Source organism: Canis lupus, chromosome 8 (assembly GCF_011100685.1).
Source record: "Canis lupus familiaris isolate Mischka breed German Shepherd chromosome 8, alternate assembly UU_Cfam_GSD_1.0, whole genome shotgun sequence".
Taxonomy (NCBI): domain Eukaryota; kingdom Metazoa; phylum Chordata; class Mammalia; order Carnivora; family Canidae; genus Canis; species Canis lupus.
Window position 1 is genome coordinate 49,621,554 of NC_049229.1, and position 141,383 is coordinate 49,762,936.

General features: G+C 50.0%; 1 protein-coding gene, 4 long non-coding RNA genes and 1 pseudogene across 13 annotated transcripts in view; 2 read left to right on the forward strand and 4 right to left on the reverse strand.

Moving 5' to 3' along the window:
- Positions 1-698: 698 nt before the first annotated feature.
- Positions 699-5,714, reverse strand: LOC119873005. Its single transcript, XR_005362902.1, has 3 exons — positions 5,279-5,714; positions 4,621-4,733; positions 699-1,304 (listed from the first exon to the last, which is right to left on the reverse strand). It is a non-coding gene; the product is annotated as an uncharacterized LOC119873005 (long non-coding RNA).
- Positions 5,715-5,847: 133 nt separating this feature from the next.
- On the reverse strand, positions 5,848-10,576 carry LOC119872906. The gene is made up of 3 exons (XR_005363567.1): positions 9,996-10,576; positions 7,705-7,834; positions 5,848-5,902 (listed from the first exon to the last, which is right to left on the reverse strand). It is a non-coding gene; the product is annotated as an uncharacterized LOC119872906 (long non-coding RNA).
- Positions 6,370-120,790, forward strand: ESRRB (estrogen related receptor beta). Of its 4 annotated transcripts, XM_038545351.1 has the most exons (8): positions 61,055-61,522; positions 61,638-62,002; positions 63,240-63,649; positions 81,515-81,631; positions 102,548-102,658; positions 103,108-103,269; positions 111,749-112,018; positions 117,725-120,790. In XM_038545351.1, the coding sequence occupies exons 2-8, from the start codon at positions 61,776-61,778 to the stop codon at positions 117,967-117,969; spliced, it is 1,542 nt and encodes a 513-aa protein (XP_038401279.1). In that variant the 5' UTR covers positions 61,055-61,522; positions 61,638-61,775; the 3' UTR covers positions 117,970-120,790. The 4 variants fall into 4 exon arrangements, with proteins under 4 accessions (XP_038401282.1, XP_038401280.1, XP_038401279.1 ...); XM_038545354.1 differs by lacking the exons at positions 61,055-61,522; positions 61,638-62,002 and adding an exon at positions 6,370-6,662; XM_038545352.1 differs by lacking the exons at positions 61,055-61,522; positions 61,638-62,002 and adding an exon at positions 11,037-11,242.
- LOC106559084 lies at positions 37,050-38,215 on the reverse strand (annotated as a pseudogene).
- A 7,158-nt stretch (positions 120,791-127,948) lies between the features above and the next one.
- On the reverse strand, positions 127,949-133,479 carry LOC111097116. 6 transcript variants are annotated; one of them, XR_005363571.1, is made up of 5 exons: positions 133,339-133,479; positions 132,105-132,248; positions 130,945-130,998; positions 129,277-129,366; positions 127,949-129,052 (listed from the first exon to the last, which is right to left on the reverse strand). It is a non-coding gene; the product is annotated as an uncharacterized LOC111097116 (long non-coding RNA). The 6 variants fall into 6 exon arrangements; XR_005363570.1 differs by having other exon boundaries at positions 129,277-129,408; XR_005363572.1 differs by lacking the exon at positions 130,945-130,998.
- A 10-nt stretch (positions 133,480-133,489) lies between these two features.
- The window catches only part of LOC111097115, a 10,694-nt gene continuing 2,800 nt past the window's right edge, over positions 133,490-141,383 (forward strand). The window contains exon 1 of the long non-coding RNA XR_005363568.1: positions 133,490-133,700. This is a non-coding gene — a long non-coding RNA (uncharacterized LOC111097115). The remainder of the gene's footprint in view (positions 133,701-141,383) is intronic.

Below are 141,383 nucleotides of genomic sequence, written 5' to 3' on the forward strand. Positions count from 1 at the left end.
AAAGAGTCTCTGGAAAGACCCATCCTTTGCTCCTGGGGCAAGAAATGAGTCTCTTTGCTTGAATGGCTAGTTTAGCTAGGATCCAAGGAATGAAAGGAAATGTGCATTTGTTGATGTTGGAAGAAACAGGGAAACAAAACCAACTCTTCGATCTCACCAAGGCCTTCAAACCACCAGGAGCAGAGAGGGAGAAAGTTAATAGGAAGTTATGGGAGCTCGTTATGCTCCCTCACCTCCCACCTACAGGGAGGACCCTCAGATTTCTTGGGTGTGACTGCAGAAATCATTGAAGCTCATCCAGCTAGTTTCAAAATTGCTGCCCATTTGAATCTGCTCCAACTAAGCAAATTGGCCCTAATGAGGAAATTTTGCTTGGCAGTAGATGGTCTTCCTTTTCGTCACCTCCTCCTTCTTCCGGCTGCCCTTCACCTTCTCCGAGTCATAGAAAGTTACAATTTACCCCTTGGCATCATTCCGTAAAATCAGTTGGTTTCTTCCCCAATGTTACACTCCTCACATTTTCTCCCTCCAGCACTGTGAGCACAGCCATCCTGATTTGACAGAACTTCTCTATTAGGAATGAACATGTGGGGATCCCTGGGTGGCTCAGCGGTTTACTGCCTGTCTTCGGCCCGGAATGTGATCCTGAAGTTCTGGGATTGAGTTCCACTTCAGGCTCCCCTGCATAGAGCCTGCTTCTCCCCCTGCCTGTGTCTCTACCTTTCTCCCTTTCTATGTCTCTCATAAATAAATAAATAAAATCTTAAAAAAAAAAAAAAAAAAGGAATGAACATGTGTTGGCTAAATATATAAACATGGGGATAGGTTGGCCTTTAGTGACTTCCCAGAGGCTGTGTTCCTAAAGTCCTCTTACCCATCAGTTGATTGGACCTAAGCACTATTTTCCCAGTTACCCACTGCACCTTGGTTCTCAGGCTGACTTATGAAAGCTTCTTATTTTGTCATAGGATGCAGCATTGGTATGGACGCTGTGAAGGTGACATGGAATAGACAGACAGCACAGGTTTTGGGGTGAGCCAGAACTGGGTTCTAATCTCAGATTGTCTTCTGGCTTTTCACACTTTCAGAGCTTCAGTTTTTCTCTTCAATAGATAAAATGAGACGGATGATATGCACCGCAGGTGTAAGGTGGGCTCGATGGCCATATGTGAGGGCAAGGTGGCAGGCCAATGCTGAGCACCTGGCACAGAGTGGGTGCTCAGTACCTGTCCAACCCCATAGCCCTGTTCACTCCTGGTCGTTGAGCCTGGAGCCTCCTAGTAGAGTTGGCATTCTCCAATGAACTATGAAAGAGAGGGAAAGAATTAAAATGTTACAATACTAGTGATGGACCAAAACAGGGCATCAACCAGGGAATAATGAATAAGAAATAGAATTTCTGTCTTCATTGCTGGGATTTGGTAAAAGGCAGAACTATTCAACTGGAGAGGAATGAAGTAGATGGGGGCATGGTGAAGATGCTGAGGGGATTTGGGAGCTCCTGGATGGTTGTCACTGATCTGTTTGGATATGAGTTCCCTTAAAACTATCTTAAGGAAATGTGGACTTTGGTCTTTTTCTGTTTCTCAGGATGGCTAGCCCAGCAGGGGATGGGCTGAAACAAGGAACAATCAGACAAAAGGAGGGATGGTGGGCAGACCTTGAATATTTGACACCTGGACCCACTCTTCTCTGTGCAACAAAATTATCCTTAGTATAATCATGGAATAACTAATAGCATTATTTTCCCGATTTGTTAACTTTAAAAACAAACCATAACACTATAGAACACCAAAGATGTTCTACACCAAAGATATGATGCAAACCCAGTGAAACTTGTCACGTGAGGACTATTCTTGAACTAACAAATATCACAACGCATAGTTCCCTTACACGCCTTCAAATGTTAAATGCAAACGAAAACTCCAAGTGGTCACATAGAAGAAAAGGACTGAAGCACTTCAAGTGACTTCTCAGTCTTTTTTTTTTTTTAAAGATTTTTATTTATTTATTTATTTGATAGAGAAAGTGCACAAGCAGGAGAAGCAGCAGAAGCAGACTCCCTGCAGAGTAGGGAGACTGCCGTGCTGGGGTGGGGGGATCATGACGTGAGCCAAAGGTGGATGCTTAACTGACTGAGGCACCCAGGTGTCCCCCTCCTCTTTTTAAACTTTCTCTGCCTTTAGAATCTCTGCCACTGTCATCATTTCTTTTAAATCCACCCGTCGAAAACAGGATTGGCATAGCACCACAGACACTCAGACACCCTTGCACTTTCTGTGACTGTGAACAATTGTGAACCCCACTAGGAATTACTCTTGAGGACCACCCACCTGCTGCCGTAGCCAAGTACAGCTAAGTCAGTGTGTGTGTGGCTGACTTTGTAACTTCTACACGGAATACAATTTGTATTGAAAACTAGGTAAAGAAAATATGCTAATTTGGAATTTACATATATTATTAAAATGCAACAGCAATCACAACTCAGACCAACAAGAAATTTTCTCAGGGAGAAGAATTTTTCACAGACATTATTTTGACTTGCTGGAGTAAGGTGATGACACAAAGTAGCTTTTACTCAGCTTTACTCTTGTTTTTACATCTCTATAGATGATGACCCTCTTACTATTTGCATTCAAGGTGGCCTGTTGCCATTGGTCTACCACGTTGGTAACCCAACAGCCATTCCTGCTGCCTCTTCTAACAGAAGTGGATTCGATTAGTTTGTCACTGAATACTAATGTAGCCAGGAAAAGTGAGTCTCCCCTCAGCTTCAGGGAGTGAATGTATTTGAAACCAATCATGGTGATCCATTCCTTCTCTGACAGTGATGGGTTTGGGGTGAGCACATGCCTGGATTCTGGCCAAGAAGATGTGAGGCCAAGTTGGCTGGCCTAGGGATGAGGAATTCTTAGGAGAGATTTTCCTCTGGGCTAAAAGCAAATCAAAACCACCAAGGGAAAAGCAAACTAATGACATCAAGATTTTTTAAAAGTCATAAAGGTCAATATTTTCCCCCCAACATAAGCACACATATGCACACCCTCCCTTCCTGGAGTTGGACACAGTTAGATGAGAAAGGGATACTGACACCCCAAGAAATATCCTTCCACTGTGAGGGAATGAGGCGAGGGTAAAAGCCAATATGCCAAAGGTGGCAGACCAAAAAGGCGAAACCACCTGCCCCTGGAATTTTGCTGTGTGAGATTGTAGACCCCGTCCACCTGAAGCCATTGGACTCTTCTGGTGCTTGAAGCCAAAAGTCCCTTAGAGTTGGGGGAGGTGTATGAGGGGCGAGGATGGTCACCTGACAAGTAGCTGAGCTCAGTATGAAGAAAACCAGGGAAAGGGAGAGCGTCATATGTACTGGGCCTCCTGAGTATGGAAGAAGAAAGAAAGGTGAGTGGGGGAGGGGGAGGGTTGGTTAGCTCCAGATGACACCATTCACCTGATCATTTTGGCAGCCGAATCAGAAGCATAATGTCTAAGTGGATGGTGAGTGGGTGGGTGGAACAGAGTCCATGTGGGCCTTTGTAACCTGGAGGGTCTGTAACTCATGTAGAGACGAGCCATAGCAATCCAGGGATCATTGTGCTCGTTATGCTCCCTCTCCTCTCACCAAGGAAAGGGGTAGTAGATAATAAAATAGTTTAAATTGAGAGAACGTCAGTGACCCTAAACCATTTGCTGACTGTCTTTATCTGAGCCCCAGTCCCCTAGAAAACAGAGCCTGAGGCAAGCATTAAAACGCTGACACTTCATTTGGAAGGCGCAAGCCCAGGGAAGCTAGAAGGAGGAAGTGAGGTGAAGGCTGATGCCAAGCAGTGTGGCATGGTGTGCTGCTATGCTGGCTGCCATTTCCTACCCAGCCTCAGAGAGACTTTGAGGGTTTCTTGGCACTCCTGTCTTTTGTAGAAGGTTTAAACAAAGAAATTACAGCATGAAACAGCAGACAGCATAAAAACTGAGGAATTCAGAGAGCTACCCCCTGTACTTCTAGGGTGCATTAGGTGGCCCCTCAGTGGGCCAGGTTTCATGCACTGGAAGTAGAGGGGGAACAGCCTGAGTGGGCTGCTGACCAAGAGAGAGAAAGGGAGGTGGTTGAGGAAATGGAGACAGTCCCTACAGAAAGAGAGAGAGAGAGAGAGAGAGAGAGATGGTGTCTGGACCCAAGCCTTTGCCCTGCAAACCCATCCCTCCTCATCCCGAGCTTGTCCCTCTTCGTGCGGGGCTCAGACACCTGCGGGAGGCCTTTGACACCTTCTCCAGCCCTCTCCAAGTCCTTTCCATATCACCTTTCCAGTCTGCCTTCGAAGCAAGTCCCTGAAGGCTGAGCATAAAATTCCATTTGTGCTTTTAGTAAAGGAGAGTAAAGAGGAATTATTGCTGCTCCTTGCTCGGCTGGGTTTTGTAGAATTACCCCAAAGCAGTGTTTGTCATGCCATTGAGCTGGAGGCCCATGCTTAATATGCTATCTGTTCTGACCCCAGATGTCTCTCTGCATCGCTGCCCTCCCGCCAGCTCTCCTGTGGGCCGGCTCACTCTAGGGTCACTGCTGACAAGTGTGTTACCGGTGTTTATCCATATTAAATCTTGTATCGTTGACTGCCTTTTACCCACCCCTGTAAACTCAATTTGGTTCTTCTGCAGTTTCCCTTCTTGCCTTGTCTTGTCCTTCTCTGGAAGGCAAACCCTCCTAAGTCAGGAGTTCTACCGAAGCTTCACATTCCCAACTGTTGATGAAGAATAAAGATGTTAGCGAATGTTCTGCTACAGAGCTCGGGCCTTCATCGGGAATTGCTACTGACCCGTTTGTAATTACGCCATTCAGAGTTCACCAATGGGACTGGTTTCATTACGGTATACATTTGTGAAGGTAGTGGTTGGGCGGCACTTTCCCATATAAGAACACAGGTAAAAGCTATCATCTCAATCATGTTTTATACAGCGAGAGCACTTTACAGTTTATAAACCATGTACATTTGATTTTTTTCCTCAAACCTAAAAGCATTTGCTGTTTTTTCCCCTCTCTCCATAAAGCATTTTATTAGAGCAAAAATAAAATGCATTTTATTCTGAAAAAATAATGAAATCAGAAGCTCCACCTTAATTGAGCCATTAGGAAATGAAAACACATTTGAATGTTCTCAGTTTTGAATCTGGTGTCGTTAATGCTGGGGAGACAAGCTTAGCCAACATGTTTCTTTGTTCCCACTTAATACTAACCCTTGACATGTGTGTGGTACTTTAGAATTCATTTTCCCAAAGTTTCACGTACCTTATGATTTCTCTAGGAAAAGTATTCTTGAGAATAGAAATATGCGCGGAAGCATAATTTGTGAGTTGCAAAGCAAACTGTTCATTCTTTCTGTGGTCCGTGTTGACCAGGAGGTTTTTGCAGTTAAAACTACCAACAACCACAGAAGGTGTCTTTTTTTCCCAACAATGGGACCCTAGAAACAAACCGTGGATTCGACTATTCAAAACCAATTCTGTTGTATACTTACATTGATGAAAAAGTCACAAGAAATTGGATGATAAATTAATATGTGACACAGATGAAAATAAGGTCAAAGTTCTTTGTTATAAGTAAAAACCCCACATGCACTGTAATGGAAAATATTTAATTAGATCATTCATTCAATCAATAGCTAGTTATTCAATGCCTCTTAGGTCCCAGGTACTATCAAGGCATATTCTCTGTGTCTGCCCCCCACTCCTCCTCCTCCTCCTTTCCCCCCCCAGAAATTTGGCAGAGGACAAAGCTATCACATTCCTGATGTGTTCCTATTCTCCTGCCAGTCAGAAGGGAAAAAGATCTTTGTTTCTTTGGAGAGACCTATCTCACCTTTCTCATCTCCCCAACTTGCCTGTTCGCTGTAGTTGCCATCTCACATAGGACCTGCGGGAAGAAGGAATCTTTTTGGTAGGCAGAGAACTTTAATATACTATTCAGCTGTGTTGGTGAGAATGGGATCTTGAGACTTAGAGAAAAAAAATGAATACGGGAGCTTCGAAATATCTGGAAGCAATTCCAAGACCCCCGGTAGGGATTTCTGATCATGAAATGGATGGTGGTGGTGAGAGGAAACCCAAGCATTTACTCATCCAAGACATCTCCTTCATACTTTATCTTTGGTGTCATGGCGGCAGCGCTAATATACACGAGCCTTCTTGCCCCAATAATGGGCCATTACAGCTTCAGGAAAAGCCATCATGTTTCCGCAGCATTTATCTGTCAGCAGGAGACTATTATGGGAGCACAAGCCCACATTGTATTAGCGTTATCAGTTAATTATGATCCTTGGGACATGTGCCAGCCAATGGGCTGACGGTCTGCTGACCACCACTCAGGAATATAACCCCACACCCCAAATCCAGGCATGTGAGAAGAGAGGGGGCCCAAAGAGGTATGTGGCTGGGGACATTTTCCCTGGCCAGGAGTCCATGATCAGTGGAAATGGCCTGATCAGTGATGTACCCAGGGATGCACAGGTTAGGCTCGCGGTCTAGGCCAGGCCCACCTTAGTCACCGTGGATGGTCAATGGATGCACTTCCTGGACTCGCCTTCCCCAGCCCTTTCTCTGGGGTGGATCGGAAACAGGCTTGGATTGTGACTCAGACACTTCTACGGAGACATCTTCTCCTTCCCGGGCCATTGGTAAGGCGTGGCTACCTGCCTTGTGTGTTTCCCAATCATCTCGCCTGGAAGTGTGGGTTCGGGGAATATGAAGGTGAAGCACTAGGGTGGCATCACCAAACAACCAGTGTCCTACATTCACTCCACTTAAGGAGTCTGTGGCCCACTCTTCAAAAATTCTTGTTGGTTCTTATCTTTTACTAATGAAGCCATCAGGTCCTCCACTCTCCCGGGGCCCATGCTGAGCTCACCAGCTCCTGCTAAGTCACCCCGCCTAAAAGATGGGGAAAGCCTCTGCTTATGGTGGGTACAGGACAACACACCACAGGGAGGGGTGCTCAGATTCTTTCAAGAATCTGAGAGACACTGCTTGCTGCTGCCTTATGTGTGTAGAAATGACTGGTGTCAGGGGAGGCTGCCACGAGAGGGGGAAGGTACCACCAAGCCTAGGTTCTGCTAACGGTGGAGATTTTCACCAGGCCAGTGGCAAGGGCTGCTGGGAGGGGTGGGGGGAGAGCTGCGGAGATCATGGCAAGGCCACTCCGGTGGCTATCAAGGTCCAGGTATAGGCACAAGGACAGCCCATTTTAAGGACTCAGCCAGACTGGGGTGGAAGAGAGCCGATGGTCAGTGTGGATCCGTGTTCAGCTATCCTTGACACACTTGGTTGTTTTTTGTACCTGGAGGAGCAGAGTGGGCCAGGCTGTGTCTGGGTATGTTTTCCCACTTATCTGCCAGCTGGAGCATTTCTCATGGTGGGACAGCAGGTCAGGAAATTGGTGTCCACCAACCAAGCAGTGCTTCCTTTTTCTCCCAGGAAACCATGTGGGGACACAGCAGCCTGGTCCCCATCATCTATCAGGCGGAAGTATGTATGGAGGGTGTTGCCGATGGCAATGTCCTTGTTTGGCTTCATATTCCTTAGCAAAGAGCAAGGAATATGAAGGGAGGAATGGGGAGGGAAAGTGAAGGGAGGGAGAGGAATGGGAGGGAAAGTGAAGGGACGTGTGTACAAAGGTTTGGGAGTTGATAAGTAGAAATCCAGGCATCAAAGATAGGATACCTTGCCAGTTATTCACTGGGTGACCTTGTGTAGGTCAGTTCTCCACACAGGGAAATTTCTAAGTTTCCTTATTCGTAAAGTCCGATGATGGTTCTCAGTGATTCTCCAAGCCCCTCCCAGCTGTAAGGTTCTGTAAATGTAATAAATATCTATTTAAAGGAGTTTGTTGCAAGAACAAAGTGATTGCTGTCCCCATACACCATTCACAATTACTTTGTCTAATACCTTTCGTCCCAGTTCCCCTTGGCTGGCATGCCTATCTGGGGGTGCCAGTATTGGGACACAAGATAGTAAAGGGGTGGGTGGCTTAGAGCTTGGGGCTCAGGGTGGATTACAAACGGCACCTGCTCTGGGTGAGCGGTGCCACTACGAAATAACTGGTTGAATGAATTTCAGGGTTGGAGGCACCCAAGTCCCCCTCACCCACTCATTCTACCTCCACCCCTACCCCACCACCCCCACCTTCGTGTTCTGGAGAAGAGACACCTTGGTAAGATCACACAGAGACGTCAGGAACAGATCGTGGGGTCTTTTGCACTCCGGATGGCACTGCCATCTCTCCAGGTAGAGGCATGGGACCAGCCTCTGGCTTGGGGGAAAGAACCCCATCCTCTGTGAGCTGGGTGAGGACAGAGTGGAGAAAGACTGGTCCCATGAACAATGTGGGACCCCATGGGGTTTGCCTGGAGAACCACAGGAAAAGCTGGCCCTGCCAGGCTAGATCAGGTCACCGGTCCCCTAGCTGGCCTGCCCTCTTCTCCCCTCCAGCTGGGTCTACCCCGCTCTCTTGCCAAGAAGGGAGAGAGAAAGAACTCTGCCCCTAGGCTATCGGTGAGGCAGCTGGACAAGCCCTATGGAGAAGGAAGCAGGTCTCAGGACCTCATTCCCTCCCTGGGGCCCAGTCAGCTATACCCAGAGAGAAGCCCTCAGTTACTTTCCTCCTTCTGCCTTGGATGCGGGCAGTGATTGTGTGTGAGCGGTAGCCTAGCTTTGAAAGCAACAAAACCTCCTATTTTCCCTCATTTGCCCCCAGCGGCTCTGAATCCACTGACCCGGGCTGTGAAGTTGTCTTTCTTTTCAGGTTCTATCAAGTGTGTTCTGTCTCTAGTTAAAAATGGTGCACCCACACAGAGCAAGGAGCCACGGACCCCATACAACCTAACCCCCTTCTGGTGCGGCCAGCCTGTCCCCCAGCAGGCCCTACCACGCCGCCCCAAATTGCCACGCTTCTATTCATTCAACAAAATAGTTATCAAGCAGCTGCTCTGTACCCAACACCATTAAGCACTGGGGATTCTCTGGGAAACAAAAAGAGACATGGTCCCTTACCCTCATAGGGTTTATAATCTAGTGGGGGGTGGGTGTTTCTCATATGGATCCATATATAATCCCGCCTGAATAGCAGGGCTGGCCAGGAGGCAGCGAGTTCTAGGTAGCAGGTACAAACACTGAGGGTAGTAGTATGGCACGGGCTGAGGAGGGGCACAGAGGGACACACGGCCGTCTGTCCTGCAAGGCCTTCCCTTGGGGGGCCTCTTTCCCAACTGCAACAAAGGCACACTTGGGTGCTGTGTGCTTGGAGAAGGGGTTTCAGGAGGCTGGACAGGATCCAGAGAAAGCAGTCACTGAGGTCTTGGCAAGACACGGTGGTTGTGTAGAGGCCACAGTTAATGAAAGAGTCTCCGCACCCTGTCTCTAATACAACCAAGTACCTATGTGATTAAAAAAAAAAAAAATCCGGGGCTGCTGGGGGTTCTGCTGACAGAGCAGACATCTTCATCCATCTCTCTGTGAGATGCCTGCCTGAGCCCCGAGCCTGGAGAATCCCATGCGTTCGTTCCTCCACTTCAGCACATATGAAAAATCTCAGCTCCGTTTCCCAGCCTGCACGCGCTTGCATTTATCCAAGTCAAGTATCATCTGTGGCCCTGCTGCCCAAGCCCCAGCCCCTCCGGGCGCCTGGCCCCTCCCGGGCTTTCTCACCAGCCTCCCTGCTTTTATTCCTGAAATGCTTGAATACTGCCTGCAGTTACACTCCATTTAGACCTTATTTTGATGATAAAATTATGTCTTTCCCCCCCCTACCGCTCATTGTCTTCTGTAGAATGTAGGAGAATAAGGTGGTGGTCTCTCCTGAGGGCATCCCGCCTCCCAGCCACAACCCCCCTCCTTTAAATAATTCTATACCTATCTGCTCCCCACACTCATTTGAACCATCAAATTATTATCTCTGGGGCTGGCACATCTCAAAAGATGAAAAGCCCCAGAAGAAGGACTGGGGCATAACTTACAGCTTGTTTTGGTACCCGTGGCAGCCCGTCACATTCAGGTTCCTGGAGGCAGCAGCAGACAGGGACACAGGTGTGTTTGTAGCTGGGGATTCAGGTGTGTATGCTGAAGCGTCTGGTTGCGGGGCCTCCAAGTTCATGTGGCAGGTAAGTTGGTTGTTTTAACCACAACTGTATTTTCCTAAGCAGACAGGGATTTATTTGCCCACGTCTGCGTCCTCAGTACATTTCTGAGAGTTGCCAATGACGAGCGTCATTTTCTACATCTAGAGAGCAGTTTTATGGATGCACGTCCTGCGTCCAGCCGTAGGAGCGCAGTTCAGGACCAACTGGCCCAGGTGATGCGGTGGGAAGGGAATCTGTGCCTCTCCTGCTCTGACTACGCCTCACCTGCCGCTCTGACCCTTTGCACTTCTGTGCACCAAGCACAGGGCTTGAGGCCGGGAATTCCCAAGGCCCTGGCCTCCACCGGGTGTGACAGTGGAGGAATGTGACTCCTTTTTAATTTGCAAGACAGACCCATTCTAAAGGGCTGGGAGAGACAGAGAGAGAGAGAGAGAGAGAGAGAGAGAGAGAGATTGAGAGGTGAGTTTGCTAGGCCTGCCGGTTAAAGGACAGGATGCAGGTGGGGGTAATATGTAAACAGCACATCTGTCAACCCCCCAGTCCCACTAGCCAGTTGGACAATTTTTTTCTTTTCTTCCATGGCGAGAGGACAGGCCTTGTGGCTCTCCCGCTCAGTCCTCTTACTCCTCAGGAGGTGGGGACCTCGCCCGAGCGTCTGGTTCCATTGAAGTCTCCCCGGCTCCCCCCCCTCCCCCCACCCCTGCTCGAGTCTGTCACTTTAAGTCCAGCCCCTGAGAGATAGCCAATAGGAGCCAAACCATACATCAGTCTCCCAGCCTTAAAGCTACAGTAGGGCTAGTGGGCTCCAAGTCGCGGTGCCCGAGCCGCCTCCACGGCGTCGCGTCCCCTGTGCCCGCCCGCGCGTGTGCATGAGTGGGAGCGCGGGGCTGTGCGCAGCTCGGGCTCGGCCGCCTGCCGCCCTCGCGCCCCGCCACGGCGCTTGCTCCCACTCTGCCTTCTCCCGCGCCCGGTGCCCCTGCCCGGGCTCGCACCTCGCCCGTGCCCTTCACTCGCTCTTCCGCCCGACTGCCCCGCCGCCGTTCTCCACCAACTGGGAATGCTAAGACGGGACTGATGGACGTGTCAGAACTCTGCATCCCGGACCCCCTCGGCTACCACAACCAGTAGGTGCTCAGTTTTGCGGTCCGGGGGGCGGGGGTGTCGGTCCGTCTGCCCTTCTTGCCTGTCCGGCTGTCTCCGTCCTGGGTGTCGCAGTTCTCCTTCTAGGCATTTTGGAAGTGGCAGGAATCCCGGGGGCGCTCGGGGGGGACGTCGGGGGAGGGAGGGAGAGGGGGCCGCACGCTTCCTGGGTTTCCTTCTCGCGGTGGGGGTGGGGGTGGGGATGGGGATGGGGATGGGGGTAAACCCGCCACTAACTTTTCCCGCACCCCCTTTTACTAAACCCTTACTTTTGGGTAAGAGCCGCGCCTTCCCATTCGCTCTTTCTCTCCGCTCTTCCCCCGCGGCGAGAAAAATATTTGAGTTTCTGTGGACTAGGGAGGAGCCAGCCCGGCACAGGTGCGCGGATGTCGCAAGGATGTCCCAAGGATGTCCCGTCCCGTCCCGTCCGAGAAAGCCTCCTCGGGGGAGTCCTTAGGACTTGAATGTCGATTTCCGTGCTGGGAAACCAAAGATGGTCGGGGCGACGGGGGCGAGCTCCAACGGGCGGCGCGGGCTGGGGAACTGCAGGCGCCGCGGTCCCGGAGGGGCGCCCCGAGGTGCGCACGGCCCGGCCCGGGGCGCAGCGCGCTCCGCACGCCCCGCCGGGGGCCCCCGCATGCCGCCGGGGGTGGGGCCCGCCGGAGCGGGGCTGCGGGCGGAGGCAAAGTTGGCTCGCGGCTTTGGGGAGGCTGCGTGCGGCGGAGCTGGCGGGGTGGTGTCCGCGCCCCCCGGGGCACCGTAGCGCTCGCGGCGCGGGAGCCCCGGGTTGTCCGAGCGGCGTGGGCGGCGGCGGCGGCGGCGGCGGCGGCGGGAGCTGCGGGACCTCGACTCCCAGGCCCCGCGGGTGGCGGGGTCCGGCGGCGCGCTGGGCGCTCACGCGGGGGAAAGTGGAGAACCGATCCCGCGACCGGCGTGTCCAGCCCGGGCTCCCCGGGGTCCTGCCCGCGCCCCCCGCGGTTTCCCCGGCGAGGGCCCCCGCGCGCGTCGCCGCACCTGCTCGGGGACCCGCCTCGCTCTCCCCGCCGGCTCCCCTCGTGCCGCCGCGCTCGGGGCCGGGGTCCCGCGTCCGTGTGCCGGCGCGCGCGGAGGGGACGCTCGGAAGGCTCGCAGGGGTAAGAAAATGGGAACTCCGGGTCTCCCGGACCTGCCTAACTTCGTGCTCTTCTTCCTCTTTTTTTTTTTTTATTCTTTTTCCTGAAGCAAACTAAACTACCAAAGTCAGTGCTGGCTCCGCCACCCTTTCATTTGGTACCCCACCTCCCCCCGCCCCCCCAAGGAACCACGACATCCCTGCAATAAACGCTCTGGATAATGTGGGGTTCCAGCAAGTGTGCTTAAACCCCTCCTGGCTGCACAGACCGCCTCCACCCCGGTGGACCACGCGCGAGCGCGGAGGCAACTTCACAGCAGCGGCTCCTGTCGATGACCAGACCGCCCCAGCCTCCGCGCTGACCTCTTTGGTTACAGTTTTCGGATTTCCCCGGGGCAGAGGGTCCTTTGGGCGCCGCCAGAGTGTCGGAAGGAGGAGAGGACTTGGGATGGGCGATAAGGGGAATCTTTAATTATAATGAATTCAGCTTGCCATCAGCCTGAAAAGTGCCTTTTCGCTCTCTTTTAAAGGTTACGCTGACCCCAGCTGCTGTGGCTGGTGGGGGTGGGGGTGGGGATGGGGGTAGTGCCCCACGGTGCTCCTCCTAACTAAGCAGCGGAGCGGGGCCAACGAAGCCTCCGGGCGGGTGGGTGCATGGGGCTGGGAACAGTGTTTGATGCTTGTGGGGGCATTTTCTCACATAACAGCAAGTACCACAAATATTGGATATTTAAATTATTTAGGCTCCCTCTCTTCAGAGGTGACTTCTTTAGCCGAGCTTGAGATATCTATGTATTTGTCCCTGGCTCGCGTCACAGCCAATAAATATGAAGATTCGTATGGGGGAAGTACATCCTTGGATTATGTTGACCAGAAAAGCAAGGAGAGATGGAGGATTTAGCAGCTGGGTAATCCATCGAGGTGACGGCAACCCTGGCTTGAGTTTGAGGAGAAATATGGGCAAAGAGGGAATGTCAGGGAAGCAGCCAAAGGGGAATGATGGGGCCGAGGTCCTGGGTGTCTGGGAAGGGTCTGAAGTGGAAATCATTCGTGAAGTAAGTCTGACAGTGCTTTGAATTCTCTAGCCTCCCGGGTTTCTTTGCAAAGAATTCACTTCTCACTCCACGGGACACGGGAAAAGCCAGAATTATACCCGCCAACTCTTCAGAGGAACTAAGCGTCCCTATGAGATCCCATTTCTCAAAAGCCCGGGCAGGACATGCTGGGCGGCAGCAGCTTTGGGGAGCTGGTCCCGTGCAGAGATGTGCGCCTCCCGGTGAGGGTTTGCATCTGCTGTGGTGCAGGGGTGCAGAATTTCCAGGACGAGCGTGTGTGGAGGTCAGAGGCTGGAGTGTGGGGGAGGCGCCTTTCTGACCTCAGCCCCTATCCACCGCTGCCCCCCCACCGTGGGGGGGCTTCATGACATGTAGCTTTAGAGCCCTTGGTAGCAAAGTACCAAACCAGGGAGACTGCATTCTTTGGTTTGTTGGAAGGACAGGAGAAGGAACCATCCATTACCCTTGGTGATGATTGTTCTGGGGGAACATAGACATGAGTGGGTTCCTGTGCTCTCTACACACAGTTTCCACCCATGTGGCTTAGTTGACATTCCTGGACTTGAGAAAAGCCAAGAGCACAGGGACCACAGCTCAGCCGGAAAGAACTCTCTAGCCCTCTTCTCACTTGCTAACACACAGGGAACATTTTTTTTTAATGCTTTAGTGTTATTCTCACTATCCCAGGTGAGAAATTAACACACGTGCGTGCACACACGCGCGCACACACACGCACCCCACACAGATACATCATACCTTCATACCTTTCTCTCCTTCATTTTCATTTTCCTGTAGCCAATCCTGTAGGTGACTCCATTACCATTTCTAATCAATATTTTATGTACATATATAATCAGCCAGGGTAGGAGTGAGTGTGCTGGCCTGTGTGTGCCTATGTACAAATGTGTCCGGGACGCGACCAGCTGGAGACCTCTCGGCGTCGGCAAAACCAAGGGAGCGGGGTTGGGGGGGGACTGCCTCACCTACCCTCTGTCCATCCGTCCGATGACCACTTTGCTGTGGTTAAAGAAACAAAGAACAAGCTGTCCTGAAGGAAAAATATGTGGGTTCACACGTAGGAAGAAATGCCACATGGTAATTCAGAATCAGTGACCCAGAGAAAAACAAAGGGGAAATTAATTTTTAATGGTACATTTAAAAATAAATCAGAATGAGGACATTAGTCTTGGTTTTCCAAGGGAGGGGCTCTAGGAAATAAACCTTTAATGTGCCTGCCACCCTTCTGGAGGTGTGGGCTGCCGCGGAAGAGGATGGGGTGATGGGAGGCTGGACTTGTTCGTGCCCCAAGGCAATGAGCTAGGAGGAAACGGGTCAGCGTGGAGGGCCCCAGTCCCAGGGAAGGCCCTTTCCAGCTCAGTGAGATCCTGACATCAACTGGAAATTTCCTCTTGGAGCTTATTAGTTCCCAACTCCGTGTTAGAAACAGTCCTCTATTATACCAATAATTAGGAACTATGAAAAGATGTTTCGTAAAAGATAGAGAGAGATGAGGAAACACCTTGGCCCACCAAACAGGAACCTTTTCATTCTCCTGATTGGGAATAATCAATAAATATTCCATTTAGGCTGCGAGAGGAGGGACAGAGGGGACCTTCTGGGGAGGTGCCAGGGAGGTGGCCGTGATAGAGATTTCGTGTTTTGTGGTCCACCCCTACCTTCTTGGGGTGCCTCCCGTCCTCCCTCCGGGGGCCCTTGTAACTTTGGAGTGTTTGAGTTCCTGATCACTGTACCTTTGGCCAATTTTTATTTTTTAAGATAATCTAAACTTATGGAAAAAGTTTGTCTCCTTCTCTTTGGTCCTCTGCAAAATGCCTTGTGTCTTTGGAGCCTTGGCACTGGAAAGATCTGCGGGAGTCGGGCAGGCCACAGGACAGGGTGTGTGAGGGAGAGCCAGACGGTGTGTGCGTCGGGGTGGGCCGTGGAGTTAGCTGTGGGAACCTGCCGATTCAGGAAACAATTCAGAAGACAGTCAAGCAGTTACACAAGACACAGGACGCTTTTGACGCAGTCCTGCAGTGCCCTTCTCTAGAACTTGTCTTCCCAGATGCCTGAAGTGGCTTCCTTAACATGACTGAAATTATTTGTGGTTCGATCTTCAGGGGAAGGAACAGCATCACTTGGACCATAACCTACTCCTTCCAAGCGATGTCCAGCCCTGAACACCTGAACCCCCCAAGCTGTCACCTTCCCACACCTACCTGCCAGCATAGGTCTCTGTCCATCTCTCCCCCTCCCCAAGTGAGAGAGCTGGACCTGGGTTGGGGGCGGGGAGGGAGGTTCTGCACGGAATCTGCCAGAACAACTCACAGCTCCACTGGGAGCTTGTCTGGGGGTCTGGTGGCTCTTGACTGAATGTTCCTGTGGGAGACCCCGGCACGGCTTGAGCATTCCACCCCTGGTGTCCTCTGCAGCCACTCTCATTCCTAGAGGGTGTGCGGCCAACGAGGGGGCTGGGCCTGGAGAGTCAACACACTGTGCCAGGATGCCCTCGAGGGTGCAACCTGGGGACCGGCAGGGACCCAACGAATCTGAGCCTGCATCCCGCCATTTGCCGATTTCTAGGCATAATCAAATGTCTTTGTAAAAGCAAGTGCTGATGACCCCTGACTGGGCTTCGGCTCCGGTGAGTTTCCCTTTCCCAGTCCCTGTGGCCTCATACCTCCTGGGAGCTGTCATATTCCTGGCCATTCTGCGGAGGAGGGGCCCACAGGCTTCAGTGGTCGGTGCTGGTGTCCCTTGTCGTGGCTGGGGTGGGATTATATCCTGGTGGCCCCATTGGTTGGTGTGGTCTGGTCTCCGTGCAGGGAGGTTGTGGTGTTTATAATTGCAAATGTAATTAGCAGACCAGCTCTGGGGGACTGGGATGCTCAACTTCTCTGCGTATCACGGTGACCCCTGTGATGGCTGGCCGGGTGGATTAACCCTAACCCGGCCAGCCTGTCCCTTCCTTCTGGTGGGGCCGCTGACCTTTCACTGATAATGGCAGAGCATCCTGGGTAACTGGTGGCAGAGCCAGACCCCTTCCTCAGAAGGGAAGTCAAGGCAGTGACTGGGGAAGGTCCCTAGTTGCGGGGTTATTTCCTCCCAAGGCCACTGGGCAAGTGATCCTTGCCTCTTGTGACAAGCATGACCCTGTATAGCGAGCCACTCTGGAACATTCTCTCCCTCACTTTCCTGACCATACTAGCAAGATGTGCTCAGAAGACTTTGGGTCCACGCTGGTCGGTGGCTCTGGGGGCTTTGTGGGAGGAAGCAGGGCTGCAGAGGGGACACGTGGTGACTTTCAGCAGTGTTCCTGACACTCAGTGGGCAGGGGAGAGGTGACCGCCTGCTGGCTCTCCGTTTCTGCTTGGGCATTCCACAGAACTGGACAGCCACGGCCGGGCCTGCTCGGGCCATGTGGGGAGCCAGGCCATAAGTGAGGGCACGGGTTTTAGTTTGGCCCAGAGACCCCCAGCCCATCATCTGACAAAAGACATCGGAAAACCAGACCAGTAGGGAGACAGGGAGCCACACGGCCTTTTTTGGTACTTGCCCATCTAGATCACCTTTCTGTACGGATCAGGATTAGAATAGAAAGGATCTTAACTGCACCTTTATTTATAAGCAATGGCTTACAGGAGTGTCAGGCCCTTTCCTGTTGCTGTTAATGCTTCTCTTGTAGAAGATAGCGCTGAACCCCAAAATATCGAAGGCTGCGTCCGTTCCTAGAAGAGCTTCCACTGTGTGCATATGTGGAAGAGTGTGTTACGGTGGAATTCCCCATGAAGATGGGAGTAACAGGGGGCAAGGGGCTCTGCTCTTGAAACACAGTCCCTGCTGCCTGCCACCGTACCCCTTGCCTGGGCTGAGGTCAGGCTGTGGCCACATTCCAGTGGGGGCTGCCAAGCCTTGGGGTTTTTCCATGGAGTGGAAGGCAACTCCATAGGACCCAAGGGCCGGCTGTCCCTGCAGCTGGAGGAGTTCACTCTTTCTTAAGATCCTGTCTTCAGTTTTCTGGCCCCGGGTGAGGTGGGGAGACTCCAGAGAGGGTAGAAAGGCAGTGCTGTCCTTCTCTGGAATAACAGACGGCCACACTCAAAGGAGCATTTGGGCAGTTCTGTTCCAGGTTCTCAACTTCCCCTTCTCTTCCTGCAGATAGCCACAAAGAGCTGATAGCCTAATGAATCAAATGTTTTCCTAAATCGAGGAAAATCATACCGTTAGTGTGCACATGGGACTTTCAGTATGGAATTGGACAAGGTGAAAAAAATCTATTGGCTAAATGTCTTAAATTCAGAGTTCTGTGAGCTTGAGTTAAAAACAAACCCCAAACAAGTTTTCCTGGGGGTCAGAGCCATTCATTTTTTTTAATCCTCATTTTGCTGTGCTTTTTAACTATACATATTTTAGTCCCAAAGAAATTCCTCTCTCTCTCTCTCTCTCTCACTCACTCTCATTCTCTCTCTAAATTTCTCTCTTCTGTTCCTTAGGACTTTAAAATATTCTATTCAATATTGTCATTCAGCATCCCTGGGATTGAGCCCTTTTTTCTGGGAATGGTTTTCTGGATAATGTTATTTTACTTTCAATGTCATTTCATCCAGAGGTCAAAAGGCAGTTAAACAAACTCCGACAAGGTTTTGTTTTTATCTTCTGGTTTCAAATGTGATCAATTTTCATTTAAAACTGTATCAGGGTCCTCTCGTGCCAGTGACGGCAGTGGTAGGCTGCACGCCTGGCTGTCCGTGTTTACTGAAACACTGCATTGAAAATTGCACGAATATGAAGTGCCCAATTGAAGTCAACTTTTCTGTGCTAAGTGTAATTTTTGACTTGGCTCTTCTTTTTTTTTAATTGCTTGAATTAACTTGAATTCATAAATCATTTTTTTCTTGTTAATTTTTTAACATTTTGTGATATTTATTTAGATTTGCGTTTTAGGTATTTTCACTGGGTTTGTAGTTTTATTTTTTTTATTTTTTTTATTTTTTTGGGGGGGTTTGTAGTTTTAAAAAGATCCCTGGAAAGGGGATTGTGAGCCTCGCAGGTCTTTTCATGTGTTCTTGGTTTCCGAAGGGCAAAGAACAAATGCAGGGCTGTGGGGCAGGGTGGAGGATGCGAAAGCTCGTGTTTTGGGCATGATCTCTCTCATGTCTTATCATGTAACATGTTCCTTTGTCTTTAATTCTTTTTCCCCTCTATTTTCATTCCAGTTTGCTCTGGTCTGCTCTTGTCCTTTTATCCCTCTGTGATTTTTATGTGTTTCGGAGGAAGGAGTGTAGGATCTGTGCGTCTGTCTACCTGCGTGAATGTGTGTGTCCGCTTGCGTGTGTGCACACAGGGAGTGTGTGGGTATGTTCCTGCAGTTTGGAGGTGCTGAACCTGATTAGTCAGGGGGAGTCCCAAAGCGGAATGCCTGTTGTCCACCCTGTTCTGATTCAGCCATCAATACCCTTAACCCACCTTAACCCCTTAACATGTCTCCTGCTCCCATGTTTTGGGGGAGACAGCAGGAAGGGTCACAGACCCCCTGTTCACCCGAAGATCCCCCAGGGTAGAGGTGTCTGTTGCCTGAGAACAAGGCGATAGGGACTGGAGGTGTGGGTGAGGGTATCAGGAAGCTCTAAACTTTATTCAAAACCAATTTTTCTGTCTCTCATCTCATCTCATCTCACTGCCCAGCGCTTTGAGCTGGAGTTTGGTATCTTAGCGATGCAGAGTGAATGAGCTGGCGTATGCTTTTGTTTTTGCCTCCGTAATCGATCAGCAGAAAACATTCCCTTTTGATGGTGAAACATCCCCTCAGCACACATGGAGAGTGCGGTATTTATCCCTTCCTTTTCGCCTCACTCTTTGTCATCTGTCTCTTGGGTGTGTTGACATTGTCTACCTAAGCAGTCAAGCTAACAAGCTTTGCCAGAAACAACACCGCTTTTACAGAAATAATAGCAATAATGCGATGGTTGCAATAATTATGACAATGGTAATAACAGCTTGCAGCTTTTTCTTCCCCAAAAGCACACAGCAATTCTCATAACGGGTTTTTCTCATAGTAACCCGGTGAGGCTTGCCGTGTCTTGCCCCCACCGTCCCCCCCTCCCCCTAACATAAATGTTTTGCTGCAAACAAAAATATGCAAAGGCTTCAGGTTTGCACGTCTACATTCATTCAGGAGTTAAAGCTGCCTGGTCTCTGAAATATGAGCAGACGGGTAGAAGAGAATATGGTGTTAGGCACACGGCCCCCCTGAGAAATGCTGGGTGTGTTGCCTTTGAACTAGGGAGGGAGAACTGTTTCTGTTTCTTGTAAGGGATGCGGTGTCAGGTCTGACCCCACTGCCACGAGCTTCTAGGTCCATGCCATGCTCTGCCTCTCGGTCCCCCCACCTTCCTCAGTTCTTCTGGCGGCAACCTCGGGAGAGGTTTTAGACCAAAGGCACACAGAGGACAAGGGGGGTTATGGCTTGGCGTGTGTGAATAGATGGGAAAAGGACTGTGTGGAAAGAGGCAGAGTCACCTCGCCACCCTTGATCGCCTTCCTGGCCATTCAGTTTCTTGGAGGCTGTCTCTCCCTGCTTCTGGGCACCTGGACCTGCCCTCTGGAGGCAGAGATTAGAGGGAGGGCACCAGGGAGCTGACCCGCTGGATCCCTGTGACCCCTCTTGTAACTCCTCGTGCTCACTCCCAGACCCGGACCAACTCATCTGCACACTCTGCTCATCTGTGCATTACTTTTGAAGTAGGCGCTGCCTTTGTTATGTCCTCTCCCTTTCCTTTCCTTTTTTTTTTTTTTTTTGTATGTGTGCCTTGGAAAAAGGAGACAGCCTAATACACCAGCCTAATATAATAGGGAGTGCCTAATAAACCAGAGTCCCGCGGCTGGCTCTGGTTTTTTTTTTTTTTTTTACTTTAATATTCTTACTTGTGTCCTTACTCAATTTTTTTTCTCTCTCCCTAAACAAAACAAACCAGACCCAAAGCTCTGGGCTTTGGGTTATTAATTGATTATTAACTGATTTAACAAACAAAACATCCTACCCCCAAGGAATCCCAGCAAGAGTCTGGCTGTGCCGCTCAGGTCAAGAGCTGCCTTTTCCCCTCAATCGGTGAGAAACGTTACAGCTTCAATTCCCTTGTTGGACCCCGAGTAAAAAATTAATTCATGAATAATAAAAACCAATCAGTCTTGTTGAGTTTAAGAAGGATTAGGAGAAAGGGTGTTTTTTCTTACAGAGAACATTTGGAATCTGCGTGTCATTGTCACCGAGTGTTCGGAGTAGCTTGCGTGTGTGCCTTTCTTCACAGCAAATGAGCTGTTTATTATCCCAAGGTGTAGCGCATCTTTCTCAGTTGTAAGGCCAACTTGCTGAGGACTATTATGGGTTTCCCACCCACTTCTCTCCCACAGTCCCATAACCTGTGATAATTCATTGAAATTAAGACAGTTTCCTGTGTAAGTGGCACATAACCAAACAGCAACACTGCTGGCATTGCCTAGGAATACGCCCCTCCATGAATGCCAGGGGGTCTTCTTGGTTTTCCTCCCCTTCCTTTGCCTGGAAAGTAATTGACCAGAAATTTACATGCCTTTGCCAGAACTAGAGAAATTAGACTTGTAGGTTCTCTTTTTACTTTCTATTAATGGTATCTCCCTCCCAGGGTTGTTGTGAGGAGTAAACAGAGGTAATTCACAAGTGCTGGGCAAGTAGTGGGTGTCTTAAAGGTTCCAGGCTCTCACTAATTTTTTGACGTCATCTTTTGGAAGTTACTTTTCATTCCTTTGACATAACCTCACAATGATAGTCCTCCTCAGCAGTGAGATTGGGGTGCGTGAACTGATTACTTCATTTAATGCGATCAATGTGGCTTGGGTTTCCATATGTAACACAAGGAGATTAGAGGAGGAATTATGATGTGGGCCTGGGATGATGAATAGGAACTATTCTCTGAATGAATCTCTGTATCTTCCACCCTGTAGGTAGAGTTGCCCAATAAAATACAAGACACCCAGTTAAATTTGGACTTTAGATAAACAACAAATTATTTTTTAGGGTTATGGCCCTGTGCAATATTTGCCAAATCTGGCAATGCAATCATAGGTGTTTTTCTTAAGTTGGTCTGATTAAGAACTACATCTCCTTTATTTTTTCTGCTTTTGACAAAGTCCAAGAGAACAATTAGGTGTTTAGCTGTTTTTCAAATTGTCTTTTAAATGACTTTTTGCCCACACTAACTTGTTAGGTTGGCCACATCCTTAGAAGTTAGCGGTACAACTGTTTTCTGTCATCCAGCTATATTGATACAATTGCAATCAGGTAAGTAAATCTGCCCAATGAGGTCTCCTAACATAGCAGCTCAGAGCTACTGAATTTTGCTTTAGGGGGCAGAGCAGGGTAAGCAGAGTCCTTTTGGAAACATGCCTTTGCATGAGGAGCAGGTCAAGGGCCTACCGCTAGAACCTGAGCTCCTGGCAACTGGAAGCTCCCCTTGCTGCACCTGGGAGGCCAAAAGCTGAGGTCTCTTGCTACCTTCCCACAAAGGGCAGGAGGCTGACCCTTTGGAGACAGCCTCCAAGGAGGCTGGGGGGTGGTGGGTGGGGGGCGGTGGGGAGACCGCCCAAATGAGCATCAAGTGGTTTAGGGAGGACAAGGGGTTGCACCTGAAACAGCCAACTGGAAACATGGAGAGACTGGGGCTCCCCAGTGGGGGGATGAACGAACCCCAGCTGCTTTTGCCTCTCGGAGCAGCACAGTCACAGAGCCTGGGTAAACACAACCATTGTTTTAAGCCCGCTACCCTCGCAGCCCCGAGTAGGGGAAATGGAAGAGCTCTAGAGCCCCCTACAGGCCCTCGGTGGCACTGCACCTCATGGGTGACAGTCCCACTACGGAGCCTTCCCAGGGCAGGAGGGAGCGTGGAGGCTCCCACAGGGTGAGCCTGCAGAAGCTCCCGGAGGAGTGAGCCCCTGACTTCAGCGTCAGGAAGCAGCTCTGGTTTTGCTCCTGCCTTTCGGAGCCGTGCTTCAGGCTCTTCAGCGCGCAGCTGCCTCCCAGTGAGGTGCTGCCCCGCCCCACACATCCACACGTGCGTGCACACCTGCACATGCACACATGCACAACACACTCGCTATGTCTGTGGCTTGCCTGGCCTCCGAACAGGCTGGAAAGGCTCAAGCCTCATTCAGGGTGAGGAAAGCCCTCCAGCTGCTGGATGCGCAGAAGCAATGGGCCGGCACCCCTTCAGAGCCTGATACTCATATTCAGATTCTCTTCTCCAAGACACCTAACTCCCTGGAGAATCAGTGTAGGGTTTGCTGGAAGAAAAGTTTTGGCGGAGATGAGGGAGCCAAAAACAAACTGTCAGATCAGAGGCGGGCAATTGTAATAATAGTAATAGTAGCAGTCATCGCAATTTGTTAAGCACTTACTATGTGCTGGGCCTTGTCCTAAGAATATTTGATGTACTATTAACTTACTGCTTCCTCACAACAGCCCTGTGAAGGAGATCCTATTGCCCTCCTCAGTTTACTGGTAGGGAAACTGGGGGACAGAGACATTAGATCACTTGCCTCAGGTCACACAGCTGGCCAAGCTGGGATTTACCCAGAAGCAACCTGGTTGCATGCCTGCACTCCTCACTATGTTATGTGTCATTTGTGTCTAGAATTTCAGCTCTCTAATTCCAGCTTTGAGAACACCCCTTCTTACCCATGTGGGCCCGACACGTGAGTAAAGTGTAGGGTGGAGGTGGAAGGGGAAAATTGCGCTCCATGTCTTGGAATAATTGGCCCTGGGGATTAGGTCCCTCTTCCCCCCTCAGCCCAGCACAGGGAAAGGCTGCAGAAAGGAGCTTTGGGTCCTCCTAACATCATTCTCCCGGGGCCCATGGCCAACCCTCAGGGGTCCCTGATGGTCTGATCCACCTCATGCCTCCCTCTAATTGTGTCCTAATGCATTTGGTTGCTTAATCCTCTAATCTCATGCCCTCCCCTTGTTCTGTCCACCACTGGCCCTCTAACCCCTAGGTCTGGAATCTCAGTGATGGACAGTTGGGTCCAACCTGGGCACCTGGGGGTACCACACACCAGCACCTGCAAAAGAGCATTCCAGCATTGCCCTCAAACCTACTTCTCCCCATGTCCTCCTTAACCTCTCTCCCTCCCTTGATGCAAGGGCACCCAGCCAAGATAAGGGGCATCACTTTGGTTCTGCTCTCTCTCCTCATTGACCAACGCCTGCCCCAGATGGACAGATTTTACCTAAATATACACTCAATCTCATCTTCCCTATTCATACTGTCGCTTACTCACTCTCCAGCCCCCAGTCTGCCTGGCAGAGACTTCTGTTTATCCTTTCAACCCTGCTCATGTATTCCCCTCTGGTGGGGCCAGCCCTGAGCTGAGCCCTCCTGGGGCAGTTGAACTCTCTCCTTCCGGACCCCCACTGGGTCATAATCTGCTGGATTTGAATGCATCTCTCCCCACTGGATCATACGCCCTGGGAGTAAAAGCTCATCTGTGTGTCTGTGTTGCCTGCGACAGCACCTGCCTTGTACAGAGTAGGTGCTTGATGCATGTTGGTGGAGCTGACGTAGGGAGATCCGAGGTGGATGAAGGGGAATTCTGGGGCATGAGGAACAAGTAGAAGGCCATGGGAAAAGTGGCCAGGCGGGGCCCAGTTCTGTGGGTCTGTGGCCTGGTTGATCATTGGAGCAGATCTGGCCGGCTCGATGGGCATCCATGCCCTTCTTGGGGGCAGCATGTATAGTGGTTAGGAGGAAAGGCTCTGGCCGCAGACTCAGTCTTAAGTCCTGGCCCCAGTGGGGTGCTGGAGCCAGCTCAAACTGGCCTGGGAGAGTCAATGGCTTGGGAGAGGGGATCGTTAACATTTATAGGAATTTTGTAAGCTGTTCGTCAAACACAACTGTTACTAAAAATGAAATTATATAGGGACATCTGGGTGGCTCAGCGGTTGAGCATCTGCCTTTGGCTCAGGGCATCATCCCTGGTGTCCTGGGATGGAGTCCCGTGTCGGGCTCCCTGCGAGGAGCCTGCTTCTCCCTCTGCCTGTGTCTCTGCCTCTGTGTGTGTGTGTGTGTGTGTGTGTGTGTGTCTCTTATGAATAAATAAATTAAAAAAAAAAGAAATTATATAAACTTGCAGCTAAATACATTGTATGAGCAACAAAGGTAATAAGTACTCAAAACTCATTACTCCCTGATATTTTGCTACCTTTTGCGTTCTTGAAGTAAATTTGCATCTAACAGATCTGCACAGTGGAGATGCCATGTGATGGGTCATTACTGACTGTGTCTTCACAGTAGTTCCATGTCAGTGGTGTCACATGGGTGGCTTGCAGCTGGCTCTGAGGGCAGTATGGACACCATGGAAATTGGCAGATGCTACAAATGGGTCCCCTTTTCCAGCCAGTAGGCAGGTATTTACCACCACCACCACCCCCACCCGCCTAGCTGCCAGACCTCTCAGCTCTGGGCCCCTGGATAAGTGACTTCATCCCTGGGCCTCAGACTTCTCATCCACAGTGATCCCCTTGTTGGACTCCTGTAAAGATGAAAAATTGACCCACATCAACTGCTACGAGTAGAGACTGGCACACAGTAGTACCTACACGCCTTGGCTCTCTTTAGTATTTCTTCCTCCCTGATCCAGGCATAGCCCTATCCAAATTCTGTCTGAAACTGAGAATCTTCACAGTGGAGTGTGAGCTATGTGCCTGGGGTGTGAGGGGATTGCTTTCCCGTGCTGGACCCTTACCCGAGGGATTTGACTGTTGTTGCTAAAGAGGGGAGCAGAAAACGCTAGTTTTCTTTCCATGGGGAAGAGGCCCTGATGGAGAGGTTTGCTCAAGCCTCCAGCCAGGGAGGGGTTTGTGCCCCAGACCCCGTGAGGAACTGGGTCTGCAGCAGCTGCCAACGTGGCCGACAGGTGAGGCCGGCACAGGTGAGGTCAGGAGAGAGATGGAGCAGGTGCCAAGAACAGCCAAGCTTCAGTGTGAAGGGAGGCTCTGCAGGGGCTGCAGCAGGTCCCAAAGACCGTGTGAGGGGCAGCTCCTCTCCCCGGGAATGCTGGAGAGTGCAGCCATGCCCACAAAGGCAAGTGGGAGTTGAGGGACTATCTAGACCACTCCCAAGTTAGTGTCCCAAGTTGGAAACAGCTTGAGTTGAGGCTGCATTGGCTGTGCTGTAGTTTGTGGGGATGCCACAGGAAATTGGGGAGTTGAGAGCATCTAGTCTGTAGCTCCTAGGGCATCCGAGGCCCAGGAGAGGGCTGGAGTGCACTAGGGCTGTCCTAGACTCATCCTTGCAGGTTCCTCAGGGTCCTGGAGGAGGGCTTTGCCCCAGCAGTTACCTGGAAACATATTCAGGCTCAGATCTCTGGTCAGGAGGCCCAGCTCAGTGACTTAGTGACACGCACAGCTCCTGGGCCAGCCCAGCCCACTTTCAATGGTAAGTGAACTGCAAGCCTATAGACACCAGGTAATGGCTAAGTCTACACAGCTTTATAGACTGGAAGGCTTGTCTGGTCACTGAGGTCTCATTTCATTCTTTGAATCCCTGGTCTGTAGAGAAATGCTTTTGGAAATGGCAGAAGAGCTTTCGGTAAATATAAGGTAAAGCTTGAGAAAATTTGTGCAATGGCTGAATTGCTGGTGGCCACCAGGACAGTTGTACATGTTGTTCACTGACAAAGAGTGCCTGGTTGAGGGGGTAGGTCTCAACCTAGTTTTTGTAATTCATGCCAGGGCACCCATGGCAGAGAGGAAAGGGGGTGAGTATCCAAGGGGTTCAAGGCCTAGAGGGGGATGAGGAGCCCCAGGCCCTGACTCCTAGTGGGAGCAGCACCCCTGGCTTACACCAACCCTGGTTCTCTATAGGCCGCTGTTCCTGTCTGCCCAGCACCACCCCTGCAGCCTGAATTTAGACTTGATAACTCTTCAGAAAGCTTTCTCTTCTGTTTAACTATAGCTCCCAGTCAGTCCCCCACAGCTCCCAGCAGGCAAGAGGCAGGAAGGGACACCCAGGCTCTGCTCTTCCTGCTGTACTTGATTCAGGATGCCCACGGGAGCAGAGACATACTGGGACCCTGTGCTGCCAGACTTAACGTGCCAGATATGTGTGGGCATGGAGGTGGGCGAGCGGGGGGCCCTGGCCGGCAGGGCCACATTGGAGGGGAAGGGTCACTTGGTCCCTGGATTCCAAAAGTAGATTCTGGGCTGTGCTGGAGCTTGGCAACTTGGAGGGGACTGGAGGGGGAGGGAACTGCTATTTCTCTCACAGACCCCTGTGGTTCAGGACCAAGTCTCCTGACACTCTTCTTGGCACATTAATGTGGTCCCAAGCCGAACCTCTCTGCTGACCCAGGGCTCAGGAAACGGGAGCACCACCCCTGAGAAGGGCATGTGGCTCAGGTGGCCGCCACCAGGTCCTTCTAACAGGACAGCTGTGCAACGGGCAGGGCATCTGTAAGTGTCCATGCTGTGCTAGGCTGAGGCCCCTTCCCAGGAAGGAAGGAGGAAGAGCCGAGTACAGCACCTCCTCACTGCTGCCCGGGTCAGCTGCCCTGGATGGCATTGGCCTTCGTGGAGAGGAGCTGCTAGAGAGAGGTCGGTGTGTTGGAACTGGGACATGGGGCCTGTGGTCGGCACCTCGGAGGGCCTCTGTGTGGGTCTGCAGGGCAGGGACGCACCAGAGGCCACTTGCCTGCGTGTGGCAGAGAGAGCCCTGCTTTGGTCTGTGTGGTGCCGTGGCCAACATCTAGCAGGCCTGGACAGGGGGATTGAGATATTCATCTCCCCTGTATACCCTGAGCCCCTCAGCTCCACACCTGCCCAGCAGAGCGGTCCCAGGAGGAGACCCTGCAGGCTTGATGTGGGGCCACAGTCAGGGACCTGCCCTGCCCTCCCTAGGGACAGGCAACCCTCAGCAAAAAGGCTGTCATCACCCCGGGAAGCGCCTCCCACTTGGCTCAGTGAGACGTCCCTGTCCCCGTGTGCTTGTGGCCTCAGCCTGGCTCACCCCTCCCCTACCCCTCGTAACCTCCTCAGACTTTGCCAGCTACTTTTCCTGCTGGTAATAGTAATAAAAATAGGTACATGTGGTCTGGGAGTGGATCTCTCTCTCTCTCTTTCTTTGGTCTCTACCTGCGTTTTAAAATTTTTACATTTTATGACCTCTAGACATTGTGTGCAATACCTTTATTGTGCAAGAGAAAAAGTTGCCTGGGCTAAGAGCAGTCCAAGAAATTAGGGATCCGTGGCAGCCCAGCCATGTCCACAGCGGGACCGGAGGTCAGGCCAGGAGGGGGGTCCCCCGGACGGTGTCTGTGTTGGGGGTGTGGCCAGGTGTGGGCAGCTGCACCTGGGTGAGTCTGAAGGGTTTCCCAGCAGCGGCTGGGCTGGCGGCAGGTGCCCAGGTACCTGCAGGAGCCGAATCAGAAGCCTCCCCACAGAGGGAGGGAGAACCCTGAGGGTGCCTCGGTGGGCTCAGGCTAGGGATCTATCCGTGCAGTCTTGCCCTGGGGGACACTTTAGATCCTGGCCTGTGCGGTAACCTCTGCTCCTGGCCACGCAGGTGAGGCCAGAGATCGTGCCCGGGACAGGTAGGCTTGGCCACGCCAGGCTAAACCAGTTTCTCACTGATTCTGCACCTCTTTCCTTTTTCTCCATCATACTTTCTTCCTCGCACCCTGTTTCTGCCTCTGTCATCCTTGCCCGTATATTCCTCTGCCCCTGCCAAGGACAACAGTCGTGATTGCTAATATCGACTAGATGCCCCCTGTGAGCCAGGCACCTGCGCACCTGCACACTGCTTCTCGCGGCTCCCCACACCTCTCCGTCTCTCTTTCTGGGAACTTCTGAGAGTCCTGTCTGGCTGGAGTGTGAGACTTCCTGCTTCCCTGAGGAAGGAGGCAGAATGTGGAGGCTGGGGGAGCCCCGCGAGGCTCACTGGCACCTAAGCTCTCATTTTACAGGTAGTAAAGCAAAGCCTGGAGTGTGTGAGGCCTTGTTTCAGGTTGAGCCTGGGCTGGATGTGTAGAATGAAAGACTGGGCCCCAGCCTTTTGGCCTCCCACCCCCACCCCTGCCCTCCAGCACTTTGTCCTCCACTGCCTGGCTCTCTGGATGGCCATTCTCTTTGACCCTTTGCTTCGCAAGGGCCTCCCTGGCCTCGTGGTTGTGAGGACTAGGAAGTGTGAGCCTCAGGACTAAGTAGTACAGATCCCCAACTCCACATTCCACTGCCATGCCATGGGCCTGCCCCAGGCCAGGCCACGAGATGGTAGGAGATAGAGAACCAGAGGAGGGCTGGACAGATGGACAGGAACAATTTTGAGTTTAAAAAATATATATATATATCAAGGAATGGAAAGAGTTTTAATAGACGGAAACTGGTAGGATGAAAGATGACCTGGTCATTCTGGACAAGTTGACCTCCCTCCTCCTCCACCTGGTTCCTCTGCCCTATGCCTCCTGATGCAGGCCTGCGCCCCCTTCACATTCCCCTCCCTCTCCTTAGGCTTTGCTCGGTGCCTGCACGTGGTCAGGAGCTCCTCTCCCGGCGAGGGTGTGGAGGAGAGGGTAGGGGATTTGAGTCACGGGATAATCAAGACCATGTCATCTGTCTGGCTCATGTTGGCCTTCCTGATGCCCCATCCCCTGCTTGGATGAAGAGAGGAGTGTACTGCCCTGCTGCCAACCCTGCGGCGCTCGCAGGCAGCATTCCAGCTCTGTAGCTCACGTCCACAGTCAGCACCTAACTGGCCATCCCCTATCTGAGGTCGTCGTCAGGGTCTGGCGATATTGGGTATATATTGACGGCTGTGACCAAGCTGGCAAGGCTAGAGAAGGCCTCCGGGGAGGGGGGAGAGGGAGCCTCCTGCGTCGTGACTCACACTAGGTGGACACATGGGGACAGACAAGCCCCATGTGGTTGTGGTGGACAGGGTGGGCCTTTGATGGTCCTACAGGCCTGAATTCACCTGGCTCCTCCTGCCCCCTTGCTAAGTAGCCTTGGGCAAGTCACCTAACCTCCCTGTGCCCAGCTGGACTCATCTGAGAAACAGATTACCAATTGTTCCCTTCCGGGGTGGTGGGAAGATCTGATCAAATCATTCTTATGAAATGTTCACACGAGGGTATCGTCAGGCTCTCTCCCTGTCGGCCCTGGCCCAAGCGATCTCTGGAAACATTGCTGTGGTCATCGAAGGGAAAAATGCAAATCCATTTAAAGGTATTACTGAATTGTGAGTTCATTATGTGTTTTTCCAACTAACAAAGAATAAGGGGACTAAGATCATGATACGGGGGGGAATCAACAAATGTTTTGATATTAAGAAGAGGCCCTCCCAGGTCCACATGAAGTGACAGGAAATTCAGGCAGCAGAGAGTTCAGTGGGGAAAGGTTGGGGCTGAACAAAATATACAGTTGACCCTCCAACAGCCTCGAGGTGAGGGCACCAGCACCCCCCCACCGTGCAGTAGAAGATCTAAGTGTAACTCCTGACTCCCCCCAAACTTAACTATTAACAGCCTGCTCATGACAGTATACTGACAGTATAAACTGTCAGCTAACACGTATTTTATACATCTATACGTATTGTATACTATTTTCTTACAATAAAGTAAGCAGAGAAAAGAAAAATGTTATAAGAAAATCCCAAGGAAGAGAAAATACATTTTATGGTGTTGTACTGTTTATTGAAAAGTTTTGTATAGGAGTGGACCCACACTGTTCAAACGCGTGGTGTTCAAGGGCCAACTGCGTAGAAAAGTCACATTTGTGGTTTTCTTTTTTTTTTTTTTTTAAATTCCTAATGCTGGGCATCTGCCTTGGAAACTTCTGGAAAGAGACAGCCAAAGCCGTCTTTTGAGTTACCTCTGGGGAGTCTGCTTGAGGATGCTGGAATTGGGAGAGATTTTTACTTTTTTTTTTATTTTTTTTTAGATTTTTACTTTTGACATTGCCCTTTTGATTGTTTGCAAGTAAGTATTCTATGATGAAAACGACTTTTAATTAAAAGTTTACGGAAGCCAAAGCATGCAAGCAAACTAACGGACCCTCCTGAGAAAAACTTCCAAACCAGAGGGGCCCTCTGCAAACTCGGAAGGGAGTGCTCAGGACAGAGGACCTTCCAGAAGCTGGGCTGTCCTTGTCCCGGCTGCCTGCCCAGCTGCTTCCCCTTGTCGCCTCGAGGGCACTGTGCACCTCGCCAGGTGGCACGTGTGCTAGAAGCAGCCCCAAAGACCCCCCGGGAGGGGGGGAGCCCGCAGGCAGGCAGGGCCACAGGGCCTGCTGGCGAGGACAGCGGATGGGCGGCCGGGGCTCTGCCCGCCTGGCAAGGGTGGGCCTCTCCACCACAGTCTTCCTACACTTCACGCCTCACAGAGCCACTGGGGGATCGTGACTGGGCAAGTGGGCGGCTTCTCCCCTGCCTAGGAAGCCATTAATCTCGCGTCTCCACAGCCACTTGTCCTCCCCACCCGCCCTCACCCCCCCAGCCGCCCTGGCACCGACCGACTCTTGAAAAGGACATGAAAGGGGGCCCTGGGCTTCTCTCCATGGTGGACCATGACCCTGGAAAATACCATCTGGCTTTTCTGTGTGTCTTCTGACACCAATTCCCCAGGTCGGGACACATCAAAGAGAGCTGTGTATGTCTGGGGACATTTCTCATTGTTATTCCTTTGGCAGGGCTTTTAGATTCAAGGTCACAGGCAAACTCAAGACTCAAGACTCCAGAGGCTGCGTGTGGGGCCTGGCACCTTCCAGTCCGATGGATGCTGGCGGGGAGAGGGCTTGCAGGGGGCCACCCGGGGCCTCCCAGAGGGCAGGACCCTATTCACCGCACAGGGCAGGCCGGTACCCCCCCCCCTGCCCCCAGGCAAGGCCATGCAGCAGAACTTCCTGGCGTTACCCGCTCTGCATTTACTTCTCTGCAGCCCGACTGTAACCACACAAAACAGCCAGGGTGTCAGGTACCCAATCTGGGGTGCTAGCAAATGTGTAGAGTTTGACCTGGGCCCTAGGACCCTTGGCTTTGGCCTCAGATCTGTATTTTCTTTAAAAAGGAGGAGGTTGGGATGCCTGGGTGGCTCAGTGGTTGAGCATCTGCCTTCAGCTCAGGGCGTGATCCTGGAGATCTGGAATCAAGTCCCACATTGGGGTCCCCACAGGGAGCCTGCTTCTCCCTCTGCCTATGTCTCTGCCTCTCTCTGTCTCTCATGAATAAATAAATAAAATCTTAAAAAAAATAAAGAAGGCAGAGGTTGCTGGCTTTAGAGTAATTCCAAAATAGGGTTATCTGGGCTAAAGTACTTTTGTGCAAAAGGGAGGGTCTTCGATAGCCTGGGTATTTGGTACTTAGAAGCAGACGACACTCTGAGTAGTGAGGAGTCCATCGCCAGAGGTATGGAAGTGGAAAGGGGAACGGTTTGGAAGTCTTTGGAGGCTACAGCCTTGGGCAGGGGATTGAGGTCTCTGTTGTACACTTTGCTTGTCTCAAGTAAGACCCTGAATTTCCTATCAGTGGGGAGAAGATGGTGGGCCTGAGAGGGGCTGCATTGGACATTGCCTCACTTTTCCCTTTTGATCTTCCCAAAGCGGGGCAGGGCCTCCTAAACCAGCTTGCACATGTTGGAAAATTGGCTCAGTAACCCTAATAGCCAATGCACATCTGCATGTTTACTATGTGCCAGGCTCCGCACTGCATGCTTCTACCTATTTTTTTTTGGTCTTTGAATCTCAACTGTACTACAAAGTAGGCACATGTGATTCATTTTTAGGTGAAAAGACAGGGATTCAGAGCTGTTGAGCAGCATCCCCAAAGTCACAGAGCTAACAAAGGGCAAAACCAGAATTTGAACCCAGATCCACCTCCCGAGTCCTCTCTGCTGGACACACTTGTGGATGACAGATGGTTCCCTGCGATATCCTTTCTTTCTTTGTTGGAAATTGTTTGGTTCTTTTTGCCACTGTTGATGCCCATCAGAGTTCAAAGGCAGTCAAGAGACTGGGTGGTCTCTGCTTTGCGGTTTACTGCCTTGGCAGATCTAGCAGGTGGCTGCAGGGGAGAGGGCTCTCAGCGGCACCACCCAAGGCTGCTGCTGTTTTTGGAGGGGATGTAGGGGAAATAGAAAGGACTCAGTTGCATAGATGGGTTAGGGATTATTTTAATCCTCATTTTGTAAATGGAGAGCCTACGGCCCCCTAGTGTCCTGCTACAGTCAGAAGTTGAGGTGGAAGCTAGCGCCAGGCCCCTCCATGCATGTCTGGCTCCAGCCCAGCCTCAGTCTCCCTCCTTTCCAGATGGGCCCAAACAGCAGAAGCTGACCATTTAGGAGGAGATGGTGACGAAGCTGTGCACAGGGGAAAGAGGCTGGATAATTTGCTGGCTGGCTGGTAGCTTTTTAACATCAGCATCCCTATCTTTGTTTAAATAGCTAAAGCGCGGGATGCCTGGGTGGCTCAGCGGTTGAGCCAGGACGTGACCTCGGAGTCCCGGGATCGAGTCCCACGTCAGGCTCCCTGCATGGAGCCTGCTTCTCCCTCTGCCTGGGTCTCTGCCTCTCTCTCTCTCTGTGTCTCTCATGAATAAATAAATAAAATCTTAAAAAAAAAATAGCTGAAGTGCTGTGACCCACCCGACAAGAAGCTCTGTATTGTGGAGTCTGAGGCCCTCACCTGGCCCCTTTGGTCGGTCTGTGATCATAGACATGTGACTCAGCCCCTGAGCCTCCATTTTCTCATCTGCATGATGGGGATGATAGCACCCCATCTCATTGGGTACCTGTGAGGATTAGGTGAACTCTAGTCCAACACGGGTGAGATGTGACCCCCAGGAGGCCTGTCCCAGGAGCACCTCCATCCCTCACTCCTCCTCAGTAGGCCGGTGGAGTCTGCATCACCTCTGGGCTCGCTGGTGGCCAATCTTCTTCCTTTGAGGGTGGATTTAATTTTAATACCGCCAAGGTCATTTGGAGACAAGGGTAGGGAATTATTGGGTGATGAAGCTGAGCAAAGCGATTTTTGATTACAAAGAGAAGTGAGGATGGGACTCTATTTCTCATATAATCTGGCTCCAAAGGCAGGTCCCCAGAGGAGCTCCAGAAATGCTTTGACCAAAGACAGCATCCCAGGGAGCTGGGGAGAGGTGCTCAAGGTGACCCCGCTGAAGGGGACAGCACTCACCGGGGTATATAAATATCAGTTGGTCACAATTGGTCTCCCGACGTCACAGTCACACTCCACTGCTCCTGACCAGCTGCCATCACTTCGTGGAGCAAACTTGGTGGGAACTCATGTAGGCATCCCAGGGAACCCGGGGAACTGTGGCCGCCACGGGTCAGGCTCAGTCCCTGCTCCATGCAGAATACGTAACGGCCCAGCAAGATACCTCTAACTTTCTTGTCTTACCAGCCAAAGCTGCAAACAACCCAGCAGAACCCATGCTGCTGCTTTGACCAAGAGCCGCCAAATGAGCCAGAGCTTTCAAGAGACTAGCTGGAGGCAAAAGGGAAGAGGGACACATGCCCTGTTGCAGACTGTCTCCCCTTTGCTGTCCTGTCCACTGCTCCCTTGCGGTGTGTTCAATACATTTCTATCTCCCTTAAAAAAAAAAAAAAAAGGAAGAGGGACACACTCCCCTCCTGATGCCTGGTATGTTGTTTGCTCTTGAGAATTAGCCTGGCAATGAGAACCCTAAAAGTGGGCACTTGATTCCCCTTTACTTGTACTGCCATCCCCTGGCATTTTGCCTCTGGCAAAACATTTGGAGAAACTGTTCCAGAAAAGGTAGAGATTTACAAGTTTTGACTAAGAAAACGGCAAGCGGAGAACACAGCGTGGGGAGACGGGCAGCGCCTGGGGGCAGAGAACACTCAGCAGCGGCAGATGGACCGACTGGCCAGTCTGAAGTCTGCAGAAATGAGAGCAAAAGGAGGAAAGTGAGAGTGGCCCTGGGAGCCTTCCAGAAGGACTCTGCCCTTTATCCTGAGATTATGGCCTTCCTCATTTGGGGTGTTTGTTTTTAAAAAGATTTTATTATTTATTCATGAGAGACACAGAGAGAGAGGCAGAGACATAGGCAGAGGGAGAAGCAGGCTCCCTTCAGGGAGCCCATTGTGGGACTCGATCCCCGGACCCAGGGTCACAACCTGGGCCAAAGGCAGATGCTCAACCACTGAGCCACCCAAGAGCCCCTCACTTGGGGTGTTAACATAGCTTTTCTTCTGTAAAATAATGGTTAGACTAGATTCTTTTGTTTTTTTTTTTTAATGTTCTTACTTGATAAAATAGTCAACCCTGTATTGGTTCCCAAATCCAGTGGTGTTGAGTGGAGTAGAGTTTACCCTGTGAAATTGAAAGATGGGAACCCCTGGCTTAGAACCCCGAACCCAGAACTATAGGCTCTGCCGGGAACCCGGGGAAGGAAAGTGCAGACACGAGAACCCAGCCTTCCCACCTGCTGTCCTAGAAGGAGAGGCTTCCACAAGATGGGGCTCGGTCCATCCAGGATGCCCCCCTTCTGTGGAGCCCTGCTCCTCATGCTCTTCACAGGGCAGCGAATTCAAAGTCGCAGAGAGAGGGCTTTTGTTTCTTCACCCCTTTGGCCGGGTACCACGTGGAGCGCTGTCCTCACCCTCCCTGGATTCAGGGAGATGCCAGCTGCCCATCTGCAAAGAAAGGCCCCTCAGTCCCCTTGTGGCACCTGCACTTCAGGTCTGGGGTCCTCTTGAGACCGCCACCATCCCAGATACTCACGGGGGAGAAGCAAGAGGAGAAAAGCCCTAACCTCCGGTGGCAAAGCCAAAGGGAACAAGAAAGGAAAATCTCAGACAGAATGGGAGTTTCATTTATGAAAGAGCATGCCTTCTGAATCCCCATTCTGGTCTTTTCCACCTGGAACATTTCAGATGAAGAGATCATGAGGAATGGAGACCCCAGTGATACATTACCTCAGAGAGCACCTTGAGGTTTAGGCACGGGGTAGGAGCAGCGGTTGGGACCGAGGCCTGCAGCCCTCTTAGATTCTCACCCTTGACTGCAGTGTCCCTTGAAGCCTACATGGAACTTAGGGCCTACAAGGTGTTCTGGGGTGGGGTGGGTGGAGAGGTTTCTGTGGTTAATTTGTCAGGGTCCCAGAGAAACAGCAAATAGAATGAGTGTGTGTGTGTGTGTGTGTGTGTGTACATGTATATATAGAGAGAGCGAGAGGGAGATTTTTGAGGAATCCGCTCATGCTGACAAGTCCCAGGATCTGCAGGTGAGTCAGCAAGTCCAAAGGCCTAAACCCAGGAGAGCCAGTGGTATAGAGCCAGAGGCCAGCCGGCTTGAGACCCCAGAGGAGGTGGTGTTTCAGTTTGAATCCAAAGGCAGGAAAAAGCCAATGTCCCAACTGGAAGGGGGTCAGGCAGGAGAAATTCTCTCTTACTTGGGACAGAGTTGGCCTTTTTGTTCTGTGTAGGCTTTCAGCAGATGCAACAAGGCGCACCCCCATTTGGGAGGGCAGTCTGCTTCCTTCAAGTCTGTCTATTAATTAATTAATTTTTAAAAGAACTTATTTATTTATTCATGAGAGACACAGAGAGAGAGGCAGAGACATAGGCAGAGGGAGAAGCAGGCTCCCCATGGAGAGCCCGATGCGGGACTCCATCCTAGGACCCCAAGGATCATACCTCGAGCCAAAGGCAAACGCTCAACCACTGAGCCACCCAGGCATCCCCAAGTCTACCAATTTAAATGTTAGTGTCGGGAATCCCTGGGTGGCTCAATGTTTTGGTGCCTGCCTTTGGCCCAGGGCGTGACCCTGGAGTCCTGGGATCGAGTCCCACGTTGGGCACCCTGCGTGGAGCCTGCTTCTCCCTCTGCCTGTGTCTCTGCCTCTCTCCTCTGTGTCTTTCATGAATAAATAAATAAATAAATCTTAAAAAAAAAATAAATGTTAGTGTCATCCAGAAACACCCTCACAGAAGTACCCAGAACAATGTTTGACTAAATATCTGAGCACCTCAGGGCCCAGTCAAGTTGACACATAAAATTAACCATCAGAGTGATCAAAGGAATTTGGGGGAATTATGTATACTAATAGCCCTGTCTTAGACCTTCCAGTGCGTTAGTGTCTTAAAAGGTTCTGAGAAGGTCTGCAGTAAGAAACTTATTTGACTTGCTCACCTAAGTGCTTTGCTTATCTATTTGGCAACAGTATTTTTTTTAATTTTTATTTTTTGTGGAGGGGATGTAGTAATGGGGCAAGATATCTGTGATAATCCCCTAGAACTGGATTCCATGGATAATATACTGGGTAACTGCCCTGGAGACATCAAGTGAGACACCACCAGTCCTCAGAGCTTCCTCTGTCGTAACCTCCATCCCTGCAAATACTTGATTTTGGCTTCTTGGACCTCTGTCGTACCTGATGTCTGGTGTGCCACACTGGCTGCCAAGAAGGTGGCCGGCCTATGATGGGGGCTCTCATGCACTTTGAAATTGCCGTGCCATGTCATGGTCTAACTGCCTGCAAAAGTAAAAGGACTCAAGAGAGAACTTTCTGAGAGTGCTTTTTTTTTTTTTTTTAAACAACTGATGATCAATTTATTAAAAAGGTTGATCTAAGCATCTGCGATGGTGACTTCAACCTTGACTCTAGGCTCCATACTGATGGAGGTAATCTGCTTAATAATCTCAGAAGGACTGTGCAGACCAATGAGTCGCTCGTGGATCCTCAACTGAAAAGGATCCCAAGTCTTAGAACCTTCACCACAAGGAGTCTTTCTTGTAGTGATTCTCAGAGTCTTGGTAGGCATCCGCACTGGTCCTTCCGCTTTGAGATTCTTTTCCTTCTAACCTCTGATCAAGTCAGCACAACCTTTTCCAAAGATTTTACGTTGCGGCTGGTTAGAGTAATTCTAATTCGGTGAATCGCCACCTCTGGTTCCACCGGTGTCTTCCCAGTGTCTTTAAGTGCCAAGGCTGCGGTGCAGCTTCCTGACCGACTTGTTCCTCAGCGAACAGCAGTGAGTCAGGAGCAGGAGCGGGGCGTCCTGGGCTCCACTCTGGCTGCCACCACGTCTTCCTCAAAGAGCCTTTCTGAGAGTTCTTAATTAGGGTGCTTTATTGGGTGCTCACTCAGGGCTGGAATGGTGCTAAGTGATTCATCTGCGTGATCTCATTTAATCTTTCCAACCACCCTTTGAACTAGGAACTGGTATTTCATTTTATAGAGAAAGAAATAGGCACAGAGAGTTTCTATGACTTTCTAGTAAGAGGGAAGGCAGGATTTGAACCCCGGCTCGGGTGCTTCAGTACCAGGCCCTTTATCGCTGCCAGACCCATTCCTGCTGTGCGGCGGGGGCCTCTTAGGAGCACAGGAAGCAGAGTCCTCACCAGGTACAGTCTGAAATCGAGCAGTTTATCTGAAAGCTCTTCATTGATAAGACCCCTTCTGATGGCAGAAGGGAAAATTAGAGATGTTAGGGAAAGGGTTCAGGAAGCACAATGCCAGCTGGGGAAGAGAGGCATGTGTTTGTAAAAGGTGTTCGTGTTTCAGAGGGCAAAGCGGAAGAACATTGGCTTAGGATGCCCTGGGCCGGCATCCCCTGGCTGGGGACAGACAGACAGACCCTGCTGAGCTCTGTGTTTCACTCCAGTGCCTGAAGGGCCCAGTCCCCCCACCGTCCCCCGAGGTGATCCAGGAGAGGGCCATGTGGGTGGAGGCCGTAACAGGCCGTAGGACTGTGCTGATTTGGAGCAGGACTTCTGGACTGGCGACTGGCATGACTTGGACAAGTCCGGGTGCTCTCAAATACCTGGCCTGACGCCTGCCCCAGTGAAGTTGCTGCGTCCTGTCTTGCATACAGGGGCTCCACAGGGGAAGAGTGGTGTGCGCGTGCGTGTGGCTGGGTCTGTCTTCAGCAGCCAGTGCCCCTCAGGGCCCTCGCCCCTGCCACAGAAGCAGGTTCCCGGGCAGTGTGTCTGCAGATGTGTGGATGTGCCTGCACATCACACCTGCACACCACACCCGAGTGGATTCCTGCATGGCACGCTGCTGGCTCAGCGGTTTAGCGCCACCTTCAGCCCAGGGTGGGATCCTGGGGACCCGGGATGGGTCCGCCTCGGGCTCCCTGCGTGGAGCCTGCTTCTCCCTCTGCCTGTGTCTCTGCCTCTCTCTCTCTCTGTGTCTCTCATGAATAAATAAATAAAATCTTTAAAAAAGAAAAAAAAACTATTAAAATGAGATTACACTGTAATACAATGTAGCCTAATATAATACAGTGTAATATGATCTCCTTGTTCATCATCTCATCATTTATCGCTCCCGCTAAAATAAAAGCTGGCTGAGGTCATAGACCTTATTTTTAAAGCCACACAATGTCCCCAACATCCCCATACCCAATGAGTGACTTGGGGTGATCTTTTCTTAAGTGCCCTGAAATTTACACCTGTATATAAACTGCTCTCCTCGGTGGAGCCCCTCTGGGAACTGCCCCTAGCTACCCCACTAACCCTAACCCTCCATCCCTTCCCCCTCCTCCCCCTTCTCCCTACCTCCTCCCGCCTTGCCTCCCCCCTTCCCTTGGTCTCCCTCCTCTCGTAGCATTCCCTTCTACCCTCCCCTCCCTCCCTTTCTCCTCCTCCCCTCCCTTCTCCCTTTACCCCCTTCCTCTTCCCCTAGTTCCCCCTTCCTTTCCCTATCCCCTCCCCTCTTTTCCAAACCTCCCCTCCCTCCTCCTTCCCCTGCCCTCTTAGTATCCCCTCTACACCCTGGTGCTCAGAGGCATCCCTGGGTCCAGCCCAGCCTCTTGACTCTGCTTAATGATGATTTTGACTATTTTTTTTCCCTAAGAGACAGGAAGTCATTTGGAACCAAGCAGATGAGCTTGTTTGTTGGCCTAGTTGGTAACCAACCCAGAGATGATAAATGAAGTGTAGGAATCAGACTAATATTTTTTTAGGATTATTATCATTATTTTTTTTTTAGCTAGGCCCAGTGCCGGGAGAGTGGGGAGGACTACCTCCTACACTTCCTCGTGAGGTACTGTGAGAACTTCGCCTCGGACAGCAGTTCATGGGCACGATCACAAGAGGGTAGAATGTGCTGGGTAGTCTCTTCCAGTGAGCCTGAGGAGGGACAGAGCCTCTGCAAACCAGAGAGGGACATGGACAAAGCCTGGAGTCATCAGGTGCCTGCTATGGTCGGGTTGGCAAGCCACCCTTGGGATGGGGCTCTTCTCCTGGGCCATGCCTCCTCCAGCTTCACAGTGTCACGGTGGGACCATGGCAGGGACCACCCCCTCACACTATGAGCTCCCCTCTCCTGGGCTCAAGCCCAGCCCTGCCCTTGGCTGGGCATCTTACTCTATTCTGTGCCTGTTGTCTGCCTGGGAGAGCAGCTGCCCTGGAGTGTGCTGGCCTCTCCTGGGGCTGTGGGTGGGATAGAGGGAGCTGGCCGTGCTTTTCCCAGGTGTGGAGGTGGAACAGGATAGAATGACTGTGCCCTGCCTCCTGGTCTACACATTGCCATCCAGGCCCCTTGTTCTGTCCATGGTGCTGGCCCTTGGGCCCTGTTGCAGCTTCCTGCCCAAGCCCCAGGAGAGCTGAGACTCCTTTAGAGCCATCGACCCTGCTGAGGCCTCGTGGTTTAGCAGGGATCTACGCACACTCCCAGCCAAGGCTGCCCTAAGATCCTTACAAATCCATAGCACGACATACATAAAAGTTCTCGTTAATAGAATTTTTATTGCAAAAATTATTTGGAAGGATTAAAAATTAATTTGGAATATTTTGGATGCCATAACTCATTGAATTTAAAATAGGTTCTCATTTCTTGGAAATCATCGAGCCAACTTATTAAGATAATCTCACCTACCAATTCTTGTCAGATGTGACAAAATGTTATGACTAGATCATTAATAAAGCAAGTTGACATCATGGTATGCTTTGTGGACATTTAACTAAACATTAACGTTTTTTTATTTTGCATTTTTTTCCTCTACATATTTGAGAATTAATAATTTTTTTTGCATATTTCATACATGTGAGGGTATTTTTTTTTAATTCACTGGCCAGAGGCTCTGTGTATATAGAGCTGAATGGACACACCAACTCTGTTCATCTCCCCTGCGGGAAGGAGCTGGGGATAGAGGTGGAGGAGAAAGAGATGTTGGCTGGGGAAGTCAAGGGTCTCTGAGAACTGGTTGGGGTGGTGCATGGGGCTGGGACTAGGAGTCGGAGCTAGGTTCTGGACTCTGCTCTGATATTTAGTTAACTTAATCTAAAAGGGTTTTTGAACCTTGTACTGTTGCCTGGGGTGCCTCCACAGATCCATTCAGCCCCCTCCCTCACTATATTCAAGACTCTCCTCAAGGGGCTCCAACCTTCTGTAACACTTGATGTAGTGTAAAGTAATTAATACTAAAGATGAATAAAGACAATGGGGTAGGGAGTGTCCTCTGTCATGGATTAGTTTGTTTACTTGCAGGTGGTCTGTCTGGATCCTCTTCCTGGGGGCAGGGATTGTGTTTTGTTTGCAGCAGCATCTCCAGCACCTAGAACAGTGTCTGGCATCCAACCTCATACGATAAAGAACTTGGCTCCATGCATGAGTGCGTGAATGAATCTTTGCCCCACTGCCTCTCCCGTGGCTGTTGGGGGAATCAGGCAAGAGGAGGCACACTGTGCAAATGAGAAACTAATGTGGCAGTGGCCCCAGGAGTCAGAACATGTTTTCTGTTAGCAAAGGGCTGTCTAGGTGGCTCACAGAACACCACGGTTCTCAAACTTTCATCTGGGTGACAGTCACTTGGAAAGCATGTTAAAGTACAGATGGAAGCCTCGTGCCCAGAGATTCTGATTCTTTGGGTTTGGGGCAGAGCCTGGGTAATCTGAACTGCACACACCCTCTGGGCAGAACTGGTGCTGCTGGTCACCAGACTGCACTGGAAGAAGCCCTCATGGAGAACTAGCTGGAAATTTGGCTTCATTTTGCAGATAAAGACACGATGGGGACGGGGAGGGGGGGCACCTGGAGCATGTGGGTGCCTCCAAGAGGGCACAGGTACTGGGTTACTGCCTGGTGATCCTGGAATGGAGCACAGAGGTGCTGACATTGGAGACAGAGCAGCCCAAAGCTAGTGAGCTGTATGCGTGAAGGCAGCCACTTGCTGCTTCCCCAAAGCAGAAACATTCCTCCCAGCTTGATCTGCTTGTGCCAAGTGGCCTGAGAATTTCTCTGGTGCAGCCCTGGGGTGGTCCCTATTGACGCTGGACCGCAGGTCCTGGCTACCCAGGCCTCTGACAGGCACCAAGCAGTACACAGCAGGCAGGTCACATGTGCACCAGCAACCTGTGGAAGACAGGGAATAAGGCTGTGGAGACCCGTGAGTCACCAGGCAGATCTGAGGGGCCATCAGGCCTTGGCCCAGAAAGGGTGCAAAAAAACCAGGCTCGTAATTGCTTCTGGTCATCTGGCCCTAACCACAGATTCATTCCACAAAGACGTATTAGGCATTTTCTGTGAGGACACAGAGATGAGTCAGGTGGTCCCCATCCTCAAGGACCTTAACTAGACAAAATGAGCCCCAAGGCACAAGATGTACATAGAGCGACAAGCAGCCCCCAAATAGACAGTAGGCCCTCTGTAAATCTCTGTTGAGCGAGCGAGGTGCTGGGAGAGCATGGAGGAGAGAATGAGAAACACACCAGGGGAGGAGTCTTCGGGAAGGAAAAAGGAAAAGGCAATCCACATAAAAGGTGTGAAAGTGAGGAGGGCACTTGATGGGATGAGCACTGGGTGTTCATGTTGGCAAATTATTTTTTTATTTAAAATAGAAAAACAAAGTCATAAAATATTTGGGGAGTGACAAGGAATTGGATGGGAGTGGCAGTGTAGAGAAGTAAAGGATACCTTTCATTGAGCAGTTAGTGCCAACCAGGTGATGGTAAGCTTTTTACACACATCTTCTCCTTAATCCTTTGAGATGGGTCCTGTTGCCACCACTCCCATTTTACAGTGGCATAGCCTGAGGCCCAGAGACTAAATGAATGCCCCAGGCCATTGCAGGTGTACGTGGCAGGGTCAGGTTTAACACTGTCACTTAACCAACAACGTGAGCCTCCGTTTCTTCATCTGTAAAATGAAAAACTTGAGCTTCTCTGGTAGATTTTTTGGAGAGATTAGGAAAATTAGGGCTTGAATGCACATGGAAAAATCTATAAAAGGGTCATAGGGTTCACTAAAAACCTAGTAACAGTGGTTGCCTTTGGGGAGGCTGTCTAGGGAACCAAAGATGAGGGGAGAAAGAATAACACTAGTCTCTGGGTCACTTATTGGGTCTCGAGTGTGGAAAGGTGAAGTGAGTTGGAACCTTAGGGGAAAGTGTTAGGAGGGCAGGGGGTTGGGTTTGAAAGGAGGAAGTCGTTGAGGCTGCTGTTCGCGGAGTAGGAATGGCATCTGTCTGTAGTGCGCCCCCAGCCCTCTCTCCCTTTGAGGGGAAGGACACTCTGGCGACAAGCTTCCTCCTTCCTACAGTCTGTACATTTTATCTCTGCAGACTTCTTGCAGACTTGGTTTAAAGATCTCAGCTCAATACCATTAGTGTATATCTGCAGAGGGCCCTTTGTAAAATTGATTAGAAAGTGGGCTTTTGCATGTGGGGTGGGGGGTGGGGGTGGGACCTAATCGGATTTGAGCACTAGATGGTATCTAATTCCCCCGCATCTAGCAACTGGCTGGGGGGACCTCCCTGGGAGCCAGGGCCCCTAATTTGGTTTGCGAATACATTAGCCAAACAAGCTACGGGGCTCCTTTGGGAAGAGGGTTTTTGGGGGATGGGGCAGGAAGCCCTTGGAAGGCTGAGCTAATGAAGAAGGGGGTCTCTCTGTGTAGGTCCTGGATGTTCACTGTACCTGTGATTCCTAAGGGTATGCATTTCTGAGGGGTTTGCCCAGTCGGGGAGAATGAAGCAAACTTCTACGGGGACTTGGTATGGTATTGCCTGCCACTTGTTGAGCCCCTATGTATCTATGTATGTATATTTTTTCATTTTTTAAAAAAGTAATATTCACATGTGTAATAAAAAAAGTCGAACAGTATGGGGATATAGGCAGTGACTGGTGTGTTACTCTTTCTTCCCTAAACCTTGGTTCCCTATAATTTCCCCAAAGTAACCACTGTTACCTAATTTTCTGCCTATCTTGTATCTTTTATGCAGGGTTTCCATTTACATGCATAGTTTTCTTAATCCCTCCCAGAAACCTGCAAGGAAACCCTAAGTGTCCCATTTTACAGATGGAGAAATTGAGGCTAAGACTGATTAAATGCCAGTTGATGGGTGGGAGGGCCAGGACCTAAAATGTCAGTGATCTGGCTTTAAATCCAAACAGAAGGGGCTGCTCAAAGCTAACTATGAAGTACTTAGATCTTTACTTCTCTAACCCTCACCTTGGGTTCACTCGTGCTGTCACTTTGTCCACTTGTACCCAAGCATCCTCAAAACAAAAGGGAAACTTCCGAGGGCATCTAGGTTATTTACAGCCTCCTTCAATTTGACAGCCCTTCAAGAGAGTGAGCTGCTTGCCTGCTTTATTTAGTGGGATCTTGCAGCCAGGCTCTTTCTGCCCACTTCCCTACCAGGCACTTGTGTGTGTGTGTGTGTGTGGCGCGCACATGTGCCAGTGGTAGTGTATGCTGCAAAGTAAGTGTAGCATTGGATCCTAGAGTCAGTGTCCAGCTTTGTAACTACCAACCTCATAAGGTTCTTGGGAGGTCTGAATGATATAATGGCATGGTACTTGGTATAATGATATATTAACAATTATTAGTAGGGGCACCTGGGTGGCTCAGTGGTTGAGTCTGCCTTTGGCTCAGGTCGTGATCCTGGTGTCCTGGGATCTAGTCCTGCATCGGGCTCCCTGCGAGGAGCCTGCTTCTGCCTCTGCCCTATGTCTCTGCCTCTCTCTGTGTCTCTCATGAATAAATAAATAAATCTTTAAAAAAACAAAACAAAAACAAACTCAATTATTAGTATTGCTAGCTAGATAACTTTTAACCCATTACTCATCCATTCTGTGCAAGTTACAATAGCAAGGGTATAAGAACAGTATATATAAAAAAATAAGAACAGTATATCGTTCTTATTATGTTATTTAATATCTGATATTACTTAAAATAGCATTGTTTTAAATAAAATTAGTGTAAAAAATAAATAAATAAAATTAGTGTGATGCCATGCATACAGGAGATGCCTGGTTAATGTGATTTCCCGTTTTTCTTCCCTTCCCTTCACCAGCTTTAAATCAAGATCTTGGTTCTCTTTTATCCCTATTCTGAATCTAATTTCTGTAAAGTGAACCAGCTTCATTTCCCCGCTCAGCACTTTCCTGAGCACCTGCTATTCACTTGGTACTCTGTACTGGGGCACAACGGCGAATACGGGCCGTGGACCCTGCCAGCAAGAGGCTAATAATCAGATAGGGAGACTGACCCAGAACAGAGGAATCAATTGTAGTGTGAGCTGTCTGGGGGGTGGGAGAGTGGGGAGTGCAGGTGGGATAAAGGGACAGACTTACGGACTTCAGGCTCCCCAATACCTCCATTTCCCCTTCTGAGAAGTGGAGCTACCTCCCTCTCTTGCTTCTTGGTATTTGGAAGATGTGGAACAACCTGACTCATGTGGTTTCAAGCCCCCCTCTTCTTCCCATCACCTCTCCCCCACGCCAGGTACTCCATTCCCCACCTGCCACGTCTGCTGGAAACATGGGGCTGAGGTTCGTGTGCAGGGCTGCAGGAGTGCATGGACTGCCAGCCTGAGGCCTTCCATCCCCACTTCTCCTTTTGGTGGCTCCTACCCACGAATATAGCATGCCCCACGGGCTCCTGACGACCCTCCGCCCCTCCCCTACAAGCTGTACCTCCAGCACCTCCGTATCCCAACCCCAACCTCTCCCCACAAGGAGGGTTCTGTAGGGACCAGAACACCTGAGCCCCAGTGCTGTGCGGTAAAAGCCAAAATTATGTAACAGCTGGATTACCAGCGATTATTAGCTTTGCTTAAAGATTTTCCCTTTACACAAGGATCAGCTGCGGGGTTCCTTTAAAGAGCTAGCTTTGCTAATGCATTTGCACTGCGAAGAAAGGGTGCGTGGGGGGAGAGGAGGGACCCGACTCTGGAGCAGAAGGTCCGAGTTCTCAGCCATCTGCGTGATGGGCACTTTACCTCTTGGAGGTCTCCCTGGAGAAGGGGGGGGCTGCCCTGCCCATCCTGGGTGGGGGCGGGGGGACGCCGAGCGGTGCGCAGCCCCGGGGCTCCAGGGGGGCCGCTCCAACCGGGGCGACCCGCACCGCCCGGGGTGGGGTGCGACGCCGCCAGCTCCGCAGACGCTCCCAGCGGAGGCTCCAGGCCCACACCCCTTAATTTGGCACCCAGGGATTTGGGGGGACCTGGCCCCTGCCCACCTCTCCCCCCGGATGGCTCTCCCGCTCTGCGCTCACCTGCGGCTTTCCTGGCCCCGCCCCCTGCCACACCCCTCCGGCCCCCGCGCACCTGGTACATCTTCCTGGATGTGTCCCCCCAGCTTCCCACCCTGGGACTTGCCCGGTGCTGGCCCAGCGATGCCTGGAAGGTTATTCCACACCTGCTCCCCTACAGGCCAGGCTGACACCTTCCTTGTTCTATAAAACAGCTTCGATGGCTCCTCCTCCAGGAAGCCTTCCTTGACCCTCTTCCCCTCAGCAAACGTGTGGTAAAGGAAATTAAATAAATAAATGAGTCGTAACTACTACTACTATGGGGTAAATGAGGGAGGAGACCTGGCTGGCTAGAGCGTGTGACTCTTGATCTCAAGGTCATGGGTTCGAGCTCCATGTTGGGAGGAAGAGATTATGTAAAAAAATTAAATATAATTTAATTATATTTAATATAAATGTGGTTCATCCTCAGGGACATGAAGCCTCTCTCCTGCCCACCCCAGGAAGCATACAGCTTGTCCTTCAGGGCAAAACTCTGGTGTTAGACAACAGAACTCCGGATAAATCCTGGCTCTACCCCAGCCGCGTGACCAAATGCCTTTGCCCCTCAGATTTCCCATCTGTGAAATGGGATCGTAGCAGTTCTGACCCCTTAGGGTTGCTGCAAAGAGGAAGCAAGTCACTATGTGTGCTGCACTTAGAATAATAGTGCCTGGATGTAGCTCCGAGTTTGACGGTGGATTTTAGTATCAGGCCCTCGAATCAGAATTCCAAATTCTGGAACCTCGCTGGATCCCTCTGGGTCCTCCCCCCGGCCCCCAGCATCCCCAGGTTGCTGAGCTTGTTGTTTCTCTGACTTTTTCCTCACTCCAGTGAACTTTCTCACTTCCCTACCCACCCCAACCAGTCAGCACAGAAATAATCCAATTTAACTTGATTATTAGTCATTATTTTCTGCTGCTGTTTTTGTTTATTACTTTTTTTTTCTAAACCATTCTAGATTTAATTGAGTTGATTGATTAGCACAATCACCGACTAGAAGGAGATACTCTGTAACCCTCTCCTCCCCCAGCCCATCTGTCCCTTAGAGGAGACCAGGGCTGAATGCTGGGGTCTGGGGTTCAGCCCTCCTCGGGGCTCCTACCCAGACTTGCAGTGGTGTAATTGGTGGGCTGGGAGCCAAGCACCTGACCTTGTCCGTCCAAGTGACCTGGGGCCCAGTCCTTACCTCTCTGAGCCTGAAGTTCTTCATCTATAAAAAGGGGATTGAACTAAAACAGGCCTCTGATCCCTTCCTACCCTCATATTCTATGAAAACTCTCCATCTGAGATCCCTACTCATCCCCAGTCTGTGAATCATTCCTTCATGTATCCAGCATCGCTGAGAGCTTGCCCTGTACCCAGCCCTTAGGCAGGTGTCGTGGGATCCAGATGTGAGCAAGGTGAGGCTCCTGCCATCTAAGAACTGAGTGGCAGGGGAAGCCCAACAAGCAGGAAGTTTAGTGTTTATAACTGTGTCCTAAGATAAACAGGGTTTGAGAAGGGAGCCCTAAATCTAGAGAGCTGTAGAGGGGGTGACCTATGGGTTCAGTTCAAAAGAGAAACAAATGATAGAAAACAAAACTGAACAGACCGGTGGGGGGAAGGGACCTTTAATGGAAGCCCCCACCTCTACCCCACTGTGTGCCAGGTACCGTCCTAAGACGTTCCTCTCCTTTTCTCCTTAATCCTCACGCCAGCCCTCTGAATAAGGGAATGCCATAGCAGTTTTACAGATGAAACACCTGAAGCTCAGAGATGCTAAGTTCCTCACCTGAAGTCACACAGTGAGTGGGAGAAGTAGACATCGAAATGAGTCTGAACAACATCAAAGAGTGTCCTCTTCGTACAGTTTCACACCATGTTATAATATGCAATATTTTGAGAAAAGTTTTAAAAAAGTTCAGCTGATTTCCCCAAATTGCACTTCTCTTTTCGTTTTTGCACACTCTTTTCCATGTATACCCTTTATATATTGTGTATATGTGTAGCTGGTGCAAAGGCCCTGGGGTAGTAACGCCCTTGGAGTACTTGGGGAAGAGAAAGAGGCCTATGTGGCTGGAACAAGGGGAGAAGAGGGGAAAGTGATGTTGGAAAGACAGCCAGGGCTAGCGCCCCCGGGGCTTTGCAGACCAGAGTTGGGACTAGATTCTATTCTCAAAGTGTTCTTCCATTGTCTTCCAATTCCTCTGGTATCAACACCTCGGCAGTTCACCCCCAGTGGATATGGCATTATTCACCAACGTTGAGACTCTTTCCAGTGGTGTTTGCATGTGTGTGCACGTGTGTACACATGTGTCTGTGTGTGTTTGAAGTAAATACTAGAGGCTACACTTCAAGCATGTGACTTTTTATGTCTGATGAACAATCTCAGTCTAAATCAGTAGGAATGAGGTAAGGGGTTCAGTGTTTGATCATCTGTATGACTCTAGGCCGATAGGGCCACACCGTGACCTCTGATGGAGCGAGGACAAGGTGGTCTAGGCAGTGGACTCATGTGCACAGAGGGACAGAGCTAAGGAAGAGCAAGCCTCAGTTCAGAGACTTCTGGCTGAGAAGGAGGCACCTAGGGGGTCAGAATGTAAATAAATGCCTCCTGCAAACAGGTCAGCACGCATGGTTTTTTCACCTTCTTTTCAAAAGGCAAAGGGGGAGCTTTTTGGGTTTTTTTTCCAATTTTTAAAAGCTTTTTATTGGAGTAGTTTTGCATTTACAGAATAACCACAGGGTTGGCACAGTGAGTCCCTGTGCACACCTGTGCGATTTTCCCTCTCACCGATCGCTTCTGTGACCGTGGTGCATTTGCCACAATGGAGAGACCTGACATTGGTACATTGCTATCCTCTAAACTCTGTGCTGGGGGATCCCTGGGTGACTCGGCGGTTTGGCGCCTGCCTTTGGCCCAGGGCGCGATCCTGGAGTCCCGGGATCGAGTCCCGCATCGGGCTCCCAGCATGGAGCCTGCTTCTCCCTCTGCCTGTGTCTCTGCCTCTCTCTCTATCATGAATAAATAAATAAATCTTAAAAAAAAACAAAACAAAACTCTGTGCTGGATCCAGATTTGATTCCCGTTCCCACTGCTGTCCTTCTCGATCTTCCAGGATCCAGCCCACAATCCTGCACTGTTCTGGGTTGTCCTGCGTCTTTAATCTCCTCTGGTCTGTGACAGTTTCTCAGACCTTCCTTAGTTTCCGTGACCTTGACAGTTGGGATGCATGCTGGTCAGGTATTCTGCTTTTGCATTTTTAAACTCTGTTTCCTTTTGGAATCCTGCTTTTGAGAAGCCATGAGATGGGGAGATCTAGCTCAGAACCTAGGAGTCCGAGGGGCCTGGGATCAGTCCCTGACCCCGGCCCATGAAACAACATTTCACAAGGAAACCTACCCTTACAGTGGGGGGTAAGAATATTTACCTCCCAGGGGCCCCCCCGAAGGTCAACTGGGTAGCCAAGTAAATACTCATCAACTGGGTTTCAGTTCCAGTTTCATGCGTGGGTGGGCGCCTGGTGGCACTGATTATCCCAGAGACCTTGTTCACCTCCTCTCCAGGAGCCAGTTGTGAAAGGCCACAGGGTGTGACAACTTTGCAGGAGGCCGACACTTTGCAAAGCTTTTGAAAATGACATTCTTAATTTGATCCTTCTAATAACTCCATGAGGCTGCAAGGATGGGTTTTCCCTGCTCTGGAGATGCAGAAACCGAGGCTCAGAAAAGGTCATCAGGAACCTGCTGAAGGTCATGGAGGAAGGAAGGGACAGAGCAGAGACTTGAACGTGGATTGGGGCGGGCCCAGGTGTGGTGCTCCTCCCAGCCTGGCCTGGCTGCGCTGGCCGGGCCGGCACCTGTCGGGTGCATGTGTCGGGTGCATGTGTGAGCAGTAGCCCTGCTCTTCTGATCCTGGGCTGGAGGGGTTCTGTCGTGGGGGCCGGAGGACTGGAGTTTGGCTAGGCAGACGCATCAGGGCGGGAGACTGGAGAGTTATGGATTCCCAGTCTTTACCTGTCATATTGATCTCAGGCCATTGTATTATAGGCAGTGTTTCATTTTGTAATGTGGATTTTTTTTCTTTAGGTGATTTCATTTTTAACCCTTAAGTTACCTGTGAAACAGGCATCCAGCTTCCCAGGTAAATCTCAGGACCAAGTGTTCCTCTTTCTTCTACAGGGCCCACTGTGTCACCTCCTGTGTCATGTGTCTTCAGGCCTCTCTGGCAGATGGCTAAGGCTGTCTCCATTTTTCTGAAAGGGAAATAGAATGACTGAGACCAGAGAAGGCAAGTAACTATCTCAAGGACACACAGTCTTGGAGCTGGGGCACAAGCCAGACCAGTCGTTAGGCTTTTTCTACCAGACGTAGTAAGAACTCAGGAGACCCTTGTGCTGTTTGTTTAAAAACAAAAGCAAAACAAAAAAAATCCAGAAATGTAAACTATAAAAATGCAGTTCTGCCCTTTTGTGTGTGTGTGTGTGTGTGTGTGTGTGTGTGTGATAAGGAAAAAAAATATAAACAGTTTTGGTATCTAGACCAAAAAGCCAAAATTTATCCTTAATTCTATCAAGGCATGGAAAGGTTGGAAGGGTGGGTAGTCCTTTCCAGAAGGGGCTCCTGGGGCCTATAGCTGCCATTCCCTTGATATGGGGGGTTCTTATTCCATCTACATTGAACTTTCTATATTCAGGGCTCACAGGCCACCCCCCTCCCCCACCCCCCGACCTGCCCCATAGGTCTGCACACGGATGATGTGGCCCTGGGAATTCTTCTAGTTCTAGGTGACATCGTTTCTGCTGATCCTCCATCATCGGCCAGGTGTTCACATTTCCGAAAAACCGAGTATCTTCTGAGCAGGCTGTGTTCACCTGCTGGTCCTGGTGGCTGGCCTTGATCTTTGTAGAGGTGGGTGGCACCCCGAGGGGCTGAATTCCTAGACATGGGTGTTAGGATGGATTAGAGATCAAGACGTGACCCTTCAATGGACCATAGAACCCGTGTGCCTCAACTTCAGTGGGCCTCAACAGATTTTTTTCCCCTCTGTAAAACAGGACTAAAAAATCCAGAGTTACTGTGAGGATTCACTAAGCTTCTATGTGTTAGCCACTTTGTACACAGTAAGTGCTTAGCAAGGAAGGAAATTCAGTGTTTTGATTCCATTAAATAATACAGCAGCATTACTGTCCTTTTTTGTTCTCCAAAGGCTTTCACGTCTGTTTTCTCAGAGTCTTTACAACAACCCAAGCGAAGAGGGTAGTTTTTTTGGATCCCATATACCAGTATAGCTGCTGAGATGCAGACAAGAGTAGTGATATGGCCAAGGCCATTTAGTAAAGCAGTGGGGGCACTGAGGCCTGACCCTGAGGTCCCAGGGGGCTACCGGCTAGGTTAGGTGTGTCCTGCCTGATACACCTGCCGCCATCAGGGCCTTGTTGGCAGGCATGACAGCAGCCTGGCCCCTCCGATCTCCACTCACAAGGACATTTCTTTTCATCGTCCTCCCTCCCCTCCCCAAGAACAGCTGTGTTCCCCATGCCTGCTCAGACTTCCCAGGGAGGGAGGGCTCCCCAATCCCATTCTGCACTGTCAGAGGTTGGCTCCACCTCGCAAGCCAGTGGCAGGGCTGGTGTCATTGCCAGCAGCATCTTGGTGGGATGAAGGTTGCATTAGTGAGCAGTGATTGAAATGCAAAATAACATTTTGATCGAGCCAGCAGGCTGTTTATTTACCAGATCAATAGTCAGAATGCCCCATCTGGAGAAGTCCTGTGTGATAAGTGACAGCATTTCCAAGGGCAAGCCTGGTGAATCCATCCAGACCCCCACCAGCTCAGATTAGGAAAGGGCCAAGGAGCTTTCCCTTTTCTTCATTTTTCTTCTTGTATCCAGTCCACAGAGGAGATGCCTGAGACCCTGTGCGTTGTCAGACACCCCCCCCCCCACCCACCACCCACCCCACTTGCTGTGCCTGGAAGGACCTGCTCCCAGGAGAGCTGAGGAACCACAGCATTGTGTTTATTGAGCACTCACTGCGTGTAGGTGCTCCAGTAGAGGCTTTGCATTGATTGTGTCATTTAACCCTCAGAGAAACTGTGAGGTGGGTATCTTGATGTGACCCATTTTGCAGACGAGGAAACAGGTATGGAGAGGCTGGTTGCACGACCAGTAAGTGACAAAGCCAGGATCCAAACCCAGGGGACCTGAGTGTGTGACCCTCACGCCTGAGCCCTGTGGTCGGGGAGTGGCAGTGAACCCTTCCCACTTGTATGGAGTCAGGGCTCTGGCTCTGATGTCTAGGCAAGATTTCCCAACCCTACTTTTTAAAGGTTTTTATAAATTACATTGATTTTTCTATTAAAATATCTTCTTAAACTTTTTTTTTAAAAGATTTTGTTTATTTATTCATGAGAGACACAGAGAGAGAGTCAGAGACATAGGCAGAGAGAGAAGCAGGCTCCATGCCGGGAGCCCGATGCGGGACTCGATCCCAGGACCCCAGGATCACACCCTGAGCCAAAGGCAGCTGCTCAACCGCTGAGCCACCCAGGCGTCCCCCCCCCCCTTTTTTTTTAAACATTTTGAACCCAGATGTGTTGATTAGTGCATCTGAGATGTTAGCTTCTCGAAGTTTCTTATAAACACATTACATGATTTTGAGTACTTAAACAAGAACAACAAAGTAAGAAAAATCCATACTTCCTTCCTAAAATCTTTAAACCAGGATTGGTGGAATTCAATGGGCACTGATGGTGAGGTTCCTTTAGGTTCCTTCATCAGGGATTGTTGGACTTGGGTCTCTGGGTTCTGCTCTTACAACACTGGCTGGATTCCTTGCTCTGACTGTGGTACTGTGCTATGGCTCAGGCCTGGGCCTGTCCCATCCTGATTGGGTGCAGGGCCTGGGGACTCCTATCCCACCCAACTCTCAGACCTCTTTGTTCATTTGTTCACTCAATCAATGTGAGCCTGTGTGCCTGGAGTGTTCTAGACAGAGGGAACAGAAGGAAAGAGACACAGCCCCTGCCCTCGAGTACAAAGGGCAGAGGCCCTGCGGTGGGAACTCAGTGGTGCTGTCAAGAAACAGTGGGGGTGGGCAGCCCGGGTGGTGCAGCGGTTTAGCACCGCCTGCAGCCTGAGGTGTGATCCTGGAGACCAGGGATCGAGTCCCACGTCGGGCTCCCTGCATGGAGCCTGCTTCTCCCTCTGCCTGTGTCTCTGCCTCTCTGTCTCTCATGAATAAATAAATAAATAAATAAAATCTTAAAAAAAAAAAGAAAGAAACAGCTAGGGGGCCAGTGTGGCTGCCACAGAGTGAGCACAGGGCAGAGCAAGCAGGTGACAGCATCTCTAGTGGTGGGGTTGGATCCTGGGGGCCTTCTGAGCTGTGGTGAGGACTCCTGCTTTCCTGGCAGTGGGATGGGAAGCCCCTGGCTGTTTTGAGCAGAGGAGTATTGTGACTTAATCCCTTTGGCCTTGTAACTCTGGCACTTTCTGGCCCTGGGACCCCTGGCAAGATATTTAGGCCCTCTGCAAAATGGGGAAATGATAGTACCTACCTCCACAGGTTGTTACAAGGGACATAATGCATGTGGTCCCTTGCCTGGCGGGAAGCAGGGCCTTGGCAGGTGGGCACGCTCACCAGCATTACAGGGGTCAGAAGCAGGTTCCCAATTGGCTTTGGTGCCAGGTCCCCACCTGTCCAGCTGAGTTAAGATGTTTCTTTGTTATCTGCCCAGGCTGCCCATTGGTACAAGGACTAAAAATTTGAGTCTGGATGATGAAAGGGTGCTGGGAGCCCCAGGCCTCCTGTGTCATCCCTGCAGTGCACAAAGCCACACAGGAAGGCCCCCTGCCTTAGCCAGGTGGTGTCTGGAAGCCTTGTCCCCCTCCCTGGGTCTGCACACTGCCCTACAGGCACAGACGTGGGGAAGTGGGAGGTAGGCCCAGCCACAGTAATGCACAAATGAGACCCAGGTGTGTGATTGTGTAAGGCCCAGCCACAGTAATGCACAAACGAGACCCAGGTGTGTGATTGTGTAAGGAGCAGCAGGGGGGTCAGCAGTGTGAGCCGCGCACCTTGCATGCTCCCTCAGTCTTAGGTTGCATCAACAGAGGTATAGTGTCAAAGATGAGAAGAATATGAGTACTGCTCTGCTCTGTACCTATCAGAATGGACCTGGAAGGCTGTGCTCTGTTGTTCTGGTGTTCCTCTTCGTGAGGAGCAGAGAGAACAGATGAGTTATTCTCCAAGGAGGACAAAGTGTGATCAGGGGTGAGTCCAGGACTAGGGGATGCTGCTCCTCATGAGGACAGGGTTCCCCAGGGAGCAGGAAGCTGCCTTCAGCAATCAGGAAGGCTGTCATATAGAGGGGTGAGGGGGGTCGGACTTGTTCTGTAGGTCCTGAGAGAAAGGGTTGTATAAACTGTAATTGGAAGTTCCAAAGAGAAGTATTTTGGCTCTTGATAAATAACTTTTTTTTTTTTTAAATACACTCCCAAGTGGTCGGAAGATGGGCACAGCTGCCTCTCGAATGAGGGATCTCCTCTTCCCTGGGATCTTTAGCAAAGGCAGGCAGCCAGGGACAGATCAGAGGCCCTTTGAGGTCCTGGTCTGCTCTGAATGCCTCTGGCTGGAAGAGGGCCCTGCCTTCCTCTCCTCACCTCCCTACTCTTCTTCCAACAGAGCGCTTTCCCTGAGCGCCTCTCTTCTCTCGCTCTGCTTAACTGTCACCTCCTCTGTCTGGCCAGCCTATCTGGCGCTGCCCCATCCTCCCATCTGTCCCCTTCCCCTGCACCATCACTAACTGAGTGTATACTATTTTGGTTGTTTACATGCTGTGTGAGGTAGGGTGGCTCACAGTAGCTATTATTACATGCAACCCCACTGTTTCAGTGGCTTAACACAGTAGACTTTTCCAGCTTGCCCATATGATATTTTGCTTGACAGGTAGCCTTTTATGAGGTTATTCAAGGGCCCAGGCTCCTTCCAGTTTGTGGCTCTGCCATCCCTCAGGGCCCTGGGACCCCCTCCTGGACCATCTGCCTGAACGGGGGAAGACAGAGCAGGGGTGCAGGGCGGGAGTACCGTGGGAGATTTTGATGGGCCAGATAAGGAAGTGGCTGACATCATTTTGCCCACATGCCATTGTCCAGGACCTACTTGATGTCCGCAGCTCATTGAAAAGAAGGCTGGGAAATGTAGTCTCCCTGATGTCTGGGAAGAAATGAAATTGCTTTTGGTGAACTCATAGCAGTCTCAGCTATACTTATTTATCATTTTCCATTGAATCCATGTCCTCATCTATTGTTACAGGCACCATTATTCTTGGAACCACTAATCAAATTAAACTAGAGCATACCATCGATTCAAGATGCACTCAAGATGCATTCATGTTTGCCAAGATGTTAAAATATGAAAAGATGGTGTAGCTTAAGGTCAACGAGATACAGTAGTCACTCCTTGAGGGCAGGAAGCTGTCCACTTTGTGCAATAATCCATCCCCAGGGTTAGAAGAGTGGCTGGCACCCAGTAGATAGCTAAGGAATCATAATGGAATGGCCGAGAGAGGGAGAGAGTGGATGAATGGATGAGATGGTATGTGAATTCCTCTCTTGGTTAAGTATCAGAATGCCCCTCAAGTGGGCTGTTGTGTCAGGGAGTCAGACTGTGCACACCCACCTGGGCAGAGGTGCTGCTGGGTTTTTGACCAGGACTCCCAGGACTCTGCCCCTAGCCAGCACCCTTCTCTGCTGCCAGCTTCTATTTTCTTCCCCCTCGCTGCACGTTGGTGTGAAGTGTGACTTGGTTCACTCTTGAGCTGTCCATCTTACTGCTTCTGTTCCTGGCGAGGCAGCCTGGACAGCACACAGCTCATGGGAGGGACCCATTGGCCCAACTCGGGTCAGGTGCACACCCCTGGGTCAGTCGGCTGGGCCAGTGGCGTAGAGGTCTGTAAGAACGTGGCAGTTCCTGTGGTAGGGAACTCCGTCTGTGTGTGGGGGTGTGTGTGTGTGTTTGTGCACGTGCGGGTGAGCATGGTCATGTTCATGCCAGTAAGAGACAGAGAATATTGAAGTTGGGTGTCAGCTCCTAGGAGAGAGGCTAGTTAGTTCTGATAGTTGGTTCTGGTAGAGCCTGAATAAGGAGCCCCTTTGCCTGAAAAGGGACTTTCTGGGTGGAAGTTTGAGCATGCAGAGAGGCATACAAATGCATGATTAAGTGGTCGATACGTAGGTGCCCGGATGGATGAATGCTGGGAGGAGGAGAGAGTAAGCAGCCTTGCTTGGAGTGGGATTGGTATTTAAGGGACCCTAAGAGGAAGCCATCTCATCCCCAAAAGAGGGCTGCTGTAACTTCGGCTAGCATTTATTTATTGAGCACTTACTGTGTGCCAGGCACGATTCTAAGCTCTTTTCTATATTAATTCGCTCATCTTCGAGACCACCTTATGACATGACTATGATAATTCTCATCCCCATTTTACAGATGAAGAAACTGAAGCACAGAAGGGTTAAATACACCAGAAGGGACCGAGCCGGAATTCAAACTCAGGCAGTCCAGCTCCAACCACTAAGCTCCATGGCCCAGCACCGTGGCTCCTGTGAGGATGAAGTGCCATCTGGAAGTTGCCAGATGTGTTTAGTGACCGTAGGTGGGAGGTTTTTACCACATCGTGGCTTGACGTAGGGCGAAAATAAAATCAGGCTCAAGCAGAGTTCAGATAAATTCAAAGATATCAGATCTCCAGTAGCTGTGGAAAGGAAGGATGCTGGTGGCTCGTTGGGGGGCATCCCCCAAATTTGTGATGCTGTCCTTCCTCCAGACACTCCCTGTTGTGGTGTCTAGAGCCCAGAGCTGACCAGGAAGACCCAAGGAAGAGCCATCTCTGGGTCCTGCTTGGGGGCACTGCACCAAGAGGATCGTGGGGAAGGCTGAGGTTGAGAATTGGGCCTCCCCAGAGGGGTCCCCTGTGACTCATTTGCCCAGAGCTGCTGTCAGCAGTGGGCCGAGCTCGGCCAGTGCAGGGACCCTCCGGGCTGTCCCGGGGCGGCTGCTCCACGTCCCCTCATCTGTCCCTGCTTCGGCAGAGCGTCTCTCTTCTCATTATGATGGATGCAGCCTGGAAAATCAGGGATAAAAGGCTCCGATTGAAAGGCACTAATTACCCATCATTATTTTCCACACCGTAATTTGTGTGGAACGAGATTTCAATCAGTTGTCCGGGACCAGCCTGGTTTTGACTAATCTTTCTAAGACAAGATGCTTAATTACAGATTTCTGCCGTAGCTTCAGCACGCAGGGGGAGGCAGGCTCACGCTGAAGCCACTTTGCCATTGGGTCATTTTGCGGTCCTGGGTCCCGGAGAGGGCTCCACGGGGAGGAAGGGACGAGGGGGGTTAGGAAAAGTCTCCCTGGAGGAGACCAGATCAAATCGAGGTGCCACCAGAGCGGTGCTGTGGTAGTGTCGTGGCAGATGGAGGGTGGCACGCGGGCCGCTGCCTGAGTCACCACTCACTGTGCCTCTCAACCCCAGGCAGCCCCCCAACCAGCCTAGCTCTTTCGTTAGTAACTTCGAGAATCACAGCTTCTTGGGGCTTCGGTTCCTCAGCTACCTGTCACCGGGTGGGCAGCAGAATCCTGGAGAACTTACAGCCCACTGACTCCTAGCTGTGCTGGTGTGTCTGTCCAGGAAAATGGGTCCACTGTTGGAAGATACACGTATGCAAGATTTCGATCACCAGGAGCTGTGAAAATCCTTTTACTAAAAGAGGTGATTCAGACTACTCGGGGGAAAATGGTTTGAATTAAAGAAATATGTGAGTTTAAAAAAACATATATAATTATTGGACCTCATATGTACAGGATTGGATTAATTATAATCCTTGATTCCTAATACTTGTCACCATTGGCCACTTCTCCCTCCCTCCCTCTTCCCTTCCTCTCTTCCTCCCTTCCTTCCTTCCCTCCCTCCCTCCCTCCCTCCCTCCCTCCCTCCCTCCCTCCCTCCCTCCCTCCCTCCTTCCTTCCTTCCTTCCTTCCTTCCTTCCTTCCTTCCTTCCTTCCTTCCTTCCTTCCTTCCCTCCCATGTAATAAGTGCCCACAAATCCATATCCCAACAGGAAGCTGGGACAGTTACTCACATTCAGCCAAGCAGCCCTCCCCAGCCTCTCCCCCTGTTAAAGGCTCCTTCTGCATTCTGTAAATTTTTTTTTTTTTTTTTTTGCATTCTTTAACATTTTTAAAGGGAGTTTAGCTGTGCTACTTTCAGGTTCCTTGAGGGGCTGGTTCATAACAAGTAAAGCCTTGCTGGAGGGTCTGAGGGTCTGCTATAATGAATAGCTCGGTGGCCCCTGGTTAACGAATTAATTATGGAAATGTACATAAGAGTCTCTCAAGTGTTCAGAAACCATTTTTCTTCTGTATAGTGGATTCCTGTTTCAGGCTTATTTATTCTCTTAATTTGCCTAACAGACCACTCTCCAGTCCTGGCAAATGGCAAGTTCCTTATGGAATCTCTATCTGGGGACTTGGTTGGGGGAAGAGCTTTGCTGGTGGCCAGGTGCTGGGTTTTCTGGAAGGGGTTTCCTGGGAGAATCACAACAGTGGCCGGCGGCCCAGAGTACCTGCTCAGCACCAGCTTGGGCCGCGTGTGTTGCCTCCAATACTTCACACTCACACAGCACAACCCTATGAAGGAGGTGCTATGACTGAGCCCATTTTACAGATGAGCACTCAGGCTGAGAGACAGCGACAGCTGGTATCATCTGATGTCAGAGAGCAGGCTTCAACCCTTAAGTGACAGAGCTGCTGTTTTTGCTCTTACACGTGTGGTCTCGGCACAGAGCCAAGACAGCCTTGGGAGCACAGCCCCTCTGCACGTGACGCGGATCCTTGTGGGTAGGGGGGATGGGCTCTATCCCACAGAGGAGAGCAAGCAGGCCAGTCCAAACCCCTTCCCTCTAGCTTCTGTTTTTCTAGAAGCTTCCCTTCTGCTGCCTGCCCCCCCAGTAGGCCATTGCGAGGGGGCCAGACCTCTGAGATTCCAGCTTTGTCTCTTGCCAGCACACTGGGATTTCTCCAGCTCTACAGATCCGTAGCAAAATAGCTCAGCAGTTGGAGTTTCATTCAGAATCTCCAGGATTCTGTTGGTCTGGGTATGAGGAAGATCTTCAGCCCACTTCGTTGTCCAGCAGAGTGTCTCCCACCCCACGCCCCCGCACCCGTCCTGCCTGGTGAGCTGAAGCAGCCAGGAGGGCAGGCCACTCTGGGGCACAGGGCTTCACACTGGGTGCTGGAGGGCCAGGGGGGCGGGAGAGCTGGCTGGGGCGGGAGGGGGGCCGTGCCTAATCAGACAGTGGTGAAATTAAGGCCAGGACAGCTCTATTTGTGCTTCTGTTACCCATGGGTCACAGGGGCAGTGATGCCTCCAGGGCCTTCAACCACTGACTACTGCTCTTTCAAAGCCTGCTTAGACGGGGCCTCTGTCCCCTCCCATGAAGTCGATAGTCATCGACCCATTTGGGAACTGGGTCCCAGCCAACCACAGATGATGGACTCGATGTGACCCCTTCCTCCCCAGAGTGAAGTGTCAGCCACCTCCCCCCATCCCGAGGCTGCGCCCTCCCTGCAGGCCATCTGGGCACCCACCCTGCGCTGTATCCTCCTGGGCCTTGGCGACCAGGCTATACCTCTGACATCTTCCCTGACCCCCTCTCCAATCCCCTGGCTTTCTTGTTCCTTCCTTTGGTCTACCCTGGGCCTGCACCCCCAGAAGCCACCATGCTTCTCTTGGCTCCCCCCACCCAATCCTGTTTCCTTCTGGCCCTTCTGCTCTGATCCCCTCTGTCTCAGACCTGTACCATTCACTGGCCCAACCCTGTGCTCCCAGGTCCCCCGGCCCTCCTCCTTCCTCATACATCTATGTCAGTGGTTCTCATCTGTGGGGGATTATCCCCCAGGGAATATTCAGCAATGTCTGGAGGTTTTGGTTGTTCTCTCTGGGGCAGGGAGCAGGGTGCTATGGGCATCTAGTGGGCAGAGGACATGGATGCTTGGAAACAACCTGCAGTGCAAGTGCAAAGCATGGCCCCACAGTGAAGAACTCCCCTGCCCCAAATGTCAGTAGGGCCAGATCAAAGCTGCTGGAGGAGACGGGGCTGCCCCTGCAGAGTGGACTAAGAAGCCTGGTAAACCCTGCTCTGATTTCTCTCTCCTCCCTGCACAGTTGCTGTTGGAAGTTTCTTTTCTTTTCCTGGACTTCCTGCCCTCAGCCTTCACTCTATGTGCCTTGGGCTTCGTGGACTGAGTGGAGGGGGCAGGGAGGTGAGGGGTCTCAGCTCTCCTCTCTGCCCCCCACAAACTTCCCTCTCTCTCTTACTGCTTTATCTCATTTCTCTCATACCAGATTCATGTCAAGCTTCAGGCTGCATCATCCCCATGGTACTCAAACTTGATGCCCCCAAGAGTCACACATCTGGGCTGCTAAAGCAAACCCACCTAAAAATGCAGACTTGTGGGCCCCACTTGCAAGGTCTCTTCATTCTGTCTGCAAATATGAATGAATGAGTGAGTGAATGAATGTAGGAAGACCAGTGGGGCACAGCAGGGGAGCCCCGGTGAGCCTAGTACCCCCTGGCCCCTTCTGGTGCTCTGCACACTTGTGTATGTTTAGCATCTGCCCTCTCAGAGAGCCATCGAGCTTCTTGAGATGGTGGGCTGTGCTTATCATGACCTGTCTCGTTCTCTGGCCAGCACTTGGCACATATTAGGTGCCTGAAAGAGGCGTTGACTCTCCTTAGAAAAGACACTGTGGGCGAGGCACCAAAATAATGGTCATGGGAGAGATGACTGTAGGAGTGAAACCCTCAACAGCCTCCGTACCCACCCCCAACTCCATGCACAGCTGGGATGCAGGCGACAAATTAGTGGCTGGATTTCCATGCAACTCAGGGGTCAGGGTCAAGTTTGCTTCCTTCAGCCCTGGAGTCTCTGAAGATGAGATGATAAAAGGCCTGTGTGAGGAGGCCAAGTGAGGTGAATGATGTAGGCATTGTGACGTAGTGCTACCCACCCGATGTTCCCGCGGGTCACTGAGACCGCAGATAAGGAACTGGGGGGGCTACTGTAGTTGCTGTAATTCCTGCTTGTCAGGCATCCCGAAATCTCAAATTATCTTGAGTTTGGGGAGAGGTGGGGATGAGGGCTGGGGTCTGGTTGCTCTCTACCCAGCAGGGCTTGTCACAGAGGGCCTGGGGTATTCCTGTGACCTGCAGAGCCTGGAGCAGTGAGCAGCAGGGGATTGCACGTAAAAGGGCCCCTGGTCGGCTCTTTTCTGTGGGGAGGTCACCCAAAAGTGCTCTTGTGCCTGCTCGGGTGGATTTTCTGTCTGGGTGATGCCAGGTCATGCCATGGTCATGCCAGGAACCTGCTGGGGGACGACGGAGGGGAGGCAGGTGGCCGTGTGGAACCCAGAAGAATAACGGGGCACCAGTCAGAGCTGTAAAAGGATCCAGAGGAGACCCTCAACCGGGGCACGCTCTGCCGATGTAAGGGAAACATGGGGCGTGTAGGAGAGGCATCTCAGGGACTCAGGTACATTTGGTTTGGAACAGAAGAGATGGAGAGCCTCTATCTTCAAACACTACATTCCAGTAGATAAACTTGAGAGTAGGAGCCTTATATGTATCTTTTATCTTTGTATCTGCAGCTCCCTGGTTCTGATTAGAACTGCCTATGGGGAAGTGAGTTCCCTGTCTCTGGACGTGTTCAACTGTAGATGGATGGGACAACCCCTTGGGAGGCGTGCTAGAGATGAAATCGTTAATGATGAAGGCCCCTCCCCGCTATGAGATTGCATTTGGTGGTGTGGGGGTGCTTTGAGGGTGTGGCAAAGCAGCCCCTTCCCTTAGTGGTGACCAGTCCTTTCCTCAATAGACTGCTCAGGAAACAGGGGCTCCCTCTGAGCATTATTGGAGGTCGGACAGTGGCTGTTACCCAGTGGACCCTCCAGCATGAAGACCTTCCCTCCCAGCCGGAGCCATCTTTCCGCCAATGGGGCTGTAGCGCTGACCGGTTAGCCCTTTTCATTCTCCAGGAACTTTCTCTCTTTCCTTCCTCTGCTCTCTGAGCGTTAAGAGTTGGGCTCCTCTTTACCTCCACATGGCCAGGCCAGGTCAGGGGCCGATGGACCCAGCCAGACGCAGCCTCCTGACTCCAGGTCCTGGCTGGCCCCAGGGGTCTGGAGTGTGAGCCACAGCTGGGTTTCCCTAAACATCCACCTTCATCACTCTGCTGTGAGCTTTTCTTGCCCCTCTGGAGAGAGGCTCTTCCCCTTGTCCTGGGACCCTGTGGGAGAGTCACACCTTGCCTGCCTTCTTACCTACCCTGCATGGTTCTGGGAGGAGGGGACTTTCATTTTGGGAAACATTTGATCCTTTACAGTGATCCTGTCATGTTGGTAATGCTCCCTTGACTCCGGCAGTGAGGCAGGGACTCTCAAAGTTTGAGATTTAGGGTGAAGAAGCTGCCGGGGACACACGGAGCTGGGGTTGGAAGGCCCCCTCGTGATGTCTCATGGAGACACAGTGTCTGGGGCCGGGTGGGGCTGGGAAGCCAGGCTGCTGAAGGGTTAGGAAGGGACATGAGGGAGGGAGCCTGGAGCCACTTTCCAAATGTGCCCTGGGCCAGAGGCCAACCCCAAGAGGGCAGCCTTTGTCATCAGCCCTGCCTCTTGCCCTGGCCAGGTGCCTTGCTTGGCATCTCTAGGCCCAGTCTTGGTGATGGTGGCACACGGGGGCGGGGGGGGGGGGGGGAGCTCCAAGCTTGGGCTTACCAGAAGCCCCAGGAGGGGCAGGATGAAATGGGTTATTGGGTCACAGTACTGAGGGTGTCTGGTCCAGGGCCCTGCACACCCAGCCTCTCAACTGTAGCCACCACGTATTCTCGTCGTGCAGGAAGGTGGGCCAAGGACTTTGAATGGTTACCGCTCTGTGTCACCCTCATGCCAGCAATCTGCAGAGAGCTGGGGTGTTTGATCTGAAGTTTATTGATCAAACATCAAGTTTCTTTTTCTTTGAGGACTCCCAACGTTCTGGGGGGGGTGGGGGGTAATGCCAGACACTTGCCCTGGGCTGTGCGGTGTCCTGACCGATTGACCTTCGGGGCCAGCATTTTATCTCCCCGCCGCCCTCGCCTTGAGCCGCTCCCAGCCTCCCCGCCCACGCGGTGCCCGGAGCCCAGAGCTAATTCCTGGGGCGGTGTCACACCCACCGCGCCCTCCGGAGCTCACTTGCCCGCTCTGTGTCCGCAGGCTGCTGAGCAGAATGTCCGCCGACGACCGGCACCTGGGCTCCAGCTGCGGCTCCTTCATCAAGACCGAGCCGTCCAGCCCATCGTCGGGCATCGACGCCCTCAGCCACCACAGCCCCAGCGGCTCGTCCGACGCCAGCGGCGGCTTCGGCCTGGCCCTGGGCGCCCACGCCAACGGGCTGGACTCGCCGCCCATGTTCGCGGGCGCCGGGCTGGGCGGGCCCCCCTGCCGCAAGGGCTACGAGGACTGTGCCAGCGGCCTCATGGAGGACTCGGCCATCAAGTGCGAGTACATGCTCAACGCCATCCCCAAGCGCCTGTGCCTCGTCTGCGGGGACATCGCCTCCGGCTACCACTACGGCGTGGCCTCCTGCGAGGCCTGCAAGGCCTTCTTCAAGAGGACCATCCAAGGTGCGTGTGGGCAGGGCCCCCCGGGGGCGCAGGGGGTGAGCCAGGGGCGCCCTGCCGGCAGGTGCAGCGGGCAACCAGGTGCCAGGTCGGGCCGCGCCTCTGCAGCGGTTGGGGGGATCCGGAGGGTCCCGCCTCTGCGGGCTTCCAGTCCCGACTGCAGGCCAGACTCTCAGCTTGAGGGCTGTGGTCCAGTCGGCAGGTGCTCCCACCTGGTGCCCCAGAAAATCCAAAGAGAAGCCACGCAAATGCCTCGCCGTGCGTGTCCCTCTCATCGGTAGGATGTGTCTGGAGCATGTCCCTCAAAAGCTGATTTTTTTTTCTACAGATTTTATTTATTTATTCATGAGAGAGGCAGAGACATAGGCAGAGGGAGAAGCAGGCTCCCTGCGGGGAGCCCTAGCAGGACTCGATCCTAGGGCCCCTGGATCATGCCCTGAGCCAAAGGCAGGCAGATGCTCACCCACTGAGCTACCCAGGTGTCCCTTGAAAGCTGATTTTGGAGGAGGAAGTAGTATTCTTTGTCCTGCAGTTCCAGACCCTTTGCAATAAAAAGGGTTTGTCATTTTGTTTTGATCTTTTTCTTTTTTTTCTTTTTTTTTATTATTATTAAGAGAAAGAGTGAGGAGAGGGGCAGAGGGAGAGGGAGCATCTCCAGCAGACTCCCCACGCAGTGCAGAGCCCCATGCAGGCCTTGATCTCATGAGCCTGAGATCACGACCTGAGTAGAAATCCAGAGTGGGCTGTTTAATGGATGGACAAATAAAACACGGATATTTTAATTGCGAAAGGGGCCAACAGAGCAAGGGACAGCCACTCACCCTGTCTGATCTCGGCATGGCCTGTCTTCAAGGGCTTTTTATGGTGTTGATATCAGTTGAATCATGTTCTGATGGCTATGAGGGTGGCTGCCTCTCTCAGCCGGTAACTGAGTGATTTATTCCTATGAAGATGTGCAAGAGCCTTGGTGGGTGCCCTCTGTAAAGTCACCCCAAGGGAAATGGGGGATGGTGATGGGTCCACCCTCAAAGAGCTCATATCAAGTTCATGGCCCAGGGGCCGGCCCAGAGGAATGGTCTGGCACACGGATAGCTGAGATTCTTACTGCAGCAGGGCGTGGGTAGAGCATTTGTGCCATTCATACAGTCAAATTTCTATTGAGCACCTACTAAGCACCAGCCGTCGTCCTAGGCGCTATCTTATGGGATAAACAAAAAGCCCTCCTCATGCATGTAATTGAGATGAGCTGATGTCAGTTCACTGGGACAGAAATCACAAGCAGACTGGACAAAACCCAGGGGGCACCTGTCCTGTCCTTGGCCCTGCCTGGCTGTCCTGAGGGTGCCCTCCCTCCCCCCTTCCCCATTCACTTTTAAGAGTCAAGTTGAGCTTTCCTGGGATAACTTGACTTTATTCAATCAACAAATATTTGTTTAAATTTCTTGTGACAATGTATTTATTAAATCAGTTGAGGGCCTTAGGATAGGCCATGTTTCCAAATCTACCTATTAGTTGAGATGTTGTGGTATAGTGACTATCTACCTGGGTTCCTGGGTCGGATGGCTCCATCCATTACCTTACAGCTGAATGTCCCTGGGCATGCTGCCTCAGTTTCTCCCTGCGCTCATGTCCTCCTCAGAAAGGTGAGATGCTGTCATTCCTTCCCCATTTAGAGATGTTGAAAGAAGAGTGAGTTAATATGTTTATAAAACACTTCGAATATTGCCGGGCACTTTGTAAATGCTAAATAAATATTTCCAAGTATTATTTTCACTTTCACAATATCACTTAGCATATTACTAAGACAACAGACACAATTTATCTTACCAAGCTGGCTTTTATAATTACCTATATTTAAGTAAAGCGGTGTAATTATTTTGACTTAGGATTTCAATTATTTTAGCTATTTTAGTTATATATAATATTTATTTTTTAAATGAACCCTCAAAAAAAAAAAAAAAACCCAACCATGTTAAAAATTCAACCAGTACAAAAGAATAAAGCAGTAAAAAGTAGATTTTCCTAAAACTCGAGACTCTGGTTCCTTGTAACTTACCCGAGGGAGTCATGATACACACTGTATTCAGCAAATATTTATTGAATGTATTCACATCAGGCACTGTCCTAGCCTCCAGCGTGGTGAATGAACACATCCTGGTCCCTGCCAGCTTCATGGCCCTGAGTCTGGGGGAAGACCCTGGAGTCTCTGTATTTGGAAAGCACTGTGTGGTAATTCTAAGGTTCCTGCCTCAGCCAGGGTTGAAAACCTCCAGTTTGACAGCCAATCAGTATCATTGGATACTTGACAAATAAACATAAGATGTTTAAACCAATTTAAGTTATGGAGGTAGCAATGTATCTTTCTGCCCAAATAAGGAGGTAGTCTTGGTTAAGATTGCCATTATTTTAGATTCTGTGAAGTCAGTTTTTGAAAAATTGCTTTTTAGGAGGCAGCCACATTTTCTTCACTCCCTATTGTTCTTAAATGAGCTGGAGGGGTTCTGGAGCAACTTTTCTGAAAGTCAAGGCTGGTGTGGACTCAGAAACCCTTCTGTCCCTCAGCGGAGGCCTGGGTGCTGAGAATGTCCTCAGCATATCAAGAGCCCACATGAAGGATTTGTAAATAGCCTTAATTATTTGCTCCACGAAGAGGATAATGATCTTTTCCTAGAAGTCAGAGGACAAACAGCAGCATTTAGTACAGTCAGAACTGAATTGCTCTTGCCTCTTTTCTTTGTCACAAGTCCTGATTCCTGTTTAGAACCAGGAAGAGGTTTCTATCCAGGACAGAGGAAAGGTATATTCTAAAGCTGATGACTTGCTTTGGTTATTTTATTGATAACTCTTTGGTTTTGGTCTAACATTGATTCTGACTTTGTTGTTTCTGAATGTTATGGCTGTAGAAAATTTGGAAACATAGTTAAAGCATAGAGAGGAAAACTGTGACTCTTGGATGACCTCAGAGACAGGTGGGAACTGTGTGGCGTGGTGTTCTGAGTGAGGTACTGGCCCGAAGCAGGAGAAAGAGACATGGCACTTGCCATCAAGACACTGGAATCTAAGGCTTAGAGCATGTGAGTCTGTAGGCCTGGCCTTAGGCTCCAAACCAGGGCATGGTCCCCTAAGCACCTACCCAATTAAGGAGGATATTCAGGCCTTTTTTTTTTTTTTTTTTTAAAGTCTGATCACCTGGACTGAGGGGCTTTTGTCACAGAATGATCCATTAGTGAATTTATGTAAATGCTTAGAAAGCCCTGAGAATCATGCTAGCTCCCTCCTTCGATGGCTTCAGTCTCTCATTTCCCATACCAGTATGGGAGGAAGTTTTATAGAAACAAGGATGTCATGGTAAACAACTCTCAGCCATTTCTTTCTTTCTTTTTAGATTTTACTTTTCAGTAATCTTTACACCCAAAGTGGGGTTCGAACCCACAGCCTCAAGGTGGAGTCGCATGCTTGACTGACTGAGCCGGTCAGGAGCAGTCCCTGCCTCCCCCCCCACAAGCCATTTCTTTTCTATAAATATTTACTGGGCACTCTATATGTGCTGTGCTAGGTGCTGGCACTGAGGATGGGGGAAGGGGCCTGGAGAGGTGGCCTGAGTACAGCCTACAGGCTGAAGCCTGCTTTTGTTGATCAAGGTGGGTGAGGACACTGCCACACCTATTCGTTTACATTGAGTCTGGCTGCTTTGGTGCTGCAATAACAGGATTAAGTCCTTTCCATGGAGATCTTCTGGCTACAAAACCTAGAACATTTGCTGTCTGGCCCTTTGTAGGAAAAATTTGCACTCCCCTGCACTATAGCATCGAACAGGTAGGTGCAGGCCCTCTGCCCTCATGGGGCTTATAGTCAACGCCTCCTAGTGTGTGCTAAGTGTTTATTGCAACTTCGCCTGCCCAATTCTTTGTGAAAGGGAGTTGTCACTGTTGGAGGCGGTGATGACACCCAGAACAGATGAGCTTAGACACAAAAAAAGGCACTTTACTGAAGGGACAGAGTGGCTCCATAGCAAAGGAGATAATCCTCAACCTGATTGAATTTGCTAGCATATCTAAAGAAAAAAAATGTGCTCATCAAAGAGGATCGATCAGTCCCAGAGGCATAGAAAAAGTAGGCAGACTTTGGCAAAGGCACCACTCCCAGGGGCCCAGAGTCAGCCTGGGGACAGACTGATGTCATTAAACATGCAGTTGATGTGATTAACATCTTTCTGATTGTGATCTAGTTCCCCTGTAGGTCTTCTGCTTGGAGTGAACTTGCTGGTTAGGCACATCAGTTTTTCTTTGTACTTGGATGTGCATCCCTGGGCTTATACATCAGGTTTTTGAATTTGGGCAATGGGAGTCTGCCCCGAGAGATGGAGCCCCTTGCCTGGGTTATGATATTGACCTCATGGTAATGAAAACCTTTGTAATGAGTGCCCGAGTAATGAAGTGACCTTTTGGGGGGGGGCACCTCGGGGATTTGACCCTGTCACCTGGCCTCCTGTTCCGTTGGGAAACTAGAAGATGCCCCCAGACCCGCCCACTCTCCGCTGCATCTGTGGTGCCTGTGGTCACTGATTGCACAGTGACGTATTGCTGTCCACTGCCGACTGCCCGCTGGAAGAGAGGTCTCCCACCCCGGCTCTGTTCTACTCAGGCTTTGAGTCCCACCCCCTCCCCGCTTCCTAGAGACCCTCCTTCCCCCTATCTTTTATCTTCTCACTTTCTAGTCTCCTTCCTTCCACCTGCATTTAAATACCTCTAATATCTCTAGTCTAAAACAAAGAAAACAAAACCCACATCCCCTCACCCTTCCACTTCCAGCCCCCTTTACCTTCCTCAGCTCAAATCATGACCCACCATGTGGGCCAGTATGTCCTGCCCATGCCCCAGTTGCTTCTGGAGTCCAGATGAGTCCCATAGCTCATGAGTGCAGCGGGATGAGTCCTATCCTGCTGCACTCCAGTGCCTTTCACACCTAAAGAACATTTGCACTCGGGTGTCCCGGAAGCACCCCAATACGACAAGTCCAAAACTGAACATTTTCTCCTTGGGCTCCCATTCCTCGCTCCCCGAGTGTGCTGGTCAGAACTGGGTGTTCCCCTTAACCATCTGAGCCACTCAGGCACCCCCAGAACTGGGTCTTACCCTTCACTCTGCTTCCTGCCCCTCATCCCAAACCAGCGTCCCCAGCAGCCACGTCCTGTGCAGTCTCCTTCCTTCATGTTCCCTGACCTGATGCTTCTCTCCACTTGCCCTGGTCCCTGCCAGGCCACCCCTGACCCCTGACCACAGCAGCTTCTAGTCCAGTCTCCCGGCAGCTTCTAGTCCAGTCTCCCGGCTGCCAGGCTCACCCCTTTCCAGTCTGCTTTCTTCAGTGCTGCCAGGGAGACCTTTCTGAACACATATCTGAACATGGCACTCTCCTACCTTGCTTGTGGGTAAATCAAAGTTACAGAATGTGATTGAGGATGTCCTTTGGGATTGTCCCACATTGACCTGGTTGCTTCATCCCCTGCCACTCTCCCTTGCAGACTGTGGGTCAGCCTGACTGCTCTATTTTCCAGGTTCCCAGAATTTGTTGCACGCTATCAATTTCTAGACTTTGCACATACTCTTCCCTTTACTCTGCCTCCCGGACCCAACCTCTAGTCCCTACTTGTGTCCATTAGGTCTCGGGTAGCTGGCATTTCCTTCGGGAAGTCTTCTCCCACTTCCTCATATCTGACACCTCTCCTGGGTGCTCCTGTGAACCTTCTAGCAGCACATCTACAACACTTACCACACAGTGTGGTTTTTGCTGACTTGACTGGTTCCCCAGGAGGATTGTAAACTCCTAAGGAGTAGGGTTGCATTTACTTTGATGATTTGCTAAACCCCCACATCCTCCAACAGTGCCTGGAAGTTCTCAGTGTGTCTGCATAGAAGGTAATCCCCAGAGTAATCCGGATCCAATGAGGACAAACTGAGGAAGTTTGGCTAATTTGCATATGCAAACTTGCGGGGATCCAGATAAACTAGTTAAACGTTTACTTAAAATAATGAGTTGATGTTAGTTGGATTCATATTTCGAATCACCTTATGTAAAGCATCACGTTTTTTTTGAAAAACTTTTTCCTCTCACATTTTGCAAAGCGAGGTTTATCCAACTTTTCACACGGACCTTTGACTAAAGTGCCTTTGCCTTTCCTAGGGCCACTTTTTGAGTCACTTAACACAGTTTTTCAGAGTGTGCTTTCTTTACTTCCGTCGTCCTTACTGGAAATTTTATGAGTATATATGTGCTGCTGTCCCTAAAAATTTCATTTTGAGCTGAGAGTACAGTTCCTAGACCATTAAGATGGTTCTTTTTTAATTTGTGTCGATTTACAATAATGATTTTCACGATGTATTAGGTGCCCTACTGCTTTTGGCACTCAGCATTTGTAATCGTGAGGTCATATTCCCTGGGAATAACCACACTGATGTAAAATTTCTTTGCTCCGTTGTTCTGGATTCAGTCAGATGACTAGCAGTGATTGAGGTCTCCTTGGCAGTGGGGCTTCCATCATGATGGTCAGTCATATAAAGTGGTGCTGCACAGAGCACCTCTGTTAGGAGATGTCACAAAGTCTGGGATATTAAGCAATTTCTTTTCTTAATGCTGGTGGGGGGTGGGGGGAAACACACCTGCCTTACGTCAGAGCTTATGAAGCAGCTATTCAGTTCTGTGTTGAATATTTATTGAGTCCTAACCACAGTGCTGGGAGCAGGGGCCCCTGCCCGGCAGGGCTGATGTCCTGGGGAAAGGCAGACAGGCAATAGGATAGCAGGTAAAGAAGCATCATGACACAGTTGAGAGATATGTTGTGAATGAGCAGAGCCAAGGATGAGACCAAAGGTGGTGGAGAAAGGGATCTCATTTAGACAGAGGATTTAGGAAAGGCTGTGCCGAGAAGATGACTTTCAAGGTAAGGCAAAGCATGCGGAAGAACCTTGGGGCCAGCAGTCCAGGCAGAGGAAACAGCTGATGTGCTTCAGGACCTGAAAGAGGGCAGAGTGGTTGGTGTGAGGGAGGGCAGTCCAGGGGAGGAGATGGGGCTGGGGAGGCTGGGGAGGACGCCGGGGACAGAGGTGGGGGGCATGGGGAATGCTGCACTCGGACTTTCTTCTAGATGGAGTGGAAGCCATTGATGAATAGATGAACACACTGCTGTGGGGAGGGTAAAACCACCCTGCATTCTCCTACATCCTCAGGGCATGTGGCCAACTTAGCAGGTCACCAAGAGGCCCTTAGAGCAGCTCCTTGCTCTGTGACTTCAGATGAGAGCAAGTAAGAGAGAAGGCCTGGCAGGCAGGTGCTGTTTCTGCTCACCAGGGGCCCAGATGCAGGCTTGGAAGGAAAATCCCCCAGGAAGGGGGCAGGGAGATGATTGATGGGTTATCCTGCCTTGGACTGCCTCCAGGCCTTTTGTCCTGGAGAATGAGGCTGGGGATCCCAGGGGACCCAAGACAAGGGGGCTGCAGAGACAGAGCCAGGAGAGAGTGGGAGTCAGGAGCGGGTTGCTGTCCCAGCCCTGCCCCTGACCAGCCCCCTGACCTTGGGCAGGGACTTGGGTCCTCTGGTCTGTCTCCTCATCTGTACTAAGAGTCAATTAAATGCGCAGACGGCCCTGGGGCAGTGAAAGGAAAAACAAGTCACAGTTCCTCTTTTCAGAGACACAGCCAGAGTGCAGGTCAGGTGAGACGGAGCCCAGTCAGGGGAGGGACGGCATCTGGAAGGCCAGGCAAGCAGGAATGAAAGGTGAACGTGGCTGGCAGAGCAGCAGGAGCGGGGGCCAGGAGAGGGCTGGCTCAGGGATGGGGGGCTCAGTGGCAGAGGACGGACTGGGAAAGCAGCGTGATGTCACCAGGGCTTTGTGGGCTTTGTGAAAGAAGAGTATATAGGGTATTCCAGGGCCGTTTTATCTGGCTTAGGATCCCAACTTGATGATTCCTTTCTTGATCAACTTGGCCAAGTTACTTATTTTTCTGGGCCTTAATTTCCCCGTCAATGAAATGGGACTAAAGGGGCTGATAAACAGTTTCTGCTGTTGGGATCCAGTTCTTGCAGTTTGCAGAAAACAAATGAGTCCTGCATGTAAAGTTTTCAGTGTAGTGCCTGGTATATTATAACCAACCCATGATAACCCTTAAATGCATTTTGTTTTTGCTATTTATGCTCTGCAACAGGAAGCCACTGAGGAGATTTTTGAACAGGGGATTAATCCCATCTTCTTTTAGCGAGGTGATTCTGGCAAGATAATTCAGGGAAGATGGTCTGGAAGTGGGAGCATCTAGGGACAGGCAGTCCGGTCAGGAGGTGATTTTCATAGTTAAGAGATCTGGGTAACCATCCATCTGGAGGCGTCCAAGCCAACAATGGCAGGAGGGTTAACAGGAGAAGTTAGGCCAGAGAAACTTTTGGAAGTGGATTTAGTATTAATCCACTAATCTCAATCCGCTGGATTGAGACTGACCCTTAGGTTTCAAATTTAGGCTGTTAGGGGGTTGGTAAGGTTACTGGAGGCAAGGAAACCTAGAAAGAATTTTCCTGGTGGTACAAAAGCTGGCTGGGAGCATGGGGTTGGGGTCAGGGACAAAGTTTGGGACATATTGAGTTTGCTCAGTTCACGGCCTTACTTACCCTGGAGAGTTGGAAATCTGGGTCTAGAGCTCTAAGAGAGTAATCTGAGTGAGGTTTGGGATCTAATGAGATCTAGGCAGTGGTTCTTAGAAGTGCGGTCCCCAGACCAGAAGCACCTGGGAGCTAGTTGGAAATGCAAATTTCTAGCCCCACCTAGGCCTCTAATCTGAGACTGGGGGGCAGGGCCCAGCCTTCTGATGTCTCATGCCCTCAGGGAGAGCTTATTTTAGAGAAAGTTCTTCTGAAGGAGGGGCAGAGGGTGGGGATCCACAGGAGGAGCTGGTGAAAGGAAGGGAAGTGAGAGCCTTGGAAGGAGACCGGACAGTCCCATCTCGGCAGTCCCATCTCGCATGAGTTCCAACACACACATTACTCCCCCCAACCCCAACATCTCTGATTTGGGCAGAGTGCGGGTCACTTCAGGTGGCCGCCCCTGCCCTCATGTGCACATCAAAACTTGCAGAAAAGCGGTGGTGACCTGGGAGGACCACCCCCCACACCCTGTCCCCCGTCACTGACAACAATGGACATTCCTCAGAAGCACAGCGTGGTGGGCTTCCTTGTTAGCAGAGACCATGATTCTGTGGAAAACCACAAAAACAATGACTTTGATCAAAGATGAATCCGGAGTCACACTCAGAGAAGTGTTCAATTTGTTGTTCTTTTATTTCCTCTTCCATGTATGCTTAGGAAAACCGTAAGATCAAATCTCTATCTCAGTAAAGCTCAAAGAGATCTTTTAATAAGGAAATAAATGAAAATGATAGTGGCGAGGAAGCACAGTCAATTTGATGGGCACATTTCCTTTTTTTGATGCTGCATAAAATAATGGTGCAGTCTTACCATGCAGAGCCCCGTGGAGTCAATGTGATGAGCAGAGAAGTGATCAGAGACCTTGTAAGAGTCCCTGCAGAGGGAGGGGGGATGAACTCTAACAGCAGAGTTTTAAGAGCTAGGTGTCCTCTGCCTCTGCTTCGGGCGGGGTGGCTGGGGGTGGGGAGGACCTGGAGCAGGCGATTGCATTCGACAACTGACTGAATAGTCAGATAGTCTAGAATAGTCAGTCTAGAATAGTCTAGAATTCACTGCTGAATTCTAGAGTTTTCCAGGTGGAGGTTCTTGCTTTCAGTTTGTTTGCTTTTTTATTATTATTTTCTTTCTTTCTTTCTTTCTTTCTTTCTTTCTTTCTTTCTTTCTTTCTTTCTTTCTTTCTTTCTTCTTTCTTCTTTCTTCTTTCTTTCTTTCTATTGAGAGAGAGCACAAGCAGGGGTAGGGGCAGAGGGAAAAGTAGAATCTCTGCTGAACAGGGGAACCCAGCGTGGGGGACCTGATCCCAGGTCCTTGGAATCATGATGGGAGCTGAAGGCAGATGCTTAACCAACTGAGCCACCCAGGTGTTCATCAATTTATTTGCTTTGATCAACATATGTTTTCAGGCACTGGGCACTATACTTGAGATAGAAAAATGAAAGATCCCGACAACTTGTATCCATAAACACATAGAAAGAGGACAACACCTAAAATCCTGATTCTGAAACACTCAGTGGGTTGCTTTAAGTGGAGGGTGGTGGCTGTGGCCTTGGGGGGCAGGGCCTCTTGCAAGATCTCCGGATCATTTCTCTTGTATACCTACCAGGGACAGAAGGGAGGATGGTGTCTGAGCTGAGATCTGAGCTGGTGGGGTGTTTCAGGTGGAGGCAGGTAGGAGAGGGAACTGAGGGCCCAGGTTGAGGAGGTTAGGATGGACAGGTCAGAGTTGGCCAGATCATGAAAAGTCTGGTTGGCTTTGCCCTGGAGGTTAGATTTCATTCTTTACATAATAAGGAGCAGTTGGACAATTTCTTAAACTTAATTTCTAAGTTAATTTTTAACTTTTATCAAACTAATGTGTGCACACAGTTTTAAAAAGTATAATAGAAGTGTAAATCTCATAATGAAAAGTAACAGTCCCTGGCCCTTCATATTGTCTTTCCTTCCCTCATGATCCAGAGTTAGCCCTTTAAGAAAAATTTTCTTCTAGCATTTGTCGTCATAGTTATGAATATGATTTTACAGCTCCGTTTACTGAGTTGGTCATTTTGGCATTATTTCTTGACTTCCTGTTACGGACAATGAAGAATTAGTCCCAATTACACAACCCATCCCAACCACACACACATTTCCCATCTTTCCATTGTCTGAATATGGTTGCATCACAATTTTTGGTTAAATCTCTTTGCCTATTGTTAGTTCTTCCTCCACTTGTCCTTGACTCTTCTCCCAGGTTAGATCGCCTTTCTTCTGGATCCTACCTTTTCCTCTTTCTGCTTCTACTATTTTGTGTGGAGCAGGTGCTGGAAAGGCACGAGGAAGGTAAAACTGATGACGTCTTGGAAGTGCAGAAATGTCTTTACTCATTCCTTCAACCCACACGTGAGATTTATATCTTGGCTTGGTATAAAATTCTGGCTGGAAGTAATTTCCCCCCAGATGATGCTCTGCTGTTTTTCTTAGTTTCTGGTCCTGCCCTCAAGAAGCTTAAGTCATCCTCTAGCAACTCACTGTATATTGAGATCTTGCTCTTGCACACATGGTGCTGGGGAAACTTCAGTGAACAGAGCAGATAAGAAACAAGATGAATAAATGAAGTCAGGTGATGAGTGCTAAGAAGAAAACACACACACACAAAGGGTGTGTGTGTTTCTTTTGGGCTTTTTTTTCCCTTGTGGTTTCAGATATGGTGACCAGTCTTATTCTTGATCTTCTATATTTGACTTGTTTTTTACTTTCTGAAAAATTTTAGAATCTTTTCTTTCTATGCTCTCTTGGATTGAAATTTTATGGTATAGTCTGTGTTTGTGTGTTGTATTTTTTTAATTTCATATTTTTGTTTTGTGAGCATCAAAGAGTTGCCACATGCAGTTTTAAGAAATAATCCAGACAGATCCCATACTCCTTTCACCCAGTTTCCCCCGAAGTTAACATCTTTTTCAGGTTTTACCAGTTGTATATTCTGTGTGTGTGTGTTTAATTCTTTGCAATTCTATGCAATTTTCTCACTACATGGACACAATCAGATAGAGCTGCATGTACCTAGGATTCCTGGCTTTGCCCTATTATACCATAACCACCTCCCTCTCTCTCTCCCTTCCCTGACCTTTGGCAGCTATTAATTTGTTCTCCACCTCTACAATTTTATCCAGGGCTTTTTTCATTCATTCTTTTGGGCTTTTACCTTTTGTCTGGAAACTCATACTCTTCAAGTCTTAGAAATTTTCACCACTCCCCTCCTACCTCTCTTCTTTGATATCTGCCCTTGTGACAACTTCGTCTTCACCCTTTCTCTTTTAAAAACTTCTGGTGATTGGATACTGAGCTTCTAGGATCTGTCTGATTCTTACGTCTTCTCTAGCCTGTTGTCGTCTATTTCTTGGTTGTTTGTTCTGTTCTAGAGTAGCTCCTTAGCTCCTGAATCTTTAGTGGCTTTCTTATTTTTAATTTCTATGAGCTCCATTTTATACATTTTTTCCTTTTTATTGCATGCTGTTCTTGTTTCATGAATGCAGTGGGCTTTTTTTCCTTCTCAGGTTGATAGTATGCTGATAATTGCTTTGTGAGCCTTGTTGCTACTTTATTGCTTTGTCCTGGTTTCTTCTCACACCCTTTTCCCTCATTTATTTGTTTTGTTTAGTCTTTCAGATTGAAGACTTTCTTTTTTTATAAATATATTGGTAATTCTTGGCTGTCTGTCTTAAATACAAATAGGGATAAAAAGCATAGAAGGAGCATTCCCTTGGTTTATATTTATCTGCTGGTCTTCTCTCTGATGATGTACAGTCTCCCCAATAAGAACTCTATAAATTCCTTTCTTCAGGTGGGAGTGCTACTGACTGCTAGAATTCTGGGAGTGGGCCTGGGGTGGGCTGGGTGGTCTCATTGTTCAGTCATCCTGTTTTCAGCTTTAGCTTCCCCTCTGCTCACAGCAGAGTCTAGATTCTTGAGTCCAGAACTTAACTTGCTCATGTTAAGCTGGCTTCTCTTGGATGGGTCGTGGAGGACTCCTTGGTGGCCACATGGAATGGTAGCTAAGTATTCTCTACATACAGATTACCAGCAAATTTCCTTGTATTCAGCCCCACACTCCATTACATCTTCCTCTGTATTTTGAGCCTTCCATGCCTGAGGCTTTCCGAGGTTCTGCGGTACAAATGTCATGTCATCTAGACCTCCAGCCTCTTTGGTTACTTTTATTTGTTTGTTTTGTTTTGTTTTTATATATATAGAGAGAGTACATGGTGGGGGGAGAGATGAGGGAGAGAGGGAGAGAGAGAATCTTGGGTAGGCTCCATGCTCAGCACAGAGCCTGACTCAGGGCTCAACACCAGGACCCCAAGATCGCACAACCTGAGCCGAAATCAAGAGTTGGACGCTCAACCTCCTGAGCCACCCAGGCGCTCCTGGCTACTTTGATTTTTTACTTCATCCATTCTTCTGCAACAGTTCTCACTGTCATGCTGCCATTCAGTGTGCTGTGATGGAGGAGTTTTGCACAGGAAGGTTATTAGCGTCACTCCAGGGGCAGGGTGGGTACTACACTCAACAGAGGCTAGTGCATAGACGAGAGGCAAGAGGCCCTGAGTGTGGGGTCTAGCTGTGGCCAGAGGGGATGGAGGGTTGAAAAATAAACTGAATAGGATGAGAAAGACCTTCGGACTGATAGGGAAGGATTCCGGATGCCACCTCCGTTTCTGACCTAAGGCGGTGGGGTGGCTTAGTGGTCGTTCTGCTGAGACAAGGGACATGGTGAGAGGAGCATGTTGGGTGAAGATAGGTTCAGTGGAGGAAGTGTGAGGAACCCAGTGGACACATCCAGCAGGCAGAGGGAGACAAGGGTGCAGAGCACTGGCAGTGCCTCTTGCTGCTGATCCTTACCAAACAGGTGCTAGCGAGGGCTGGTGGCACGAATGAGCTCATCCAGCTGGCGGGTGAGGAGGAAGGAAGGGTGTGGAGTTGAGGACCATGGGCCACATGGGAAGACAGAGTCTGTGTCCCCCAGAGGTGAAATAGATAGGGGAGTGGAACCAGGTGACTGCCATCCCCGCCCTTGCACCACAGTGACCTAAAGCAGTGGCCATTCAGGCCTGGATGCTAGCCAGCAGCCTCTGACACATGCATCCCCCAGGAGCCCTCTGAGCCCCCCTGGCGCCACCCATGAGCCCCGGGAGAGGATTGCCCACTGCCTGCAGCTGCCAGGGACAGCTGATGGGGATGCCCTTGGGCTTTCCTTCTGGGGCACAGCATCAAAGAGGGCTGCTGGTGGGGATTTCCCCTCTACCTTGAGGTCAGAGGTCATGCAGAAGTCCAGGTCAGGTCCTGGGCATTCCTGCCTCCCTGCCACACTACAGGGCCAGGTGCGCCAACTCTGAGGTCACTGGTGCTGATGTGTTTAAATGTCAGGGAGTGGCCAGCCTCACGTCTGACACCTAGAAAAGGCTTACCCCGGAGACTTTTGCTGAATTGACCCTGACCGACAGGCCTGGATGTCAAAGTAAGCAGAGTTGCCTCCATCCCTTGCTTCCATCCCCCACGCTGACCTCACTGAGCCCTTTATGTGCTTTCCGTCCCAGTATCACACAACTTTAGAAGATAGGAATGTGCCAGGCCCATTTTACAGATGAGGAAATGACCCAGAGAGGTTTAGGTGAGTTTGCCTGAAGTAACATCTGCCTGTGTCTCTGCAGGGCACACTCCTGTGTTAGAACCCCGAATGTATGCTAGCCATTGGCTGTGTCCTTGTCCTATGAGAGCCCACCTCCAAACCTGCCTCACTGCAGCTGGTGGCGAGTATGTGTGTGTGCACCCCAGACGCCCCTCCCTGCTCCTGAGCCCTCCTAGACTGCCCTCCAGAGACCACAGGAATTCTGATGAATTAATCTCATCACTTTATCGAGGAGGCACTTATAGAAATTACAAGGCAAGGCCACCAGCCTGGCTTTGCTGGCAGCTAGCCGCTTGGGCCATAAAACAAATTGAAAGGAACAAAAATAAATAAATAAAATTAGAATTCTCTCTTTCTCTCTCTCTCTCTCTCTCTCTCTCTCTCTCTCTCTCTCTCTTTCTCTCTCTCTCTCTCACACACACACACACACACACGAGGTCAAGAACATTGCTCGGGTTCTTGTTGTTAACGCTCAGTCCCCTTGTCCTGGGAGGGCATCGGTGCCAAATTGACAGACATTTATTGACCTCCTGCTCGAGCGACAACCCCGCAAAACCCGGGACCCATCTTCCTTCAAGGGATGACAGGCTGGCTGTGCAGCAGAGACCAGTGAAGGTGAAGGGCTGGCAGCATGCAAGTGGCCTCCCAAGGCAGCGTGAGTTACCTTGCCAGGTGAACGCGGGCCCGCAGCGGGCCCTGTGAGCTCACTGCACAGTGGTTCAGAGGCAGACTCGAGCCAGACCATCTGGGTTCAAGTCCTTGCTCTGCCTCTTCCTGGGCTCTGCTCACCTCTCTCAACTCTAAGATGGAGAAAAAAAGATGTTCCCCTTCAGAGTTGTTGAGAAAATGAAACAGGCCCTGTATGAAAAGCAGAACGGTGGCTGCTTCATGATGAGCACTTGTCACTGTTGGTTCTGGGTGTGGATTGAGCACCTGCCGTGTGCAAGGCACCTGATCTAGGGGTCAGACGGGCGAGAGGGAGGAGAAGCAGCGTCTACTTTCCGGGGGCCCTGGGTTCTAAGCGGGGCGGTGGGGTGGTGGAGAGAGCTCACTGGGGTTGTTCTGGGCAGCTGGAACCAAGGCCTGGAAGCGTCGGTTATCACTGAGTTGCAGGAACTGATACTTATGGAAAGTGATGGGGATGTTGAGGCAGAAGAGAGAGGGGTGAGGTGGGAAGCAGCAGGGCCCAAATTCTACAGAGCCTTCAAAGCCAAGATGGCCTTGGATGAATTAGGTTCTGTTTGTGTTTCTCTCCTGTTTATCTTTTCAGTTTCTCACGCTTCTGGGAATATTGAAATTATTTGCCAAGAAGTCACACAAGCCAGAGTGCCTTAGGAAATGGATAGCGTTGGACGAAAGAGGGGAGGGGCACTCAGAATCTTCATCCCTCCCCCTTCCTGCCCTCTCCCACCCCCCAGCACAGAGGGTGACTTCTAGAGCTTCCTAACCCGTAGGAACTGGGAGGGACAAAGGTGAGAAGGTGAGGTAGCTAGAATTCAGAGACAAAGACAGGGAGAGAAGAGAAATGGAGACCTAAGGTGCCCCAGGCAGATCCGCTCCCTTCCTCACCAGTACAAAAGGTGGCTAAGGATACCACGAAGTTCTTGTGAGCATTCACCTTGTGACTGGGGCCCAACAATTTTAGTACTCCAGAGCACTTTGTCAGGGGTAGGAGTTGGTTCCGGCCCGCTCTCAGAAAATCTGGCAGTTGCTGTTGTTCATAGGCCACCATGAGGAGGCTGAGGTACGCCCCCTCCCCACTGCCCCAGACCACCTAGCTGCTGGGTTAGCAGCAGAGAGGGGCCTGGCTGGTCTTCCCAAGCTTCTCGTGGGGTGCAAGGTGGTGCAGGGGATCTGTGTGGCTTTAATCACTCATTTCACTCCCCTAGTCTCAGTTTCTGGGTCTGTGAAATGAGGCCCTGAGAGGCCCACCTCCGAGGGTTCTTGTGAGGAGTGAGAGCCAGCAGGTGCATAGTAGAAGGGACTGTTGGAACCACTAACATCGATGGGTGTGTGTGTGTGTGTGTGTGTGTGTGTGTGTAGGGGGGATTCAGAGGCCAGGCAGACCTGGAACTACCCTCTCAAGCCCTGTCTCAGGCTGGGAGTGATCCTTCGGGGACTGCTCTTACTGGGCCAGGTGGACGGGACAGCACCCCTGCTCCAGGGGAGTGTCCCTGGGCCTCAGGAGGGGAGTCAGGTGGGCAGCCTTCTGGGAGTCACTTCTTGCTCCCTCAGCAGGTAGGCATCTGGATGGGGTGGGGACAGGAGGTTTACCCTAGTTCAAAGTCTGTTCTCCAAAAACCATAGGCTCTGGACGACCCCACAGATTTGGGATAGGGGCCGAGAACACCAAATAAAAACAAAACAGCCCTGGGGTCGCTGCCTTGCATTTTACCTTCCAGTTGCCTCCCACCCTCCCCACTCCACTGAGCCCCCTTTTCCTTCCCATTGGTTTGTTCTTCACATGTAGAGCTACAGGGTCCATCTTTGTTAAGTAATTGTAGGCAGGTAATAGTACAAAGGACAGAGGCTCTGTCCTGTGTTGCAAAGGCAGCCGCAGCCTCTCCTGTCAAACGGAGACAGCATCAATTCCTACTCCATGGGATCACTATGAGGACTCAGTAGGTGATTCATTCAACACGCTTTTCTTGCTCGGCTTCTCCATGGCAGGGGCTGACCTCCGTGTGGCCAGAGAGGTAATCGGAGGGATCGTGGGTCAGGTTCAGGGTAGCCATTATAATTCATTAAAGGGGTGAGACAGAAAATGATCACAAATTCCTTCTCTAGTAATGAACTATGGTTATATAATCATCAGCTCGACGTTGAAGAGTGCTTTACAATGTATATGTATTTTTTTAAATTAATCTCTGCGCCCAATGTGAGGCCTGAACTCACCACCCTGAGATCAAGAGCCCGTGCTGCACCAACTGAGCCAGCCAGGCATCCCAGGGTTTTTATATAATTGTTAAAGCAATTTTATAACCATGATCTTGCTAATCTTTCATTTTGGAGACATCACACTGCTTTGCAGATGAGGCAACTAAGATTCAGGGAAAGTAAAATGATTTCAAGATCAACAGGCTGGAGAGGGCTGAGCCTCTAGTGGGGTGTGGAGCACAGGCCCAGGGCCATGTGGGGCCAGAGCTTCTGAGAGGCTTTTCCCGTGACTTGGGACCCCAGGCTGGAGGAAGGGCTTAGAATGACCAACATTCTGGTCAGTGCAGGGGGTGTTCTCTGCCTGGGATAAAATGCCAGCTCAGTGGTGTCTTCAGAGCTGACGGTGACTATTCCTCAGAACTGTGGCTGCCCTGGCACACTCAGACTGCTGGGACTGGGATCTCTGTATTGGAGAGAGTTGGAAGCATTTTGATAAGTGCCTCAGAGCACCTACTTGGAGAGCCACTGCCCTATGGGATGAGGGGCAGTTGTGGGTCTGGCCGGTTAATCCCCATCCAGCCTCTGGTTGGCGGTGGGGGCCCTGGATGCCACCCGGCAACCCTGTCTGTGTCTGGTTACAGGGAACATCGAGTACAGCTGCCCAGCCACCAACGAGTGTGAGATCACAAAACGGAGACGCAAGTCATGCCAGGCCTGCCGCTTCATGAAATGCCTCAAAGTGGGGATGCTGAAGGAAGGTAAGAGGGCTGCATGCTCATGCTGTGCTCTACTGGGGGTCTCAGGGTCCTGTGTTCCTGTCCCCAGGGCAGTGCAGACCCTGGAAATCTCTGCACACATCCCAGGTGAGGACCCTGCTAACATACACCCTGCACACGAGTTTACAGTGGCCTTAGAGCTCCACTCCTAAGGGAGACATGGGGCGTCAGGAAGGCAGGTCTTAGACATTCCCCACTGAGTATCCTTTGGGAAACCCTGACCCCACTTGGACCCTAGAAAGCTAGCTTGGCCTCCCAGGGAAGGCCCTCCTCTTGGGTGGGGTGAGGCCCCGGTTCAGATGCTGTATGAGATGCTGCTCTACCTCGCAGCGGAGCCCAGAGTTTGGGAGTACAAGAAGCAGAGACATTAAGGGCCAGAATGACACATAATGTCCTCTTCACCTGAGCAGAGCAGCCGTGCTCTCCTGCACATGGGCAGGACACCACTGTCACCTTGTGGAGGTTTTCCGCCTGCCATGTTCCCCGCCACCTTATCCTCTCACTTTCCTGTCTCCTCCTCCTCTGCAGCTGTGTCAGCCGGCCAGCCTGGAGGCACAGGTCTCGGGTTCTGAGGGTAGGACACACCCAGATTTCAAAGACTTGTTAGGATGATAAAAAGTATAGTAGCGAAATAGTGTAGTCATTATTTTAAAAAACTGATTGCATGTTAAGGTGATAATATTCTGGATGTAGTGTGTTAAACAAAACATGATGATATTAAGATCACCTGCTTCTGTTTTACCTTCTTTAAAGTGGCTACTTGCAAATTTAAAATGATAACGTGGCTCTCATTATGTGGACCTCGCTGCTCTGGGGCTCCTCTTCATCACCTTCCCTGTTGATCTGCTCAGATGGGTGACCCTCCTTCAAGACCATTTTGGGGGATGGGTAGTGTGTGTGTGTGTGTGTGTGTGTGTGTGTGTGTGTGTGTCTATTTCTCCCCTGCCCCAGCTTTCGAGGGAGCTGGTGGAGGTTCTTTCGTATCAATCATATCTTTCATGATTCTGGGCCCTAAGATCCTTCCAGAAGTGAAAGGAGGCAGGAAAAGAAAAGGGGTGTGTGCTGATGATCACATAATGGGGAAGGGCTGGGAGAGAAAGGGAAGAAGCCAGTTTGGAATGTAGTCCCTCACTGAGAGGGAGCCCAGAGTCCAGCCCAGCCTTTGAGGGCCCCAGAGCACTCCTCCCACTGTCCTCTCCTTGCATCCCCTGGAGAAAAGAAGGCACGAATTTAAGATAAGATGCTTTGTCAGTTGGACAACTTGGACCTCGTTGTTGAAATCAGAAACCCCCTCCCCCAGTTCCCATCACCACCCCCCTGAGCCCTGAGCCTGAGCCCAGCTCCGCCCAGCCCCGCCCAGTGTGTGCACTTCTAAAGCAGAAGGTCCTGAAGCAGCCTCAACTACCCCCGTATCATATAGATGTTGGCCTTTCAACTGCATTTCTCATTAGCCGCATCATTTACCACATCATTTACCGCCTTTGAGATGGTGAACCCACTGAGCTGTTAGAAACACGCCAGCTGCTTCATGGGTATGTGTGTGGGGGGTCAACTGAGGAACAGTCCTCTTTCTAGAAAAAACAAAAACAAAAACAAAACAGGCTGTCTTAGACCTGCCAAAAGATTTTGTGTTAGTTCATTTTGATTCTACATGATTTTGGTCTTATCCTGGTTGTAAGGTGTGACTCCAACTAGTGGCTGACCCGGGTCCACTGACTCCTACACCAGGCTCATTCTGCTTCCCCAGAGTATCCTGGGGTGCACAGAGAAGGAAACTGAGGCATAAGAACCTCAGCAGGCTGCTTTAGTGCTGACTTCCTCTTATATGCCCTGCTGGAAACCAACTTAAGGGTGTCTAGGTCTTAGAGATGCTCCTCACTCCTCAGTCCTGCCACCTTGTCCTGGGAAGCTGGGTGTGAGGGCGCCGGGTCAGGCTGGGAGCAGCTGTCCAGTGGCCTTTTCCTGGTTGGGGTTTGTGGCCTCTCTTTGCTTACTTAACAGCATCTGAGGATCTTAGAGCAGAAGGGAGCTGCCGTGCTACCAATATGCTCCTGAGTTTGAAGGATGACAGAGTTGAGTCTGCAGGGTTGGGGTTCGAGGCCACTCTCACCCTCGGCCACTTGCTGGTTTGTGGTTGTGGTTTGTGGGGAGGTGGGCCCAGAGCCTGGAGCTTTCACATGCTCTGTGCTGTGTCTGCCCCAAGCCCAGGCCACCCCACCCTCAGCCCAGGATTGTGAGCTGGAGAGCTGGGGAGGCAGAAGGAGAGTTGAGGACATGGGAGGACCACCACTTGACATCCCTGACGGTTTCTAAGGACAGTGTCTAAGGAAGACTCTCCTCGGGGACTACCCAGTGCTGGGAAGAGAGTGCAGGTGCCTCCTGGAGGCCCCCCCCCAAATGGGGGAATGATGAGGGGGGCCCACTGATGGCAGAGAAGTGTGTGGCCAAGGGCACAGTGATGGCAAATGCAGCTAGGTACCCGGCAGGCCACTTCTGAGAAGCGAAGTAGATGCTGTGTGTCCCAGGACTCTGTGAGGGAGAGCTAGGGGTGTCTCAGAGGAGCTCTGCCTCCGGTGGGCCCCGACCTCGGCCTCCCTGTGCTCTAAACAGCCCTGTAGTTGGCCCAGGACCGGGATGTGGGAAAGGGTTGAGACTGTTGGCAGGAGCAGAGCAGGTGTGCTGAGGTAACCCAGCCTGGAGAGGCCCTTTCTGGAGCTCAGCCTGGAGGAGGAGGTGGCAGTCACCAGAACCCGCCCCGGTACTGGCAGTTCCAAATCCGGAGGGGGCAGGATGACACAAAGGCGCCGAGCGTGGACAAAGCCCAGCGGTTCCATTTCGGTTCTGTCCCCCGCAGGGCTGAGCCTTGGCGGGATCCTGCCATCAGAAGATCCACGGGGACCAGCCCCCCTAGGAGGAGCTTGCCTCATTGAGGAGCCTGGGTCCCTGCCAGGCAGGGACTCTTGGCAGCTGCCCTGGCTTCTGCTTTTGTTCGGTTGTCCCTCCACCACTTGGTGAGCAGGAGCCCAGGCCCCTGGGACAGGTGCGGGCTCCCTGCCCCCCTGCCCCCCTGCCTCCCTCTGCCTTCCCTCAGACTGACCTGACTCCAGGCTTCCCGGGAGCTGCTCCTCCTCCTTAAGGTTCCACAGTGGGGGCCTCGCGTGGGGGAACCTGGGTCCCCTCCTCTGTGCAGGGGTGCAGGGTGGCGGGAGGCTGGAGAAAAGACGTGAATGCCTGCTCCCCTTCCTCTGCATCCCACCTACGCATCCGAAGGCTGTTTCCTACTCTCTGTCCAGCAGCCCTAGAGGTCTCTTAACAGTTTTGCTTTTCTCAAGTAAAACAGCGTGAGGGACTGCTTCATGATTTGGGGGGGGGGGGGGCAGCCACTACGGGGTGGCAGGGGCATATCTGGTCCTGTGGCTTCCTTTGGCTCAGCCTCTTCCTTTTATTTATTTATTTATTTATTTATTTATTTATTTATTTATTTATTTATTTATTTATTTATTTCTGGTGTTCAATTTGCCAACATATAGAATAACACCCAGTGCTCATCCCATCGAGTGCCCCCTTCAGTGCCCGCCACCCAGTCACCCCCACCCCCTGCCCACCTCCCCTTCCACTACCCGTTGTTCGTTTCCCAGAGTTAGGAGTCTCTCATGTTCTGTCTCCCTTTCTGATATTTCCCACTCATTTTTTTCTCCTTTCCCCTTTATTCCCTTTCACTATATTTTATATTCCCCAAATGAATGAGATCATATAATGTTTGTCCTTCTCCGATTGACTTACTTCACTCAGCATAATACCCTCCAGTTCCATCCATGTCAAAGCAAATGGTGGGTATTTGTCGTTTCTAATGGCTGAGGAATATTCCATTGTATACATCAGCCTCTTCCTTGAGGCTGCCTTAGGCTCTGGAATCATCCACTGAGCCATGTAGGCAATGCCCAAAGGTCTGCCCACCTTAAGCAAATCCAGTGTGTGAAAGTCTTTACTTTCAGGGAGGGGAAAAAAAGTGATTTTTCTCATCATAAAAAATCGAATACAAAATCCACAGGTGGTTGGGAGTTGATGCCCGGGCCGTCCCCCCGGCCCTGAGGGGAGCTCGCTGTGCGTGCTGCTTCTCCCTTACGCTCCTGGGCCTCTACCCTTCACCGGAACAGCAGGGGTGTTGAAACCTGCTCTCCCCATCAGCGGGTCAAGGTGGGGACCAGATGGAACATGACTTGGTGAAATCCAGCGTGGGGTCGCTTCAGGATGTCACCTCTGTGGGCGTGTTATTCTAGTATTTGATTCAAAGGCAGTCGGGTTGGCACTGAGCTTTCTTCGCAGCCCTCCCATCGTGGTGGGCGGGGCGTACTGGCCGCCCTGGTTTTCCTCCTGGGTTCCCTGGTGGGCATCTCAGAGGTGGTGTCCGGCCCGAGCTGGCCCCCTGTGTGGGGTCTAACGTCAGGATGATGAGCATCTCCCTTGGGACAACCGTGGAGAAGCTCTCCCTTGATAGGCGGGCTTCCCGGCCTGGCCAGGGTGTTGGCCTGACAGCCCCTGCGTGGAAGAGCCTGGAAAACCATGTGCTGCATTTCTCAGGGAGCCCCATGCCTCGGCACAGCTCTGAGCTTTCAGCAGCTCTCTCTAGAAGGCTCGTCCTGCGAGCTTCGCCTTCCCTTCAGCTCCCCTCACCTCACATCACCTGCCTCAGGCCGGCGGCCTCCCTGTCCCGCTCCATTTCCTCCTCCCCTCGGCCCCTGCCTGCCTTTCCCCAAGTGTTTTCTAAAAGATATTTGATTTCAGTGAAAGCTGGGCCGACATCCATGCAATATGCTCTCACTGTCTTTGTGCTTGTTGGGCGGGCGGAGGGCTCCTCCGGGGATTCTGGGTAATTGGGTTAGTGGCCAGCTCATGTCAGGAAATTAAAAGGAGGCTCCGATCAGGTTCCCGCTGCATGGGATTTAATGGCTTTGTATTTATAGACTATTCTGCCTCTAGCCCCTGCCAGAAATACCACTTTTCTGGCCCTGCGAAGGAAGAAAGAGGATGAGAGATGACTTGCCTTTAAACATTCTTTTTCTTTTCCAAAATACATTAGTGTTCTGAAACAAACCAACTCTCCGGCACTTCAGAGAATAGTTTTGAACTAGAGCCCAAGAACACTGGCGTATATTTGTATCCCTCACCCCCACCCCCGCCCTGCTGCACCACGTTCCATCTTACACACGTCACGTGCGCGCGCACCGATGCACACACATGCGCACGTGCGCATATGCACTCAAGTCTGACAGCCCACGAGAGCTTCCCATGTGGTCTGAAGCCTCGAGGCCGCTCAGGCATGATGACCCGATGACCTTTGGTGGGGGAGATGTTGACCGCATGAAGTCATAGGGGATGATCTTGTCTGTGCCGAATCCTTATTACTGTTCATGCAGGACTTTGGGTGTGCCAAAGCACGACATAACAGGCTCAGTGGTCATAAAGACCCACCGAGACCCCAGCGTCACCACTGATCACCTCCTCCGGTACTTCACTTAAGCCTCTCTAAGCCCCGTTTTCCTCTTTTGTAACATGGGAATCCTATTCATAGCCATTTCCATCTTGCTCCCCTCTTCAGGGAAAGTCCTGGAGTTGTGCCACAAAGTAGGGTGTCAGCCATTGATTTGAGATAGGTAGTCTTCATCATGTTACGTAATTGATTTTCTTCCGAGATCCAGAAGGCAATGTTGAAGCTCCCAGAGCCTCTCTCCCCAATCCTTGGCCAATGACCTCGCTTTACATTTTCTTGAACAAATTAAAAATAGTCAAGTGGGGGAGTTTCTTACTCACCTGTTATTGAAGCCATAAGCCTACCTGTTGCTTCCTGTCTTCACCCCTGTTGGAGATTTCTCTGCTTCTGTCAAAAGCCAGTCTCTCCACCTGTGCTCTCTCTTTCTTCCTCAGGGACTTCAGTCCTGTAGTATCCTGTAGTATCATTTCTGCTTCCAGCATCGTCAAATGCTTCGTCACTCCTGGATCATTTTCTTTTTATTTTATTTTATTTTTTTAAGATTTTATTTATTTATTCATGAGAGACACAGAGACAGAGAAAGAGGCAGAGGGAGAAGCAGGCTCCATCCAGGGAGCCTGACGTGGGACTCAATCCCGGGTCTCCAGGATCACACCCTGGGCTGAAGGCAGCACTAAACCACTGAGCCACCCAGTCTGCCCCTGGATCATTTTCATTAGCAGACAAACATACTTCTATTCTCCCCTTATAAAAACAAAATATTTAAATAAAAAAACCCCACAACTGTATTTTGACCTTTTGCCTTCATCTACCTACTGCTACCTTACCCTGCTCCTCTTTCCAACAAAAGTTCCCCTAAGAGTTGATAGCATTTATTATATCCATTTTCTTACCCCATCCATTTTAAAAACAAAAGAAAATGGGAAGCCTGTGTGGCACAGTGGTTGAGCGTCTGCCTTTGGCTCAGGGCCATGATCCTGGTCCCGGGATTGAGTCTCGCACTGGGCTCCCTGCATGGAGTGTGCTTCTCCCTCTGCCTGTGTCTCTGCCTCTTTCTGTGTGTCTTTCATGAATAAATAAATAAAATCTTTTTAAACAAACAAACAAATAAATAAATACAGAACACCCAAAAACTTCCTTTAAAAGTAAACGTTGAGTAGATCCAGAAAAATAGTTATAATTAGGTGAAGGCTAAGCTTCTTTAAAAAAGAAACTCCCTTCCCCTCTCAAACAAATGAAAACCAGAAGCTTAAGCAGGATAGAAATGTGGTCCTCTCTCCTCTCTCAATGTAACAGTCCAGAAGTCAAAGGTGATCCAGGACTGGTTGGCAGCTTGGCCAGCCTTAGCAGGTGGACCCAGTTATCATCATCTTTCAGGCAGCCAGAAGGAAGCCTAGCCCAGCCAGCTCGTTGGAAGGATGGGACCCAGTCGTTGGAAGGATGGGACCCAGAAGTGGCACATATTCCTTCCATTCACAGCCCATGGATGGAACCTGGTCATGTGGCCATGCCTCTCCGAGGAAGTCTGGGAATTGTAGTCTGGAGTTGGATGGGAGGCCATGGGAAAAGGGGAATGAATGATGTATTTCTGTGGGCAAGCACTGTTACATGCCAAAAATATACGTAAAGTCAATATTTCTGAGATGAATGCTCTTGCCGTGTGGTGCTGTAATTCAGGCACGTTCATTGCTGGATAGCAGGAGGCAGCCAGAGAATAAATATTTTAGGCTTTGAGAGCCAGAGGGCCTCGGCTGCAGCTGCCCAACTCTGCCACTGTTGTGGTGTGAAAGCAGCCACAGACCATGTAGAAATGAATGAACAGCGGTGTGTTCTGACGAACAGGCAAAGCATCAGGTTTGGCTCAAAGACCTTAGTTTGCAAACTCCTGCACTCTGGTATCACTGGATGAGCTCCGGAGAGTTTGTTCTTCCTTCCTTCCTTCCGCTGAGGAAGCAGGGCCGCACACATCCTGGAGTCCCGGTGTCCATGCCTAAGGGATTTCAGGCCTGCGGGAGAAGTGCCAGGTATGTGCATCTTCAGCTTTCCGAGGTGATAGGAAACTGTTTTTGATTTGGTTGTACCGACCTATTACTTGTGTTCAAACATTCTCGTTGCTCCATATCCTCACCAATGCTTTTTAGGTTTTGCTTGTGTGCGTAAAGTGGTGTCGTCTTATTGCTTTAATATGTATTCTCTCCGTTGTCAGAGAGAATGTGGCCACTTGATTCCTTTTCTGTGAGATGCTTGTCTGAGCCTTTTCCCTGTTTTTCTACTTTATTTTTTTCTCATGGGTCGTGGAATTCTTTATATATTCTGGTCATTTTGTTAGTTCCAGTTTTTCAGTTGTTGGTGTTGTAAAAAGCTCCCCACTGGCTTTCTTCTCTTGGCAGAGCCCTTTGATGGTCAAGAGTTGGTAATTTTTTTATTTAAAGATTTGCAAGCGAGCAGGGTAGGGGTGGGAGAGGGAGAGGGAGGGGCAGACTCCCCGCCCCCCCTGCCCCCCAGGTCTCCATCCCAGGAACCCCAGGGTCATGACCTGAGCCAAAGGCAGATGCTTAACTGACTGAGCCAGCCAGGCGCCCCAGAAGTTAGTAATTTCAATAAATTGAATTTATCAATCTTTTCCTTTATGGTTTGCACTTTTATGTTATTAAAAAAGTTATTTTCCTAGCCTGCTTTTGTAAAGATGCTTTCCTCATGGGGCGCCTGAGCGGCTCAGTTGGTTAAGCCATTGCCTGAGGTCATGGTCTCTGGGTCCTGGGATCGAGCCCTGTGTTCAACTCCCTGCTCAGCTGGGAGTCTGCTTCTCTCTCTCTCCCTGTATTCTTTCTCTCAAATAAAAGATCTTTAAAAAGGCGAAAAAAATGCTTTCCTCATGTGCCTTACTCTTTAGGTCTCTGATCCTGCTGGAATCTATTTTTGAGTACAATGAGCTTGTCCCCCGTCACGCCCCAGCCCTGAGCCTGCACACTGCAACCTGCAGCCCCTGGGTCGCCAAATCGGGTACTCCTCTCTCTTCCCTCACTCAGCCTCTCAGCGATATTCCAAACAGCTGGCCAGCCTCCTTGTGCCCTTTTCTCTTGGCTTCTCTAATACCCTGCTGGCCAGGTTTCCCCCTTACCTCTCTCACCGTGCTCCTTATCAAGTCTTCTTCGCAAACGTATCTTTTTCGTGCTCTTTACGTGTTGCTGTTATGTGACTTGGAACTGGGCTCTTCACTCTCCATCCTAGACCTCTAGCTCTAGCTCATCCTGTCCATTCCAGATACCAGTGTCTAACTGCCCTGCTGGCACCTCCACTTGGGTGCCTTAGGAGGCATCACATTCTCCACACATCTAGAGGGTGCCTCCAACTGTGCCCCACCCCTCCCCTGCCACTCTAGCCTTCCCGTCTCAGGAATGGCACCCCTGTTTACTCTGTGCTCAAGCAAAATCTAGAAGTCATCCTGGACTCCTTCTGAGTCAATATCAAAAATGTATATCAGGATCCTCCTACATTTCTTCATCTCCATGGCCGTGAACTCTGGTTCTGGGAAGCACCATCTTCTTCCCAGACCTCAACAGCTTCCTAATTGGACTTCTGATTCCAGTTCCTATTTAATCTAATTTCCACAGCAGTCAGAGTGATCTTTTTAAAACACTCATATGATTCCGTCACTTGGCTTCATAGTATTCGATGGCTTTCTGTTGTACGTAGTACGGAATCTGAGCACTGTACTCTGGTCTTCAAGACCCTGTGTGATCCAGCAGCCCCCTCCCTACCTTTTCAGTGTCATCTGGTCCCATTCCTCTCCTGCCCCCTCACTCCTGCTCACTGTTGCTCCAGTCTCACTGGTTTACTTTTGATCCTTAAACATGACAGACTCTTTTCTATCCTAGGAGCTTTGGCTCTCCCCGTGGCTGGCTCCTCATCCTTGAAGCCCTAACTTAAATGTCATCTCAGAAAGACCTCTCTTCCCACTTCCTTTCTTATCATATCCCTTTGTTTGCTTCTTCACTGAACTTCTCTCAGCTTGAAATTATTTATTCAGTTGTTTGTTTGCATGCTTGTTTACTGTGACAGCCTCTAACCCAATTGTTATTGATTAAGAGTTTCATGAATTCCTGTGAAAATCCCGTGGAAATTCTATCATAGAACACACACAAGAACTTGCACATAAAATTTTGTAGTTTTGAGATCCCTGGGTGGCGCAGTGGTTTGGCGCCTGCCTTTGGCCCAGGGCACGATCCTGGAGACCCGGGATCGAGTCCCACGTCAGGCTCCCGGTGCATGGAGCCTGCTTCTCCCTCTGCCTATGTCTCTGCCTCCCTCCCTCTCTCTCTCTTTCTCTCTCTCTGTGTGACTATCATAAATAAAAAAAAAAAATTTTGTAGTTTTAGGGGCTACACAGAACTCCTGAAGCCCACCTAAGAGGTTCCCAAAGTCAGATTAAGATCTGTTATTACAGAATCAAAGTTTTAGAGGTACAAAGAACCTGAGAAATATTCCAGGCTTCTGGATGGTAAATTGCCTTTATTTGGACCATCAGCTGTAGAGTAGGGAGTGGCTGCCTAGATACAGGATCCAAAGGCTTTCGCTCAGTTGGGATCAGTAGGCAAGAGTGCTGTAAGCGATTAGCAATGTCTGCCACAGACTAGGAAATGGGAGGCAGACCTCATTCGTGAGTTTAATTTGCCCAAGGCCACACTGCTAGTAAATAACAGCTGAGTGGTAGCTAGTCTCCTGGATTACATGAGGATTCCTTTAAGAAGCCCATTCCAACTCAGTGTAGATGGTTTAGCCTATAGCTTTTCCTCAAAGGGGAGAAGAGAGGAAGGGAAAGGAAGGGGAGACTGGGCCTGAATAGCTTTCCCCTATTAGCGTGCACAATGTAGGATGGAGACTTCTTGGCAGCTGGGAATGCAGGGACAACCCAGGCTTGCCGAAATGTCCTTGGGCACGTGATGGCCTAAGTGAGAAGGGTCCAGAGAAGAGAGCAGCTGATGGATACTCTAACAGACAAGAGGACAGGAACTCATCACTCAGGACCACTGTACCCACCACCCAGGAGCCATTGGCACAAGCCCCAGAATATAAGGTTTATCCACTCACAAGGCTCTCTCTCTTCACCGTTATGATATGGCGCCAGGGTTAGAGGCAGCCCCAAATAGCCATCCTGTCCTAGGCTGAAGTTGAACTCACCTGTCACCCAGATTCCCCCGCAGGACAAGTCACTAAAGGACAAGCCCCGCACATGCTGGGACACCCGTCAGCATGCCCACATGACCTGCAGCCTCTTGGTACCCACATCACCTTCTGGGTGGTTTCCTCTTTCTAGAGATGAGTCAGCTGTAATTTGGTAGAACTTACCAAAAGAGTCAACCCGAGTCCCCAGGGAAGAACACCGGTCTGATAAAGTACTGAGTAAAACAGGTTTAGTAAGTGCTCCCCAGACCTGGCAAGTAGTCAGAATCACTGGAGGAACATTGAAAAGTTATCCATTCCTGGACATCACCCCATACCTACTGACTCAGAACCTCAAAGCAGCAAGTACTCAAAGTCTGTATCATTTAGAGGTTTTCCATGACATGTGATCCCAGAGACTGGTGGTCTCAAGTTCCAAGAAGAGGAGATAGGACTCGGAAGTCAAGGTTCAGATCCACCCTCTGATGTTTCCTGGCTGTGTGTCCCTGAGCAAGTTTCCTGTCCTTTCTGAGCTTCAGTTTTCACAGGAGAATAATAACAATCCTGTATTCTCTCTCCCTCCATATTCTTATGTGGAACTAATGAGATAGAGAAATCGCTTTGTCAGCTGTGAAGCACCGCACAGGTGTGAGCCTGCTCACATCATTCATAAACCGGGGACATTGAATTGAGGAGGAGGAGGGTGAGAGGGTGGGGTCTGTGGGTGAGGCAAAGGGAAGGGTCCTGACCGTGGAGACTTTGCAATGTCAGGAGGGATCCTGCCCTTAGACGCAGGCAGCAGCTCTGCAGAGGAGGCTGGGGGAGGACACAGCTCCCGAGGCCTTTCCCTCTCCAGCCTTGTCTGGACGTTTCCTGTGGGAAGAGAAATGTGACAGGAGCAGCACTTGGGCCAGGCTCTGGGCCAGGTGCAGGGCCACGCTCTTCAGAGCCCTAGCTGGGTATTTTTAGTGCCTGGGTAGAAAAGAAAGAAACTTGAACTGCCCCGGCCACGGTGCCCCTGCACACTTGGCTATTTTTACTTCTGAAAGACTGGGATCTCGTCCAGCTTAGGGAGGGAAAATGAAGAAAGGAGGGAGGTGGAGGGAAGCAGGAATTATTTTACTTCCATTAAGAAAAAAAGTCAGAAGCCTGACCTTATCCAGTTGGCAAGTGGACTTCTGATCCAGGATGTGGCATTTGCCACCTCTGGACACAGACGTACCGCAGGGGGCTGGAGAGGTCAGCAGATAGGCGTGGGTGGAAACAGAGGTTTGGGGAGCCTGGCACCCCTCCTTCCAGGGATTTTCTGCCCCCAGAGTGGCCCTGCTGCTTCTCTAATATTTCCTGTGTGGGAAGTGGGATGCACTCAGATGGAGGGCACCTCCCTATGATGAGCCTGGCAGGGGCTGGGGGCCACACAGCTGCAGCCACAGCAGAGCCTCTGTCCCAGGTGTCAGATGGAGGCAGCGCTCCGCCCTGTGGGCATGTTCTAGAAAGAAGCTGTGTGCTCCTGGGCACAATGCTCAACCTCTCTGAGCCATAGTTCCTTAAGAATTTTTTTAATTGTATCGGACTCATGTAGTTTTAACTAAGGGGATGTGTGTCTCTCTTCTAAGAAGGAGGCTATCAGTTTCCTGCCAGACCCTACCACCTTCCATAGGCAGATGAAAGGAAAGAAGTTACTATTCAGCACCTACTGTGTTCTAGGCATTTGGCTACTTGCACACATTTTATGTTATTTATTTCCACCAACCTTAGAAAGATGAAGTATTTTTAAGAGTTTGAATAGCTTGGCTGAGATACAGTTCACCCGCTTAAAGTGCCCAGTTCAATGGTTTCGGGTATGTCGTGTTATTAATTTTTTTAATTGTGGCAAAATATCTATAACAAAGCTGACCATTGTGAAGACCATCTTTAAGTGTACAATTCAGCGGCACTAAAGCACATTGACAGTGATTCTGGTTCTCAAGCACCTTCATCATCCCAATCAGAAACCCTGTACTCATGAAACAAAAGTGACCCCTATTCTCTACCCTCCTACCCCTGGTAACCTCCAATCCACCCTCTCTCTATTCAAGATATTTCTTATAAATGGAATCATACAGTATCTCTCCTTTTATATCTGGCTTCTTTCACGGAGTGTAATATTTTCAAGGTTGGTCCATGCAGGCTGGTCAGAATGTCATCCATTTTCGTGGCTGGATAATATTCCATTATGTATGGATACACCACATGTTGTTTATCCTTTCATCTGTCAACAAACAGTTGGTTTGCTTCCGCTTTTGGCTCTTGTGAGTATTACTGCCATGAGCATTAAAATACAAATACCTGCTAGAGTTCCTGATTTCAGTTCTTTTGGGATGTACCTAGGAATGAAATCGCTGCACTAGGTGATATATGGTTGATAATCCTATTTAGCTTTCTGAGGAATTGCCAACCTGTTTTCTACAACAGCTGCACCATTTTATGTTTCCACAAATAGCTGATAGTTTTTTAAATTAATCTTTTTAATTTTTGAGGTAATTGGGAGATGTACATGTAGCTGTTAAGAAATAATATACAGAGATCCCACGTGCCCTTTACCCAGTTTCTCCCAATGGTAGCATCTTGCAAAACTTGCACAGTATCATAGCCAGGATGTTGATAGTGATACGGTCAGAATAGAGAAGAGTATTTTTAATCATAATAATATTAACTGACACTTTCTGGTGCCATTTACAGTATTTCAAGTGCTTTACACGTACTAACTCATCCAGCCCTCACAACGAGCCAAGGCACATACTATTGTTGTCATACAGGTGCAGGAATCAGGGCACAGAAAGGTGAGGAAACTTGCTCAAGGTCACTCATGTACCAAGAGGTAGAGTCAGGGATGACATCCAGGTCTGACCCTGAGGCTAGTGCTTCTCTCTTCTGCTTTGGAGGCACATACCTCTCTGGGCATCCGCACAGTTGATACCCACAGAACAAACACAGTCCCCAGATGAGCCTGGCAAGCCACAGCCAGGAGGGCCGTGGGTCTTTGCTTTCAGTCCTTTGTGATGGAGCATCTCAGCGTGGACTTGGCTACTCCTCCTGTTCACATTGCCTTTTCCCCCGTTCCTGGCAAGGCTGACCAAGCACATATCACCTCCCCACTGTCCTGGTCAGGGCTGGGAAGGAACAGAGGTCCCCTCACAGGGACACCAAAGAGGACTTCATGAAGGAACTATTTACAGAAGGGTGGGTGAGAACCAGTCAGAAGTGGTGATGTACCCCAGGACTAGCAAGAGTGGGGAATTTTTAACAACTGCCAGCCTGCAGAAACCTGGCAGGAATTGCCCCAGCAAGCAGGTGAGAACTGTAACCATTCTCAGAGGTCAAAGTCAGCCTTCATCCCTACCTGTGTGGTCTCGGCAAGTTACTCAGCCTCTCGTAGCTTCAATTTCTCCATTCTGTAAAACGGGCTCATAGAATCTCCCTCATAGGGATGTGGCAATCCCTGGGTGAAATAACATATGTACAATTCTTAGAGCAGAGGCTGGTACCAAGGAACAGCTGGGCAGTAGTTGTGAACTTCTCCTTATATGCGTTCGTGTCTACGAGATTTAGGGGTGTTATCATGTTGGTCTAGGAGGACAGCTCCCTACCCCATCCTGGGCTCAACCACAGGACCCAGTCTGCACAAGAACATGGATTCCAGAGATTACCAGTCTTTTTGTATTCTTAGCAAATTTATGAATACTTAAATTTTGGCCTGCACATGTTCAGGGATTCACAGTATTGAACGTTGATTAAAACAAAGGATATGTATTTATCACAGTACTTAGAGGTCTGAAATACTTTGCACGAAAGTACTATTAATGTTTTTAAATTCAAGAAGTATCAATGAGGTGATATAATCTAATAATCCCAGACAGTGATTATAAGTTAATTGTATTTTAATAGGCTCCTTGAGCCTGCTTTTTAGATATTTTGGTAAAACCATGAGAACACAAACAATAAGGCAACTCTCATTTCAAGTTCAAGTTGTCTTCTTCTTTTTTTTTTTTTGGCCCCCATTTGGTGTTTGTAAGACTTAAGCATCCTAATTTAGGAAATAATTGCCCGTTTTATCACTGAAAATTGCTTTCTGCTGCAAGTTACAGAGAACTTGACTGCTAGTGGCTTAAGCATCGATAAATGAGATCGATTTTCCCACCTACCAAGGACTCTGGAGATGGACGATTGCTGGCATTTTACAGGCTTCTCAGCCATAGCATCGAGGGCACAGGCTCTCTCTGTCTTTCTTTGGTGTTTTTTGGGGTCCTCACTTGGCTGCCTCATGGCTGCAGGTTGCTTGCCAAAGCTCTAACCTTCACCTTCCAGGTCAGGGCAGGAGAAAGGCAGAGCTGCACCAAACCTGTCTGTGTCTTGTATCAGAAAAGCAAAACCATTCCCAGAAGCCCCCAGCATGGACTTCCCCTTACAACCCATTGCCCAGAACCAGGTCATATGACCAGCACTTGCTACCACGGAAACTGGGGAAGCAGGGAGAGACCTAAATTGGTAGGAGTGGCCCCGGGCACGTTGCCTCTACCAACAAAATCCCAGTTCCCTGAGCATGAAAGAGGGAATGGAAAGACAATTGTGTAGACAACTAATCATGTCTGCTAGACCCAGCCATTAGAATTTGATGCATTTTTAAGGGATTCATGATATAGCATCTTGCAGCAACATTCAGGATGAGAACGCAGTCTGGGCCATTATCTTATTTGCTAAAATTGTGAGCGGTGTACTCTAGAAAATATAAAAACACATCGGCAGATAATAAATATAAACATAGTGACCAATGTCTGTTTTGGCAGAGTGCAGAGGAATTCAGACCTGTCCACTGTCTCTGCCCTTGAGATGCTGACCGTGCTCAGTTCAGAGCAGACTACATCAATAAAGACTAATGTGTAGAAGGCAGGGAGGTGACAGGCCTGAAAACATCGTACAAATATAGAAAATAAAGAGTGCTTGGCCATCAAAAGAGGGTGCCCAAGGATATTCCAGTCCATAAAGGGTTGTCTTATGAAAGGGGGGATGGTCTTCGTTGGGTGGGACAGAAGGTAGAAAGTGATCTGGAGGCAGAATTTAGCTCAATATGAGGGAAACTTTGATGAGGGATGGGCTGTCCTAAGGGAGTGCGTTTCTGGAGGCTGGAAAAAGGACCAGACCCAACGATTCTTTTGTTTTCCTGAATGTGAAGGCTGCATTTGAGCTGGTGCATCAGATGCTTGGTGGCTCCCACGGGCTGGGTGCTGAGCTTGGGCGAGAAAGATGAAAGAGGTCCTTGCCCAGGAGATGCCCCTGGTCTACCAGGGGGATGAGCACACAGTGTGATATGAAAAGTTGCTGTAATAGAGAATAAGCAAAGGGAGCTCAAGATGGGCATGGCCAGCTCTGGGCGGGGTGGCGGGTGGTCAGGAAGGGCTTCTCAGTAGAGATGGTACTTGAACTGGGCCTTCCAGGGTGAATCCAGATTTTTTTTTTTAAGGCTTCATTTATTCATGAGACAGAGAGAGGGAGGCAGGGACATAGGCGGAGGGAGAAGCAGGCTTCCTGAGGGGAGCCTGATGTGGGACTCGATTCCAGGACCTGAGCTGAAGGCAGATGCTCAACCACTGAGGCACCCAGGTGTCCCTGAATCCAGATCTTAATTGCCTTTGGGAACAGTGCAGACAAAAGGGACATGGGTACATCACTTAGGTGGGGCCCAGCCTGTGGGGAGAGGGTCCCTGGGTTGGGAAGCACAGGCCTATACCTTGGGACCCCTCTACCCTAAATATAATAAAACCTGCCTGGGACAGTAGAGGAGGAAGGGAGCTCAGAAAGCAGTGCTGAAGTGGGCCCTTTCCCTTAAGAACCCACAGATTGTGGGCACTTAGGTGGCTCAGTGGTTGAGCATCTGCCTTTGGCTCAGGTCATGATCCCGGGGTCCTAGGATCGAGTCCCTCATCGGGCCCCCTGCAGGAAGCCTGCTTCTCCCTCTGCCTGTGTCTCTGCCTTTCTGTGTGTGTCTTTCATGAATAAATTTTAAAAATCTTAAAAAAATAAAAAAGAACCCACTGAATTTAAGAGTGGGTCACAACAGAGGGAAACAAGGACAAGGAGGCATGCATGTGAAGTTCCAGTGAATGCTGCCATGCGTGCTGCTGGGAGTGATGGCCTCCCCTGGCCTACTGGAACCACTGCCAGTTTACAGAGCATTTTCCCACAGTGATGTCATTCTGTTGTCCCAAAAGCCATATTCGGTGAGCAGAGTTGGTGTTACCATGGCCTCGTCGCCCCTGTACCTGATGATGAGACCGAGGCTGTGAGAGCCACCTGGGCCAAGGCCGTATGAGCCACGAGGGGTCAGGACAGGCCTGGGCCCTTGCTCATGGGATCCTGTGGGCTGGAGCCCTCGTGGATGTGTGGCTGGGACACGACCTGGGAAAGCAGGCAGGAAGCCTGGCTCATGTCAGGTAGCAGTTGGGGGCATAATCAAACCCAACAGACTACTTTTCTTCAGAAAACAGAATAAGCTGGTAATTGATGCGTGTATTGATTGGAGCCATTGACCATCATGCTGTGAAGATCTGAAGGAGAAAATTTAGAGGAAAGATTATACCCGCTGGGCCCTGGGGGACTGTACCCTGGAGTAACAAAGAGTGTGTACTGGCTCTTTTATTGGGCACGTTACCCAGTTGCTGGAGTCTCAGTGGCTCTTATTTATAAAATGGGGATAATGGTGCCGTCGTATATGCTACAGGTTACAAAGGCAACACGTAGAGAAAGTCCTGGATAAGTTAGCCTGTTCTCCTGATTATTCTTACTGTGACTCGCCAGAGAGGTGTCCACAGTGCTGGGGAAGAGTAGTAATAATAATGGTGATGATGTTAGTAATAGCTCTGGCTTTCTAAGCATCTGCTGGGCATTGGACACCACGACAGACCCTGGAATGGGACGGAGAGCAGAACCGCTGGCCGTAGTGGCGTCTGGTCAGTAGGGGAAGCCAGGGTGCTGTTGGACCCCTGGAAGAAGCACCCAACCCTCATGGGGGTCAGGGGGAGGAGGCCCATTGATGGATGCATCAAGACAGGTGCATCTTGAACACCCACTAAGGGCCAGGCCCTGTATCAGGACAGAGAACATTCTAGATGGAGGTAGTGACGGAGTGGCAACTGCCCATCCCCTTGCCTTGCTAAGGATCACCTGGCTCTTTCTTTGTTTTATTGAGCATTTCCCGCTCCTGTTGACAGCTGCCTGCGGTCGGATGGGCGGCCTGGAGGGGAGAGCAAGGCGTTGAAGTGGGGAAGGGGCTCATCCTGGACTCATCCTGGACTCCAGGCAGACCCCAGCGTGTAGTAGGTGCGCAGGACATGGGTGTCCTCGCCGTCCTGTGTGAATGAAGCTCGGCACTGTCACTTTCAGTCTTGCCAGCCTCCCAGGGCATGGGTGGGGGTGGGAGCTGAAGTCCTGCCAGCACTCGGGTCTGGGTCCTGCGCGGCGTGGGCCTCAGCTGCCCCCTTCACAGTCCGGGGCCCTGCTGGTCGGCGCGGCTGCAGTAGCCTGGAGTGGCCTTGGTAACAAGCTGACTCGGATTCCTAGGGGGCAGCCTGAGATTCTTGCATTGCAGACAAGGCCCCAGGTGATGCCTGGCCACAACGACACCCTTTGAGAAGGAGGGCAGCAGCCAGCAGGTGCCCCACCTGCATCCGCTCTGCCCGGGTGGTGGCCGCAGTCCCCTAGGCCCGTGTCTGCAGCAGGGGTGACGGCGCGGGTCCTCTCTGTCTCCCAGGGTCCTCGGTGAGGCCGAGCCTCAGCGGCTGACACCAGGAGCCTGCTGACCTCAGGAATGCACTCATCACTGGCTTTCTTCCTTAGTTCGCCTTCCTAACAAACTCTCCTCGCCTCACGGTCTGATCCTGGAGAACCCAAGGGCAGATGGGGTCCATTGCAGTCTGTTCCCCACCTCACCCCCCAACCCCCCAAAGAAGAAGGCAAGTTCATTAGAGGCCTCTTGGGAGGTGCAAGTTTCACTGAGAAGCCAGACAAGGCCCAGGGGAAGCTCGGGAAAGCCCAGGTGCAGCAGGTGCAATGGCCAGGACTGTGTGGCCTGAGGCTGCCCACCTGCCCCCACCAGTCCTTACCCTCTTGCTGTCTTGGGGACATTTGATCAAAGCTTCCTGTCATTGACTATGCCTGTGTCACCAGACCATGCTGGCCAGAGGGGGGCAAGTAGGAGGAACTGCCCCACTTGGATATCCATAGTGGGCATGGGTGCAGGCCTCCTATGAGATGACTCACACAATAGGGGAGGCACAGGTGGGATGCTAGGTCGAACCCCCCCCCTTCCAAAATGCTCACTCCAGCCATGCTCTGCATCAAGTACAGGAGTGTCCATCTGTGGGGTAAGAAGGACACTATTGATGGAAACACTGAGCAGTGACTGGCCACGAAGAGACTGTCCCCTTGGGCAGTCTGGCCTGGTGGCCCTGGAGGAGGAGGCGATCTGAGCCCTTAACTGGAGGCCCATGGGCCTGGTACCATCAGCACTCCTCACCTCAAGTTGCTTTAGGGCAACTTGCAGTAGAAGGGCTGCTCCCTCCCATTCTGTAAACAAAGCGATCTTACTTTGCATGGCTCCTGTTGCTCTGGGGAACTTCCTCTCTGTCCCCAGGGGCGGAAATGTAGTAGCCGGGAGTTGTAAGAAACTGCCAGAAAATCACCCGTGGCATGAATGGGATCCAAATCCTCATTCCATTCAGTTACAGTTAATTCCTGCCTTCTCCTGCCTCTCCCCAAGAAGGGCCGGAACTGATAGGACCGGAGGCCTCTGCCACCAGCAACCAGGAGGACTGTCAGGAGGAAGTGGCTGGGAGCAAGTGCCAGGCAGGGCCCCGAATGAAGATCAACTGCTGGGGCTCTGTGAGGGTGGTGCTGTTGCCCTTTGGGGAAAGGAACAGGAAGTTGAACTTGGCCTGTCACCTCAGAGGCCGAGGTGGCCACCAAGTTCTCCTCCTCGCAAGACTCTGGCTCTGACTTTTGATGTGTTTTAGTCAAGGCCTGTTTCATGGTAAGGTGAAGGGAGCCGGCTGCTCTGCTTCCTTGGAGCTAGTTTGTTGGAGCCCATCCGTTTTTCAGGTTGGGCGCCATAGATTGGTGGCCAGTCCGAGCTTGTGTGCCATTGGATGAGGAGGCCATTTGAGGTCCTGTCCACCCTGGGAAGGGTGCCAAATGGCACCAACACGTCTGTCTAGACAGCAGGAGCTGATGGGTGGGGTGGGTTTCTGGAAGCCATATAAAACCAGGGAAATAGCACATCTCTCTAGGATAGGGCCTCACTCCTGGAGAGGGATATTAGTGTGAGTGGCCACGATTGCATTTGCACCTGCTCCTGGGAGACTTTGAGGTATTTATTTTCCTCGTATGGCCAGGACCACCTCACCTGCATCCCCATCTAGGAGCATGTGGCCCAGGACTGTGAACACTCCTGCCTTTATTTTTTTTTTTTTTAAGATTTTCTTTATTCAGAGGGAGAGGCAGAGACATAGGCAGAGGGAGAAGCAGGACCCCTGTGGAGAACCCAATACGGGACTCGATCCTGGGACCCCAGGATCATACCCTGAGCCGAAGGCAGATGCTCAACTGCTAAGCCACCCAGGTGCCCCCACACCCCTGCTTCTGCTGCCCTGACCAATCCTCACCTTCCCTCTGTTTTAGAAGACAGACTGTAGAACTCCATCCTATAATCTCTGAAGGTGGGATCCAGAAATTAATTATTTGTAGTGAACACCCATCAGGATGCTGCTTATGTGAAAAGTTTGAAAATCCTTGTTTTCATTCTTTTTGAGGTGCCTGCCAGTGGCAGAGATTCCTTTCCTCTCTTGCAAGCTAATTCAACACTCCCTGGATTCACAGCAGATCTACGATAATGAGTCTTCCATCCCCGACTCCTAGAGGAGTGCTTCTGTTGTGCTTTCCCTTTGGAAACAGTAGGACTGGAGAGCTCAAGGTTGCTCGGGATAAGTTTCAAGAGGATGCCAAATCCAGAGACGGGGCCAGGCCCTGGCAGCTGGGATGGGCCATTACTATCAAGACAGTTGTTTTAGGATTGTCTGACTCCCTGGCTTGAGACTGGCCAAGGGGCAATCCGAAAGGCATCTAATCATGGGGTCCAAAGCCAGTGTTGACAAGTTAGTGGTAACACCCAAATATTGGACAACCTGACACCTTTTCCCTTTCCTCCCCAACAGGTGTACGCCTTGACCGAGTGCGTGGAGGCCGCCAGAAGTACAAACGACGGCTGGACTCTGAGAGCAGCCCGTACCTGAGCTTACAGATTTCTCCACCCGCTAAAAAGCCATGTGAGTGCCTGGAATGTCTGGCATCCCTTGGGGCAATGCTACCTTCCCACTGCTGGTTATGGGACAATATGGATCTTAGTGAGGTCGGATTAGTGCCTGGCTTGGTGTTGGGTGCTTTGGGCTTCGTTCGGATGGCCTTTCCATGGGGGATTTACAGAATATGGCTCTAAGTGAAGCATGATCCTAAGAAGACATGGGCCCCAGCATCCAGAACATAATAACCCCATGCCTCCCATTCAAAGCATGTTCCTCTCCAGAGAATTCACCAGCAGCTTCCCTTGGAGGGACATTTATCAGTAGCCCAGCAAGTTTGTAGAGTCAGAGAAGGAAGGGAGATGACCTCCTAGGACTCCTCAGAACCCGAATTTTCTTCCTAAGCCATCTCAGGCTCCACCCCAGCCCCTTCCTCTTTTCTCCAACATTTACATTTCTTCTCTGGTCATTGGCAGTGACCAAGATTGTCTCCTACCTGCTGGTGGCCGAGCCGGACAAGCTGTATGCCATGCCTCCCCCTGGCATGCCCGAGGGTGACATCAAGGCCCTGACCACTCTCTGTGACCTGGCAGACAGGGAGCTCGTGGTCATCATTGGCTGGGCCAAGCACATCCCAGGTGAGTCACGTAGGGCGGGGGGAGGGTAGAGCCAGGGATGCTCAGCCACTGTCCCCACTGCTGTGGTTCTGATGCGTGGGAGCCAGGACCCAGGTGCCATGTTTTCTTCTGCACTCCTTTTCTTTCTCTGTGGAATTGGAGGTGAGCAGGTGTTGGAAGGTCCTTGTAACATTCCTGAACTGCTAGCGGCTCTTCAGAACCAGTTATCATTCTAGAGGGGTGATGATTGCATCTACAATAGGTAAAGATTCAAAAGCAAATTTTTTTGAATCCTTGAAGGCTGAAGGCATTTCATAGTAGACCTTATTGGAAATGTGCTGGGAAACAATGCAGGAGAGAGTTGAGTCTCTTGCTTCCTTTAGAGGCCAGGGGACTGGAGTGGTTAAGAACATGGGCCGGGGAATCAGACTGGGATTCAAGTTCTGGATCTGTAGCTTACTGGCTGTGTCACCCTGGGCAGGTCACCCGAGCCCTCTGTCTATAAAGAATACCAGCAGTGCCTCCTTCATGGGCTTTGATGTGAGGATGAAATGTGAATAAGAGTATGATGCATGGAACACGCTAGTGTTCATTGCAGACTCACTATTGCCACATGCCTGAGGATAAGGGAGGCCTAGCTTTTAATAGGCAGCATGGAAAGTACATGTAATAAATATGTTTCAGGTGATACAGACTTTATTTACTGTATGTGGCCCAAACCCATCTATCAGCTTCCTCCTTGTGGATAAATGGTGGAAACTGATTTTTAATTCTATTTTTGTAGATGCCAACACCCACATTTTTTGCATTATACACTTGTTGGGGAGCTTTCTAAAGCCTGTGTGGTTTATTCCCTCTATGGTTCTAACAGCCTGTCCATAGTGTGGTAGAGATATCCTGTTTTCCTCGGGGAATGATCACCATGGACTTGGATTCTCACTGGCTATGTGACATGGGGCAGTTTATCTTCCTGTCTATAGATCCTTCTCGTGCTTGTCACCAGCTCTGAAAAATGAATATGGCATGCATGGTGATGTAGCAGAGGTGCCCTAGACTTTAGATGCCACAGTCCACAGTGGATTGGGGTGAGTCAAAATGTCCCTATATAAGATGTGCGTGCATAGCCTACAGGAAGGCTTCCTGCAGACAGGGGCTTGGGAGGCGATGCTCGTGTCACTCAGCCAGAAGAAAGCGTAGAATTCCTTCCGCAGGGACTCCCTGGTGGCTGGCCCCTGGCATTCTGACTCGGGGTGGACTCCGAGTGGGGTGGGGGATCTGAGCTGGCGCACCCTTACTAAGGAGCTCAGGTTCTTGGGATTACACACTCAGTAGTTTTGAATCTGGCCTGTGCTGATTCAGCACAGATGTGGGGTCAGGCCACTGCTTAAGACACCTCAGCCTGGATTGCTCCACTAACCCAAGGCCAAATCTGGTACACGTCCCCCTGCCCCTCGCACCCTGCCCTCCCTGTTACCCCACGCTCCTCCTCCACTGTATCCCAGCAATGGCTCAGGAGTGGCTCCTGGCGGCCCCCCACGTCACTGCTTCCTTCTCCTGCCACCAATTCCTTCAACACCTCTGAGCAGAGGCGTAGAACCTGGAGGCACCTGTCTCCCATGCACCCATTCTTCTCCCATGTCCTCCCCCCACCCCCAGCTCCATCTCCCATCGGTGGCCACCAGGAGGGCAGTAGGCAGAGTGATTGTTAGGGTCACAGACTTTGTATTCAGGCAGACCTGAGAGCTGATCCCAGCTCTGTCCTTACGGGCCTTGCAAGGGATCTCATTTTTCTGAGCTTTAGCATCCTTGCCTATGAATTGGGGATCATAATAGAGGGTACAGCATACTCATCCCAGCCCCCGCACGCAGTGGGTGCTTGATAAGTGGCAGGACCATGACCGTGTCATTGTCCTCTCTGCTAATAGTATGAAAAGCCTCCTTTCACGTCTTCATTTTTCCTTGTCCAAAGCTGAATTCTTTCTGATTAAAAAAATAAAATAAACATAGGGCCTCATTTGTCTGTCTGAAACACTAATTTGCCCTATTTTGCATACATTTGCATGCTGAATTATTTGGGCCTGACCTTCTTGTGTTTAAGGTAAAATTAATTAAGAGTCTCCTGCCACTGCGTGTAAACCTCATATTAGGGCTGATGACATATCAAGTGCCTGATATATTTAAACTAATCGACTTAATCCCATCTCAGATTAGACAGAAAATTCACCTGAAATCCTGCTCATTAGCCCTTAGATAAGAGACGGAGAGAGAGAGCCAGAAAGGGAGCAGGTTTAGCAGAATAGGTGCAAGCCAGGGCCCCAGCCTGGGACTGGTGTCGGCTCCTGCTTGCCCTGGTTCCTGGACCGCAGGAGCACTCACTTAAGGCAGCTCAGGTTAGTGCCCAGGCCACTCTCCTTATGCACAGGAAACCGTATGTCATGGCTCAGGATGGGCTAGCCTTCAGTATCTGTCCAGAGCCTGGCACACAGAGGGCCCTTCAATACTTGCCTTGGCACGCATTGATTGAGGTTTTTTTTTTTTTTTTTTGATTGAGCATTAACTCTATGTAAGGTCTCTTGCTAGAAGTTGTGCTGATAGAAAGAATTTGATTAGTTTCTGCCCCCAAGGACTTCATTTGGGAATAAGATGGATAATTTTTTAAGAAAACAAAATTATTTTTCATGGAAAATTCTAAACCTGCAAAAACAGACCGAATGATATCGGGAAGCTCCGTTAATGCTGCTGGGACCCCACAGCCCATCTCACTTCGCCTCTACCCCATGTCCTATCTCCTACCCTGAACACTTAGAATGCAGCAAGAACAACCGTGGGACAGAGTCCCCAGGCAGGAGGGACGCCAGGGGCTGCAGGGGCAGAGAGCAGAACCCGAGCAAGGTCATCAGGCCTGATGGGCAGTGGCCATGGAGGGAAAGGCCAGAGGGGCATCAGGGCGCCATGAACACAAGTTTTCAGGCCAAGCCCAGAAGCTGACCTATGCACACAGGCACTGAGTGGCCCACTTGGCCAGGAGGGAGGATCATTTGAGCACAAACTCATTTCCCAGCAGCCCCACTCCTTTCACTCCTGTTTTTGAGCACAGAGGACAGTCACACCAGTGAGTTCCATGGGGAACTGGGGCTGATGGCAACTCACTCAGAATAATGGCCATTCTTTTTCTTTTTTTAAAGATTTTATTTATTTATTCATGAGAGTCACAGAGAGAGAGGCAGAGACACAGGCAGAGGGAGAAGCAGGCTCCCTGTAGGGAGCCTGTTGCGGGACTCGATCCCAGGACTCAGGGATCACAACCTGAACCAAAGGCAGGTGTTCAGCTGCTGAGCCACTCAGGTGCCCCAGTGGCCGTTCTTTTGTTCGAGTCCATCTGCAGTTGCCCTATGCCACATGCAGTCCTGCATTGCTCAGGGGACAGGCCCCAGTCTTTAGAGTGCCCTCCTCTTGTTCCCAGTGAGTGACAGTTTGGAACCAGAGGCAGCAGCCTTTACGAGAGGGAGGGAATCCCTTGATGAATTGCAGCGTCCAGATGTTATTAGCTGGTTATCCCGCCACCCCGGGCGGCATGGAGGCTGCCCCAGCCAGGACAGCCCTGCCCGGCCCAGGCTGACAAGTGCACACCTCTGCAGGGGACCCCCCAGAGGCCTCCTACGGAGGGGTTCCTCAGCAGCCCGCTCCCAGGTAGCCACCGTCTGGCTCCCACTGGGGAGGGAATGCCAGCGGCCAATGAAATATGGGCTGCCGAGTGACAGCAGCTGTGTCTGGAGTGGCCTCAGATCCTATAATTACATCTCCCTTTATTACCTCTGCTAATGGCCCTCCAGGTCGACAGAAACGATAATAAATTAACAGATTATGAACTCCACTTGCCACAAATTATATGCTTTTTTTTTTTTCCTTTCTTAAATTCTAGGAGCTCATGCTGTCACATCATAGGGGGATGGGGGCTCGGGAAGAGCCTGAATGTTATCAGATTAGTTGGTGCAGATAAAGCAACTTTGGGGCAGTGGCGGGGGGTGGGGGTGGGGGTGGGGGGACAGCAGAGCTCCAGGTGGGGGCAGCCAGCTTGGGCGGGGCAGGACCTCAAGGGGGCAGTACGTGGTGCCCAGGGGCCTGAGCCACACCAGCCTCCCCCAGCAGCAACCCCTGTGCCAGAATCACTAATTGCTGGATGGAGGAGGAGTCTTGGGCCCAGCACAGAAAAGCAGAAGTGGAGGGTGTTCGGCTGAAGGGCAGGGAGGAGTGCTTCAGCCCTTCGTTTGGGTTTAAGTAAAAGAGAGAATCTGTGCTTCTAGTAAAGATGTCAGAGGTGACAGAGGGATGGATATTAGGAGTTCCAAATCCCTCATCTTTCTTAAACATCCTTCTGGGAATTTCCTGTGCATGTATAGCCACTGTGTGCATGCCCGCGTGTATATCTGTGTGTGTGTGTGTGTGTGTGTGTGTGCGTGCGTGTTCTCCCCCCCACCATAGGACCATTCTTGAACACTGTTTTACATCCTGCTTCCTTCATTTAATTATATCACATAGTAGCGCCTACCTTGCGGGAGGCATTGCACTGAGTGTTCCACACGTTAGCTCATTTAATCCCAACAGTGCCATGAGAGAAATAGTAGTAATATCCCCATTTTACAGATGAAAAAATGGGCTCAGAGAAGTGGATGTGCCCAGGGTCACAGGCCGTGGCCAGCAGAGCTGGGATTCCAGCGGACAATCTGGTTCTAATGTCTGTGCCTTATTGTTACATCTTCCTTACACTTTTGTGTTATCTTTCTACACCTGCCAAAACAGTTCTACCTCATTCTTTCTAGTGGCTTCTAATATGCCATTCATTTTAGCTAATAATTACATTTATATAGTGATTACATGTATCACATTAGTTACATTTAGGTTGTTTCCTGCTTGGGGTCATTACAGACCAATCTAACAAACACTGCTTCACATTTGTCTCTGTGTATTTAGGGGGAGAAAATCCAAGCAGTGGAATTGCTAGGTTGAAAGGAGCATGACTTTGGTTTAATGCTTGATTTGGTTTTATTTTGAGAACATCTTAAATCTGGACAGGTTCGAAAGCCAAAACTAGAGAAAAATGTGCACACAAAACCCTTCCTTCCATCCTTGTCGCTTCCCCCCTCCCTTTCCTCCTAGACCAGTTTTTATTTTTCATTTTCCCTTCCAGTGTTTTCTTTTTTCAAGTACTAGAAAACATCTGGGCTCTTTCAAAAATTAAAATATATCACCTATTCCCCCCTCCCTTGCACAAAATGAAGCAGCCTCTGTACTGCTCCATGCATTTGGATTTTCTTTTTTCTTTTCTTTTCTTTCTTTTCTTTTCTTTTCTTTTCTTTTTGCGTTTTCTTTCTTTGTCTATTTGTCTTTTTCTTTCTTTCTTTTCTTTCTTTCTTTCTTCTTTCTTTTCTTTTTTTTCTTTTCTTTTCTTTTTTCTTTTTTTCTTTCTTTTTTCTTTTCTTTTCTTTTTTTTCTTTTTTCTTCTTTTTCTTTTTTTTTTTTTGCATTTGGATTTTCAAAGCCCCTTCCAGCTCCCCTTGAAGCCGTTCAAGGAGGAGGAGAGGAGTCAGGGCCCGGGCCCACTAGCAGAGAGGTGGAGCCTTGGATGGTGGCACAAACTCTCGGAGGCGTCGTCTCCCTTCCTCTGCGTTTCCCCCAGAGGGCAGGCCAGTCTCTGACTCCAACACAACTGGGCAGAGGCGGTGAAATCTGAACTTGTGTCTAAAGAATGGAGAGGGTCTTCCTGAGTTCTTGGGGTCCATTGTCTTATCCCCTGGGAGTCAGGGCCCTGTGGCATTTGTTGATTCTATTGTGCTGGGGGATACCTTTGTCCCAGGCTGGGTGCTCGGCAGTCGGGGCCAGAAGATGGGTGCACACGGGGCAGCCCATCCCGGCACCCCTGGGTGCACTCACTGGCGGCGCTCTCACTGCCCCCTCTGGAGCCCTTCTCACCCTTCAGGGCTCACTCAGCCTCCCACACTTCCCGTGTGGGCCCAGTTCACCCGTGATGTGTTCTCGGAGCCCCCCCATCCCTCTGGCTCTTCTAACTGTCCTAACCTTGAGGTCACAGCGGAGCTCGGGGCTCAGGGCGTGCCTTTCCCTCTTTACTGCAGGCTCTTGCACCCGGGGCCTCGTTCTGGTTTGAGCTCGCCTTCTGTCCCCAGGGCCTGGCCCTTAGCAGGTGCCCAGGGAGGATTTGCTGAGCGAATGAAGAGAACCACACGGTTAATCCTAGTGGCGGTACCTGCGTGATGGGCCTCACAGGGGTCTTTCCTCCTTCCTTGCCAGAAGCCTCCCTCTTTGCCACCTTCCGATTCAATTGTCCGTTAATTTTGCCCCGTCCACCTCCTACATCTTCCCTCCGGTGTGTCTGCTGCCAGTACAGCCCCCCACGTCCCCGCACGCGCACACCCTCGTGAGCCGGCTGATTGGGATCTGTTAATTAATGTCGCTCAAGGCCTCTCCCGCTCAGAGGCCCGATAAGGGAAATTGGATGTCCATTCTGTCTGCCTTTTATTACCTCCCGGCTGTCCCTGCCGCCCCAGGCTGCCACACATCCCCTCGCGCGCCAGGAGCCAGACGACACACGCGCCCGGCCCCTCGGTGCCACAGCCTCTCCCCGAGGAGGCGCCTCAGTCCAGGCCCGCCCCTGTCCATCACTGTCATTGCCCAGCTATTTTGTCAGTCACCCGTGGATGCCACCAGCCGGGTGGTGAGCTCAGGCTGGGGTGTACAGATTGCACCCAGGAACCGTGAGGATGGGACTGAGAGGATGCTCATCAGCAGAGGGGGACCCGCCTGGCAAAGGGGCTTCCCCCCCACCCCGGGGGTGCCCCCTAAAGCTGAACACTCATGCACTGGTTGGAAAATGGAGGGGACAGTGGGTTTTAGAATCAGGGGACAGCAGGGGAGAGTAGGGGAGACTCCATGGAAGCCCAGAACGATGGGCCTGTCCAGAAACTCGGGACCACCCCAGGCCTCCAAACATGCCCAGAAGGGAGAGGAGAGCCCTGCCAACAGCATGCTAATAACAACAAAAACAGTAATAGTAATGACCACCATCCTCACTCGGGCTCGCTGGGCACCAGCTGTGTGAAGAGTGGAGCTGGGTCCTGTCCGTGCACCACCTCTTTATCCTCGCAGCCCCCCACATCAGTGCTGCACCCTTGCAGGGTGAGGTGCCAGGTCAGCAAGTGAAGTAGACGCTCACCCACACAAGCAAACTTACCCCCAGAAATCCCCCTCCTAGTTGCCTGTGACGCATGGTGCAAATGGCTTTGTGGATACACTTTGCTCTTTCCATCACTCTGGCATGGTCAGGGTGGCAGCCAATCGCTGGGTCTCTGGTTGAAGTTAACACCTTGTGCTTAGTGACCGAGATGTTTGAAAATCAACTTGCTCCCCTCCCCTTCCTCCTTCACTTCCTACCCCCCTTCCTCCTCCTTCACTTCCTCCCCCTGCGTCTTCTCTACTCTCCCTCTCAAGTCAGGATGTTAATTGTTCCATGCCTAAGTCAAGTGCACGTACAATGCAATTCTAGACACTGTTCTCATCTCGTAGATGAAGACTTTTCATCTCCCCATTAATAACAATTGTATGAGCTCAGTGAACACGATGTATGTTCCACAATTATCTCATTTAGACCTCACGGCGAGTCTGACACAGATGCTACAGTTATACGCATTTCATAGAACTGGACCCTGAGGTTTGGGGCAATTACACAGCTTTCAAATGGGGAAGTCAGGGTCCAGGCCCTGGCAATCTCTCGAGCACCTTAGACAAGACAGTGTCCTAATTCTGGAGCCATGCCCAGCACTGACCCCCTTTCACTCTGGAGTCAGCCTCCTTGCTAGCAAGGAGGGGGAACTCCTCCCGGGATACCATGCTCCCAGAATGCAGGACAGCTTGAGTCATTGTTAGGTGGGAAGTGATGGCCAGGGCTGCAGGGGTCTGACCTCTGGAGGACTGGCTGTCCTGTGAGAAAGTGCCCCCTGACCCTGGGGGCTCTTGAGCTCTTAGCAGCCCCAGGCTGTGGTCACTAGGGGTGGGGGGCCGGGTCGGTCACTGGCCAGGAACAGCTGAGTCGTCTTCTCCACTTGGGCCCTTGGGTCAACACACACAGCTGAGACTGCACTAAGGATCAGCTGTCACTTTAAAACACCAGAACCTCCCCTGGTTGAGCAGGGAGAGAGGAATCTGGAAAGTCCCCAGAGCGAAGGGGACCCTGTATTGCTGCCTCTTGGTTCTATTATGAATTTAATAACTCCTTAAATTACAGATGCATTTAATTAATCGAAAAGCCTCTACAGACATTTGAAAAATTGCATAGAACTAACAATAATAGTGGTAACAACTGTCAACATTGACTGAAGTCTTTTTGTTGTCTAAGTCTTTCCCATGAATTCCTTCATCCAGCCCAGGATCACTTCCTCCAGCCAGCCCACCTGACTGCTGCCACCCTCCTTGCCCCTTCTTCCCGCAGGCTTCTCGAACCTCTCTCTTGGGGATCAGATGAGCCTGCTGCAGAGTGCCTGGATGGAGATCCTCATCCTGGGCATCGTGTACCGCTCGCTGCCCTACGATGACAAGCTGGTGTATGCCGAGGACTACATCATGGACGAGGAGCACTCCCGCCTCGCAGGGCTGTTGGAGCTCTACCGGGCCATCCTGCAGCTGGTGCGCAGGTACAAGAAGCTCAAGGTGGAGAAGGAGGAGTTTGTGACACTCAAGGCCCTGGCTCTGGCCAACTCAGGTAAGGAAGGGCGGGTGTGGGGCCCGCAGCGGGAGCTTCAAGATGTCTTATTGGGCTGGGAGAGCACAGCTCTGGGGCCTGTGAGCCAGGCCACCACAGGGGCAGGATGGTGTGAAGATGCCAGGACTTTTACCACCAAAGATTGTGAGGGGTTGGCCTGGAGCAGAGAGGGTGGTGGTGAAGGCCAGCAATAGGTACATCCTTCCTGAGCCCTGGGTTTGTAGGGCACTAGGCTCGGCCTCTGAGAGCTAGTCCGGCACACTGGTTAAGGACACAGACTCTATAGCTAAGTGGCTAAGAGTCAAAGCCCGCTTTTATCATTTGGGCAAGTTGCTTCCCTCTGTGCCTCATTTCCTTTATCAATAAAATGGGAACAATAAAGAGTCCCTGCCCCACCAGACTACGGAAGGCATTTGTTTAAATACAATTATATTACACTCACAACATGCCCGGCACGTAATAAGTGCTCAACCTGTTAAATAGCCATGAACTTACTGAATTCTTACAACCCTATGAGCAAGGTGCTTTTTACAGATGTAGAAATTGAGGCTTGGGGAGGTGAAGAAAATTGCCCAGGGTGACGCTGTGAAGGTGTGTCAGGGCTAGGACTTAGACCAAAGTCCTCTGAATGCAAAATCAACCCCCAGCTTCTAACCACTCCTTAAATCTCCCAATCAAATTGCTCAGACACAAGAGAAAAACAAACCTTCCCAGCTGAGTTGTCTGGTCTGTCATTAAAAAGGAGGGGCTTCGTGGGGCGCTTGGACGGCTCAGTCCGTTAAGCATCCGACTCTTGATTTTGACTCAGGTCGTGATCTCGGGGTTCTGGGATGGAGCCCTGCATCCAGCTCCATGCTCAGTGAGGAGTCTGCTCGAAGATTCTCTCTCTCCCTCTCCCCTTCCCTTACTCTCTCTGTCTAATAAATAAATACCCTCCTTTTTTTTTTTTTTAAATTCATGAGAGACAGAGAGAGGCAGAGACATAAGCAGAGGGAGAAGCAGGCCTCTCTGCAGGGAGCCCAATCAAATAAATAAATCATAAAAAAAAAACCCTTTTTTTAAAAAAATTAAAAACATAAAAAGGAGGCTTCATTCCATTCCTTCGCCCCTTCCAGCTTCTGGCTAGAATCTCTAGGGAGAGGCGATTGGCGATGCAGGTGAGCGAGCTAGAATATAATGTGTGTCAGTTAGGGAGCGCCCACCCTGTGCAGGGTACCATGCCAAGTAGTGCGCAGAGAAGGCAAGAGAAAGGCTGCTCCCTGTCCTCAAGAGTGTCAGGCAGATCGGCTGCAGGACAGCGTGTGCTAGAGTTCATTGCTTAAGTCTGGGTCAGACGGACCCAAGTTCAGATTTTAGCTCTGCCACTTAGTAGCAGTGTGACCTTGGGCACGTTGGCCACCTTCCTTAGCCCTGTCCTTGTGTGTAAAATGGGGGTATCCCAGTACCTCCTCCAAGCATTTTGCTATTAAATGATCGGCTGAAGATAAAGCATTAGCCCGGTGCCTGGCCTAGAGGAAATGTTCAATAAATATTAATTATTATCATTATTATTAATATTAGAGGAAACAAAGTGTTACCAGCACGGGGAAGCAGGGGAGCTGGTTCCCAGGTGGAGACGGTACAAATAGGGTTACCAACTGGTTTGCTTGATACTGTCATGCTTTTAGTAAAAGTCCTGTGTCCTGGGAAACCCCAGTCCCTGGTAAACCCAGACAGTTGGTCCCCCAGCAAATAGCTTCCTAAGGAATGCAGATGCCCTGCTCAGCCCCCCTTTACTGTGTTAGCGCGCCCATGGCCCAGCTGCTGAGCTTGGCTGCTAACAGCCCCCAGCTGCCTCCTTCACCAAGACCTACCATCACCTGCCTTGCCTGGAGAGTTACGTACGTTGGCAATTGCAGCCCAATGCTGGGCTCCTGGCAGGGTGGGATCAGAGCTGTGCATGGATCAGGCCCAAGCCAAGGCCATGTCCTCACTCACCTTCCTTGTTCCTGCCCTTACCCTATCCTGCCTCCTTCACTTCCCTCCTCCTGAAAGCACACCCTCCAGAAATCCATGCACCCGAACCCTGGTCTTGGGCTCTACTTTTGAGGAACCTGATCTAATACAGAGAGGGAAGCCTTTTTTTTTTTTTTTTTTTTAGTTTAACTCCCTTTTATTAATAAACAAATGCAAAATAATAACTAAAAATTGAAATGCTTCTGTACCCACCATTTACATCTTAAAATTCCAGAATGGGAGTGTATTCTTTATGAGAGAATGCTTATCCTGTGGTTGTTTTTTTTTAAGTGGTTTTAAATGTACAGAGTAATTGAGCAGGTGGTAGTACAATTCTGTGGCCCCCACCCCACCCACATCCACCACTGGCATCTACCCCCACTGTTCACATCTTGTATTGGTGTGGTGATTTGTTACAATTAATGAGCCAATATTGATACATTATTATTAACAAAAGTCCCTAGTTGCCATCAAGGTTGACTCCTTGTGTTGTGTGGGTCTATAGATGTGACAAATGGGTAGTGACAGAGTGCCCCCATCACCCACCATACAGAACAGCTTCGCCCCTGGTGAGCCTGCGCTCACCTACTGAGAGGGAAGTGCCGTACTGGCCCTGGCAGAGGGGCCGGAGTTTGTGTGGTGGAGGGAACGAGGTGGAAGGAGAGGACACGGAGCGGGGAACCGTGAGACCAGCAAGGCTGCCAGGCCTTGGAGGGCACGTGCTGGATTTTAGACTCTGCTGAGCGCTTCACACCTGACCTAGAGCTCAAGCTGGCCTGTGCCAGGAGAGGACAGTGAGGAGGCGAGAGGCCCTTTAATTGTTACCTCTTCCCCACCCCTGAACGTCAGGCTGTGACAGCTTTCAGATGGCTTTTTGGCTTAGCCTGCCGCTGTTCTGATCTCACAGGCAAATGCGTGCACACACACATGCACATGAAGACATGTATGCACACAAATACAGACACGTGTGCACACACACACATGCTCACAGACACATTCACGTGCGTGCACACAGGTATGTATGTACGTGTACACACAGACATGCATGCTCACAAATACACGTACGTGTACGGGCACACTTGCACTCATACAGACACGCATCCATGTATACACACATATTTACAAATAGACATGTGTACCCATGCTCACGCACAAGCACTCATGCACGCATATACACACACACACATATACACATGCAGACACACATATGCACACATGCACACACAGCACCTGAGGATTGCTCATGGTTTAGTAACACAAACCCATCAGGAGCTTTGCTGGTATCTAGCTTCGCCTGAGTACACACTTTGTTGTGCCAGACAAAGTTCCAGGAATCTGCACTTCTTACCCCAGTGGCATCTCCCAGGCCATCCTGCAGCTTCTGTGCAGGTACACGTAGATCAAAATGTAGGTGGAATTGGTGACACACAGGCCCTGGCTGCAAGGTGGAGCAATCAGCCTTGGGCAGGAAATGAGGAAGGAATAGGCCTGTCGCAGGAAAGGCCAGAAAAGAACGTTGAGCTCAGACCAGAGGCTCCAGGTCTGGGAAGGGACTGGCTTGTGATAGGGTCGGTCCAGGGGGCTATGAGAGGTGGTGCAGCGAGGTGGGAAAGTCTCCCAGTCAGACAGAGTGCCAACTAGAAGAGAGATAAGCTCCAGGAGGTCATCGGAGGAGTGGTCCTGGTGGCGGTCCCCAGGGCCACTGTGGGTGCCACTGCTGAGGTTGAGCGCACGAGACAGGACCACTCACGTGTGGCTTGGGGGGCTGATGCTCGGCAGAAGAATGAAGCACATCAGAGACGGGCTGTGGCCCCGAACCCCAGCCCCTCAGGAGCCTGCTGGCCGTCTTTCACCCCAAATCCTGGCCATCTCCAAGGCTCCCTGACAGCAGAAAAAATTCATAGCCATTGATTTTGTAATTAACAGTTTATCAATGCCATCGATACAGACTCACTGATGGATTGCAAAGAAATTAATCTTGCGATGTTATTTTATTTCATTTTTGGTCGAAGGCAGCTGCCAATTTTGGCCTCCTGGGGGAGGGTGGGGGTGGGGCAAGGAAGCTGGGGCAGGCGGGGAGTCTGGATGGCCATATCCCAGCCTCACAGGGACCGGCACATCTTGGGTACACATTCTGGAAACAGCTGAGAGTGTAGGAATGGAGCCAGGCTCCATCTCCAAGCAGCAAAGGAGTCCTCACTGCTTTGGGAACAAGGGGAAGAACAGTGTGGAAGCATCTTGACCGTGGGGCCATTAGTACCCCTGCGCACTAAAGGCACTTGCCCCAGGCTGGGTCCTCATCATAATGATAACATTACATGTAGTAGGTGCTTACTAAGTGCCTGGCAATGTGCAATTTCTTTTAACCCTTGCCACTACCCTATGAGGTATGGAGGCATTTGCTTCGTTTTATGGGGGAGGAAACAGTGGCCAAAATAATACAGCATCTAAGACTCCAGAGTCCTGTCTTCCCCTTTCTGCTCTTCTCTCAAGAGGAAGAGGAGGCATGGACTGAGTACGGATGCAGAAGGTCAGAAGGCGTCACTGGGGTCAGCCAGTTGGAACAGCTGCCCTTGGTCTGGTACCTAAACTAACCCAGCCTGCAAAGGCATTGTTCTGCTCCTCGCTCCACCTTCCTCGGCAGCCTACGCAGAGCTTTCAGTTGCCTGGATGCATCACACACCCTTAACTTCCCGCCTGCGTTGGGCACTGCAGTTCTGGGTGGCGGCTCGAGATCTTTAAGGAATGTCAGAAGGCAGGTTATTATGTCAGAGGCCAGCGATTGGGTTCTAGGAAACTGCCTTTGCTTCAGCTGAGACCCCACTGTAACCCAGCTGTCCTCGGGTTCCTGGCTGCCCTGCTGGGATTTAGGTAACTTCCATTTGAACCCCTAATTCGTGCCTGAATCCAAAGCCCTCCTCAGGATTTTTAGAGGACTCCCAGTAGCATGCTCCCTCACCGTGGCCCTTGCATCCAGCCATGCTGTCTCAGTCCCCCAGCAGACCCCTGCCACAGGGCCCCTAGGTACAGAGCTCAGCCCCTTTGTCTGCGTTTGCATTCTGTAAGCGGCATCCTGTCAGGCCAGTGATGACATTGAAGACCAGCTGGTGCCTGGTGGCAGCAGCAACAACAGTACGGGGGACGATGCTGGTCATGATACCACCAGCTGGGCACTCACTTCCAGCTGGGCACTCACTTCAGGCCAAGTCCTGTTTTCAGCCCTTGACCCATGTTAACTCATTTAACCTCTCTGAGGTAGGGGTGGCTATCATCTCATTTACCAAAGGAGAAAAATACGGCACAGAGAAGTTAGGTAATTTGCCTAAAGTCACACAGCTAGCAAGGGAGGGATGCAAGATTCCAGCTCCCCCCCAGGCTGGCTCCCGATCCCACCCAGTACCTCCAGGGCAGTGACAGGTCTGCTCACGTCCAAGGCCTTCCGGGCCTCCGCTGCCACCTCTTGGTGGTTTCTCAAGAGATGACCTTCGTAGATACAGGTGGCTCCCTGGCTCCGAGCCTCAGCTCTGCCATGGGCCTCTGTGCCCCAGGGTGGCAGCGTAGCCTCCATGGGCCTCCACTTCCTTCTCGGTCGGGAGGATTTGGAAGGCCCCAGGGCATCCCCGCTACACACACACACACACACACAAACACACACACACACACACCCCAGGGCATCGGGCCACACCCGCTGACACCGCCCTGTGCCCTCAGATTCCATGTACATCGAGGATCTGGAGGCGGTGCAGAAGCTGCAGGATCTGCTGCACGAGGCGCTTCAGGACTACGAGCTGAGCCAGCGCCACGAGGAGCCCCGGAGGACGGGCAAGCTGCTGCTGACCCTGCCCCTGCTGCGGCAGACGGCCGCCAAGGCGGTGCAGCACTTCTACAGCGTCAAACTGCAGGGCAAGGTGCCCATGCACAAACTCTTCCTGGAGATGCTGGAGGCCAAGGTCTGACGGCGGCACGTGCACCCTCTCCCGCCCGCACCGGCGGCGGCCGGACGGAGACCTCCACAGCCACCAGCCTCGCCCCTCAAGCCCTGTATCATGGCCAGAGCAGCCCCCGAGTCCCAGCGCCCGCAGGAAGGAGCGTGCGGAGCCCCCGGCGGCGGGGCGCGGCGGGGGCGGCGGGGGCTCGTCTGTAACCGGCTTTTTCTTTGGTGTGTTCCTCCTCCCCGTGGGCGCTGCTGAGGCCCGGGCCAGGGCCCACTCCCCTGAGACTGGAGACCAGCGAGGAAGCACCCCCTCCTCCCCCAAACCAGCAAGAGGCCGCAGTGCAGATCCTAACCCGGCCCCCCCGACCCCCTGCACTGGGTGGGCGGTGCTCAGCGCCCCGGACCCCCACCCAATTCCCGCTGGGCGCCTCCTGGAAGTTTGCCCTTCCCACGGGGCAGGTGCTTGCTTCCAGAGGCCCCGCCTACTCTGAGGTTCTCTGGGACTCCACAAGAGGCCCCACACCTTTTGGGGTCCAGAGGGCCCCCCCAGCCCTGCATCTTTTCAGCTTGGCACACACCCAGCTCCCGTGAGGGACTCATCATCAAGACAGCCGCTGCCAGCGCTCTGCATCTTCTGGGCACCTGCCCCCGGGTCCTCCCACCCGCCTGTCACCACTGCTCCGGGGCCCACTGCCTTCCCCTCCTGCCTCTCCCAGGAAATCCCTGCCGCTTGCTGCCCCTACCTCAGAGCTCGCTCAGTGGGTTCAGCCAGCCCAGGAGACCTCAAGGTCCATAGCTGGGAAGGGGGCTGGCTCAGAGAAGGGCAGGGTGGAGGCACTGTTCCCCAGAGCTCCCCCTTCTGCTTGCTTCTCCCCTTCCCGCTGTCAGCCTTCGGGGCAGGTCCGCAGCAGGTGGGCCCGCGGGAGGTTGGGGAGTGAGGAGGCCCGCCCCCATCTGCGGGCACCTGGGCACTGGTCTCCAGGGTGGTGGTCCTGGGAGGATTGGGCCAAGATGGGGAGAGGCTCCACCCAATCTTTGCAGAGTGCAGAAAGTTCTAGAAGTGAGATAAGACGGGGAGTTCAGGGGAACATGCCAGCCTACTGGAGGGGCTGGCTACTGTGGACGGTGGACAGCAGGACACCCCACTCCCAACATTCCAGAAGGTTGGGCAAATCAGTGCCCTGAGGGGTGGGCGTTGCTCTGCCACCTTTGGACTAAAGTGTGACATGGCTCCCTGAGTGCACGGAGAAGGCACAGCTCTGTGGTGGGACCCCCTGTCTTCCTGGCTGCTGTGGAGGGTGTCCGGCCACCCTGGTTTGCCCAGAATGTTCATGGTTTTAGCACTGAAAAGCCATGTCCTGGGAAACGCCTCAGTCCCACGCAAATGGGGACAGTCACCTGATTTCTGTGAATGGCCTTCAAAGTCGGTTATAACGCACTTAGGGCAGCCCTTAGCACCCCATCCACTGCACACAGGTTAGCTGATGGCAGCTCAGGATCCCCTGAAGATGAAGGAGGGTTAAGTGTGGTAAAAGCATCTTCTAAGCAGCTGCCTTCTGAAGCAGGGATCAGAGTAGCCCTACCTGAGACACTTTCCTGGGGAATCCACACCCATCTACCCCAACCTCCTAGCATCTGGAGAAGCAGGTGGATGAGCCTGGACACCAGGGGGCCAGGTGCTGTCCCCCACAGCCCTACAGCCTTCCATGTGAAGCAGCCGATGCTGGTTTCGCCTTGCTACCTCTCCACCCCAGATACCACTCCTCTGAACTCCTATGTTGGGACCTGCTGAGGTCACCCCAGACCCAAGGGTTGGCTGAGACCCAGTGGTTACTGAGTGTCTCTCTGATGTCCTCACATACAAAAGGTAAAGGCTTCCAGGAGGCCTCATAGCATAGTGAAGTGTGTTCCTGTCCCGTTGGCCTGTGGGGAATCCGAGGCCAAAGCCACCTAACTGTCTGCATTGGAATTATTATTGGCCCAGATGCTTCATCCCTAGGTCTCTGGGCAGTCCCAATCGGGGTGGACCCAGGCACCTTAGCATCAAGGGACCTGAGCACAGCCCCCAGTTTGACAGCTGTTAGGAGCCATGCCCCAAGGTCTGAACTAGAGGGTCCTAACGGTGATAGAAGTTGGAGTTTGCTCCTTGGGAGCCTTCCCCAGCCTTCTGTTGGAATGTGTGCTTGAGGAGGTGGGACTGGGGGTGGCATCTCCTCCGCCGAGTAGCACTTCCCTGCTCAAGCAGGAGGACCCGAGCTGTCAGGGGCCCATGCACGGCTGGCATTTGCAGCCCATCCTTTTTTAGGAGAAGCATCTCAGTTACTGGTACAACTGGTTTGGGGTGGGTGGGTGTCCTGTACACAGTGTGTCAATGGATCTTGTGCTTTGGCAACTGTCCTGTCATTAGAGCCTCTAACAGTGGGGGGAGGTGGTGATCTTGGTGGCTCTGTGCCAGCGAGGTGGATGCTGCTCATACACATAAACCCCGGTGGCCACAGGAAATGGATCCGGCACGATGGGAACTCTGTCCGGTGAGAAAGGCCCTGGTGTATACTCATGGAGCCATTGGACATTCAAAGAAAAAATTTAGGCCAACTTGTTAGTTGGAGGCACCAGCTTTGGGGCCTCCCAGGGAAGAGGGGCCCTGACTTGTGGGGGATGGTGAAGTCAGGAGAGTTTAGGACGCCCCACCCCCCAAACGGGATGGAACTCATTTGCCCCCCCCAAATCTGCTGTTCCTGGAAAATCTGTAAAGAGGAAATTGCCCTTCTCACTTGTACTCTCATGATACAGGTCATTGAAATGAACCAAGAAATAAAATGTAAAAATCCAACCATGGAGAAGGTGGTATTGGCTGGGTTTTATTTGGTCCCCATGTCCCCACCCTTTCTAAAGCTTCTAGACTGGTTTTGTTACATGTGAGGTTGTGGCCCCCAGGTTCTTTTTGCATACAGGAAACTTCGATTATTTCCCAGGCCACAAATGAAGAACCGACTAGGAAAATCTCAAGACCGGAGCGGGGCATTGGTGGAGAGGCCAGGCAGGGCTTTAGAGGAGCGAGAATGGGCACCCAGCTCCGTGGCAGGGGCCACCCTTCCCTCCTGCAGACCCTCCCCAACCTTTGTGCAGGTGGGAGAAGTTGGGGTGGCGGGAAGGAGCAGGTGAGCAGTGACAAACGTGACAAGACAGAGGGGCCCGTGCCCATGGAACAGCACCAAAGAAAAGCACGATGTGGAAAGATTGTTTTATTTTCTGATAATGATTAAATGGCTGGAATGGCTTCTTAAGATGTATATATTTTTTAAAATGGCAGTCCCTCATTGCATCCCCCATCTGTACGTATTTCTGCCTCTGTTATGTGTTCTCCCCCAAATCCCCCACCCCACCCCATGTAAATCAAATGCCCTAGGATTCTTCTGGTCCCATGTATCTGGAATCTAATAAATAAGGAACGGCCAGTTGGAGAGTTTGTTCACACGTTGCCTTTCCGGGCTTGCTGTCCCCTGGACAGCACTGCCCTCAGGCCTCAGGCCGGTGCTGGGCCTGGCCGCCAGGAGAACCAGCTCAGCCTCAGAATTCTCTGGACATTCAGGTAGGCATTTTAAAAGCATGTTCAGCAGCAAGACTTGAAGAAGGCAACATGAGAAGTATGATAATGGTGTGAGAAGCCCCCTGCTACTTTTTATACTTTTGACATTAGTGTGAGGCACTCAAATACTTTTCATTTATGCCAGAGAAATGGAGCGTCACATGTATGTGAACCAAAAACAGTTCACTGAATTAGGATTCTGAAGTGCATCCATGTAGCATGCCCACAGTGCTGACCGCACAAAGGATGCGTGTGTTAATCCACACCCAGGACCCAGTGGGAAGCCTACGGGATGGCCTGAAAAAATCAAAGAGCACTTATCAGGATGCCTTTCGTTGCAAGTAAAGACACCCCAGTTTATGTCAGCTTAATGGGTTTATTGTCTTGGATTTCTGTGAAGTCCAGAAGTGGGGCAAACATCAGGCAGGGTTTGGTCCAGAGGTTCACAAAGTCAATAAGGCTATGACTCCACTTCTCTGTGTCTCTCATTCTGCCCTCTTCTGTCTGCTTCGTCCTCAAGCTAGCCTCTTTCATGGCAGCAAGAAGGCTGCCAGCTTTTTATTTCACATTGTAAGAGAGAACATCTCTTCCTACTACCATGGAAACTATCTTGAGTGTCCTTCTGAATCCCAATGGCTTTTGTGCTTATCTCAAGGGACCATTGGGACCAGCTTCAAGTAGGACTAGTCCCACTTAACTGTACAGATGTTAACACAAAAAGGGTTGGGTTGCAAGCCTAGAAGACAACCAGCCAATAATGAGGCTCACAGAACACACATACGTGGACAGTTCTGGCTCTGGTCAACCTTCAATGAGCTGTTTGTAAGTTCCTTGAAGCTCTTGGAAGATCGCATTCACATAGCAGTCTTTGAACTTAATACTTAGCAAGTCTTATGCATGGAATGTATTATGGGAATGAATGTACTCAGTTTTAGGTAATTTCCCAATGTACCCTCACTACCTCACATGTGTGTACACATATACACTTATGCACACACACACACACACAAACACAAACCTGGTATTCATGCTGCCATCTTAAGAAAAAATACTCAGGAAACAGTCAACCATAACATCACATGATATAATCAAAATAGAAATACTTATTGGACTATCGGTATTTTAGGATTTTCCAAACTACCTCTCATCTGTATGGATAATTGTGATCAGACTACCTAATAGCTCATTTTCAAAAAGATTTAAGCCTCATTCTTCTCTAAATAATATTGTCCCTATTTTGTTACCAAAGAAGTGAAAGGGGAAAACACAACTAAGGGCCATTCATTCATTCATTCATTCATTCAACAAATGTCTACTGAGGCTCTGCCCTGTGCCAGGCACTGTTCTGGGCATGGAAACTATCAGTAAAGAAAACAAGCACAATCTCTATTTTCACGGAGCACAAGTCTAATGGAAAAAGGAGAGGGACAATGAGCATGGTAAATAACCAAATTACATAGTTTGTTAGATAAGTTCAATGAGTGGGAAAAGCAGAGTATGGATGATCAGGAATGGGGAGGTAGGATATAATTTTTAAAGGGATGGTCAGAGCAGCCTCAATGAGAATGCTACATTTAACAGTAAGGTGAAGAAAGTGAGAGCCGCGTGGATATCTGGAGAAAAAGCTCCCCAAGCAGCAGGACCAGCACGTGCAAAGGCCCTGAGGTAGCAGTATGCCATGTGTATTCAGTGAACATCAAGGACACAAGCGTGGCTGAAGTGGAAGAGGTGAGGCAAGGGGGAGAGGGGCAAGTCATGGGGGGAAACATGAGGTCATCCTAAGTGAAGATTTTACTCTTAAGTGGAAGACTTTGAATAAAGGAACTCTGTGATCACATGCCTTTGGTTTCTGTATTGATGACAGGCTGTAGGGGGAGCAGGGTGGAAGACAAATGAGGAGACCACTGATGAGGTGGCTGGCTTGGACCAGAGTCTGAGGACAGCAGGTGTTACGAAGCACTTGGGTCCTGGATCTAATTTGAAGCTACCAGAGTTGGCATCCACTGAGGTGGAAAGACGCAGGGAAGGCAATTCTGGGGGCCAAGTGGGAGGATCACCCATGTAAAGTCTGAGATGCTGTTGAATGTCCAGGAAGATGCCAGCAAGGCAGTAGGCCATAGGGTCAGCGAAATAGGGAACAGGGAATGAACTTCTCTGATAACAGGTGTTCACACAGGATCGATATTCAGCCATGAATTCCTCCTCACACCCAGCCAACGCCCCCTATTGCTCTCTATCTAGCCTCGAAGGCTGTAAAGTAAAAACTTGTCTTAGAAACACAGGTTTCTGGAGCGGAAGGGCCTTAGTGATTGCCTTTTTATGCCATTATTTGACAGTTGAGAGAACTGAGCCCAGACTCTAACCCTCTCGATTCTCAAAAACTGAGGGGTGCCGGACTGGAAGGGGCATGGCTGCTTTCTTGGTTTGGACCACCAGTTCTCAAATGGGGCGACTGTGCCCCCAAGGGCATACTTGGCAATGTCTGGAGATGTCTTTTATTGTCACACTAGAGGTGCTACTGGCATCTGGTGGGTAGAGGCCAGATGCTGCTACAGGGCACAGGGCAGCCCTCACCACACCGGATTCCCTGATCCACAATGTCAACGGCGCCAAGGCTGAGAAATCCTGATTTACACATATCCTGGGCATCATCAAGATAAAAACACGCAGGGTTCCACAGTTCAAGGTGTCAACTCATTACTAAGCTCTTCCTGCTACTAGATGCCACCTCTGCCCCGCCTGTCTGGCTCTGACCCCAAAGCATGCATCCAGGGCAAATATCCAAGCTCCCATTCAGATCCAAGCGAGCCAAAGGAGGGGAGCCCCTGGGTCCTACAGTCCTTCAATGGTGAGGTCGCGACCAATATCCTTTTCCACAGAAACTTGAGGTTTGGGGAAGCACCTGTGGTTTCCTGTCTGGAGGAAGTGGGGTCCCCTCTGGCAGACCAAGGTGCCCCCTGTTGAGGGGTGTTAAGGACAAAGGTGACTCCACATCCACCACCTCCGAGCCCCACGTGGCTTGTGCCCATGACTGTCCCCATATTCTGCTCCATTTGTGGGTTTTCTCTTGTTCCCTACTCTGTGCTGGGCAGGAGAGCCTGTGTCTGGTGGTCAGAAGCCAGCCTTCTCTACAGGGGATATGGGGGGAGCTTAGGAATCTTCAGAGACCTTTTCTCTGGAAAATTGGTCTCACTTCTGCAGATGTCCCTCCCTCAGCCCATCTGTGCAAAGATCGCTTTGGCAGCTGTCACGCAGCAAAGTGAAGGCACTGGGGCTCTCACTTGGGTACTGAAGAGCTTCTCCTCACTTCCCCTGTGGAGAATAGGGACAACCAGACCCTCCCGTCCCCTCTTCCCACAGGCAGACGTGATAAGCCCCCACAATCAAGCTTGGAGCAAGCCCAAAATAGGGCCAGCCTGGCTGGCCCTCAAGAAGACTTGAAAATGACCCAGTGGCCACATGAGCTGCACTTTTACCCTGGGGCCCATTGTCAAGGCTTCTCATTAAATGGAAGTCCTAGACAAAGCCCCAGCCAGTCACCGCCAAAGAAACAACAACCCAGCAGGCCACCAAATAACCCAGAGTGACCCAAATCTCTACCCTCGGCACTGGCCACACTATCTATGGGGTGTCACATTATTGATGCACTGCAAAACTTCCCCAGGGACCTCTTTCTGCATCTCCCTGGCCCCCACAGAGCTGCTCCCATGGATCTCTCTGGTGCCCCTCCAAACTGCCCCAGCTTCCCCGTGCAGTCCCCTCCGGTGCCCCTCCTCGGGCCTCCTCTCTAGGCCAGTCCCGGCATCTCGAGCTTCAGTCCATGCTCCTGCACCAGCTGAAGAGCCAGAGGCCGATCCGGGGAGCAAAATCTCCTGGGGTATGGGGTGCAGTCAGCCGAGGAAGGCTGAAAACCTTACCACCTCAGGTACTTTATTGTGCCTCTGTTGTAAATTCACGGCGCTCCCAAAGATCAGCAGCCCCCAGAATCGCAGAGAGCTGTCCTTCCCCTGCCTGCAGGCCTTGCCATGCACAAGGTAGTTCCACCCAACCAGAACATGCCCGTCCGGGGCCCCCCTCCAGGCTCACAGGCTGGCAGTTGCGTTAAGTCCTGCCTGTCTTTGGAGGAAAAAAAAAAATCAGCTTAACATTATGGACCGATGTGATGGTGACATTTTTATCATGAATGTTAAAGGTCCCTGGGGGAAAGGCTTAGCCTCATGAACAGGCAATGTCTCAGCTGTGTGATGTCAGAGGTCAGAGCTTCCCGAAGGTACCTGGTGCCCCCCCGGACAGAACACGTTAGGGACCACGGCTGACTTGCATCTTGGAAGGGGAAGGTGGACATGGATGTCTGGAGCGAGTATTTTGTATCCTTCAAACCGTGTCGCACAGGTGGTTGGTCCTGGTGAAGGTGACTCTTCTAGTGGAGGGTCTCCTGCAGGGTGGGCCCGGGAGAGGGTGACCAGGCACACATGGCGGGGCCAGGAGATCCCTGCCTGGCCCTTGCCGGGGACCTACGTCCTTCTTCATCCTGTGGAACATGCAACCCACCTTGGCTCCACACTAGGGTCGCTACTGTGGGGATGGGTGGGATGTGGGGAGTGCACAGGAGGCCAGCAGAGGAGCCGGCCTGGGGACAGATGTGGTGGTAAATGCTGGCCAAAAGGAAAGAGAATTTGGCTCCGAGGAAATGTTCCTGGAAGGAGACAAAGCTCTCCCAGCTTCCTCTGGAAATTGCTTTGTTTAAAATGCAAAGTGCAGATGTGTTTAGATGACATCTCTGCATCCATCACCCTATGCAAATGCCGACCCTGGGGAAGAGGAGCCCCTGTAAGTCACTCGGATCCCCTAATCGAGTGTGTGTGGTGATGGCAGGCCGAGGGAACAGCGCAGGGGCGGGTGACAGCTCACCACCCAGGAGAAGGGCTTGATAAGGGGCAGCCGGTGGAGGAGGGAGCCCAGCCCTGGGGGGCAGGAACCGCTCGGCCACCTGCACCACCACCCCCTCCCCAGGCTAGCTGCTCAACGATGCAGATGTAGAGACTGATGGATGCGGGATGTGGGGTGTGGGATACAAGCCACTGAAGGACAGAGCTCTAAACAAGGAGCTGCCAGGCTCAGGGACAGTGAATTAAATCCTCTGGGGGAGCCAGGAGGACGCCCCTTGCCTGAACGCTCTGCCCCAGGGAGAGATTCTGCAGAAGTTGAATGCTGGTTGGGGGTGCGGTGGGGCCCTCGAACCTAAGCCCCCATCTGATGTCTCAATCCATCACCATACCGGAGCCTTCTGTGCGGTGTTCCAGACCCGGCTGGTACTTAGCATCCCAGTAGGATTCTCAGAGAAAAATCCAGGACACCCAGTTACATCTGAATGTCCAATAAACAAGGAATGATCTTGTAGCCTGAGCATGTCCCAAAAATTGCATGGGATTATTTGTTGTTGGTCTGAAATTTAAACTTAACTGGGGGCCCTGTATTTTCATTTGCTAAATCTGGCAAGCCTACATCCTGGCCAATCCATTCTATTTTCTGCAACCATCTTATCACCAACTCTTGAGGTTGAGCCTGCCTCTGCTTTCCTTTTGTTTCTACCCAGCTCCTTCCATCCCCACCCCCACCAGTTCCCTCCATCGCACGCCCCCCCCACCCACTCACCCGGGTTCTGCCTTCTGGGCCACATGCTATGGTTTTTGCCTCCTTTTCTCTTTCACAGATCACCTCCAACCTCCCACCACCCATAAATGTCTTGCACTCCCATCTTCTTAGCTTCTGCCTGCAGCCCTCAACCCTGGGAAGCGCTGCTCAGCCTGGCTGCTAGCTCCGCTAGTGACACACACGTTCTTCAATACTCATTCCTGGACTCAACAGGTATTCCTGGAGTTCCTGCTATGTGTCTGACCCGTGGCTAGACACTGAGGATACAGTAGTAAAACCGAGCAGGCATGGTCTCAGCTCCCCTGGGGCTTACATACTAGTTGGGTGAGATATTTAAGAAAAAGAAGTGGCAGCTAGTGAAGTAATATAAGTGTGAGCGCTAGAAAGGAATAAAGGAACTGGGATGGAGAATAATGGGATGCGGAGGGCTGCTCTGAAGAAACAACATCAAAGCCGCCATCTGAAAGATGAGACGATGCTAACCATATAAAGAGTGGGTGGCAGCATGCTCCTAGTAGGGGACGCAGCATGTGCAAAGGCCCGGGGGGTGAGAATGAGTCTCTGCAGCAGCCTTCATGTTAAACAGCTCTCTCTCTCTTTCACATTTTACTTATTTATTTCAGAGAGAGAGGGCACGAGCAAGGGGAGGGGCAGAGGGAGAGGGAGAAGCAGACTTTGCACTGAGCAGGGAGCTTGATCCCAGGACCTCGGGATCATGACCTGAGCAGAAGGCAGACACTTAACCAACTGAGCCACCCAGGCGCCCCTTAAACAGCTCTTTTATCCCTCAGACTCTTTTTTTTTAATATTTTCACCTGTATTTCTATTTTATCCTCAGTGGATATCCCAACCTCCAGCATGCTAAGGTCTCAGACCAATCCTGTTCTTCAGCAGGTGAGGTCACCTCCCAATTCACTACGAAGATGGAGCTAATACAGCTCCCTTCTGTCACCAAGTGTCCCCCCACGGTCACATACCAGTGTCTTCCTTTCCTTTGCTCTTGAAATAAGATGCCTTCTTATTTCTTGAAATAAGTTGTTGTAGCCAGCCTGACTGGGCCCTGCCTCAGCAGACCCTATGGGGCCTTTGCACCATTGACCATGTCCTGTCTCTTGACTCCTCAACCTCACTCCTTCCGGTAGCCCCTGCTCCCCCCACCTTCAAACCAGCTCAGCCAAGACAGCTCCTCTTCTAGCTGTGACTTCATCCCCTTTGTGTTCTCAGCCATCTTTTCCAGAAGACTTCCCCATTCTGTCACCATCCTCCACCCAGCTGCCTCCGCTATCTAAAAGGCTCTTCAAATGTGTGGTTCTTCTCCCCTGCTCCCTGCACACCCCCGTGTTGTGGGGGTTCTTCATGGTTATTTCCTTACTGGAATGCAAGGTGCCTGAAGTCAGGGACTTGGCTTTTACCATCCAAAGCACATTAGTTTGCCCGCAGGAACTGCTCAGCAAATGTTTCAGTTGAATTCAATTGGGGCATCTCTTGGGCTTCTGGAAACCGATGCGGGAGCACTCTCTTGGCGGTAAAGTATGAGAGGGCTCCCCTCAGTGGCAGGGGGTATGGGCAGAATGGGGAGGTTGGGTTGGAGGTGGGGATTGGGAGACAGCGAGAAGGAAGACGGGGCAGGTGGAGGGTGCCAGCTTTTACAAAAGGATGATAAATGATAACAGCACTGGGAACAAAACCAAACATCCTTCATGCTGTCAGAGCGATGAAGCCAGCACATTCCAAGACGCGGGCACCAGGCAGTGCCTTGCTTTTGGAAGAGGCATAGGCTCTCGGTCTCCTTCTGCTCCGAGTCAACAGCCCAATTCATCTTCCTTGGGGTGTCTTCTGGAACCGCGGGGAGACGGGTGTCCTGGGGTTAGTGAGAAGGAGGGAAGTCAACCTGAGCCATCTGTCCTCAATGTCCCCTTGCTGGGGCAGGAGCGGTCTCATGTGACCCTACTGGACCCTTTCATGCCTGGGATCAACTAGATGGTGTTGCTTCCATTTATGTTGTGGGGCTTTTGTTCTGTCCTCTTTTAGGGAGCACTAAACTTAAAGTAAAGATGTTCTAAGAATAAGCAAATGGAAACACACCTGCTGGGAGTGATGAGAAGATCCCAGAGACTTAACCGCCACACATTTTCTTTCTTTGTCCACAGAGTGTGAAGTAGAAGAAACCCTGTACTGAGAGTCAGGGAACTTGGCTGGATTTGGGGCCCAGCTTTGCTGTGGAAGAGCCAGGGACCCCAGACAATTATTTCACCTCTCTGGGTCTTGATTTCCTAATCTCCAACTTGTTGGGTTGAGTAAAGGAACCCTAAGTTACCTTCCAGTTCTCTCATTCTGTTATTCCTTGTGCATCTCAGAAGTAGATATCTGGGTTTTCTCAAACTTAGCCTTCTTTCTTCTTTTTATGACAACGGCACCCCACTCTTTCCTTCCCTTTCCGGAGACCTGTCAATCATCCTATCCTGTCCTCCCCCCCATAAGGGGTGCGGCCAGGATCTGAGCTCAGTCAATCAAACTCTGAGATGGGGTCACATGACAGCAGCCCCCACGGATCCTGCTGTGGTTTCCAACTACCTGCTCAGGTTCCTGCCCTACCTGAAGTCATATTGTCCATCTGCCCCCCCTAGCTCTGCAAATTCTCCAGTGTTGCTCTCATAAAATCCTCTTTTCTCCAGAGTCAGTGCCTGGTGCTTGCAATCAATGACCTTAATGATCTGTTGTTAGAATCTTGAATCTAGGGTCAGAGAGTGACTGCAAAACACACAGGTCAAGTTGCCAGTGAAGCTGCCTCCTGACTAAAGAGGCTTTTAATAGAAAAAACAGGGAAGAAACTGGCTGAGCTTCACTGCCTGTCTCCTGAGAAATAAAGGCACCCGTCCAGCAATCGGGGAGCTCTTGGAGAACAGAACTTCGAGGACCCCTGAGAAGATGTAAACGTCAGTGATTCCTGGCATTTCACAGCAAGTGAATTCCTCCATGCCCACGCCCAAGCACGGGTATCCCTGTGACCTGAATGATGGCTCCCGTCTCAGAATGGGGCCAGGTAAGCCAGCAGTGCACAAAACCTCAGAACTGCCCTTGACCAGACACTGCCTGGTAGTATTTAACAAGTCAGCAAGGAAGTAGCCACTGGTGCCCTCCATGGGCTTATGGAGTGGGCTTTGCCCACAGGAAGCCCTTAACATGTGTATTGTTGAATGTCTAAAGCTTGAGCATCTGGAAAGAACCTGAGCAAGAGTCGAGGTCAGGGATTGCATATTTGTCAAAAGGACTTGAATATAAAAATGCTAAAGAGAGGTCATTTGGCCACCTAGGGAGATAGCCTGAAAAAAAAATCACAATTTTAGACTTATCTAAGTCCTTCCTTATAGGACAGGCTTTCTCAGAGTGTGGTTGCAGGATGTCTTCTGGTGGCACTTGGGCATTTAAAATATTTTATTTTTAAATTTCTTTTGTTTTCCTTTATTTCTGTGTGTATTGCATAAAATGTCACTAGTATGTCCCAACATATGCTCTACAGATACTTTGCTTAGGAGGAAGCTACAGTAGATACATAGGCTAAATAAGTGAGTGGTTTCAATAAAGATATTAAGGAAATAGTAATAAAGTGGGATATGGGTTTGGTGAACTTTGTGAGGGTGGAGCTGGAATGAAGTTGGACAGCACCTGTGCAAGGGGAGTATAGAAACCCCCACCCCACTCCTACCTCCAGCCAGTCCTATCACTCCACAGATGACTGGGTGAGGAACCTACCACGAGACTGTGAGACACTCCAGCTGTGGGCCAGACTCCTTCATGTTGGATCCTCTGTAGTGCACCACCAAAACAGGAAGTACCAACAGATTGAATAATAGTTTTATGCCCTGCCTTGTTCTAGAAAACAGTTAAAGGAGACAACACAGAGCAGACTTGCACAGAAAGAAGACCAGGACACAACTTCTGGCCTCTCTTTCACCACGGATGTACCCTGTCCAACTGGTCAATCAATCAGTCCTATGTGCTTGATAGGCAGCTTCAAGCTACACACTTCTGTCTGTTGCCATCCATCCCCATTTGCTGCTGCCTGGGCCAGGGCACCAACATCTCTTACTGGACATACTTTCTGCCACCATCTCCCAACCGTTCTTCCTGACTCCAGTCTTATCCCAGCTAAGTGATTTTTTTTTCACACAGCAGCCAAACAGTTGTCCAAAATGCAGCTCATCGTCTGAGGTCTTCTTTCTTGTGTGCACAGGGTGAAGGCCACAGTCTTCAGGAAGGCAGGAAATGCCTTTCGTGACCCGGCCTCTGCCTTCCTCTCCAGTCTCATCTCTTACAATTGTATTCCATACCCTATGTGCCAGCTATATTTTAGTCTTTCCCGAAAGCATCTTGCTTCTGGGCCTTTGCATATACCATTCTCACTGCTTGAAATGCCCTTCCCTTTCTTCTTCTGCTTCACTACTCCTTAATCCTCAGGATCCACTCAAGCATCATCTCCTTGAAGAAGCCAGCCCAGACTTCTCAATCTGGATCTTATGTTCCCATAGCACCTGCATTTACTTATCACAGCACTTACTATACTGGGTCCCCATTGTTTGCTTACCTGTCTACCTGCCACATAAATCCTTACAGTGTTTGAGCCAGAGGCCATACTTTTTCACCTTTGTATCCCCAGAACCTAGCTCAGTTATGGACTGAGAATAGGCTCTCAGCAAATATTTGAAGACTGAGTAGCTGACGGTCACAGGTCTGGGAAACTGCATGGACAATGGGCTTGGGACTATGGGCGTCTTAAACTCATTCATGCTGTTCACCAAATATTTCTAACTCCCCACCTTCTTGGCACACAGTAGGTTTACACTCCCTGACCTCCTTGTGGTTCGGTAGGGACCGTGTGATCATTCTGGTCAATGAGTTATGAACAGAATTACCATGTGTCACTTTTAGGCTGAAGCATTTAATTGCCAGAGTTCTCTTTCCCTCTGCTTTGACAACCTGTAATAATCCAGATGGCAGCTTCTCTATCAAGCGGGGTCCTGGAGTGACAACAACACTGAGTAGAGCCCCCAGCTGCCCTGTGAATAACATGTAAGATAAATGAGACTAAGCCTTTGTTTTAAGAAGCTCTTGAATTTTTTTTTAACAGACATAATTTAGGCTGTCCCAACTGGCATACCCATGCAGCCCGCAGGGCTCAAAGGACCTAATCTAAACTACATTCTACCCTTCTGTCCTCGTTTTGGTCTGGATCATGGCCTATGTTGCCCTCAGTCTGAACAGTCCCCTTTTCATCCAAAACAGAAGGAAGGAAGGAAGGAAGGAAGGAAGGAAGGAAGGAAGGAAGGAAGGAAGGAAGGAAGGAAGGAAGGAAGGAAGGAAGGGAAGAACGGAGGGAGGTAGGGAGGGAGGGATTCCTAGTAAATAGGAATCCAGCTGAACAGCTTTTGGGAGACATGGCCTCAAAAACTACAAAGTCCATGGTGAGTTCATCATCATGGAGGCAGACCAGCCCTACCTCAGACAGCAAAGGGAGGGCTGGGTAGTTTCCCCTTCTGTCTTCTCTGTAGCCAGTTATTTGGGGATCTTTAAACCTCCTAAGGCATTTACCCACTAAATCTGACCCTTGCTCCATTCCTAACTCATACGTATCCTGATACCCTTTATATGTAGGTATATACACCCAGTAAGGGGAAAGGATCAAACTCACACAATATCACACCTGTACCACCTGTCTCTCTGCATGCCACAGCAAGAGTCCATACTACTCACAGCTCACAAAATGTCTTTCTACTAGTCCCCACCCCTCACCTGCCAAGGGCTGTCTATTCTTTGACAAACTGAGTAAGCATGGCTCCCTGGATACCAGTCCTGTCAACCACACCCATTAGAAGTTATGGTTGGACACCAGCTGGCCCAGGTTGCATCTTGCTCTAGCCTCTGAGCCTTGGGGTCCTGATGTGGGGTCCTTATACTTTCCTGCTGGGGGGTGTGAGGAAGTAGCACATATACCATGTAAAACTATATATGTTCCAGGCCTTCTCTCACACCCATTACTCTTCATTAAGCCTAATTAGAATGCCACTGAATAATCGTATTATTCTAATGCGCCATGTAATGATTAAGAATAATGGTGATTTCCATTTCTCTTCCCGTCTCTCCCCCTACCTCCTTTTCCTTTCCACCCACAGAAAAGCTACATGTTTGCTTCTTTATGATGTCTTCCTTGACTATTCTCCCACTGGGGACTGAGAGAATGTTGGCTAGGTAAGACCATGATGGTCATACCATTCTGGTATTTTTGTCACAGAATTCTTAGCCCCAGTTATGGAACATGGCATCAAATGTTGCCAATGGAGATGAGCATCAAACAGAGAGGAGGAGAATAACCATGATGGGGTGTATATATTGGGAGGTGCTCTCCTTGATGTTTGCTCACTTAGGTTTTATGACAACAATGCAGGGGTAAATATGACAACTATCATGGAAGGATTGTCCAAACTAGAGAGCATCAGGCCTGTAAGGTCCAGGTGGGTATAACAGGGCAAATCAGAGGTGTGCTCTTCCCACAACCTTGCCTCCATGGCATTGCGCAGGACATCACCATGTATAAAAAGGAGTATAAAAAGCTCATCCTCCCTAAACCCTGATCCCTTATTTTCACAATCTTATCCAGATTTTCTGGATGGAAGTGGTAAACTCTTGAGATCTGGGAGTTTGAAGCTACCTCTCCTCAAATGTGAGGTCTTGTCTTCAGAATATCCATCCTGAATCCAACCTTGAAATAGAAGGATCCTGGAAGATTCCACTGTCAATCTAAGATGTGTCTCCATGATATAGGGTAAAGGACATGGATTCTGAAATCAAAAGGATCTGGGCTAGTCCCTTAGTTTCTCTGAACCTCAGTTTTCCCATACACAAAATGGGAATTATGATGCTGACCTCATGATGGTTCATATAGCATGCTTAGCCTATAGTAGGCACTTAATAAAATATTTACTGGAGGTAAACTCAGTCATTAATCATGAGAAAATGTATTACTTAACTTTATATCTGAAAAGATAATTTCACTGGGTATAGATTTTAAGTTGACATTTTGAAGATAGTATCATCACTGTCTTCTAGCTTCCATTATTGCTACTGGTAAGTGAACCATCACCCAGTTGCTGTTCTTCTGTAAGCGATCTGTCTTCTTGCTGGCCCTCTGAAAAGAATCTCTTTTTCTCTGATGTTTTGCAATGTTACATGTGCTGCATTTGGTATGACTTTCTTTTAATTTATTGTACTTAGAGTTTGTTGGACCTCCAAGATGTAGGACTAATGTCTTTCAACAGCTTCAGGAAGTCCTCAGGCATGATCTCTACAAACATTTCTTCCCCATTCCCTTTTTCTCCTTTTTTGATTCTGAGCCAGGTTTATCTTAGACCCTCTCACTCTGCCCTCTGTGCCTCTATAACATCTTTTCCTATTTTCTATCTTTGTCTTTTTGAGCTAAATTCTAGGAAATTTTTGAATCTGTCTTTCATTTTACTAGTATTTTTCTCCTCTGTTGTATCTAATCTTCTGTTTAATCTTTCCATGGAGATTTTATGTTTTCCATTTTTACAACTTACGTTTGTTTTCTCTTCATATTCCTTGGTCTTATTTTTAAATTATTTTTATTTTTAAAGAAAGGCAGACTGCCACATGCAGCACCTCATTTGGATGTGTCTAGAGTTTTGGAAACTTGACTACCTCATATTCTCCTACAAATGGACCTTGAGAGCCTATTTGCAGGTTCTAGCAGGAGAGCACAGCTACTCATATGCCCTTGACCTAAGCCGGTCCTCCTCTATCAGGTAATGCTGTCTTTTTCAACCAGGCATGCTTCAGGAGGGATGCACATGGAGCCATGAGGGAGGAAGGGGACAACCAACCAGATCAGCCAAATCAACCCTGGCGATCAGTGGTGTGCCAGATCTCATAGTCAAGTGGCCCTACATCCTCCTTGGTCTTATTTTAAAACTTTGATTTCTTTAGATATATTTGTGGCAGACAGAATAATGGCCTCCCAAAGATGTCTATATCCTAATTCTTGGAGCATAGAATATGTTAGAAATCACAACAAAGGGGAATTAAGGTTGGGCATGTTTGTGGGGATTCTATTTTGGGGTTTTTCTATTCTTTTCTATTGATGTATGTGTCTCTCTGCCATCTCCACAGTTTTGATTACTATAGAATTGGTACTAATTCTTCTTTAAACATTTGGTAGAATTCTCCGGTGAAACTATCTGGGCTTAGAGAGCTCTATTTTGGGAGTTTTTAAGTTACAGTGTCAATTTCCTCAAAAGTTATAGGACTGTTCAAATCTTGGCTATTGTAAATAATGCTGCAGTAAACATATGGATATATATATCCTTTTGAACTAGCATTTTTGTTTTCTTTGGGTAAAAATCCAGTAGTGAAATTACTGGATCATATGATAATTCTATTTTTAATTTTGTCATTTGCAACAATATGGATGGACCTAGAGGGCAAAATGGTAAGTGAAATAAGTCAGACAGAAAAAGACAAAAACCATATGACCTTACTCGTATGTGGAATTTAAAAAACAAAACAAAGAAACAAAAGTAAAAAGACAGAACAACAGACGCTTAACTACAGAGAACAAACTGGCAATTGCCAGAAGGGAGGTGGGTCGGGGAATGGGTGAAATAGATACGGGGGATTAAAAGCACACTGAGGAAATGTATAGAATTGTTGAATTATTATATTGTACGCCTGAAACTAAGGTAACATTGTATGTTAATTATACTTCAATTAAAAAATAAGAGAAGAAAAGGTATATAGGCATTCAAATTATTTCATGTTGGGTGATTTGTGGTGGTTTGTGTTTTTTAAGGGACAGGTTCATTTCATCTAAATTGTCAAATTTATGTGTATAGAGTTGTTTGTCGTATTCACTTATTATTCTGTTGATATCTGCAATATCTATAGTGATATTCCTTGTTTCATTCCTGTAGTGGTAATATGCATTTTTCTCTCTCTCTCTCTCTTTCTTTTTTCTTTTCTTTTTTTTTTTTTTTGTCAGCCTTGCTAGATGTTTGTCAATTTTGTTATTTTTGAAGAATTAGCTCTTTTTCCCATTGCTTATTTTTTTGTTTTCCATATCACTAATTTCTGTTCTTATCTTTCTGATTTCCTTCTTTATACTTGCTTTGGGTTCATTTTGATCTTATTTTCCTGAGATCTTGAGGTGGGAGCTTAGATGGTTAATTTAACACTTTTCCTCTTTTCTAATATAAGCATTAATGCTACGCATTTCCCTTTTGGCATGGCTTTAGGTACAAAATCACAAATTTTAATATGCTGCATTTTCATTTTAATTTAGTTCAATTTATTTTTAAAAATTTCTCTTGAAACTTTCCTCTTTGATTCATAGATTATGTGGAAGTGTACTGTTTAGTTTCCAAATTGTTGGAGATTTTTCTGTTATGTTTCTGTTTTGATTTCTAGCCTGATTCCATTTTTGTCAGATACCTTCAATTTGTTGAGATTTATTCTATGGTCCAAGATGATCCGTCTTGGTTTATGTTCCATGGGCACTTGAGAAGAATGTGTTTTCTGCTTTGTGAAGTATTCTATAAATGTTGATCAGACTCTGTGGGTTTAGATTTCTGTTTAGTTGTTCTATCAATTGTTGAGAGAGGGGTATTGAAGTCCCCAAGCATATTATGAATTTCCCCATTCCTCTGCTCATTTTTGTCAGATTTTGCTTTATGCATTTTGCAGCTCTGTTGTCTGGTCTATATACATTTAGGATTCCCATGTCTTCCTTGTGGGTTGATATTTGTCATTTTGCAAAGTACTGCTTTTTGTCTGGTAATTTTCTTTGCTCTGAAATCTAATTTATCTGACATGAATATAGATACTTCTGTTTTCTTCAGATTAATATTTGTGAGGCATACCTTTTTCACTCTTTTACTTTCAACCTTCCTATAATATTATACATAAAGTGAATTTCTTATAGGTAACACTCAACTGGTGTTACGGATGAATGTTTGTGTCCCTTCCCAAATTCATATGTTGAAATACTAATCCCAATGTGCTGATATTTGTTTTTTGTTTGTCTGTTTTGTTTTGGGCTTTTTGTTTGTTTGTTTGTTTGTTTAAGTAGGCTTCATGCCCAGCATGGAGCCCAATGTGAGGCTTGAACTCAGGACCCTGAGATCAAGACCTGAGCTGAGATCAAGAGCTGCACACTTAACCAAACCACCCAGATGCACCTAATATGTTGGTATTTGGAGGTGGGGCCTTTGGAGGTGATTAGGTCATAGAATGGAGCCCTTTTGAATTTGATTAGCATCCTTAGGAGAAGCCAGACAGCTAGCTAGTTCTGTTTCCACCATGTGAAAATATAAAAAGTTAGCTGTCTGTACTCAGAAAAGGATCTTCACTAGAACTGGACCATGCTGGCGCCTAATCTGGGACTTAAAACCTCCAGAACTGTGAGAAATAAATTTCTGTGATTTAAGCTGCCCAGTTTATGTCATTTTGTTATAGTAGCCTGAGCTAAGATAGGTCATTAAAAAACCTCTCTCCATCTTTTAAATGTGCTGTGGGCCATTTACATTTAATGTCATTATTGACATGTTGAGGGTTTAAGTTGTGTTTTGTTTGTTTTCTCTCTTTGTTGTGTTTCTCTGTTCTCTTTTTCCTGCTCTCCTCTGGGTTATTGACATATTTTAGAATTTTGGTTTTATTCCTTTGTAGATTTTTTTAAATGTATCTCTTGGTATAATTTTGTTAGTGGTTGCTCTAGTTATTACATTATATATACACATAACACAATTCACTGGTGTCATCATTTTATCAGTTCAAATGAAGTATAAAAACTTTACCTCCCTTTCTATTCCTTTACCCTCCTCTATTTTTTATGTAATTGTCTTAAATATTTTTCTACACACGTTTAGAGCCACATCAGAACATGTTACAACTTTTGTTTCAACTATCAAACAGAATTTGGAAAATCCAAGAGGGGAAACAAAGTCTATGATGTTTACACATAATTCTGTGTACTGTGTTCTTTCTTCCTGGTATTCCAGAATTCCTTCTTTTATTCTTTCCTTTCGCTTAGAGAACTTTTCTTAGTCATTCTTTTAGGTTAGATCTAATAACCTCAAGATATCTCAGTTTTCCTTCATCTTCAAATGCCTTGACTTCCCCTTTTATTTTTGCTGGAGACAGGATTCTAGGTCAACAGTTCTTTTCTTTGGGCACTTGAAAATTATTGTGTCATTTCCTCTGGCCCCATAGTTTCTGATGAGAAATCTACTTAAATGACAATTCAAGCTGGTTTTCCCTTATAAGGGGCATTCCTTTATTGTTGCTTGCAAGGTTTTTTCTTTGTCTTTTGGTTTCAGAAGTTGACTGTTTTATTGATGTGAATTTCTTTAGGTTCATCCCATTTGTGGTTTGGTCAACTTTGAATCTGTAGGTTTATGTCTTTTGCCAAATTGGGGTAACTTTTGGTGATTATTTCTTTGAGTACTTTTTACCTCCACCTCCCCTTCTTCTCTCCTTCTAAAACTCTGATGATGCAAATGCTAGTTCTTTCATTATTGTCCCCAAAGTCCTTGAGGCTCTGTTCATCTTTTTTAAGCCTATTGTTCACACTGGGTGATTTTCACGGTTTTATCTTCAGGTTTATTGGTTTTTTTCCTTTGTCCCCTTCATTCTATGTCCCCTCCCATCTGTTGAATATAGTTCATTGTTGCTACTGCTGTTATTGTACATTTTGGTTCTAAAATGTCTACTTTTTTTTTCCTTGCTGTTTTTACTATTACTTTATTGAAACTTTTTATTTCTTAGCTAAGACTTGTTTCAACTGTTTTTTTTTTTTTTTCATTTGTTTCAAGCATATTTGTTGCTTGCTTAAGCCTTTTTTTTCTAATGGCTCCTTTAAAATCTTTGTCAGTTAATTCTAACATCTCTGTCATTTTGGTGCTGGCATCTATTGACTTTCTTTTTCTATTTATTTTGAGATCTTCCTGGATCTTGGTATGATAAATTTTAAAATATTTAAAAAAAAATATTTGAGAGAGAGAGAGCAAGACAGCAAGTGGGAAGAGGAGCAGAGGGAGAGGGACAAGCAGATTCTGCACTGAATGTGAAGCCAATGTGGGGCTTAATCTCAGGACTCTGAGATTTTGATCAGAGCCAAAATTGAGAGCTCAAACAACTGAGCCACCGAGGCACCAAGTATAACTTTTTTTTGAAACCTGGACATTGTTGGCATTATAAGACTCTGGATCTTGTTTGTGCCTTCTCTAGTTACTTTTTTCTCACATCCTTCTGGCAGAGGAAGAGAGGATGCTGCTGCCTTATACTGCCAGATGTGGGTAGAAGATGGTGCTCTTTATCACTTCTGCGTGGGGATGAGAGTTTGATGTCCCAACAGTCCTCCACTGATACCTCTTTGGCTGGGAGGGGTAGGAGTGCCTCACTACTGTTCTCCACCTTGACTCTACTGACACTATGGAGTGAGAGGTCTCATTATCAACCAAGAGCTAGGGGATGAAATCCCTAGCTCCCTACATGGCCTCCTCTGATAGCGCCCTGGTGGAGAGGTTAGAGTCCATCCTTACCTTGTCATAACGTGGTAAGGATGGACATCTAGGCTCCCCACTTGGTCCTCATTGTTGGAAGGGGGGGTGTGTGGCCTCAGGGGTTTTTTGACAGCATCTGGATAGAATAGAATAGTTACTGTCTACAAAATTTCTGTCTTGCTAGGCTCCCTTCCTGATCCTTTGGCTAGAGAAAGCAGGCTTTTGTTTGAGCTTTTTAAAATCCATGCCTACTGGTATTTCCAGTTTCCAGCTGCTTTAGCTTCAAGTTGGGGGGATATGAGGCAAAAAGAAAACACGCCAGACTTACCACTCTGTTATTCTTTGGGTTTTAACATCCTTACCAGTCTACTTCATTCTTCCACATTTCAGAATACTTTTTATATATGATGTCCAAAATTTCTAATTGCTGTTGGAAGTAATAGGGAAATGTAAGCCTAGCCTATCTTCCCAGAAGCAAATGTCCTACTATAACTTGTATAATTAGGAAAAAAGTATAAGTGAGTGACTCTGTGTGTGTGTGTGTGTGTGTGTGTGTGTGTGAGCATTAAGATATAGGCATATTGTGGCTGTCAGCCTTTTGGTTAGGTGCCAGGCACTGTACTTGAACTGCAGAGACAAAACAAAATTAGGCACAAATCCAGGCTCCAGAAGCTAAAGGAGAGATAAAGCAGGTTTGTAGGTAAATAAGTGCAAGTATATTTATTTTACCCGTTACACTTGTGATACCTGGTCAGATGCTCCTGGAGTCCAGCTTCATGGAGAAGGAGATGAATCCACTGGAGTTCCCAATCCATTCTCAGAAAAGGTTCTTTTCTGGACTGCCAAGCTGAGGACATCAAGGTGGTAGGAATGGGGAGCAGAAGAGAATACAGCATGGTGGTTTAGAGTAGCTCTTCTTAAACTTGACTATGCTCAAGAATCACCTGGGTCTCTTGTTAAAAATGCAGATTTGATTCAGTAGGTCTGAGCTGGAGCCCAGGATTCTGTATTTCCAATGAGCTCCCAGGTGATGCTCATGATGTTACTGGTCCATGGACCACACTTTAAGTAGCAAGAGTAGGGTGTGGACTTTGGAGTCAGACAGTGGTCAAATCCAAGCTCTGGCACAAGTGACTGGGAAAGTCACTTAACTACCCTTGGTTTCTACATTTGCAAAATGAAGACATTAATAGTTCCTGCCCCATCAGGGTGTGGAGAGGACAGAAGAGGCAATGTATGAACAGTGCCTGGCTCACAGTGAAGTCATGCCTCTGCTTTTCTCCAGCTGCTCTCTGTCCCTGATCACTGACGGTACGTGGCTGTGAGGACCGTATGGGCCTGGTGATGGCATACGCAGGGTTAATGCTCCTGCTCTTGCCCAGAGACAAATGTTTTGTGTTGAGAAGTTGCTGCTGGGAAGGAAAAGGAGGGGGAAGAAGGCCCCTTTTTTATTATTCTGAGGTGCATTTTAATTTGCACAAGCGACGTTGTGTCTGTGATGGATGACACAGAGGGAAAAATTACAGCCCAGGAAGCCCAGCAAAGGGGGAAAAAAATAAAAGAGATCTAGCAAGGATTAAAAACAGCCCATTGTGATGCTGCCTCCTGGTCAGGGGCTGGGGGCTG

What these genes read in the sequence shown, in the direction of transcription:
- ESRRB (XM_038545351.1), top strand. Translation starts at nt 61,776, where the DNA reads ATGAGATTGCATTTGGTGGTGTGGGGGTGCTTTGAGGGTGTGGCAAAG. An exon ending in TGGGGCTGTAGCGCTGACCG is followed by an intron (nt 62,003 to 63,239) that starts GTTAGCCCTTTT and finishes CTGTGTCCGCAG; the next exon opens with GCTGCTGAGCAGAATGTCCG. An exon ending in AGTGGGGATGCTGAAGGAAG is followed by an intron (nt 81,632 to 102,547) that starts GTAAGAGGGCTG and finishes CCTCCCCAACAG; the next exon opens with GTGTACGCCTTGACCGAGTG.